Here is a 114340-nt window from a genome sequence, read left to right on the forward strand (position 1 = left end):
GGGTAACCTGTTTAGAGAGGAGTCTGCAAGTTTTGGTCGGTTCGGAGAGATAAACGATCTGAGGCGCATTGATTTTAGCTTTCCTGTATGACATTTGGAGCGTTTTTATACCTATTTTAAAACCGCCGTATTTTAACTTTGGGGGCTGTTAGATTAAGGGGAATTGAGAATACAGGCACTCTGACACTCCTTACACCTTCTCTTCCTCTTCTTTCAGCCCAGCCGCTTTTAAGCAACATCACTCGGCGGTGGGCGCCATCTTGAGTGAGGAAGGTGAGGTCAGCGCTCTAGTCGCGCCACCCTCCCTCCTTCCTATATAATGTGTCATCCACCCAGACGGCGCAGCGGGCTGGCGCAGCGGGCGCGCCGGTTGCGCGCCGAAGCCGCGCCTAAGCCAAGCCCGTCTGCGCCCGTCCGCGCCAGGATCGCGCCGGGCGCGGGCCATGCTGCCCTAAACCTCCCAGTTCTCAGGTATGACTCCAACGCGCTGCTTTCTATGCGCCCGACAATAGCTAGCCTCAATTGTAATGCTCACCCCCCCACAGACCGCCTCTGGGGCCCTTTTTCCTGCCGCTCATGCGGATGGTCATCCTTGAGACCCGCCATCCCTATTCCTCCCCTTCCTCCCCCTCCCCTTCATAAGTTGGTCTCCTTTAACTGCGGTCTCATTAATGCCAGATCTCTAGCTTGTCACGGACAAGACATCCATGACATAATTCTGTCACACAATCTTGACGCCTTATTCATTACTGAATCCTGGCTACACGATCCTTCTAACCCCGACCTGGCAACCGCCCTCCCTCCTGATTTTACCATCCTCAGGCGGGATAGGCCCAGCGGTCGGGGAGGTGGGTTGGCTATCATCGTTAAGAAACTCTTCAGGTGCCACACATTCGATTTGGCCTCTCTCAAGGACTGTGAGAGCATTGGCTTTGTGATCCACATTAACCCCTCCTCCTCCCTATCTGGAGGACTCGTCTATCGTCCCCCTGGGAACGCCACACCATTCTTGGACTCCCTCGACGAGACTTTGGGATCACTCATGACCCACTATCCCACTTTCACCCTTCTCGGGGATTTCAATCTTCATCTGGAATCCTGCACAGACCCCTACACCTTCAACTTCCTACACTCACTTGAGATCTTTGGCCTTTCCCAATCGGTCTCCCATCCTACTCACCGGGCCGGGCACACACTGGACGGCATTTGCACAAACCTGGCTTCCTTAGATGTCTCTCCCCCATTACCGCAAATATGGACAGACCACTGTTTTATTCCCTTCTCCATTAAGACTAAACCCCCTTTGTTACCGCACATCAAATACCCTCCCACCCCCTTTCCCATCAATTGGAAGAAAGTAGCCGAGCGCATCAAGCTGAACCCCCAGCTCTCTGTCCCCCCCCCTCCTATCGTGGGAGAGGCATCACAAGACTCCATAAACTTTCATTTGTGGATTGACGGAGTGGTCTCCGCCAACTCCAACCCCACCAACCAAAAATCAGGTCAAGGCAAAAGGAAGCCCAATGCTCCCTGGTACACTCAGGCCCTCACCGATTGTCACCTAAAGTGTAGGGTCCTGGAAAGAGAGTGGAGGAAAACTTACGATCCCACATCCAGATCCATATACATCCTTCAGAGGAAACAATACCTCTCTAACATAAAAAAAGCAAAAAAGGTATACTTCACTTCAGCTATAGACGCAGCCAAACAGAAACAGCAAACTATCTTTAATATAGTAAAGTCCTTTACCCACCCAAAGGCACTGGCACTCGAAATCCCCCCATCACAAACCCTCTGCGACCAAATAGCAGACTTCTTCATTGAAAAAATCAATAACATTCATAAGGATTTCCCCCCGCCACCAACTCTCACACAAGATACCCACACAACTATCCCCTCTTTGAATAACTTTACAGCAGTCTCCCTGGCACAAACACAAAAGGCCATTTTGACCTGTAGATCAGGAGCCCCTACGGATTCCTGTCCCCCGATTATTCTACACCATCTTATCGAGGTCGTCAACCCGTCAATCAATGCCATTGTTAATGAATCCCTTAACTCCGGCATTGTCCCCGCTGAATGGAAGAAGGCCATAGTTAAGCCCCTCATGAAGAAACAAAATAAATCCCCAACTGATTTATCCAACATGCGCCCAATCTCCCTTCTCCCAGCATTAGGCAAAATCACCGAGCAGTTAGTTCACGAGGAACTAAAAATCTTCGTGGAAAATAAACGCATCTTGCACCCACAGCAATCCGGCTTTCGCCCGGGCCACTCCACAGAAACTGCACTGATCGAATTATCGGACACCATTAAGTTCTTGCAGGATGAGGGCAGACAGGCTGTTCTCATCCTGCTCGACTTAACCGCGGCCTTCGACACCATCTCACATGCCATTCTCATCAACAGAATGCGTGAGATTGGTGTCGCGGGTTTCGCCCTGGCCTGGATAACATCATTCCTATCCAATCGATCGCAAACTGTCTCCTTAGGCCCCTTTCTTTCTGGCGAAAGACCCACCATCTCAGGTGTGCCCCAGGGATCCATACTGAGCCCTCTCTTTTTTAATATATATATGGCTCCCCTTCTCACGTTGATTGAATCCCACGGGATCCTCGTGACTTCTTATGCTGACGACACCCAGCTTGTCGTCACCTTTGACAAAAGACACCCTGACGCTGCCCTTAGATTTCAAAACTGCCTTTCCCAAGTTTTTTCCTGGCTTAACCTGAATCATCTTAAATGTAACAGTGCCAAAACCGAAATAATACCCCTAGGCAAAGGCATCCTCTTTTCCCCTAAAGACTGGTGGCCTCATAACTCCGAAGCACCCCCGAGCGCGGTCTCCTCAGCCCGCAATCTTGGAGTCCAATTTGACTCGTCCCTCAGCTTTGACGAGCATGTGCGCATTACTGCGGGGTGCTGTTTTAGCCTGATCAGGCAGCTAAAGAAATTTTTTGACTTTCTGCCCATCTCAGCCAGGAAATCAGTCGCGGTGGCTCTTATTCTCTCCCGGCTGGATTATTGTAATGGCCTCCTAGCAGGCATAAAGAGATCTTCCCTTAAGAAATTGCAAAGTGTTCAACACGCAGCAGCCAGGCTTGTTTTGAAACTCCCCCGCAGGTCCTCGGCCTCTGCAGCCCTTAACACTCTCCATTGGCTGCCCCTCCATAAGAGAATTCTATTTAAGCTTCTTGTCACGGTCTTCAAAGCCACCAGGAATACTGGCCCATCTTACCTGACTAAGCGCTTTTCGCGTTACATTCCAACTCGTTGCCTGAGGTCGTCAGGAGCTAATTTAGTTACTGTACCCCGAATAAAACTAAAAACTAAAGGTGGAAGGACCTTTTCATTTCTGGCTTCCAAGGCATGGAATTGTCTCCCCCCCCAACCTTAGGCATGCCCCCTCAGAAAGCCTTTTTAGGAAACTTCTGAAGACCTGGATTTTCTCTCAGTCTGACTCATCGGTCCTCGCAGCTATCGGATCCTCGCTCTCCATTGCTGGTTCTCTGTGTGCTCAGCGCCAAGATGCTCCTTCCGGAGCGATAGTCGCGCTATACAAATTTTAATAAATATCAAAATATCAAATAAAGATACATTTAATTACCTAAGGCCTGGGAGCTGGACTCTGCGCTTAGTTTGGCTCTGCTCTAAGGTATTGGCTTCAGAATTGATCTACCAGTGACTAGCTGAAAGGGGGGCGGTTAGATGGTGGTCTCTGCTTGGCCTGACACTTAAATGACACTGGACATGATGTACACCAAGGGTCTCATTTAGATTTTGGTGGACAGGTTACTCCATCACAAGCATGACGAGTGTCCCGCCCGCCACATTAGTAGTGCATTTAATCCAGTGACAATTGTAGTAAGATGGACTGGGATATCTGTCACATTTGTGATACAATAACCAGTCTGCTAAAATCCAAATCAATCTTCAAGTCTGCAACCAATGTTGTAGCAGAGAGAACCAGTGTTGGACTTTTTGCAGGGTCATACCTGAACTTTTTGCCTTCCTCCTGTATTTTGTCTGACCTGTTTTTGTTGGTTTTATGACTCTGGGCACTTTACCACTGCTGATCAGTGCTAAAACGCATATGCTCTCCCTATTATAAATTGATGTATGGATTAGTTACTCCATGATTGGCTTACTTGGTTTACTTGTCAGACCCTGGTACAGTGCACTGCGTGGGCCCAGGCTTGTAAGTCAATTGCTGCTGGTGGGCTTGCAGCACTGGTTGTGCCACCCACAGAAGCAGCCTGTTAAGTGTGTCTTGGGCCTGCCATTGCAGAACCTGTGTGCAGTCTGGTACTGCCAGGTTGACTGGCAAGTGCACCCACTTGCCAGCCCTTACACCTTCTCTTTTCTGCATATTAGTCACCCTTATGGTAGGTCTTAAGCCAGGGTGGATTGTAGGTAAAAGGTAGGACATGCCCTGATATGTGTGGCATGTCCTATTAGTGAATTACAGCCGTTTTCGTTTTTCACTATTGCGAGGCTACCTGTTCCCCATAGGCCAGAATGGGCAGTTTGATTATAACATTTTGTAATCCTAACTGACTCAGGGAACTAGGTAGAAATTTGAGTTTAGTATGCCTGAACTCAGAATGATAAAATACACCTTTTAGTGAAGTTGGTTTTAACATTCTGTATTTGAAAATACCTATTTTAGAAAGTAGGTATTTTCTTGCCTAACTATCCAAGCCTGCCTCTGCTAGGTTGTGTATTCCTTGTCTGGAGCTTGAGTGACAGGGGCTGGAGGATTCCAGGAGACAGGGTGAGTCAGCACAGGGCTGAATAGACCCATCTGCATGTAGAGTGAGGGAAGGGAGAACCTGGGGCCTGAATAGGGCTGTGCCTGTCTTCCACAATGCTGGCTCCACCTCCTGTGGTGCGTCTGATGTACGTGGCCCACAATGTCAAAGGAAAGAAGTCTTGTCAACAAAGTGCTTCAGGGCTGACCAGAACTGGTTTGGACTAGGTACAGATACTCTCTGCCTTCAGAGAACAAAGAGAATAGGTGTATAAAAGAGGGGTCTCAGAGTACAGAAATGTAGATCACTTTTGGGAAACAAGAAGAACCTTTGCTGAGGAGAGGAACCAGAGAGAAACTGAAGTAGAAGACTATCCCTACGCTGAGTGCTGTTTGGGGGATTGGTATGCAGTGGTTGCCTGACTGCCAAATAAAGTAGAAAGGAACTTTGTGCTACTTTCTTCAACTTGTAAAGGATCTCCAAGGGCTTGGAAATTGAGCTTGCCTCCTGCTAAAGTCTCTGGGATAACAGACTTCACCATCCAGCTCCCCTGAGTTCCCTTGTTGGGAATTTGAAGTGCCTGCTGTTGTGCTGGGCCTTCTGAGAGACTGCGTGTTGCAGGGAGCTGGAAGCGCAACTCGTGGAAAAGAAGCGTGATGCCGCCACAGACGCTGTCTCCGCATCACTGAAGCAGGGTGCCGCTGCTGTCGCATCACATCACCGAAGCGCCTCGCATCACAGGAGAAGCGTGTCCCCGCGCTGTCGTCACATCCCTGAAGAAGGGTGCCGCGTCTGCCATTGCCTTATTGCATCACCGAAGTGCCTCGCATCAACGGAGAAGAGTGTCGCCGTTGCAACAGACTCCGTCTCATCACCAGAGAAGCGTGTCGCAGGGCCTGTCGCAGCTCAGATGATTCACTGAGTTGCCGCACGGCTGTCGGGCATGCACACATCGCCTCACTGTTGTTGCATCAAGAAGAAGACGCATTTTGTTTCATTGCATCGGATCCTCATCGCATCATGGCTCATGGCATTGCGGGTCGCATCGCCACAAAAGCTCAGTGAGAATCCGACGCATCACCTCCCCACGCAGATAAGAACCAACGCATCACCGTCCCCTACGCAGCAGTAGGGAACCGACACATCACTGTTCTTGTGTGTAAGGAAACCGACGCATCACCTTCCCTGCCACTCTTTTGTGTATAGCATTACGCATCCAAAGGTACATTGAACATTACGTAAAGTGTTGCATTTACCATCTAAAGAGAACTAAGCTATTTCTACCATTCTAAAATACGGTATTGTGGATTTTTGTCATTTTTGGTCTTGTGTTAAGTCTATATAAATATACTTATTTTTGATATACATCCTGTGTGGTGTCCATCTGTAGCGTTGTCATTGTACTACTGTATGTGTTCACAAATGCTTTACACACTACCTCTGAGATAAGTCTGCCTGCTCGTGCCAAACTACCAAGGAGGTGAGCAGGGGTTATTTTGGGAGTGTCTAGACGCAAGGGTCCCTATTTGATCAAAGGTACCTACCTGCGCCAACTAGAGACCCCCAAATCTAACAACCAGCATTACAGGATGGGGGCCTAGAAGCAGCTGTAGTCCCAGAGGCACTGGAAAGGGAATCTGAGTTTGAGAGAGTGGACTGATAACAAATGAACCTTGGATCTGTTGTGGCTACGCCCTTAGGATTCAAAGTACGAGAGCGCCCTTGGCATAAATCATATGATGCTGCAGCGTGAATGCAATACATGAGAGCTATTAAATGCTACAAGAAACTGATTGAAAGAGCCCATGTCGAATTATTTGCAGACAAATCAAAAACAGCTGTAAGCCTTCTAAGGAAATCTTCTCTATTGTGAACAACCTGATTAAACCCACCTCCAGTCCTGGATTAGCGGAAGCTTCTAACAGCCACTGCAACAAGCTTGGTCAATGATCTTTATCTTTACTTTAACAGGAGTGAGAAAACAGTCAAACCTGTCTCTCTTGAAACAGAGACCTACTACTCCCAATTGGCTACCTTGGACCAATTGGCTCTACTTGACGCAGATTCTATTTCCACCCTAATGCGTGAAGTGAAATCTGGATCTCCGGATGACCCATTTAAACCTGATAATATTTTTTAATTTCAGTCGAGCGTCACACCCATATTTCTAGAATTAGCCAAACTCTTGCTGAGCACTGAATAAGTAACAATATCATGGAAACATGCCAAGGTTATCGCTTTTCTAAAAAAGTCTTCGCTAGATGCCACTCAGCCAGAAAACTATCGACCCATTTTTGTTCTGTTGTTTCTGTCCAAGGTTGTGGAGAAACATGTAAACAATCTTTTAACCAAAATTTTTTAACATAATCAAATATTAGATTGTTCGCAAAATGGATTTAGATCACACAGCTCCGAAATTGCTCTTTTAACAGTTATTGAATCCCTTTGCAGTACGGCAGATGCTGGTAAATCCCAGGCTCTGTACCTCCTGGATTTAAGTGCGACCTTCGACACTGTCTCACATGTAATGATATTAACTTCTCTCACTGACCTGGGGGTACAGGGCAAAGGTCTGGCCTGGTTTACCCCCTTATTAAAGGAGTGGACCCTTTCAATTTATGCCCCACACCCCTCCCTTTGCCTCATCCCAAAGAGGACGGGCTCCTGGCATCCCTCTGGGTTCGGAGCTCAGTCCTGCCCTTTTTAATATTTCCGTCAGACCTCTAGCGGAGGTAGTGAAATCTTTTGGAATATCTCACTAGTGTTGTATGTTCAGCTAATTATTTCCCTATCAGCAGTCGACAGGCTTTGGTGCCAAATCAAAAAACTTTGTGTTAGAAATGGGATTTCTGGCTATCTCAGACTTGCTCCAAAGCGAGGCAGAAACCACCACTCTAGTCAGGATAAAGGAGTTACACTTGTAAAATAACCCCTGCTCACCCCCTTGGTAGCTTGGCATGAGCAGTGATGCTTATCTTAGAGGCAGTGTGTAAAGCTTTTGCACATAACCAACAGTAAAACAGTGTACCCACTACAGAAGGACACCACACCAGTTTAGAAAAATATCAAATTTTTATATACTTAAGACTAGACGAAATACGATAAGAATCCACAATACTATTCTTCAAAATTGTCACTTATCCAAATCTGCCTTAAAAAAAGTCCATCCGGGGCTATCACGATGTCGTGAACAATAAATCCAAAAACAGTTCTGGCTGACAGCGGGGTCGCAGGCCAACTACGGTGTCGGTAAGACCCGCAAACAGTACCTTTCAGAGATGCAAGGTGATGGGGGCCTTGAAGTCACTCGTGTTGCAGGTCGAACACCTTTCTGATGGGATCCGGAGCGCTGGCGCCATCCCAACCGCTGCTCACCAATGTGAGAAGTTGGCCTGATATGCAGTGCTCACTATTCTAGTGATCACTATGTATCAGTCCAAACAACCCTTATTGATGATTGGTTGTAAGTCAACCTTAGACCAGCTATCCTAGTAGCATGGACAAGAGCAGTCTTTAGGCTAAACTCTAGAGGGTGTGTTAAGCCAGCTGTTATACCATCACATATACCCCTTGAACACCAAGTGAAAGGACACCACACAAGTTGTTATGAAAATAAAAGGATGTTTATTATAACACAACAGCCCTGGACTCTTTATGAGGACAGGGTGCTAAGCACAATACAAAGCTCTTAAAGAAATACTGAAAGTTGCACAATTTACACCAATGCCCGAGGGGCACGAAAAACCATATACTCTACAAGTGGAATGCGAAATTACTAGCATGTAAGTACTACTCTCATAGACTTTAGAAACGCTGGACCTACAATGCTGAACCCTTAGATTAGAAGCAGGCGGCCTAGGGACGTCGTGTGCAGAGAGGAAACTCTCACGCGTAATGCGGGACAAAGTCTATGGTTGCTAGAAATTACAAAGTTAGTGTTCTCGGGCGAACTCGACTAGGTAGGTCAAAAACGAAAGTGGATCTAGACACTTAGAGAGTTGGACTACGCTGGAGCACCGTGGTACTCGGTTTACTAGCCCAGGGGCTGCGGCTGCATAGGGTTCAAGTGTCGTCGGGAATCCTCGTTGACGAACCAGGAGCCTGAAGTGGAAGTTGCTGGCAGGCGACCAGTGAAGATGTTCCGGGCCGATCCAAGGACTGGATCAGCTGAAGAGAGTACCTGTAAGCAGAGGGGACCAAGTTCTGAATCACTAGCCAGTGATTAGATGGGCACCAGGATGGCACCGGATGGAGTCACCTCGACCAGGTGAGTGGGCGACGCTGGGCTCTGCAGTCTCTCGGACCAGGAGGCGTTGTCGGCGACCAGGATGGAGGTGCCAGCTGTCCCACGAAGGTATCTGCTGTCGGCGATGCTGGACCCAGGATTGGGGCAACAACTCTTGGCAAATGCAAGCCCACGCGGTGGACTCAAAATGGCATCTGGAGTGGACCAGGAGGGTCCGGGGTGCTCCTCTGTTGGAGGGAAGCAAGGGCCAGCCTGAGCAACCAGACCAGCGATGGAGATGTCGTTGTTCGTCGTCAAGAGGGCTACAAGCCAGCAGGCAAGTGGCCGGACAACGCGGTGAGCAGAAAAGAGCAGAAGGGCCCCACGCAGATCTCGTGAATGCTGGGGGGCTGGACTTCGGTGCTGGAGCTGCTCAGGGTTAGGGCTTCTCAAACCCCAAAGCACTCACTCGAGGATCCCTCGGCGGTCGTGCTGGATAAGCGTAGTGCAGTTCTGAAGATGGCCGGTCCCTCGAGGTCTCGTCACACCCACGAATCTCAGCTGGGCTGATGATGCAGGTAGAGGCCAGAGGTACCAGGGAAGCCGGGTCTCGTCGTGCTGGTCGGTCTGATTCCGGAGGAAGGACGTGCAGCAAACCGCAGGTTACTTAGTTGGTGCCCGCAGATGCAGGGTGACTACTCCTTAGTCACAAGGGAGAAATCTTAGGAAGAAGTCTTGAGTTCCTTTCGTAGAAAGTAGTTTCAGGATTCAAAGATGATCTAATTTGGAAGGGTCCCCGCTCCCACCTTTATACTAAAGAAAGGGGCTGGTACGGGACTAGGTCCTGCCCATGGGTGGGACCAGGAAGGGGGGTGGTTACACCCCTCTCCCATGCCGGACTTTCCCCAGCTCAGGGGCTGGTGTGCCCCTGGAACTGGTTCTAGCCGGCCTATGCATAGTGAGCACCGGGGTGCCACTTGCAGTCACCTTCCTATTCAGCCCTGCCTATCCAGGATACACAAAACCCTGTTTGGGATGGTGCTAGCACCGCCCCTGACAGGAAACCCTTTGTCCAAGCTCTCCTCGCTGGAAGGACTCCCAGCAGCAGGAGGTCAGACTTGTGTCTGTGGTGGCAGCATCCATTTTGTGATCCTGAGGCTCGAGTTAACTTTAACCGGGGTTCACAGTTACATACATGTCGTGTCCCTCTAGAAGGGTGGAATGCTAACCCCGTCGCCAGAATTGGCGAGGGGTTAGTATTCCAATTCGTATGACACCTTACTCCACATGTTTTGATAAAGCGATACCAGAGTTGGCATATAACCGCGAGGATTATAATGCACTTAAGAGTATATGGTATGCGTTATCATGGAACAGCTATTAGGACTTGGTTCCGCAAGCTGCAAACGGGCTCAGCTCATGCCAGAGCACCATCTCACATGATTCCAAGCCCTCTGCCTTCAGGATTGTCAAGGCCTGCCATAGGAGTGACTGATAGGAGTCTCTGTGTCCATTTTAGGGTTAGATATAGGCATACTATATCTAAAGCAAAGGGTGATTACACCACCTTGCCCCAGCTGTCGTGCAGCCAGTTGTGTCAGATTTAGATGGCCAGCCAGGGGTGGCATAATACATGCTGCAGCCCCTGGTAGGCCCTGGGTACACCTATGCCCTGAGTTACAGGGTCTGATAAGGTGGCCCAGTACCAATTGGTAAATGCACCTAAGGTACACGTGTCAATTTAGTGAGAGAACAGCTAGGCTGTGGGTCTGATTAGCAGGCCCACAGCCAGGGAAGTCGTAAACCAGTGAAGCAAAAAGCAAACATCTGGGGTCATCATGGGATTGCAGACCCTACTCTCCTACAGGCTCTACCTCAAGCCCTTGGAGAGTCTCACCAATTTGGTTGCAGAAAGTCCAGTCCAGGCCTTTCACTGCCCAAAACAGAAGCAGCCACTTCAGGTCAGCCCAGCAAAGCCCGCAGCAAAGCGATCGGTCCTTTCAGCAGTTTCTCTGGCTCTCCTTCTGTGCAGTCTTCTTGATCTTGTTGAGTTCTGAACCCAGCATTTGTACTCAAAAATCTTTTGATCTTCCAGGCAGAGGGTGTTTGTGTCCGGCCAGAACCAGTTGGGCCTTCTCTGGCGTGAATTCCTGGCAGGAGATGGAGACGGCTTTGTCAGAGGCAGACCAGGCCCTTTGAGGTGCAAGACTATCAGGAGCCACCCTGCTCCCTAGCCATCTGTCGTCCAAAAACCAGGCAGGCAATCCACATTCCAGCAGAGGCAAGCCGGATGACCGAGTAAAATAATACCCACTTTCTAAAAGTGGCCTTGATGAACTCAGAATGAAAAGGGCACCCTCGCTAAAGGCTGCATCTTTAGACGCTGAGTCCAGGCCTACCAAACTTCCTTCACCTATACCTTTCTCGCGCTACGTACGTGGGTGACACAATCCGAGCTGCAGCCCACGAGTATCGGTGGACTCACAAGCCCCGGTACACGCAGTGCTCGTTACTGGGGACTGACAAGCAAGTCACACATTCAATCATAACACAATTTACCACAGGAGCTCCAGCATTTTCCCACTGATCAGCAGTGCGAAAAGCGTGCAGAAATGTTATACCACCAAAAACGGAGTCAAAACTGGGAGGGCAGAAAGCAAAACCTCGGGGGAACACGCCAAAAGATGCCAAGTCTAACACACGTCCCCTCCAGCTGAATGTAGGGGGAACTACCCACACTCCTGGGAGTTTTCCTCACTAAGGCGGAAGAATCGGAACAGGCCATCTGCGTTGGCGTGTTCTGTCCCAGGACGGTGTTCCACCGTGAAGTTCATTCCCTGTAGGGAGATGGACTCCCTCAGCAGTTTTGGATTCTCCCCCCTCATCTGCATTAATCATCTGAGGGGCTGTGGTCGGGCTGAACTTGGAAGTGAGTACCAAACAGGTAGGCCCTCAGCTTCTTCAGTGCCGAGACCACTGTGAAAGCATCCCTTTCTATGGCACTGCACCTTTGCTCCCTTGGGAGTAGTCTTCTTTTACGGAAGACTTCTGGCTGGTCTAGGCCCTCTTCGTTCAGTTGTGAGAGCACTGCTCCCACTCCATGCTCTGATGTGTCGGTCTGCACAACAATTTCTTTGGAGAAGTCGGGGGCCTTGAGCACGGGGGCCGTGCACATGGCAGCCTTCAGGGTATCAAATGCTTTCTGGCAGGACTCAGTCCAGATCACCTTTTTCGGCTGCTTCATGGAAGTCAGCTCAGTTATATCCCTATACCATATCCCTTAACAATACTCCGGTTGTATCTGGTGAGTACTAAGAAGGCCCTCACCTCGGTCTGGGTCTTGGGGGGCTCCCAAGCCAGAATGGTGTTGATCTTGGTCTGTAGGGGTGCCACCTGGCGCTCCCTACCTGGTGTCCCAAGTACACCACTGACCCTTTCCCGATTTGGCACTTACTGGCCTTAATCGTGAGGCCTGAAATAAGAGACAGTGCACACCGATACCCAGCCCAGTAAAGGTCTGAAACAGACCCAAATAAAGGAGCGTGTACCCGCATGTTTGCGTCCTCTGTTTGTTCCACATAAGTGTCTACCTGTGCACTTCCTCCGTTTGTATGCCCCGGGCGAGCTGCTCTAATTGCGCTTGTGATCCTTGTACTGCCAACCATGGCATTTGACTATCAGATCATTACCTGATGTCTGCTGTGTGCATCGAGTCATTCCCCTGCTTTAGCTGTCAATGAACCCTGCTGAGCGAGTACACAGACATAAGGGAGTATGGAAGATGATGAACAGGGAGTATGGTAAAGCTAAATGTAAGAAATGTGCAGGGGTGTAAATGCTGCACTCACCCTCAAGCAACGGATATCTTGTCCCACTCTGCCAATGCTCCATCCACCGACAGAGAAGCATGCTGGCACCAAATGCAAAACATTGTCAGAAACCATGATAAGGTAGAAAAAGACAAAAAGCAGACATGTATTGGCAGCAGAGATATCGCAGGTATATTGCTGTCTGTGATGGAATCTCTATAATAAATGCTGTAATCGTCCAACATATGCTTGATTAATCCCTAGGAATGTGGCAAAGATAACTTACAAACAGAAAAGTAAAGACAGGAGTTGGAACTTCAGCTGCTCCAGTTTGAACTGGAAAGTACTGTCAAGAAGAGTGTGAATGGAGCTACATTTGTTATATACTTCCTGAAGCGTTACCATTATTATATACTTCCTAGAGTGTTAATGTAGCGGGGAGAACATGCAGACAGAAGGGGTGGCCCCAAATGTGGACTGGTGGGTCACTGACATGACTGCCCCTCCCTCTTTTCATTCACATCAGAATGATTGGAGTTCGGACTCCCAGTCCCTATGGAAAGAAAACATCGACGAAGAACAGGAGGGTTCCTTTAATTGGGCGTATGTCGAGGATGAAGTCACGCCCCAGAATGACGTTTACTCCGCGGGATTGGTCAAAATGGAGGAAGCAAGAAGACCGGCGTGTGATGACACCGGGAGAGCGCATTTGGACTGGAGTCGAGTTCCAGGAGAGTCGGGAGAAGAATCATATCGGGAAAAGGAGACGGGAGAAGGACGAGACGAGGGTCGACAAGAGGAGGTTCCAGAGCCAGGAGGCCACCGTCACTGTGATTCGCCCAGCCACACTCACAGCGGAGTGTGGCTTAACCAGGAATGGCAGAGCGTATCGGGCTGGCTGGGGAGGAGGGGAGGCGCCCTTCAGTAGTAAAAAGAGCGCGTTGCAGAGTACTGCCTGTACTTCAGGCATTGTAAATACTCTGTGTGCTCCCCTCCCTTTTCTATCCCTGAATCCTTACACATCCTCTCCTCACAGTACCCTCACCCCGTGTAAATACTTGTAACATACACAGTTCACGGTGCCCCAACACACCTGGTTTACCCATGGGAACAGCATAAGAAGGACAATACCTAACTGGTCCTCATTTCTTCCCCACGCATGTCCTACGGTGGTGCAACCGAGGAGGAGTGGATAGCAGAGGACCCAAAGAACGAAAATAGAAGACCCCAAACGAGTGCAGGAGGAGTCAACCCAACGATATTGGCCAGAGAAAGACTCTCGCAACGAAAAAAGAAAACTTTCATAAAAATAAAACCCTACTTACCAAGGTCTGGTCTCCGTGCCCTTCCTTCACCCCCTTCACCCCCGCAACAGTTACCTTTATTATATACTTCCTGAAGCGTTGCCTTTATTATATACTTCATGAAGGGTTTTCTTTGTCATTTAGTTTTTGAAAGGGTTACTGTTGTTCTACACTTCTTGAAACTGAAGTGACAGCAGCACATCCTGATCCATCGCTTTTTCCACAATCCCTTCTTGTTTAAATGAAATCTTAGCCATGTGCTTCTTCCTAAAGCTGTACCTCTAGCATGAGGGCGCTCAGTGAGTGCTCTTTCTGTACTAAGTTACCCTGTGAACACCGGAAAATCACCTACTTTTCTGAATTAGGTAAGAGTGACATGTTCAATGGAAGATTTAGGTAAATATCTGTGTATGGTGAATAAGCCCTTGGTAACTTTTAAAAATGGTAAAGAATAGATGTCTTTTACAACTTGTTAAATATTGTGTGTTCTCAGTCTCTTACATTTCCATTTAGTGATTTTAAATCTCTTTACATCCCATAGGAAACCAGCTTTGAATGCACAAATGATCGTGAATAACAACAGTAATCTAAAAAAAAGCGGTTAGAAAAAATTAGCTCCAATATTCGGGAAAAGATCTTCACAGTCAGAGACTGAGGAACCTGAACATAAACTGATAGATCCTGGAAGAAGCAGTCAAGAGCATATCAGTGGATGCAAGAGTCTGAGCTGTGCACCTCCATGCAACAGGACTAAGAAATGACCTCTAGAAAATTAAGGCAACAACACTACAAACTACCTCCTGAGTAAACAGGCCTCCACCACCAGCTTTGATCATGTGTTCGGTATGAGGGGGATACAGTATTGCTCTGCTTCCTGTAATGATGGCAGACCACCATTCAGTGCGCTAGGTGTATTGTAAACTCTTTCAGGCCAAACCACAGGAACAAGAGAAAAGCACAATGGAGTGGAGCCAGACAACTGAAGGGTAAAGGAAAGAGAGAGTCTCTGATCTACAACAGACTGTTCCAATTGCATCGACCTGAAGGAAGACTAATCTTAACTTGTAAACATGCAAAACCATTCCGCAATCTAAAAACATAACCACCTACAAAGAAGCTTTACTTGCCGCATTATAATATATGTAGTTGGTGAGTTTTGTATTTCATTGTGAAATCTGAAATCAAGCATCCAAAGTACCACACTCATACATGAAATGTGAGAATAACACAAGTGCTTTATCAACCATGTTAGCTCCTCAGGAAACGCAGTCATGGGATGCAGACAAATGTAAACCCGACCCAGAGAAACGAACCAAGAAAGAAGAATCATACACAAGCAGCAAGAGCTTTAGTATGTCATCGCTACTAAAGAACCATCAGCAAACACACACAGGAGAAGCAACGTGCAATTGCAATGAATGTGTGAAGAACTTTAGTCAGTTATCACAACTCCAAAGACATCAGCGAACACACACAGGAGAAAAATCTCACCATTGCAATAAATGTGTGAAGAGCTTCAGTCAGTTATCACAACTCCAAAGACATCAGCGAACACACATAGGAGAAAAATCGCACCATTGCAATGAATGTGTGAAGAGCTTCAGTCAGTTATCACAACTCCAAAGACATCAGCGAACACACACAGGGGAAAAACCGTACCACTGCAATGAATGTGGAAGTAGTTTTAGTGATTCCTCAAATCTCAGGATTCATCAGCGAACACACACAGGGGAAAAGCCATTCCAGTGCAGTGAATGTGTGAAGAGCTTCAGTCGGTTATCACATCTCCAAACACATCAGCGAATACATACTGGGGAAAAACCATACCATTGCTCTGAATGTGTGAAGAGCTTCAGTCGGTTATCACAATTCCAAAGACATCAGCGAGCACACACTAGGGAAAAAGCATACCATTGCAATGAATGTGGAAGTAGTTTTAGTGATTCCTCAAATCTCAGGATTCATCAGCGAACACACACAGGGGAAAAGCCATTCCAGTGCAGTGAATGTGTGAAGAGCTTCAGCAGGTTATCACATCTCCAATCACATCAGCTAACACATACTGGGGAAAAACCATTCCAGTGCAGTGAATGTGTGAAGAGCTTCAGATGGTTATTAGACCTACAAAAACATAATCGAACACACACTGGGGAAAAACCATACAAGTGCAGTGAATGTGTGAAGAAATTCAGTCAGATATCAACCCTCCGGAGCCACCAGCGAACACACACAGGGGAAAAACCATACAAGTGCAGTGAATGTGGAAGTAGTTTTAGTGATTCCTCAACTCTCAGGAATCATCAGCGAAGACACACAGGGGAAAAACCATTCCAGTGCAGTGAATGTGTGAAGAGCTTCAGTCAGTTATCACAACTCCAAACACATCAGCGAACACACACTGGGGAAAAGCCATTCAAGTGCAGTGAATGTGCAAAGTGCTTTAATTGGTTATCACAGCTACAATGTCATCAGCGAACACACACAGTTTAAAAGCCATTTAAGTGCAGTGAAAGTGTGAAGAGATTTAGTTGATTAGAAAATCTACAAAGACATCAGCAAACACAATTGGGAAAACACATATAATTGCATTGAATGCACTGGAGAAGTGTGGCTCAATGGTTAGAGCGGCTGACCCTGATGCAGAGGTCTAACCCGGGACCAGGGTTCAATTCCCCGCCTCTGCGGGTCTTGGGCTCAAAATTCCACGGACCTGATCATTCTCGCCTCTGTGCCTATTCCAATCATGGAGTCCCACTCTGCAACTCTGGGCAATAGCTTGCTTAATCTCCACAACGGCCCCCACAATGCTAAGGATGCCTTGCCTCCACCTTGGGGGTGCCCAGGAGTGGACACCTCACAGGGAAAGCCAGTATGGGTTCCACAGCGGTATTCGTACAAGCGCCTTGAGACCCTTGCGGGTGAGTAGTGCGCTATACAAGTATCAATTTACAATTTACGATGTGAAAGTAGTTTTGGTGACCCTTCAACATTAGGAAATCATCAGTGAACACACTTAGGGGAAACGCCATTCAAGTGCACTGAATGCGCGAAGAGCTTTAGTCGATTATCAATTCTACGAAGACATCAGCAAACACATGCTGGGGAGAAACCATACCATTGCAGTGTATTTGGAAGTAGTTGTGGGAAGGATTTTTGGCAAACTACAGGGATTAGTGATAAAACCCATAAACACAACACACTTGAATAAGTTTAAAAAGCACAGACTGGAGAATATTTCTAGCTGATTTTGGTGTTTGGTCCTTTTGTGCAACAACCGGTTCAATGACAGCTGCTAGAGAACAACGTTCAAAGGCAGAAAAAGTAAAAGTAGGAAATTGTGACCTGTAACTGTGAGATCATGCATACAGTGCACAACATTTAGATCCGAAGCCCTGACGCGGGGCAAATGATGCTCATTTCAGTCATCACATGCATCTGTCAATTGCACCCACCATAGTGGCTCTTCTCCAGAGGTGTCCAACATCAAGCTGGAGCCTTGGGAAATTTGCTGGCTCACCACTGACTGTAAATAATTCACGGCCAGATTAATTGTATATGAATATATTTGAGACCTTTCTTATTTACAGAGAATTAACCAACCAACTCCTAACTGGTGAAAGGACAAAATCCGTGCATGATGGCAACATTATTGATCAGAGAGAAAGCAGTTGAAAAGTGTAGTTCTTAATAGGTTTCTGAAAGCTTGAAGATTAGGTAAAGATTGAACCTTTAGCAGTAAATAATTCAGCTCTTGGAATCCAGAAATATCGACTCGCTGCTTTACATTTCTTGATCCTTGGCACTGAAACAGAAATCTGGATTCATAAGTAAAGGAACACAAAAGATACAGACCCTTTTTAACATCTATATACAAACTCTGGCAGCAGTGGCCAGGAGCAGAGGATTAGCTGTGGTATCTTACGCAAATGACACACAGCTGGTGGTGGCATTATCTGACAACTCTGGGCAGCTATTGCAGATTGGGTGATGGCCAATTGTCTTCAGCTCAATGGCAACAAATCGGAGATCTTGGTCGTGGGCAAAGATATCCATCTGTGGAGTGACCTCTTGTAACTGTCCTCTTTGGGCCCTCCGCCGGCTCCTAAAATGGCAGTAAAAAATCTCTGGGTCTGGATAGACTTTCTTTTCAAACCCAGACTAAGGTAGTAGCTGGAGTTTGTTTCGGGCTCCTACGTGGGCTTAATCCTTTGCTGGGTTTCTTCGACCCTACCATCCGTCCGGTAATCATTCACGCCACAGTACTCTCTAGACTGAACTATGCAAGCTCCCTATATATCGGGATCAATAGGGCAGGGATACAGCATTTACAAAAGGCACAAAATGTAGCAGCCCGGGCCCTCCTTGGTCTGCCGAGAATCTGCTTCATCGCTAGTTCCATCCACAAACTACATTGGCTTCCGGTGGAGAAATGCATCCGAGACTCTCTGTATTGCCCACGGAATCATGATTCACCAATCTCCTGCTATTCTGGCTAGCCTCATGGCGTCCTATAGACCTACCCGTCAGCTGCGCTCCAAGGACCAGCATCTGGCGGTTGTTCCTCGGTTAAGCTTTGGAACTCCCTCCGTGCACATATTAGAAACATTCAAAAACATTCTCTTTTCCGTAAAACATCAAAACTCACCTCTTCCCTGCATAATTGCCTCCTGGGTGTTCTTGGCTTGCTTATGGCAGTGACATTTTAGCGCTGTTATGCCCGTTGTTGGGGCAATGAGCGCTTTATAAAACCTGTTAACATAACATAACAAGCAAAAAGATACCCTCGTTTTATAAACTGCCAGTGAATGAATGGACATAAAAAGTGTGTGCTGCCTCGTGAGCAAACAGTGAAACTTTGTAATGCAGTTGGGACATCCTCAGACCACAAATAAGATAGATCGTAGCATTCTGAATTATCTGTAAGGTGCTTTTGTGTTGCTGGAGCTGCCAAATACACAGTGTTCTCATAGCCCAGCCTTGATTAGAGGAAGGTGTTCACCGATATAATATGCACATCAGAAGAAAGGATACATCTTCAGTAGCCAAAGATAGTAGAAACTAATGCTTTCCACTGAGTTCATTTTAACAAAGTGCTGAGTCCGGGAAGTTCTTCCTGCTGCCGACCATCATCACCACCACCACCACCCAGCCATTGAGGAACAGCAACGAGACTGCTCTTCAGCCCACCCATCCTATACATAACACACTACAGGGGTTTGCTCCAGGGTAAAACTCACTTTACTTTCACGTTAACAGCAACAAGTTCTAAACTGGACAATTTATATTTAGGAACAAGTGGTTTGTACGGCCATTAGTGGCATAATAAATTTGAAACCAAATACTTTATACATCTGTGTTAATGATACATAACCAAACATCACCCATGTATGGACATCCAAGAGCCTTTTTGAAACCACACTACAGAGGTGTGTACCAGGATTTACTTTAACATTAACATGAACTAAATTATGATACAGCAAGAACACTCATGATGCTATGAAATGTACACAATGAGGACTAGATTCTACTTATTACTAAGAAATCGATGTTTTTTGATATGTAATAAAACAACACATTTATTTGAATTCATGGTATTTGACTGTTGATTGTATAGGAGATCTTAAATGTGATTTATTTCCTAAACTATAAAGATAATTTGTGATGTCAGCAAAGAGCCCAGTTTATTTGGCTGTAGAGTGGTCAACTGATCTCGATAGCATGAAGGCTTTCAGCAGGAGTCTGCCGCAGGTGGCATTAGAGGGGCCTAGTCTCAATAGCATGACTGCTTTCAGCAGGAGTCTGATGCAGGTGGCATTAGAGGGGACTATTCTCGCCAGTGTGCCTTCTCTCAGAGTGAGAGGTGCTGAAAATATGTCTGTATCCTGTCACTACTCTTGTTAATAATCCATAAAAATACCACAGGATGTTGAGTACTTGAAAGCAGTCTGCCATACAAGGGATTTAAACATGAATTTGTCAAATACAATTTTTTTTTAAGGTTCTAATATGGTACTGCTTTATCTAATGTCTGATGGGTTTTCTTCGAAAGCCCTTTCTCCTTCAGAAGAAGTTTTCCAGCAACAGACCCAATGGGATTTCTGATTAAAGGTTGACAATCCGTCCACCTCTAAACAGGGCTGGTGGGTGGACCATTGGTTTGGCTGATATAATGCTTAGTTGTGTTTTTGATAGAGTGCCCTGTCCACCACACCCCGAATCCAGCCCGTCTATTTTGAGTTACATTTGAAGATTGTCCCCCTCATTTATAGTTTGACAGGTAGCCCGCGGTCTGCCAGAGAAGCAGGCGTAACAACTTCCATTACCCCGTTGGACCACCGTCCACCATATTTAGTGATCTCCACCAACCTGGCTATCCCTTTGTCTTCAGAGGAGCATCTCATACTGACCATACAGTATACATATTTAAATCACAGTGGCTGACAGTCTGGTTGTTGAACTAACGCATTAGCAAGAATACATGCCCAAGCATCACTTGGAATGACAGGTACTTATCATATTTGGTAACATGATCAATGCAAGTCAATCACAGCCCCTAAAAGGCATCGTATTTATAATCACTTGATTATAAAATTACAACCAGGCACCATGGCAAGAATGCATGGCAAAATACTTCCAATTTACTTATCATTTCGCATATTGCATGTGACTTCACAACCCCAAAAGAAACAATATTACGTAAATGCACCACTTGTGCAATTGCATCTTTACTCCTCTAGGGGATGTCTCCACAAAGGCAATCCATGTTCAGCCTTTCACACCTCTGTGTAGTCATAAGCATCTGCTCCCAGCTGCAGAACAAAAGTTCCACCATTAGGTAGGCTTGATGAAACATGAATAACCCTTGAGGTTGAGGTTGAGGTTAAAGAGACTTATAAAGCGCTCGGACACCGATCAGTTTCATGGCGCTAAGGACGTAGACTCGGAGATGTGGAACGGAGATGGTTAGGGCGAGAAGGCTCGTGAGAAAAGGAAGGTATTCAAGGCTTTGCAGAAGTCGGGGTAGGTGGAAGAGGACCTAATGAGCAGAGGAAGGGAGTTCCAAAAGAGTGGGGCCAATATAGAAAACTTCAGGCCACCCGATCTTTTCTTTTTAAAACGGGGGACAGAAGGCAGAAGCTGAGTGGATGAGCGTAAGTCCCGAGCGGGGATGTAGGCTTTGATTTGAGATTTTATAAAAGCGGGTGCAGTGCCCGCTAAAGCCTGAAAGGTCCAACAACCCATTTTGAAGAGAGCACGGTCCTGGATGGGGAGCCAATGTAGGGTTTAAAGAAGAGGGGAAACGTGATGGGATTTGGGAAGTTTGTAAAGAAGTCAGGCTGCATGATTTTGGATGAGTGGGAGACGACGGAGATCGTAACCAGGAATGCTGGAATACAGGGCATTGCCATAGTCAAGTCGAGACATGACAATGGCCAAGAGAATAAGTTTAAGGGCTGAAAAGGAAAAAAACCGGGAAATTTTGCGGATAGTACGGAGAGTTAGAAACAGGAGGGGTTCTTTCCCTCAATTCCCAGAGACTGAGGGTGGGGACGTTCTACTTTTGTGCTGGGGGAGTCTGCGCTACTTCTGCAGCTCCCCCTGCACCTTTGCCAACAAATAGTGGTGACCCCATCTTCCTGGTGCCACCATGCACTGAAAACTAGCAGGTTTTCACTTCCGGCCTTGCCAGGCTATGTAAGGCTATTTGAGACGCTCCACCCCATCGCATGCATGTCTGAGCAGCGGCTCTCCTGCTGCTCCGGGGAAAGCCACACAGACTTCGATGGTGGCCTCATGCCCCGTTTCCTCTTTCTCGGGGGCCCATTTCCACACGGGCACCCTGCATCCAGGTAACTTTGAGAGCAGCTCTGGTGCCCACCCCCAGCTGCTCTTGCTGGCTTCCCAACTGGCCTGCACGCTTGCTGCCGCAGGAGCCGGCCTGTCATTGATTGATTGATTGATTTTAGATCTTATATAGCGCATACTGTCACCATACGGGTATCCTGGCACTTCAGACTGATGAACTATGAGCAGAGTGGAAACAGGTCGCAGTAGAGAGAGAAGAGAGGACCGGAAACTTAGGCCTTGGGGTAAAGCCATGTTTTTAGGTTCCTGCGAAACGCTAACAGAGAGTTAACTTGTCTGAGGTTCTGAGGGAGTTCATTCCATAAATGGGCGCCAGCCACGCTGAAAGCCCTTCCTCCTAACCTAGACTGTTTAAACAGGGGAATCATCAGCAGGCCAGCACTGGAGGAGCGGAGCTGCCTTGTAGGACGATACCATGTAAAACTTTCCTGTAGGGGGACAGGACCTAGCTCATGCACTGCTCTGAAAACCATACTCAGAGTTTTAAAGTAGACCCTTTCCCTAATGGGCAGCCAGCGTAGCTCTCTCAGAGCCAAGGTAGTAGAAGAGCTCCGGGGCCTACCAAGGGCCAATTTGGCTGCTGCAGACTGGATTCTTTGCAGTCCCTGGAAAATGTACACAGGTATAGGGAATTGCAATAGTCCAGCCTGCTTCCCACTATACTGCTTACTACTAAAGGACGTGCCTCTTTAGGTAGTAAAGGGATTATTTTCCGTAGCATGCGAATTAGGGCGAAGCATACGCTGGCTTCTTATTTGCCTGTGATTCCATCTGGAGGTCGTCATCAAACATTACCCCCAGATTGCGAACCTTCCTGACCGGGGTTAGAGGTTACTCCTCTTGTGTAAGTCTGAAGTCGGAGGGAAATTGTTTGGACATCCTACCTGCAGAGCAGTACACTACCTCAGTCTTTCCGCTATTAAATTGCAATGAGTTCCTTCTGAGCCAGTCAGTCGTCTGCCGCATGCATTGCCCTGCGGCACCCCATGGGTGACTGAAGATGTGCCAGAGGAGAATGGTACTAAGGTTACCACCTGCTGTCGACCTTCTAGATAGGATTGAAGCCATTGCTGTGCCCGGCCTTTCACTCCTATCTTCTTCAATCTTTCCACTAGTATGGGATAGTTCACCGTATCGAATGCAGCCGACATATCGAGAAGCACTAGAACAGTGGCATTCCCGTTGTCGGCTCGCATACGCGAATTGTCCAGCATAGTGGCTATAGCCGTCTCGGTCCCTTGCCCAGGGCGAAAGCCGAACTGGTCTTTATCTAGTGAATGATTCTCCTCCAGGAAGCACGACAGGGACCTACTGACTGCTTTCTCTAGAATCTTCACCGGATAAGGAAGGAGAGAGATGGGCCTAAAATTTGCCAGTATTGACGGGTCCAAGGAACACCTTTTAATCGGTGGAGTCACCACTGCCAATTTCCAGCATTCCGGGACCATTCCTTCTTCCTGAGACTGATTGCATATCTGCCTCAGCCATGGAAAGGTATTTCGCCCAAAGGATTGACACATTTTATGAGGGAAAGGATCAAGGGGAGAGCCTTAGGATACATTATCTCCCAAGCTGGCAAAAGCCGCTTCTGTTAAAGCCTGAAAGTTATCCAGTAATACAGGCTGTTGTAAATCTGCCTCAATCCATTGTTCAGGAATAAGTTATTCACCATTATCATTAACGTGCAGGGTATTCACGATTTTTGCAATCTTATCCTGAAAATGTATATCAATTTCAACACATAATTTTTGGGATACTGCCACTTTATTTTCCATGCATATAGGGGGGAAAGGTCCTTGATAATTTTTGAAAAGTGCTTTAGTCCCATTAGGCGCATGTATAATAGAACTGGCATAGAAATCTGCCTTAGTCCTAAGGATTCCCTCTTTATATTGCAGTTGTATCCGTCTTAGATCTTTCTTTTATTCCTCACCATAACATTCTCTCCATTTCCTTTCCGCCTTCTTGCGGAGCATGCAGAGCTGTTTCAGCTCCTCATTATACCATGAAGCCGAGATTTTGCTTCTTATTTCCTTTATGGGGATTACCTGGTCCAGGATGCCAGCTATGTGGTTAGTAAACACTCTATAGTTTTCTTCTGCGGTCAACGTGGGTGCAAAGTGAGTGGCGTCCAGGTCAAATATAGGAGTTCCAGTCTTATCTTTTTTAGCCCATTCCCTGCCTCTCCTGTAAGACCTTTGCTGACCAGCACTGTTCCCAGAGTGTAGCATCCGAATGCTAAAATGGATAAGACAGTGGTCAGACCAGGTCTGAGGTACTATATTTATTATCCTGGTAGTGGACTGGTTGGAAAAAAGCAAATCAAGGATATGTCCCTCTTGATGTGTTGAACCTTGACAAGCTGGGAAAGATTCAGGTTTGTGCATGTATCCCTCAGATCACGCAATTGGCTACTGACATTCCCATCTTCCCAGAGATTGAAGTCTCCTAAAATGATCACTTTGGAATGTGCCAATGCCAGGTTGGTGATAGTGTCAAAGAGATTTTAATAGTGTGTGGTCCCACCTCGAGGTCTGTAGCACAACAATCCTGTAGGGAGGTTCCCACTGGAGGAGTGTAGAGAGAACCCCAGCATTCCTATCCCCACTACTTCATCTACCTGTAGGAGTCTAAAATCCAGCTCCTCTTTGAAAATCAGCCCCACACCTCCTCCTCTACCCGTGGTTCTAGGGTGGTGATGAATTTTATAGCCATTAGGGCAGGCACATCCTAGCTCTACAGCTGACTCTGCATTAATCCAGGTCTCCGTTAAGAACAAGGCGTCCAGTCCCATATCCTCTATCAGGCCTGATACCTCCGTAGAATGTTTAACAAGAGACCGGCTATTAATCAGTCCCCCGATAAAGGTCTTTCCAACCTTTCTCACATGAGCCAGGGCAGATGTCGCTTTACATTCTACCTTACTTAGCCTCAGCAGTTGTTCTCTGTCATAGATTAGACGCCCTCGATCATCGCCCAAACGGGCAGCATTACCGGCGCCGTGCGCCTCCGGAGTGCGGACGGGCGCAGACGGGCTTCGGTGTGCGTGCTACGCGCTTGCATCCCTCACTTAAATATGGTGGCCTGTAGGAGCTGCCAAACAACTAGAGCGCCTCTCAAGATGGCGCCTGAGAATGGCAGCAAGCCCCACCCTCTCTCAACCAAGCTGGCGCAGTAGCCACACGGGAGTTGCAGCCACGCCAAAGCAGCGGGCGGTGAAGTGAGTTTCCTTTTTTTAATTTTTTTTTATAGTGTGGGTATGCAAAATGAGTTATGCTGTGACAATCAGTCAGAAAGCCCTTAAAACAGAAAAATTAAACCAACAACGATCGCGGCAATTAAAAAGGGAAAAGTCCCTGTGCTATACTCTGTGCGTCCTGCAGTGCAGTTCTATAGTCCATTCTGGTCTGCCCGCTTCTGTGGGCAGACACGGACTCCACAGCCGGTCAGGCGGGGCCTCGGAGGAGTACGACAGAACTCCCCCCTTATTCCAAGGGAACTGAAACTACCTCACTATCATTAATTTTGGGGATAGTGGTTTGACTCTTTTATATGTATTGTCCCTCACTAATTAGTTCTCTGATGCAGTGGTTCTTAACCTGTGATCCAAGGACCTCTGGAGGTCTCCGAGGCTTACTCAGGGGTCTGCAAAAGTTTTTACAAAATTAAATAATATTAAAATTAATAAATACAAATTAATAAAGTATGTTTGAATGAAGAAGCAAAACTGAAAATTGTGAACCTTTTTCATTATTTCATTGGGAATTAAACAAAATATTTCAACATTTGCGAACTTGTTTCATGTATTCCTGTATCTATATTTTTGAGGATTGTTTTGAGGTCCGAGTCAAATAAATAGCTTAGGCCGAGGATCAATAATGACTGGATTGCAGTAATCATTCAGTGGGGGGCTTCAGAATTGAAAAGATGAAGAACCGCTGGTCTAATGTATTGTGTCTTTAACATTTCACTCAGAAAACAGGCTATTTAGGGAAATGAAAGAAACAGACTGGCAGAGCCAGTGATCTGCATGTACTTCAATCAACCCAGCCAGTATAACCCTACTGTCTTGTTCCAAACCGTGTTACATCTATTGTTGGAGCCTTAAAAAATGTTCTAAAGTATTTTTTGGTGAGTCTATTTTGTTTTTTTTACGTGCTTCACAATGTAAGGTCCAATTTACAGAGAAAACTTAATAGATAGCGTTCTGAAAGCACATATATTTCATTAGAACAATCTTCAATCACAAAAATACAAATACATATATTACCTATACATTGTTTACATACTCAGACAATATTATTTTCCCAAATAGATAACTAGACGCACAACTGTTGTGAACTCCCAACACATTATCCTGTCTTTGTTTGGCCGATATGCAGCATGTCATTATCTTTCGGAGAACTCATGAATGTTTCAATTTATCCAAACAATAACTTTGCAACCACTGAAGGCAACACAAATCTGCTACCAGCTCCATGATATCTGTCTTTCAAGGTCTGACAGTAAATGTAAAAAATATACATGTAGTCTTGTTTGACATATTTTCATCATGCTGGTTCATAGCAGTTAAGTTCCCCCAAGGTAGAGTAAAAGTCAGTGGTTAACACTAAATGCACCTCATGATTTGACCCCTGAATTAGGGAGGTCTTCGCCCCCAGTTTATTGCAAGAGCTCTTGCCAGACGGCTGCAGCATCTGTTCCTATGCTGAGAGCCAATCAGAGAGGAGCATAGCTAAGTCCAGCTGAATGTGTTTTTCTTCCAAGGAAACACTCTTTCTCGACTTATGTCTGATAGTCACAGCTTCTCCAATGTGAACAGGTATGCAGTGTACCGAGTCTCAAGAAACTTTAGAGGCAAGTTAGCTACTCCAAACTCTCATAGTGTAGCACATAGAAGTAGTCTTCCAGTTGCTAAGCTCCTAGGAACATCCCACTCTTGTTACAAATGTTCATATTATTCTATTCTTGCTGCTAGTAACATACATGAGTGCTGTTCTAATTATATTCTGTGTGGTTATTACTCTTGTACTAAGCAACAGGCTTAGACAGTTGAAATAAACACTCTTAAACATATATAGTGTCTTTTCTTAGTACAGTACTTGTGAGTGCTATGCTAAAGAACAAAATTGGGTTTGAATTACGGCTGCATCCCTGACCCTTCGCAGAACTGTTAGTAACCCAGAAAGCACGGACACCACACCGGCACGTATGCCCAGTGGGGTAGTGTGGGGGGTACAATAACTTGGAATTCAGTTTAAGCGATGGAGCACTGAACTTAGTTCAGGCCCCCGTGGGTGGGAAAGCCAAAGCCTATTGAGCTTGGCCAGAGCCCTGGTTTATGCAACACAACAATATTGTTTACATGTTTATTGGGTTATCATAATGTGGGCTAGTGCTATACAGTGAGGGGATGCTCTATTTACACAAATATACAGGTCGACCTGGGAGCCGGGAGACAGGGTACTCACATGCCCCGCCGCAACTCTTCTCCGAGTTGCGGCCGCTCTCCAGCCACCTCCTGGGGACTCCACCAGTCCTCGCTCCAGATCTCCTCGTCCTCGCCTCCAGTCTTCTCTTCTCCTGGGCCTCCGCTATCTCCGTCCACCGCCTCCGGTTCTCTGTATGCTGTCTCCTGCCACGAGTCCGCCGTCAGGAACGCTCCTCCATCACCGCTGTCGCCTTTTCCGGGTTCCGGGCCGGGATCGTAGGCCGGACTTCCGGGGTCAGCGTCAGGTCCTTCCGGTCTTCCGTCTATCGCGATTGGTTCCTGCACGGGAAGAGAAAGGGGAGGAGACCGTGTTGCCAGGGACGCTGTTGGATCGCTATCGGAGCCCAGAGAGTTCGTACTGAGCCATCGCCCAAGTGAGGTAGGGGACGGTTCCGTTCCACATCCCTTTCCCCTAGCAATCTTTGTACTAGGGTTTGTTGGGGGAGGGTAACGGGACAGGTAGTCGGCATTTCCCTGCTCCACCCCTTTTCGATGTAGGGTTTTAAACCGGTAGGGTTGAAGGGTAAGGAACCATTGCAGAACACGGTCATTGTGTCCTTTGTTTCTCGCCATCCACTCAAGTGGCGCATGGTCTGTATATAAGGTGAATTCGCGTCCGTCCAGATAATATCGTAGGCTAAGGTAGAGAATTGGTCTTTCGTCACCGTTTCTGTCTTTCTGGGATAGTACTGCCCCTATACCCTGATCCGAAGCATCAGTTTGAAGGATAAATGGCATAGTGTAGTCGGGGCTAACAAGGACGGGTTCGGAGACAAGGGACTGCTTAAGTCGGGTGAAGGCTTGAAGCAACACCGGTGTTAGATGGCGTAAGGCCTCTTCGGCCTTCGTGGCCTTTTTGAGGAGGTCGGTTAAGGGAGCAGCGGTGTGGGAGAAGTTGGGAATGAACCTCCTGTAGTAGCCCAGGAGGCCCAGAAAAGCCCGTAATTCTTTGCGTGTCTGTGGAAAGGGGATGGACTGTATGGCAGTTATTTTCTTGTTCTGTGGTCTGATGACTCCCTCGCCTAGTAAAAACCCCAGATATTTCACTGTTTGGGCGGCCAGGGTGGTCTTGGAGGGGTTTATGGTGAACCCATGGCCCCCCAGAGAGGAAATGACTTTCTGTAAATGGTGTAGGTGTTGATCCCAATCGTCGCTATAGATGATAATGTCATCTAGGTAGGTCCCTGCGTACTGGGAATGGGGTTGTAGGACCTGATTCATGGCCCTCTGAAAGGTGGCGGGAGCACCATGAAGCCCAAAGGGCATTACCTTAAATTGAAACAGACCATCGGGTGTTGAAAAGGCGTTTTCTTTTTATCCTCCGGGCGGAGGGGGATTTGCCAATAACCCTTGCATAGGTCAAGGGTACTAATGTACTTGGCCTTGCCTATGCGTTCCACCATTTCATCCACCCGGGGTAACGGGTATGTGTCAAAACAGGAGATCTTGTTGACCTCCCGGAAGTCTATACAAAATCGTACGGAGCCATCCGGCTTCGGTACCAAAACAATAGGGGAATTCCAATTGCTAATGGACGGCTCTATGATGCCCATTTGCAGCATCGTGTCAGTCTCCTTCTTAATAACCGTCCGGCGAGCCTCTGGAACTCGATAGGGACGTTGTCTCACGGTTTTTCCAGGATCGGTTAGGATAGCGTGTTCTATGACCGTGGTATGGCCTGGTAGGGAGGAAAATGCCTGTTGTAGGGAGGTCAAGGCAGTTCGAAGGTCTTCTTTTTGTGGTTCCCGTAAGTCGGGATCAAAACAGACCTCATAAAGGAGGGGTGCTTGGGTTGTGACATTGGACAGAACAGGCCGGGGTCCTTCCCATTTTTTTAAGAGATTTACATGGTAAATCTGGGTGACCCCTCGTTTAGGATCTAGTTCTATTTCGTAGGTCACTGGGGTTGCCTGTCGTAGGACAACAAAAGGGCCCTGCCACTGACCCAGTAGTTTGTGGTCTGAAGACGGTAGGAGGAGGAGTATGAGATTACCAGGGACGAAGGAACGGGGCTTAGTTCCTTTGTCATATTGACGTTTCTGGGAGGTTTGAGCCGTCAAAAGGTTTTGTCGCACGATCTCCCTTACTTGTCTCTAGTGTGTCTTTAAATTAGCAACATATTCCAGGAGGGGTTTGGTGCGGTCGGGCTCGGCCTCCCAGGCTTCTCGTGCCATGTCCAACAGGGTTCGGGGAGCCCGCCCATATAACAGTTCGTAGGGGGAGAAACCAGTGCTGCTTTGGACCTTGCAGCGGATTGCAAACAAGGCTAGGGGTAGCATCTCTTCCCATCTTTTACTTTCTAAGGCTAACAGTTTCTTTAGGGTGGTTTTTAGGGTGGCATTGTAGCGCTCGACTAGTCCATCGGTCTGGGGGTGGTAAGCAGAGGTCCTTATCTGTTTGACGCCAAGCTGGGAACATACTTGTTTCATAAGGGAGGAGACAAAGGGGGTCCCTTGATCAGTTAGGATCTCTCGAGGGAAACCTACACGTGAGAATATAGAGATAAGGGCTTTGGCAATGTTCTGGGTGGTAGGCTGGCGCATGGGGACTGCCTCAGGAAAACGAGTGGCATAATCGACCAAGACAAGGGCGTATCGACACCCACTTCTAGAAGGAAGTAGGGGGCCTATGAGGTCCATGCCGACTCGACTGAAGGGAACATCTATGAGGGGCATGGGTTGGAGGGGTACTCGAGGAGGGCGATATCAGCTGTTTTTCTGGCAGACGGGGCACTCCTGGCAGTATCGTTTTATCTGCTGATACACCCCCGGCCAATAGAACCGGTCGAGGATGGATTGTCCTGTTTTTACACCGCCGAAGTGTCCCCCTAGCAAGTGGCTGTAGGCCAGGAACAGCACCTTTTCCTGGAATGGGCCGGGGATTAACAACTGTGAGGCCTGCTGAGGTCCGCCCTTTCTGTACAATAGTCCATGCCGTTTAAAGAAGTATGGAACTACTTGAAGAGGGTCTTCGTTATCCAGAGCCCGGCTCCAAGCGTTCTGTAACGTGAGGTCTTCCTGTTGAGCCGCCCGGAATTCCCTATCGGTTTCCCAGGGATGATCATTCAGTTGTATTGAATAGACGGTAGCGTGGTTTCGTTTCTCCTTCTTTTTCTGGCTCTTGGTCTTGTAGGGCTTAACGGGCATCTCCGTGCTTGTACTGGTCTGGGGAAATGGTGCTTCTGCCCACCATTTCTCCAGTGAGTCTGTCGTTTTCTGGAGGAGGTGAGGGAGTCCACTGTAATCACTGCCCAGGATTACTTGTTCCGGCAAATTGGGAACCAAACCTACAGTCAGTAGGCTTCCTTGATCTGCATGATGTTGTACCCGTACCCTGGCAGAGGGGTAACTCTTGGTGTCGCCGTGTACGCATTGGATGGCAACCGTACCGGTCACCGGTCCTATGCGGGTAAGAATCTCCTGAGGGCGTAATATGCTTTGCAGGCACCCCGAATCGGCAAGAGCCCTTACTGGTTGTCCGTCAATCCTCACCGGACAGTGAAAGCGAGGAGGATCCAACTCCGACGTATCACAAACAAGGTTGCGAACCAGTCCTACCTCCATGGGTTCCTCTTTCTGCGGGCATACTCGGGCAATATGACCATAACCCCCACAATGATAGCACTGAGGTCCAGGGGGCGGTTGTCGGGGTAGGACCGGATAGGGAAAAAGGGGGACAGGGTCTGGTTTTCTGGGTAGGGACGGCCTTTGGGGTCGGATGTGATTGGGATGATGGCCTCGGGGTAGGTGTTCTTCTTTTATCTTCTGAGTCTCCTGGGCACGGCTGAAGGCACTGGCAATTTCCACCGCCGTATCCAGCGTCAGGCGGGCGTGTTGGCGTACCCACTTCTGGGTGGAGGGGTGTAAGGAAGCCAGAAATTGTTCTAAATATATTTTCGCTAGAATATCTTCTTTGGAGGAGGTGGCGGGCTTCAGCCAGCGATTAGCCAAATCCTGAATACGGAATGAGAGAGCCCTGGGATTCTCCTGTGGGCCTTCCTTTGCTTGTCGGAGACAAATCCTGTATGTTTCCTCGTCGATCCCCAGACGCTCTAGAATACAGGTCTTTATATCATTATACGGGGTCTGTCCTTGGATGTTGGCTTGCTGGTAGGCCGCCTGTAACTCACCGGTAAGCAGGGGACCCAGATAGTGGCCCCAATGGTCGAGTGGCCAAGCAGCGGCTTGGGCCAGGCGCTCAAAGTTTGTAAAGAAGAAGTCCGGGTCTTCCCCCGGGACATACTTCTGCAGTACCACCGACGGAAGGGAGGTGACTGGTCTCTGTTGTCCCAACACATCGGTTAACTTTCCCAAGGCCTGGTCTTGCGCTGTGCCTTGGCCTTTCAGGACGTCATGTAACTGCCCCCGATCCTCCTCTGCAGTCTTAAGGAATTGTTCCATGAGCTTCCCCATCTGCTCCTGGGATTCAGCCAGCTTTTTTACTGCCGCCTCCATGCTTCCGGTATATCCCACTTCTGACACCACCTGTGGGCTGGGGTTTGGGCGGACCGGAATAACAGGCGTGGAGGCCGGATGTAGTGAGCTATGTCTTAGTTTTCTTTATTGTTACACACACAGTCGGGGTTTGAGGAAGGTATAGATAACAGAGGATTGAAGAAGGAAGGGTTCTTGGATGCAGTCGTCAGGGAGGAAATGTCCGGGAGGAGTTCTGGCTGTGCGTCTTCTTCTTCTTTGCTGTTGGTCCTGTGGCCCTCGGAGTTAAAGGGAGAGAGAACAGGGCAATTAGTCCTCCACTTTGGACTCTGAATAATGTCATCAACACCCGGTTCGTGGTAGGGAAAAAGCGAGAGTGAGGAGGGTTCGGAAGTGAGGGTTCCGGTGTGGGGTTCTCTACGTACTGTGTCTCGGGTAGTGTTCTATATACAGTGCTCCTAGGAGTGCTATACAGTGAGGGGATGCTCTATTTACACAAATATACAGGTCGACCTGGGAGCCGGGAGACAGGGTACTCACATGCCCCGCCGCAACTCTTCTCCGAGTTGCGGCCGCTCTCCAGCCACCTCCTGGGGACTCCACCAGTCCTCGCTCCAGATCTCCTCGTCCTCGCCTCCAGTCTTCTCTTCTCCTGGGCCTCCGCTATCTCCGTCCACCGCCTCCGGTTCTCTGTATGCTGTCTCCTGCCACGAGTCCGCCGTCAGGAACGCTCCTCCATCACCGCTGTCGCCTTTTCAGGATTCCGGGCCGGGATCGTAGGCGGGACTTCCGGGGTCAGCGTCAGGTCCTTCCGGTCTTCCGTCTATCGCGATTGGTTCCTGCACGGGAAGAGAAAGGGGAGGAGACCGTGTTGCCAGGGACGCTGTTGGATCGCTATCGGAGCCCAGAGAGTTCGTACTGAGCCATCGCCCAAGGGAGGTAGGGGACGGTTCCGTTCCACACATAATCAATATTTTCTATCCCAAAAAATATAGATAGACAAACAGTTATCATAAGTTTTACCTTACTTCACATAAGACCGTATCTTCGAGACCATAATACATACACAAACAAAACATTTGTTAATTAAAACGTCAATTATCACTCAAAAAAGAGAAAATGAAAACTATTCAAGATATCAAAACAATTGTAAATAAGAATAACATTGCAAATATATAGTATAACTTCACAATAAATTTCCACATGATTATATTGATCACTTAAATGATATTCTTTTAAACCTGTGCACATTTAATTAAATTATTTTCTTAGTACAATATGGCTCTAAAGGTTATGTCACAGGATTTGTCTCTGTTAAATATATAGCCATTCGTATTTAATATTTCTCCATAAAGTAATTGACTTAAACAATAATATATTTTGCCCAATCCCTAAATATCCACTACCTCTTTAGAGTAGCGATACAAGTTCTATTAAACGGAACAGTTTCATTTTGTTAATTTATCTCATTAAAAAAAGAGGTCTTTGAATCTTAAAATTGAATTCCTACTCCTAACTTCTAGAGAAAAAATGTAAACTCTGCTAAAAGAGAAATCCCATACCTGTTTCTTGTAGGTTAATTTAATTGACAATACTTGTGCTGAATCAATGTAAGAGTCTCAAACTTATATTGTGTATAATTAATTTTTGCATTATGTCTCAGCCTAAGATTATTGTAGATAAGTATACCTTTATTTAATGTACGCATTTATTGTCAGGATAACGTCCTCAGTCTTCCGACGAACACAGAATTATTATCAAGTCTTTATTTCTGAACAACAAGGACATCATTATGACTGTATGTCACGTTAGTGGAGTAGTAATGCTGTCTTTAATAAGACTGAGACTTGCAGTGTCGGAAAAGACACTTGGTAGGATATTATGTATACCAAGTCTGTATCCTACATTGTGGGAAGAGAGAGAACCCGCATGGTAGGAAGTAGGCCTGGAGGCAGCTGTAGTACTTATGGTGCTGAAAAAGGCATCTGAGTTTGAGAGAGTGGACTGATACCAAATGAACCCTTGGCCCAGTGGTGGGAACGCACCCGAAGCAAAGTGGTTCTTATAGGCATGTATTTCCTGTGCTTGACACCTTAGCCTGGCTATCGCCCATAGGGCCAAAGTAGTAACAACTCAGTCAGTACGTGTCAATGCGAGGAGACAGGAAAGCACAGGATCGGAGCTATGACTGACCACCTGAAAAGCTCTTTTCGGCCTGGTCTGGAGAGCACCCCACTGTGGCAAGCATTAATTATCAATAATGAGTCATGCGCACTGTCAACAGACTGCCTGCTAAAGGGACTATTAGTCCCAGGAGAACTGTTTGTCTGCTGTTGGAGGAAGATGGGCCACATCTTCTACACACTATATAGTGCCGGACTAACAAATGCAGCGCTGGACGCCACACCTCTGTAGCTGCTTGGTAAAGGGATACAAATCCCAGGAGACCTGTTGTCTGCTGGGGGAGGAGAAGGGACTATATCTTCAACGCGCTATATAGCACTGGACTATCTCCCACAGCGCGGGACGCCAAACCACTGTAGCTGCCTCGTAAAGTGACTACAAATCCCAGGAGACCTGTTGTCTGCTGGGGCAGGAGGAGGGACTGCATCTTCAACCTGATTCGTAGCCCGTACTGTCTCCTGCAGCATGGGACGCCAAGTGCACTTCTTCATTCCGCCCGTAAGTGTTAGTTTAGCTGAGAGGCTGCTCTGCATTTCCTTGTATGCTGGCAGCTGCACAAAGTAACTTCACAGCTGGGAGTGTAGAAAAAGGTAGGGCTAGGACCTTTCTCAAGATTTGCCCGGCGCTAACCGCCCTTGTACCATTCAAATTTACCAAGCAATGAGGCAGGCGCCGGAGACCAGAAGGCAGGAAACAGAAGTTAATTCCGACGGAGCAGAACACATCAGATCAGACAACAAGGTATCGTCTCGAGGTGCTCTAACAGCCTCTCGGAGGCCTGGCCTCTTATACACTGGTTTATGGCATGTGACCTTCCTTTACTACAATCAGAACTTTGTAAAGCAAGGAAAAGACATCCCCGTAATCCTAGTGTCAATCCCACCCCCATATACCTTCACAATAGAGGTCCTCAACCTGCTGATAAGAGGAGGGGGCCATCACGCAGCTGAGTGTTCCGTCGAGTCTTAGGATGTGTGCGCCTGATCATATCACAGGGGGTGGGGAGGCCTGGATCAATAGAGGGTCCTTTGAAGGAGAGCGACCTCATACAATAAAGGGCAGTAAATGATATCTCCCGGCTTAGGCAATGGCCTCGGACCTGTGTGGACAGTCGGACACGGGGTGAGGGGCCATCAATGGAGTGGTATTCATGCTGCGTGGACAATCCAGCGCAGGAGGGAGGTTTATCAACAGAGGGGCATTCATGGGAGGAGAGGAGGTGTTGGTCAGGCGCTGGCGTGACTCCCAAGGACAGGGTCATGCAGAAGGGTCATGCTCATAAGGAGGAGGGAGGGGGAGCCAGGGTGCGCGGAGGATGCTTGCTGGGTCAGAGGGGCGCGCTGGCGATCGATCGTGGACAGGGAGACCATGATATCTAAAATGGCTGCCGTGCACGTAGTACATAGGTGACAAGCTGGCGCAGATGATGTTCAGATCGCAAATTAAAATTCCACAGTCCTCCCTTTTAACATGTCTCGCCAACTTGTCAGTTTGGATTTATCCCCATAAGGCCACGTATTTCTACTTCATAGAGGGGGCTCATGTGCTCATTTCGGAAGTCCAAAGTCTTTGGGCACATACAGTTAGAAACAAGGCCGCACAAAGGTGGCAGACATTGGATACCTAAGCAACACCCACATAATATTACAACAGGTATCAGCACGAAGGAAAACAGCTTCCAACCCCAATTCTTCAAAGTGTCCCAAAACCAGCTCCCAAGCGACCATCCTTCTTGTTCTTGGTGAACCTCTGAGGAAAGTCTGTGGAGGTGTTCAATGGCTTTGTAGACTGAAGGCGAGTTGTCAGGCACGTATGTGCAGCAGCTGGATCCGATGATGCGGCATGCTCCTCCTCGGTCGGCTAGGACCACGTCTAAGACAAGGCGGTTTTGGAGGGTCACAAGGCGGACCGCCTGAAGCTCCGCCGTGTTGTTTGCGAGGATGCCAGCCGTGATGTTGATCGTTGTTTCTACTGCCTGGGTCAGGTGTCGGATAGCGCGGCTGTTTGCCATTGGGCCCCACAGGGGAACAAGTCCTTTTGCAGCATCTAGGAACTGTGCTCCGGTGGAGTCGGTTTGTCCAATGTCATCTGCACGCCTCTGCCGGTGATGGTTGGCAGGGGCTACATATGTGGGTGGAAGAACGAAGGCAATGTAACAGGCGCCCTTCCAACCTCTCGGGAGCCAGGTGTAAGCTTTGGTGCCACACACAAAGTACATATTCGGAGAAGCAACAAAGGAAGGGGGGTCAACTGAGTCCAATGTTCTGGTGATTCGGCAGGCACTGTGACCCACCAGCTGCGTTCCATGGCCTTCGAGACACACAAGACCTGTGACATTGATAACAGACAGGGCCACAGTCAGAGTAGCGGTAGTTTGTTTTTGCAGATGAGAGAAGGTGGTCCTGGCTGGGTTGTGGAGCACCTGTACTTCAACTCGTTCTTTGGCAGGAATGTCTTTAAGGAAGGTGGCGCCCGTAAGCGCTGGACACAGAGCAACAGAGGTCCTTTCGGTTTTGTTCAGCCAGAACCCAGAGTAGAAGTGCGACACTGTCCGGCTGGAGGTGGCGTTGTCCTTGTGGCTCTCTTGCATGAGGATCAGCCAGGCGAGGCAGGAGCCGTGAACTGAGAAAGGAGAAGGAATGAAGGGGATGGAGTGTCCTGTAGCATGCGGGAGCAACCCGCAGATCCAGCAGTTCGTAGCATTTGCAGCAAGGTTGTGTTGGTGCAACAGTTGCACGAAGGAATTGTTCCAGAATTCCCTGCGCCTTTCTCGGAGCTGAGGCGACAGAGAGATTAGGTGATGCTCTTTCAGGGGGGTCGGCTGTGCAGTAGGTAGCAATGCCTCATGAGCCGGTGTGCTTTCCTCCAGAATCCAGAAGGAGGTCATGAGGAGGAGGCAGAAGAGGAAGACAATGAAGAGTGCGATTGTCTTTGATTTGTGCAAGTTGTCAGTCTTTGGATTTCTATACTGGGTATTTCCTGTTGCTTCCATCATCTTCTTATCTGGCGCTTCCATCATCTTCTTGTCTGGCGCTTCCATCACCTTCAAGGGGGCTCGGTAGCGGGCAGAACCACAGACTTCGTTTAGCTTCTATCCCGGCAACCCTTGATTGTGTTTAGGTCACCGCTCTGAGATTTAACTTAGTCCGTGGCCTACTTAGCCGAAACTCCCTCCTTTCGACGCAGGAAATACCCTTCTCTGGATGGCACAGTGGGATCAGAGAATTTTGCATGTTCGAGTGCCTCAGTATCGGGATAACAGTCCAATATCGGTCGGTCTTTGCTCAGGAGCTCTTCTTGGGTGCTGACGTTTTCTGTCGTGGCCAGGTTTGCAGAGACCTTCCGACAATGATGCGCGTGCAGCCAGTGCTTCTTCCCCTCCACTCGGAGTGCCGTTCGGGTGGTGATCAGCACTTGCCAGGGGCCCGTCCACCGAGGTTCCAGACTCTTGGTTCGCTGGAAATTTCGTATCAGCACGAAATCTCCCGGTTGGATGTCATGGCCGGGGCCCCTGGAGACATCGGGGATGGCTTGCTGCACCTTCGGACAGCTGATATTGGTTCTGCCGGGGACGGTCAAATGTGTTCAGCCTCCCTGATCTGTCATTGTTGGTGCCGTTGGCGTGCCCTCGTCCTTGTACCCCATTTCTTGGACCACTTGCCACATCCCTGGAGTCCCTATTTCTATTCATCTCTAGCATAACCGGACACTGGTATTTCCAATGGCCAAACCCTTTGCAGAAGGCACATTGGTCGTTGCTAATGTCTCTACGTCCAGGGTGGGGTGTGGGAGCGTGATCTTTAGGAGGTGGATCTCTGGGGGTGGCTGATTGGTAGTTCCCTCTTTGAGGTTCCCGTCCCATCGTTATACCTTGTATCTGGGCTATCATTACCCTTTCCTTTAAATCTTTCTTCTTTTTCTCGGACGCCCTATCAATCTCATTCTTTTGGTGCTCGTAATACTGAGCCATCTGAAGGATAGCTGCAGGTTTGGAGGCCCCCCAACTACTCTCACTTGTCTGCAGCTTTTGGGAGACCTTTTGTGTTAGACCCTTTACGTAATTTTGTACAAACAGGTGCTGTCCGGTTGCGGTGGTCATGTCTTGGCCACTGTAGTCGGAGAACACTGTCTCAAATCGGGAGAAGTATTCTGACACATCTTCCTGCGGTTTCTGTCGACAGGCCGTAACTATCGACCAGTCTACCTTTCTTTCCGGGACCAGTGTTTTTAATTTTTGAACTATTTTGTCTGGGAGTTCTAGTATGTCTTTCACTGGTTTCCTTCCAGGTTCTCGTTGTCTATCTAATTTACCGAGTTGGTCCCAGGTATGCCCAAACAGATCCGTGTGATCAGCCTTCCGGATTTGCTTCCACACATCAGCTGGCAGGCATAACCCAAAGAACAAGTCAATGTCCGCTAAAGTCATTATTGTCGAACCCAAGGCTGTGCCTAATTCGGTATAAAATGCCGTCGGGTTCTTTCTTAAATCGGGCAGGGTTTGTTTGAAGGTTAGGATATCCTGTCGGTCCCATGGTTGGTAAACCCAATTGTACACAACCCTCCCTTTTGCATTTTCATTATTAATATCATCGCTCGTTCCCTGGCCCCGTGGCGGGATCCAGTAAGGAGCCGCTTCTCTGATAGGCATCATAGTATTGGTTACTTCTGCCGAGGTTGTTTCAGGGACCGTAACCTTGGCTTCTGGTTTCTGTTCCGCGAGGTGGCGGAAGACCTCAAGCATTTGCATGAAGAGCTCCGTCGCCTCACGTTCAGTCCCATCTCCGACATCAATTTTCCTATACAGTGTTGTTAGTTTAGCGGGACCCTTGCTCTGATACCTATCTTCATACGCGTTCAGGGTGTGGTAGCTGAATCGCAAGATGAAATGCCGTCTGTGGCTGTCGGCATGTGAATTATATATGCTCATTGTGTATTCTTCGCTCTCCCTTCGTTCTACCAATGTCTTTGCTATTTTGTCGATCCCATCCCGCTCATCTTTGCTCAACCTATTTAGTCTGGTTGATGATTGTTTGCTAGACTCGGGGTCGTCTGATGAGGTTGTTAATGTGGCTGGTGCAAAGGCCGTGAGGGCTGGTGCACTAGCACTGAGATCGCTTTCGCTCACACTCGGAGCGTGAAAGCTTTGTCGGCAGGGGGCATATGGAGGGGGCATGTAGATGATTGGGGGACCTAGTAGTAACTCATCGTTCGCCCGTTGTTTGGAGGGCAATTCAGGGTAGAGCGCAGAGGGGGTCCTAACAGGACATTGGCCTGTCGACCCTGATTCTTGGTTTTGCATAGTATCTTTTCTTTCCTTTATTTCTTCTTCTAGTTGCTTCGCGGCTAGGTGGGCTGCCTTTCGTAATTCTTTCCCTATTTTTGCTTCTTCTCTTTTCTTTCGTTGTTCCGTTTCTTTGCGCCACATGCCGATACTGTCGAGCATAGTGGGCGTGGTCTTATTCTTCTGGAGCGCTATTTCTAATGTTTTTATTTTATTTTCGTCAAAGGAACCTATCAGTGGCCACTGACTTTCAGGGTCCTTTTTCGTATATTTATGCCATAGTTTAGTGTAAGCTATAGCGACTAGTCCATACTTAGTGAACATGTCCTTATTAGGGGTGCCCTCCAGTGGAGCTGGATGGTTCATCTCTAATAAGCGGTCCGGGCTAAACAGGCTACCAACCAGTGGGGAGAAGACAGGCATGACGGATTACAACGGGGACAAAAGTCTGCACTACCTATCTTATCACGGCGGACAAAGACTAGACAGAATATTTCTATTCTACGTTGTTTGGAGGCCGTGAATACCTCAAAAGAACCAATACCGAATAATCGGCCAATCAAACAATCCAGTGGGGAGAATAAGTGGGCACGAAAAGTTATCGTTACCCACTCTTTCTCTACCTGCAAAGAGAGACCTTGTTCTTCCCTGTTTGCAGACAAAGAATCTCCAGACAATAATCCACGAACGACAGTTCGGGAAACAGTGGGGGAGGAAGATAGGCACGACGGATTACAACGGGGACAAAAGTCTGCGTTACCTATCCTTCACTGCTTGCAAAGAGAGAGCCTGTTTGTTTTTCCCCGTTTGCAGACAGTGAATCTCCAGAGGGTTTCAACAAAGCGTAATACTAGTATTATCCAAACAAAAACAATTTTCCTCAATTCGTCGTGTTTACACGACCTTACCCGGACCGCATGGACGGTTTCCTGTCTTCTGGATCCAGCGCCCGATCGTCCTCTCTCCTTCGTGATGTTCGCGGCACTCCTGATGGTTCCCAGTCAGGACCGTAGATCACTCGAGAGAGGTCTGTTCAGAACTAGTGAAGGTCGGATGATCGGCTGTCAGACGAGGGTCTATCGGACACGAGCTCTTCCCGATCGTTGCAGTCGTTCACTCTGTCATCGGGACCTCTCCCACTGGATCCACGTGTCGCTGATGGGCCCCACGCTTTGGGACGCCAATTGTAGAAAAAGGTAGGGCTAGGACCTTTCTCAAGATTTGCCCGGCGCTAACCGCCCTTGTACCATTCAAATTTACCAAGCAATGAGGCAGGCGCCGGAGACCAGAAGGCAGGAAACAGAAGTTTATTCCGACGGAGCAGAACACATCAGATCAGACAACAAGGTATCGTCTCGAGGTGCTCTAACAGCCTCTCGGAGGCCTGGCCTCTTATACACTGGTTTATGGCATGTGACCTTCCTTTACTACAATCAGAACTTTGTAAAGCAAGGAAAAGACATCCCCGTAATCCTAGTGTCAATCCCACCCCCATATACCTTCACAATAGAGGTCCTCAACCTGCTGATAAGAGGAGGGGGCCATCACGCAGCTGAGTGTTCCGTCGAGTCTTAGGATGTGTGCGCCTGATCATATCACAGGGGGTGGGGAGGCCTGGATCAATAGAGGGTCCTTTGAAGGAGAGCGACCTCATACAATAAAGGGCAGTAAATGATATCTCCCGGCTTAGGCAATGGCCTCGGACCTGTGTGGACAGTCGGACACGGGGTGAGGGGCCATCAATGGAGTGGTATTCATGCTGCGTGGACAATCCAGCGCAGGAGGGAGGTTTATCAACAGAGGGGCATTCATGGGAGGAGAGGAGGTGTTGGTCAGGCGCTGGCGTGACTCCCAAGGACAGGGTCATGCAGAAGGGTCATGCTCATAAGGAGGAGGGAGGGGGAGCCAGGGTGCGCGGAGGATGCTTGCTGGGTCAGAGGGGCGCGCTGGCGATCGATCGTGGACAGGGAGACCATGATATCTAAAATGGCTGCCGTGCACGTAGTACATAGGTGACAAGCTGGCGCAGATGATGTTCAGATCGCAAATTAAAATTCCACAGGAGCCCTAAAGCAATTGTGAAAGTTAGACAGCTCAGAGCTCTACAGTCATGGACTGTCTTCACAACTTTAGAATTTGAATTTTTTAGGAATTTATAAAGCGCACGCTCACTATGCAGTTTCTTGGCGCTGGGGGGAATACTGAGCAAGGGAGGACACAGTGGACTAGGGACTGAAGGCTTGCTGGAACAGAAAAGTTTTAAGGGCCTTACGAAACTCCATATAGGAGGGGGAGAGTCTGACAGGGGGCGGGAGAGTGTTCCAAAAGGTGGGCGCAAGGACCGAGAATTTCTGGCCTCCCGATCTTTGTTTCTTGAAGCGGGGAGTGACTAATAGGGATTTAGTAGATGAGCGTAGATCTCTAGGAGGGCAGTAGTTGGTGATGGCAGAGTTGATAAAGGCAGGAGCCGTGCCCGCCCGAGCTTGAAAAGTAAGGCATCCAAGTTTGAGAAGGGCCCGTTGTTTGATAGGAAGCCAATGAAGAGCAATAAGGAGGGGAGAGGAGTGGTGAGATTTAGATAGCCCATATACCAGGCGAGCTGCCTGGTTCTGCACCAGCTGAAGGCGTTGGAGTGCATAGGCGGGGACACCTTTGTAAATAATGTTTCCATAGTCGATCTTAGATAGGACCATGGCCATTAGGATCAGTTTGAGTGCAGGGGGAGAAATAAAACGGGATATTTTCCTAATAATACGCAGGGTAAAGAAACAAGAAGAAACAACAGAACTAATGTGGGAGTGAAGTGTCAAATGATGATTGAGTGTGATGCCGAGGGTCTTAACTGAGTGAGAAGGAGTGGGAGGTAGACCAAGAGAAGGGGGCCAAAACGAGGGAGACCAAGGGTTACCACTGCCACCAGTCAGAAAGAGCTCTGTTTTATCCGGGTTGAGTTTAAGGTGGTTCGCATTCATCCAATCCCGGATAAACAGCATGACGGACTGGAAGCTAGTGATACCTAATGAAGGGGAGGAGATATTAAAAATAAGTTGGAGGTCATCAGCGTAGTTGTAAACTGTGACCTCCATTTGTTGCAGTGCAAAAATAAGGTTAAATAAGAGGGGGGAAAGTGAGGAGCCCTGAGGGACGCCGCATTGGACCCTGCGAGGTGGGGCAGAAAATTCGGCCAGGTGGACAGCCTGGGTACTGTCAGACAGGAAGGAGCCTATCCAGGCCAATATCTGTCCCCCTGTGCCCGCCGCCCTGACACGGGACAGAAGAATGGAGTGGTTCACCATGTCACAAGCGGCAGACAAATCCAGGAGGACTAGGGCCTGAGGGGTGTTGGTATCAAGCCCCTCCCTGAGTTGGTCCATGACCGAAATAACCACCTTCTCAGTAGAGTGGCGGGGGCGAAAGCCCGCCTGGCAGGGTGCAAGGTAGTTACTGTCCTCTTTGAAGGAGCTGAGCGCCTGGGTGACATAGGACTCAGCTACTTTTCCCAGATAAGGGAGAAGGGATATAGAGATATAGGGCGATAGTTTGCCGGGGAGGCAACAACAAGAGTTTCATAAAGCTGGCTAAGGCCAGCTCACCGCAGGGGCCTCTCGTGAGTGCCCTTACTTATATTTCAGGTTCTTTGCAGCAGTAAGGTCAGTTAAAATAATGAAAGGAAAAGGTTGTGAAAGAACAGATTGCAATACTTTGTGAGCTTTTGAAAATATATTGAGTTCATCAAACAAACGTAAGTTATCGTATAACAGCAAAGAAACCATATATCAGTTTATGAAAAACACTTTTATCATGCAACACTGTTGTCTCAAAAGTGTGCAAACATCAACCTATTTCACGAAAAACTAAACCAAATAGTACAGTTAAAAAAAAAGATCTCTGATGCGGCAAGCACTGGCTGCGTCATTGCTCTGTATTTTTTTACAGCAGGTTGGTAGTATGGGTGTTGGGGTAAGATGTAGCATTATAAGTCTGGTTAGCTGTGTAAGTAGATATATTTAAAAGTAAGAATCTGTTGCAATTCAAGCCTGTAAAAATATATATTATATGAATATTTATTTAAATGGTTGACAGAAATATATGCGTCTAGGATGTGCATCTGTTAATGACATACAGTCTCAGGGTGAATTGAAATTAATAATTAAACAAAGAATGTTGAGCAAAGTATTTAAAGTATGCGGTCTTGATGTGCATATGCTAAGGGCTAGTTACAAGGCAAGATTAAAATATATACGTGAATATTATGAAAAGATAAATGGTGCACGAGATAGGTACAGGCCTGGGGGGGGGGGGGGGGGGGGGAGGGGAACGGTAGCAGCCAGCAGTACCAAGTTGAGTGATATGATCATGAATCTGGGCTGGGTAGACACTTGGAGGCACGTCCATGGTACACGGCGCAAGTATACTTTTCTTTCCGCGGTCCATAAATCCTTCTCCAGACTGGATTATTTATTTGTCCCTACGGCAACTTAGGGTCGGATTGAGACCGCGGCTATACTGCCGCGGGGACTGTCGGACCATTCCCCAACGACCGTTACTGTTCGTCTGGATGGCATCTGCAACTGGTAGACTATCAAATGCAGTTGAGGAAGGCCATCGCCCATTATATGGCTGAGAACGTGGGGACGGTAGCCGACAAGACGACGATATGGGAGGCCATGAAGCCCATGTTGAGGGGCATCGACATTGCTTGGTGCGCGGCGGCTAAGAGGAGGTGAAGGGAGGACTTGGATCGGGCCGAGGTAGAGATTCGGGACCTGGAGTGGCGCAGCGGCCTAGAAAGTGAGGGCCAGACAGTGGGGCAGTTGTTGTATGCTCAGTAGTCTTACACCTCGTTGTTATTGGATGAGGCACGACAGATGGTGGATGGTGACCTGCAGTCGAATATACCAATGGGGCGATAAATCAGGGACAATGCTTCATAGACTTTGTCAGGGCCTGACTCAGGCCCAGACCCCTCCAAGGGTTGTAGATGACTCAGGATCCCAGATTAAAGAACCTGGTGCGCTGGCGGAGAGCTTTACGACGTACTATGCCGATCTGTATGCCCCTAATGAATGCATCTCCACGGAGCTGATTGACAAATTTATAGCTGATCTGCCGCCGCGAGCGGTTTCGGAAGAGACTCGTGACCGCCTGGATCTCCCGCTGACGAAGGATGAGTTGGGGGTTGCTTTAAAGGAGCTGAATTCTGGCAAGGACCCGGGTCCCAATGGCTTTCCTAGCGAATTCTTTAAGAAATTTCACTTACAACTTGGGGCCTACTATAGAGCACTAGTGGAAGAGGCTAGGGAGCGTGGCTGCTTACCTCCAGAATGGCGACATGCTGAGGTGGTGGTATTCCACAAACCTGGTCGACCCCCGGAGCAACATGCTTCGTACTGTCCAATTTCTCTTCTCAACGTGGAGGCCAAGGTCTTGGCCAAGGCGTTGGCCAATCGGTTGCTGCCATATATCTCTGATCTCATACACCCCGATCAAGCGGGCTTCATGCCTAAACGGGCAACGCGGCACAATATTAGGCGGGCTCATGTTGCGGTGACGGCGATTCGCTCCACCGGGGTGCAGACGGCACTTTTCATGGCCGACATGGACAGGGCGTTTGATTCGCTTAGTTGGATATATTTTTTTTCCGCTCCTGCCCCAACTGAATCTGGGGCCCGTTTTCGTGTCCTATGTGCGGTTGCTGTACACGGATTTGACGGCTTCCGTTCGTGTGGCGGGGGTATCGTCCCTGAGTTTCACCATAGGGAGGGGAACCAGGCAGGGCTGCCCCCTTTCGCCCTACCTATTCGCCTTGGCCATGGAGCCGCTGGCTGCGTGGGTCCGCATAGATGCACAGATGCAGGGGGTTGAGTGGGAGCGTGGTTTGTCAGACAGAGTTGCGCTTTATGCGGACTATGTCCTGTTCTTCTTGCCGGCGCTATATAGATCGGGGCCCTGATGCATATTTTACAAATTTTCGGCGAGACGTCGGGCCTCTATATTAACCCGCGCAAATCTACCCTCTGGGTGCTGGGGGATGGCCCGGCAGTCGGAGACTGGGCGTTGGCCCTTCAGACCGCGGTGGGAGGCATTAAGTACCTTGGGGTGTTCCTGTCCGAGGTCCCCGCTGTATCCTGGGAACGTAATGTGGCGCCAGTTTGGGAGCGCACCCGGGTGGATATTAAAGTATGGTCCCGCATGCCACTGACAATCTACGTTAGATCGGGCATATTTAAAATGGTGGCCCTGCCTAGACTACTTTATCAGTTGCAAAATCATCCCTACTCCATCTCACCCTCCTGGTTTCGTCAAGTAGATTCGGTTCTGGGACAATTCCTCTGGGTGGGTGGTTCGGTCCGGGTGGCACTGCGCACGTGCTTCCGATCGACATACAGTGGGGGTTTGGCGACTTCCGATGTTCGCTCCTATTACCAAGCTTCACATATCCTCGTATTGAATGAATAGTGGTACGGGGACTGGGAGACCCGGCCTATGTGCTGGAGAGGTTCCTTATGGAGCCTCACACGCTCCACACATTGCTATATGCGACGCAAAAGCTTAGGACGCTGCCGTTAGTGACACAGGTAGTATTTGATGTTTGGAGGCAGGCCTTGTGGCGAATGGGGTGGTGACAGACCCTGACATAAGAAACTCCTCTTTGGCGAAATGGCCGTTTTCCTGACCTGGCGGCCCTTCCGGGTTTTGTAGGGTGGGACGATGTCGTAATTTCTAGACTGAGAGATGTCATGGTCGGGACGTCGCTCAAGTCGTTCCAGGACTTGAGTGCAGAGTTTCAGATGCCCCGTACTCAGTTCTTCTGTTATTTGCAGTTCAGACATGCCATCGCCCCATATTTGAAGGGCTTGACATCTCTCCCAGAATTTAGCCCACTGGAGGCTCGGGTCTTTATAGGAGATATTGAAACCAAAAAAATATCACGCATATATCAATCCCTGATTATACATTGCTCTTCCAATTTGCAGAAGCTGAAGCGGACCTGGGAGGATGATATTGGTGCGTTGGAAGAGGAGGGCTGGAATGAGGCTCTAGCTGGCCCCAGAGGTGCGGCCATCTCTGTCCGCCTTAGGCTGATCCAATTCAAATACCTGCACAGGTTATATTTTACTCGGCGGAGGCTGTAGCAGGCGGGCCTCATTGTGTCCCCAAACTGTACAGGGTGTTGACATGAGGAGGGCACTTTCTTTCACACGGTATGGAGTTGTGGTAATCTACATAAGTTCTGGAATGGGGTTTGGAATGGCTTAGATGAGGTTCTTGGGGGGGTGCTCCCCGCACTCCTTGCTGGGGATGTTGCATGTGTTGGATGGAGTGGAGGGAAACCTATACAAGAGGCATTTATTGTTAGTGGGACTCACAGTTGCCAAACGAGACATAGCACAGGCATGGAAGGACCCGAGGGCTCCGACATCGGTAGCGTGGAAGAGGGGGCTGGAGTTTTGTATGGGGATGGAGAAGCCCATATTTCTGGCCCAGGGCTGCCCTCGGAAACATTATAAAATCTGGAAGCGCTGGGCTGACTTCAGGGGCATTTGGTTCGAGCCTCTGCCAGAACAGGACCCGATACTGGATGTTTGAGTGCGCTGTGCCGACGGATGTGTGTACTCAAATTGCTGACACTGCTTGGAACCGTGAAGGGGGGAGGATTCCGGGAGGGATGGGGATTTGGGGGGGTTGGGGGTGGGCTGGAGGGAGGGGAGTTAACTGCATTCATTTAATGGTTTTTGATGTAAAAGACATGATGGATCGCAAAGCATTATGTATGTTTATATGATTGGCAGCTGTCTCTGGGGTACAGAGCTCTCTGATTTCTATGTGCTCTATAAATAAAATCTGTTTTTTAAAAAAAAAGAAAACTATTAAATGAAGTATTAAAAAGAGAAAAAAGTCTCTGGTGACGAAATACATTCACACAGAGTATCCCTGTGAGACTAAAAGTGTTTGTAAGCAGACATCAAGGGAGCAGGGAAAAGTAGATCCCACAACCCAAACAGTGGATGGACACACAAGTACCATGAAATGCTTCAAGGAAGGTCGAAATTAACGGAAGACGACATGGCTGAATGCGCTGACCAATGAACAGACACATAACTATAGACAAACCTGATTCTGGTGGGATACTCATGATTTGTTAAGCAAAAAATGCCTTTATTTAATGTGTGACAAATACCTTACTAAAAGCCCACCAGTAAGCCCACCTGTATGTTGGTCACTGGATGTAAGGCTGTGACTGAATGATGATATCAGGTGATTCAAATGCAGAACATAGGAGGAAACGTAGAGGAAACAATTCACTGAGGAGAAATGGGACAAGCTACGGGGCTACTCACAACTGGTCTCAAGAATTGCCACGTTCAAATGCTCATTTTTTGTCTATCTGCATCAGAAGTGTCTTTGGCTGCGGCTGTGACGTCGGGTGACTCTGGTCAGTGGTGACGGAGATAGTGTCACTCAAAGTCGTTGAAATATCACTCACAATTACACTGAAAATATGAAATATGTCACACATAGCAACCTGAAACCTTGGTAGCTATGTATGGATAGTCTTTTAAAAGCAAATAACAGATGTGGCACAAGTTTACATGAAGAGGAATGAATGCTGGCTCTCTCTCGGGTACTTACTTCTACAACTGAACACTGGTGCTGCTGCAACTGGCGTACCCCCTGCATGGCCAGCCTGCAACAACTCGTCAAGGACTCCCGGGCCTGTGGTGCATCCAACACCACCCCTGCATGATTCATGGTCATGTGCCACTGTACACACACCGATGGTGACAGCACTCACTTTAACACAACCTGAAGGGGGGAGATGTGAAATCCCTACTCCGACCTCCCTAATTTATGACGGCAACACACACAAAGGAGTGGGGAAGTGGATAATAAAAGGTGGCACGTGCTCAGGTAGAGAAAAAACTGCCCTCAGTCACAAAATTGTGACATGCTTCATCAGTGGGTTTGCTTACTAACACTCCTGCGTGCACCAACGCCTGGTGTGGAGCAAAGGGGAGGGGGAAACAATACAAACAATGAAAATTTGGGATCACCAAAGAAAAGTGCAGCTAGTGAAAGTTAAAACTAGCTCGGATGTGTACCCACTCGAAACTGTATTCCTGGTTCGTCTGGCTAAATTTTAAAACATAAAGGATGGTGGTGATCGGAGAAGATTAAGATTCCTTCACCCCTCCTTACTGCCCAGGCTTCTACATGTTTCTGCCGTTTAAATCGTGCCCACACTGTCAGGTCACTCCGGCATTCATCAGGACCCTCCGGATCCCAAAACATAGTACCCTGTGATCCTGGCTTAGGTATCCATGGAATGCATTCCTTCCAACAAGGGGTTCCCTATTTCACACAGACTTCATAATCTGTGGGAAAAGCACACGGAGGGGGGAGAATTATTACTAGATTTCATTTGATCCTCCACAAAGTATCAGGGAGTGGAAAATCCATACCCATGGGTGCTTCTTCCCTCAAAGCTCACAGTACCCTACTGGAATAATAGTTCAAGCATTGCGTCCAAATCGGTCTAAACATTCATCGTGGAACAGTGTCCACTCTACATAAAAATGCTTTTACCATCCCCAAAATCTTTTTCAATCAAATGCACCCACAATACTGAGCAAGAAAATCTCACTCACTGAGTTTCACCAAGCGGATTGCTAGAATTAGTGAGGGGTTGGGAGGGACCCTCTATGGTCAAGCTCTATAAGGAGATAAAACATATACATATTGGTATTATAAATAGGCATGATTATTTGATATGTTTAAATGGGGAAAATCAATAAATTTGGAAGCAACTCGTAGTGCCATTTGACCCAGTTCTAAGGGTCATGACTCAGGAAAAAATGCCTAAATTAGAGTGGAAATGCTCCATTTCACAATATAAATGTGTATACCACCACACATAGTCAAAATTAAAGTAAGCGATCACTTTTATACTTTGTCGGTGTAACTGCACACCCAGTATAAATGTGGAAAATAAATTAATTCCGAAGTAACTCATAGTGTCCTTTCACACAGTCCTAAGGGTCATGACCACTGAAAGAATGCCTGGATTACATTGGAAATGCTCCAGTTCATGATATACATGTGTATACCACCCCACATAGTCATAATTAAAGTAAGCGATCACGTATTTACTTTGTTGGTTTAACTGCTCACCCAGTACCGTAATCTGTGTCCACATCTTGTAGATGTTCCATCCCACAGAACTCTACCCCATACTCCTTACTAAGGTGGGTACTCTTCCTGGACATTCTTCAACTCTTGCTGTGTAGGTGGCGAGTTTCTGTCCTCCTCCTACGCTAAGACGGGAGAATTTTCTGTCACGTGGGTAACGTGGGCGTCAAATGATCTCAACGTTTATGGCGTCATACGTCCGATCTTCAGATCTATACCGTGATTTTTTTTACAGGTTATTGGAAAGATAACTTTATTGAATGCTTGTCTATTCCTCAAGGTTGAATGGCGATATATAAACATATATGTACCCCAGCTCATTGCCGATATATTATGATCAGCTGGAAGTGTGAATGAAATATACAGATTCCCTTCTGGAGGAATGTTGTTTCTGGCTGGGGGTGACCCATCTTAGTGTTATAAATTATAAGAACAGTACCTGATGTGTCATTAAGTCTATAAGTCGAACTAACAAGGCGATAATTCGTACACATGTTCAAACCAATACAATATATAGATAATGTTAAATGTAGGGAACCTTGTTACAACTAAGGTTCGCATTAACGCGTATCTCTGCTACGTTTTTCTTCATCAAGTTTTTTCTATTGCCGCCTAGCATTTTCAGTTGTTTGTATTTCTTATATTTTATTTAGTTTTTTTCAAAGATAGATGCTTATGGAGCAAGGGGGCCACTAATCAAAACTGGAATGTATATAGTGGTCAACTTTATACATTCAGGGTGTTCCAAGGGATATCATCATTCAATCCCAACACATGGCTTTTTATTCTGTTCACCCACTTCTGTTCCCTCATCAGGAGTAATCTCTTTTTATTTCCTGTAGATGGTCTGATTCTGGGTTAGTCCAGCACCGTCCAGGATAAGTCATTTACTGTGTGGTGTTCCTCTAGGTAGTGTGTAGTAAACTTGTTGTTGGATTTCTGGCATCTAATGGTACTTCTGTGTGGTTACAACTAAGGTTCGCATTAACTTGTGTCTCTCCTACGTTTTCGTTCATCATGTTTTATCTATAGACACACAGCATGTTCAGTTGTTTGTATTTCTCATTTTTTTATTTAGTTTTATTCACAGATAGATGCTCATGGGGCACGGGGGCATCATGGAACACAAGGTTGTTAGTAAGCAAGCCCAATGATGAAGCATGTCACAATTTTGTGAGTGAGGGCAATTTTTTTTCAAGGAGTGCGTGCCAACTTTTATTATCCACATTCCTACTCCTTTGTGTGTGTTGGGGGGACAGTATTCACTCTGGCAGGGGGGCAGGCTGCTCGGACTGGCATCAGCTGTATTGCTGGTGCTGGTGGGCTCAGCCTGTGTGTGACATGGTAACTCACGGAATCCATACTGCTGGGCTGGTGAGCATACGGCATTGCTGGCCAGCTTCACCAAAATGTCAAGTCAGGCCTGGCCAACTCTGGGTCCGGGAATCGATCCTCATCCACAATGCTGTGGTGCGAGCAGCGAAGAGGACCTGTGCTACCATTAATTTGCCCAACACACTGACAAGTGTCAGTGAACACTTCCTGAAATGCCACGCACGCGCAACGTTGCGGGTAGCACGGGCCGGCAGCACTTCAGGGTTAACCCGTGACTCATCCCCCCACCCCCCAGCCCGTGGTGTGTCCAGTCCCAATCCATTGTAACAAAGTAGAGAGCTGCGAGGAGCAGATCACAAGCACGCACCTGAAACATAACGGTAACAGCGCGCAACATGCATTGCCCCTCAGTCATGGTGCATTATAGCAGCTGAGGAGGCGCTATAATGTGTGACTTCGGATTTCAGTGCGGTGATGCGGACCACCACACTGATATGAGTTAGTCTAATGCCTCATGCATGGTACGTGGTACGTGGCAGGGCTGGCCATAGTGATGCAACTAAACTGAGGTTGTGGGCACGTGGCGCGCCGGCTCACGTGGCAGTCGGAATCTCAGCTGTAATGAGTGATTTTTATTTTGCTACTGTGACTTGTCAGTGAGTGTGTTTTGAAATACAGCAGCCTGCCAGGCTGTGACCCAGACTACTGTTAGCTGACAATAATTATGAACGGTGAGGCAGCGGAAATCTGTATCGGGCCTCTCACATCCTACAAGACTGGACCCGGGATAGAGCCCCCTGGCTAGTGATGTTCCTCCTTTGCCTCGATTGATTGCCAGGAAAAAGCCTTGGGCCCAGTGGGTATACTACGGCTGATGAACGTTGGAATGACTAATTGCTTTTCTGCGGTTGTAACATTGTTTTGAGCTCCCCATCTTTTTGTGCCTGTAGAACACCGTCCCTTCCTCCAGCAGGTATCCGAGGCTGTGGCAACATCTCCCTAGTTCAATTTCCTACCGGCCTGGGCCCCTAGAACTATTGCTGTCGCCTGGCAACACCAGTACTTTGAATCTGGTGACATCCTCCACTTCAGAGAGCTCCTCTCACGTCCAGCGTGCCTCCTGATTCGAGACAGAAATCACAGCAGTCCGCATGAATCCTTATGAATTACACCATTTGTGCTGAATGTGTAATACAGAAATAGACAAACAGATTTAGCTCCATCAGTCGATATCACAGTGACAGCTTTACATCATGGCACGCATGGCGAAAATGAATGGTGAAACCATAGGTGACACAACTTTGCTTATGAATGGTTTTAGGAGTGTTTTAGATCATTTAAATTGTTGCAGCGGTTAACAGTAGTGTTGTGCCTCTGACTTTACAAGGGCACTAGGTTAGTTCCCTTCCATTTCTGGTACTTTGCAGCACTTAACTTTTTAGTTTCTTGTTGATCTTGGCAGCTATGATAAGGAATAACCCAAAAACACAGGCAGATTAGAAAAAGTCTGTTCTTTTAATTTTCGCTTTGACATATGACTTATGCCATGCTGTATTTGGTCTGGTGCATAAATTGAATGGTATTTTTCTCTATTTACTTTGCTATGTATCATGTTGTGCATTTGAAAAACACAATAAATAAAGCGTTTTAAATAATAAAATGAAAAAATGAATAAGATGCCCAGTTTATTTGCACCACTAACACATATTCTCATATATTTAATGAAATATAAACTTGCTTCCAGTTGACAACTTTCTGTAAATACTCTTTAGTCCTCTGCATCAGTGTTTTGAAAATGCTCATGTGAAGTGAAGCTGTAAATTGTTTTTTAAAGCAGCAACCAAGGACTGTGTGTTTCTTAAAAACATTTATTTCTGTGACATCTAAAAATCTAGACATTTCTTGCCACAAAATGCTTATTTGTGTTTATTCACTCCTAGGGACTGGATGTGAAGGTTCTTTAAGTGGCCAGCAGAGGGCGCGCATCGCCTCCTGAGACGAATCCACTGAGCACATTGCATGAAAGGGAAAAGGGTTTACTGTTCCAGGTCAGCGGTGGCAGAGACAGCACCAGAAACGGATGTTGACATCATTTCCGGTCTCTCCCTCTGTGTCCAGCCTGTTGCAGTGGAGGAAGGATGTCCTGGCCCTCTGTGCAGTTATCTTCATCTTCAGACCCTCGTAGACCCCCCTCCTACCCCAGACCCCAAGTCTGTACTTGCCCCACCCCAGCCATAGGAGGAGGAGAGACCCTGAAAATGTCTTCACTGGTTTCTGCTCAGGTAGGAGATTGTCAGCACCTTGTGCTGTGTTTGGAGAAATAGACTGAATGATCCTGAAATAACTCTCTGCCAGGAGCCGGGCCCTTCTATCCAGGGACCTCTGGGGGCCTTTCCGTCCGGCCCTGGGGGCGTTTGTGGTCATCATTTGTTTTAAAGAGAGGATCTGTGCACTGCATCTTAATGCACTGTGAGAAATATGTGCACACTGCACTGCATTTCCCTGCACTATGAGAAATCTATGCATGCTGCACTGCATCTTACTGTACTGTGAGGAATCTGTGCACTGCATCTTGCTGCACTAAGAGGAATCTGTGCACGCTGCACTGCATCTTAATGCACTGTGACAGATCTGTGCACATTGCACTTTAATGCACTATGAGGAATTTGTGCCACTGCACTGCATCTTACTGCACTGTGAAAAATCTGTTCACATTGCACTGCATCTTAGCTCTCTATGAGAAATCTGTGCACACTCTTTGCTCGGCTCTCGCTATCAGTTTGTTGACTTGCCCAACTGTACCCCTGTGCCAGAAGCTTGTCCCCCAGGCAGCTGAACGTTAAGGTTTCTGTGCTGCCCCATGCCCCTTTGCCCCTGTTTTCATATCTCAGTCTAGGTAAAACCTCAGTCATTGCAATAGCTTCCAGCGGCATAGGTTGGCTTACAGCATTATCTGCTGCAGAGGTTATGTGTCTGCTGCAGGGATTGTGTGTGTGTGCGCACTGACCTTGGGTCTGTCAGGTCGGAGACCTTTCAAGCAGTGGAACATACATGTCTGTGTTTTTGATGAACATCTGCAGGTTGGATGTGTGTGCATTTGAACAGGGTAGAGTTGTCTTTGCAGGCTGTGTGTGTGTGTCTATGAGGTGCGTCTACAGTGAGTCTTTTTGCAGGGCGTCTGTCTTAGCAGATGTTGGCGGGACTGTCAGTCACTCTTCTTGGCCTCCCCTCTCTGTACAGGAATCTTTAGGATCACTGTATCTAAGAGGGTCTTCTCTGTGCAGAATAGTCAGGTGCTACTCGGCACACGGCAGATGTCTGAGCAAAGTCACATGTGAAGCTCTAGTTCTTCCCCATAGTTTGGAAGAATTAGGCAGCTTTGAGTGAGACTTCAGCACGACTTCCAAATATGTGAGTGACCCAAGCACCTAGGGCTACTTGTATGACAATGCTACAAGGGGATGCTGCACTCTCTCATCAAGGGTGTGTTGATGAGGATTTTGCTATGATGTGAAGCCTAATGAAGGATTCCAAGAGACTCTTGAAGTCATTCTGCTCTAGTTGTCACTTCAGCAGGAAGGGGAGAACAAGATGAGCGAGCAGAAAAAGCAAGAAGAGGCCAGAGAAGAGAAATAAGAGGGATACAGAGAGAAAATACACGAAGGGTAAAGTAATTAATAGATATCGGACAAAATATGAAAGAAAGAACATTGTATGGGAGGGAATGAGATTTCTAAAAGATGGCCACGAAAAGAAATGTAATGAACATTATTTGTAGATTGCCAAAAGTTGAATTATATTTTAGGAGCTATAAATTTGATTTAAGTTTGACGTGAATGAGTCTTCAAGTGTTATAGGTGTAATGTGCTGTTTAGTGGTACCATAACTTGAACCAACTTTATAGCTTTGGATCTAGGATTTAATCCTAATCCTAATCATTCTTTTGACCTTTTTTTGCATACTTGGTGTAGAAGCGTGGTGCCTTTGCTGATGGGGTGGGGATGCAGTGCAGAAAGATCTTTTCCGGGTATGACCAATTTTGGCATGTAGAGAGTGACCAGTGAGCAGACCCCTCTCCAGTCTGGCTCAGCTGGGTGTAGGCGTGGTCGCCGCATTACCATTAGTAACCCATCAAGGTGGAGGTGCCCCACTGCATATCATTATTATCGGTTATACTCTTGCATTTTGCTCTTTCACCCCGACAGGTATTGCCCCTTCCCCTAAAACACAAGGAATACACTGGTCGCTTCGTGACTATACTGGGTTTCTTCTTACCTTCTATCCATGTGTAACTCCTGCCTCTGATTTCCAAGAGTCTTGGAATGAGGTCAGGAAAGTGTCATTCAACCTGACTCCACAGGACCTGTTGTCACTTTTGTTCCCCAAATTTATGGCTCTGCAGATAAACTCAACATTGGGATTCCACATGTTGTTCATAAATACACTTCCAGTTACACTAAGGGCTAGCCTTGGTCCACAGGTTGGTACTTATGCAGATCTGTTATTGCATCGGGCTGAGGGCTTGTGAACTCCAAGAAACCCTGGGTTTAGGCCCTGTGTTCTAAGACCATGTCTGCCCCTTTTTCCTGAGTTTGTCTACATTGGATTGGATCTCATCCTGCTGTGTCAGGATGTAAAGGAGTTCAGGTTTGATATCGTACTTGGCTAGGTTCACTGTGACTTCCTGTGGTGCTATAGTGTTGGGCTGGAGTTTGGCTTTTATTCAGCATGAGGCTGTGTTGGGAGGTACCTCCTGGGACAGGTATAGTCTGAACCCACTGCATGGGGTGTGAATGGGCAAACATAGCAGGAGTTGGGGAGATGCTTTGCTTCCCACTGAGATCATGTGTTGATACCAGGTGTGTTGTAGTAGTGCGCTATGTAATCGTTGTATGTGGTGAAGTTCTATATTAAACAGTTTAGATCCCGGGACACACGTCTTATCACTTTACCAGGTTTCCTTTGCTGAAACTTGACCTGTTCCTGTACTGTGACACATAGCTGAAGAAACATATAAGCACATAGGGCAAAAAACAATACACAAGTGAATGTGAGAAGTTGGCCTGGCATACGCTGTCCACTATTCGAGTGAGCACCTTGCACCAGTCCAAACGACCCTTATTGATGGTAGGTTTAAAACAACCTTTATAGAAAGCTATCCTAGTGTTAGCTGTGGAGAGCAACCTTCAGGCTAAGTCCTGAAGGAATGTAAAGCAGCTTGTTTTACCAGTCTATAATCTTGTGAATGACCAAATGAAAGGAGAACCACACCATGTATATATATAAAATATATGTATTTATTCTAAACACAACCCTCTAGTCTCTTTATGAGGCTAGAGGCAAAAGTACATTCAGTAAACTTAATTAGCACACAGTAAATTGGCACAATATACGTTGTGCTCTAGGGGCATACCAAACCATATATTAAGAAAGTGGTATAAGAACCACGACTGACATGGAGACCAGGCCTAGAGCCTGTAGAACTCCTGGGGCCACCAGGAATCACCCAAGGTAGTGACACAGGGGACCCACGGGGGACGTGTGCAGTGTCTGAACACAGCAGCGAATCACCATTAACTTCTATGGGGAAAGTCACCGTTGGAATTTTAGAGATAATGGACACTTAGAAGAGGACTTGGAGCAAACCTCTTAGAACTAGGAGGATCTAGAGTCAACACCCACAGGAGCACCGGAGTACTCGAGTTAGCTCACCCAGGGAAGCCGGGTGCTTGGGTGTCTTTTCGTGTTGGGTTTCGCCGTCGATTTCAATGGCGATCTGCTGCAAAGTGCTGCTGGCGTCCAAGTGGAAAGTGTCCAGGTGACTCCAAGGCTGGATCAGAGATGTGAAGAACTTGAAAGCAGAGGGGACAGAGTCTGGGTCACTTGCCAGTGACCAGGAAGGCGATGAGCGTACGTCCACCGATGTCGGGTACTTGGAAGTGAAGAAGGTAAAGCTGCCTCTTCAGCCACGAGGACCAGGAGGCGTCAACAACAACCAGGTGCTGTCCCACGAAGAATGTCGAGTGCTGCGGTGTCGGTTTCCGGATTGGACCCAACAAGCCTTGGCAACAGCAACCCACGCTAAAAGCAGAGATTGGCTTTGGTGCAGACCAGCATGGTCTGAGGGAGTCACCACTTGGTGGGGAGTCAGGGCATGTCTGGAGCAACCTGGGAAGCCCAAAGGAAAGTAGAGTTACCTTCATGGGGACCCACCAGTCAACGGACCAGGGATCGCGCATCGGCCTCGAGCAGAAATGCTAGAAGCGGGCTCACGGAACACTTTTGGAGTGTAGGCCCACAATCTTCGGTGCAGATGGTACTCTGGGCTAGGACTACAGGTAGCCCAATGCACAACTTCAGGAAAGCTCGGGAAGTCGATGTACTAGCAAATGTGCACAGTGTCTAGGAGTTCCGGTCCCACGTCACTTGTGAGGGCTGAAGGTCTCAGCTTTACTGGGATCTCGTGTCGGCCTCAGAGAAGTCTGGAAGTCTATGTCCTGAGTCACAAATCCTTTGAATTCCGGCAGGAGCTTCGAAAATGCAGATCGGCAAGATGCTTCTTTGGTGCCTGTTTGAACAGGGGAGTCACTCCTTGACCCCAAGGGAGATTCTTCCGTCTTCTAGTCGTGTAGAATGTCGAAATTCCAGGATATATGTATCAGAGTTTCATCCAGGTGTAATCTAAAGTCCTGTTGCCAGGGGTCCCTTACTTATACTAAAGAAAGGGGTTGGACATACTCTGGGGACCCACCTATGGGAGGGTCTAGGAAAAGGGGTAGTTACACCCCTTTCCCTTTGTCCAGTTTCGCACCAGAGCAGGGGCTGGGTGCCCCTGCAACTGGTTTGAACAGGGGTGTGCACATGGACACCAAGTGTGCCCCCAGCACTGTCTGAAAAGCATTCTCTGAATGCACCCACCCAACCCCAATACACTACAGCCTGCCTGGGAAGTGGTTATACCTCCCTGTGACAGAAAACATATTGCCAAGGCCTCCCCTGCCGGAGTCCGGAGTTTCGTCAAGCAGCAGGAGGTCAGACCTGTGTCTGTGGCTGCAGCATCCGTTTTGTGATGCTAGGGTTCTTTTAAACTAGGACTGGCCGGGATGGGGGGGGGGGTAGGATTCCAAAATGTTTGACACCAAACATGACATGTTTCCAAGCAGCCATTCAAAAGTTAGCATTTACCGCGAGATTATAATGCATTTAAGAGTATATGGTCTGGCTGCATCACAGAACAGCCTCAGAGAACAGGCTTACCCAGGCTGCAGTAGCAGACCTATGGTGCCATTTTGGAAGGCTTCCCAGGGGTGGCATAATACATGCTTCAGCCCCTGGTAGGCCTCTGGGGCACCTATGCCCTTGGTACCTAAGGTACCATATACTAGGTACTCACAAGGGTATCCCAGTAACCAATCTGGAGTGTACCTAAAGTACATGCAATAATTTTAGAGATGAAGCAGCTAGGCTGGGGTCCTGAATAGCAGGGCCCCAGCCAGACTAAAGTCGAGAAACAGTGAAACACCAGCAAAAAATGGGGGTAATCATAGTAAGCAGATCCTACTCTCCTACAGTGAATATTTTTAGTCGGGATATGAAAGAGTCGATGTAATGTCCGGGGGTAGCCCTTGGGGCGCTCTTATCTGAAAAGTGTTCGCAAAGTCCAGTGGAAGCCCCACAGGCGCTTCTGTCCCCAAAGTGTAAATAGTTTATATTAGAAAAAGTTTGTAATGATGACTCCTTTGATGGTTGTTGTAGTGATGAGTACAAGCGAATATCTGACAAGGGGTACCATGACTCTTTCCCTTTGACCTTGACAGATTTGGGGGTTGAAAAGACTACTTTGAAGAGCTGTTCAAACTTGCGTTCTTTCCCCTGGCGATGAAAGTTGTGGATCAGTACTCGGTCCCCGGGCTGCGGTATGGTGTAGAGTAGACCCACAGAGGTGCACACCGCCTTCCTTTGGGTAACCACTTTAGAGAGGAGTCTGCAAGTTTTGGTCAGTTCAGAGAGATATAGATACATTTCATTACCTTAGGCCTCGGAGCTGGACTCTGCGCTTAGTTTGGTTCTGCTCTGAGGTATTGGCTTCGGAATTGATCTACCAGTGACTAGCTGAAAGGGGGACGGTTAGATGGTGGTCTCTGCTTGGTCTGACACTTAAATGACACTGGACATGATGTACACCAAGGGTCTCATTTAGATTTTGGTGGACAGGTTACTCTCTCACAAGCATGACGATTATCCCGCCCGCCACATTAGAAGTGCATTTAATCCAGTGACAGTTGTAGTAAGATGGACTGGGATATCTGTCACATTTGTGATGCAATAACCAGGCTGCTAAAATTCAAATCAATCTTCAAGTCTGCAACCAATTTTGTAGCAGAGAGAACCAGTGTTGGACTTGGCCCTTTTTGCAGGGTCATACCTGAACTTTTTGCCTTCCTCCTGTATTCTGTCTGACCTGTTTTTGTTGGTTATATATGACTCTGGGCACTTTACCACTGCTGATCAGTGCTAAAGTGCATATGCTCTGCCTATTATAAATTAATGTATGGATTAGTTACTCCATGATTGGCCTACTTGGTTTACTTGCCAAACCCTAGTACAGTGCACTGTGTGTGCCCAGGGCTGCTGGTGGGCTTGCAGCAATGGTTGTGCCACCCACAGAAGCAGTCTGGTACTGCCATGTTGACTGGCAAATGCACCCACTTGCCAGCCCCTAAACCTTTTCTTTTCTGCATATTAGTCACCCTTTTGGTAGGCCTTAGGGCAGGGTCAATTGTAGGTAAAAAGTAGGCCATACCCTGATGTGTGTGGCATGTCCTAATAGTGAATTACAGCCGTTTTCGTATTTCACTATTGCAAGGCTACCTGTTCCCCATAGGCCAGAATGGGCAGTTTGATTATAACATTTTGTAATCCTACCTGACTCAGGGAACTAGGTAGAAATTTGAGTTTCGGATTACTGAACTCAGAATGATAAAATACATCTTTTAGTGAAGTTGGTTTTAATATTCTGTGTTTGAAAATACCTCTTTTAGAAAGTAGGTATTTTCTTGCCTAACTATCCAAGCCTGCCTCTGCTAGGTTGTGTATTCCTTGTCTGGAGTTTGAGTGACAGGGACTGGAGGATTCCAGAAGACAGGGTGAGTCAGCACAGGGCTGAAGAGACCCATCTGCATGTAGAGTGAGAAATGGGGATGACCTTGAGACCTGAATAGGGCTGTGCCTGCCTTCCACAATGCTGGCTCCACCTCCTGTGGTGCGTCTGATGTCCCTGGCCCACACTGTCAACAAAGTGCTTCAGGACTGACCAGAACTGGTTTGGACTAGGTACAGACACTCTCTGCCTTCAGAGAACAAAGAAAATAGGTGTATAAAAGAGGGGACTCAGAGCCCAGAAATGTAGATCACTTTTGGGAAACAGGAAGAACCTTTGCTGAGGAGAGGAACCAGAGAGAAACTGAAGGAGGAGACTATCCCTAAGCTGAGTGCTGTTTGGTGGATTGGTATGCAGTGGTTGCCTGACTACCAAATAAAGTAGAAAGGAACTTTGTGTTACTTTCTTCAACTTGTAAAGGATCTCCAAGGGCTTGGAAATTGAGCTTTTCTCCTCCTGAAGTCTCTGGGAAAACAGACTTCACGAACCAGCTCCCCTGAGTTCCCTTGCTGGGAATTTGAAGTGCCTGCTGTTGTGCTGGGCCTTCGGAGAGACTACGTGTCGCTGGGAGCTGGAAGCACGACTCGTGGAGAAGAAGCATGATGCCGCCACAGCCGCTGTCTTCGCATCACTGAAGAAGGGTGCCGCCACTGTCGCATCGCCGAAGCGCCTCGCATCACCAGAGAAGGGTGTCGCCGTTGCAGCATACGCCGTCGCATCACGGGAGAAGCGTGTCGCCGCTGCTGTCGTCGCATCACTGAAGAAGGGTGCCGCGGCTGCCGCTGTCTCATTGCATCACTGAAGTGCCTCACATCAACGGAGAAGAGTGTCGCCGTTGCAACAGATTCCGTCGCATCACCAGAGAAGCATGTCACAGGGCCTGTCGCGGCTCAGAAGATTCACTGAGTTGCCGCACGGCCGTCAGGCGTGCACGCATCGCCTCATGGATGTTGCATCAAGAAGAAGACGCATTTTGTTTCATTGCATCGGATCCTCATCGCATCACGGCATTGCGGGTCGCATCTCCACAGAAGCGCAGTAAGAAACCGACGCATCACCTCTACACGCAGATAAGAACCAACGCATCACCGTCCCCTACGCAGCAGTAGGGAACTGACGCATCACCTTCCCTGCAACTCTTTTGTTGTATAGCATTACGCATCCAAAGGTACATTGAAGGTAACGTAAAGTGTTGCATTTACCATCTAAAGAGAACTAAGCTATTTCTACCATTCTAAAGTACAGTATTGTGGATTTTTGTCGTTTTTGGTCTTGTGTTAAATCTATATAAAGGTACTTATTTTTGATGTACAACCTGTGTGCTGTCCATCTGTAGTGTTGTCACTGTACTACTGTATGTGTTCACAAATGCTTTACACACTGCCGCTGAGATAAGCCTGCCTGCTCGTGCCATTCTACCAAGGAGGTGAGCAGGGGTTATTTTGGGAGTGTAGCCCCTTACCCTGACTAGACGCAAGGGTCCCTATTTGATCAAAGGTACCTACCTCTGCCAACTAGACACCCCAAAATCTAACTACCAGCATTAAAGGATGGGGGCCTAGAAGCAGCTGCAGTCCCAGAGGCACTGGAAGGGAATCTGAGTTTGAGAGAGTGAACCTTGGATCTGTTGTGGTTACGCCCTTAGGATTCAAAGTACGAGAGCGCCCTTGGCATAAATCCTATGATGCTGCAGTATGAATGCAATACATGAGAGCTATTAAATGCTACAAGAAACTGATTGAAAGAGCGCATGTCGAATTATTTGCAGATAAATCAAAAACAACTGTAAGCCTTCTAAGGAAATCTTCTCTATTGTGAACAACCTGATTAAACCCACCTCCAGTCCTGGATTAGCGGAAGCTTCTAATAACCATTGCAACAAGCTTGGTCAATGATCTTTATCTTTACTTTAACAGGGGTGGGAAAACAGTCAAACCTGTCTCTCTTGAGACAGGGACCTACCACTTTCAATGGGCTACCTTGGAGCAATTGGCTCTACTTGACACAGATTCTATTTACACCTTAATGCGTCAAGTGAAATCTGGATCTCCGGATAACCCATTTAAACCTGATTATATTTTTCAATTTCAGTAGAGCGTCACACCCATATTTCTAGAATTAGCCACTGAAGAAGTATCAATATCATGGAAATATGTCAAGGTTATCCCTTTTCTAAAAAACGTCTGTGCTAGATGCCACTCATCCAGAAAACTATCGAGCCATTTCTGTTCTGTTGTTTCTGTCCAAGGTTGTGGAGAAACATGTAAACAATCTCTTAACCAACATTTTTTACCTTAATGAAATATTAGATTGTTCGCAAAATGGATTTAGATCATACAGCTGAAATCGCTCTTTTCACAGTTATTGAATCCCTTTGCTGTACAGCAGATGCTGGCAAACCCCAGGCTCTGTACCTTCTGGATTTAAGTGCGGCCTTCGACACTGTCTCACATGCAATAATATTAACTTCTCTCACTGACCTGGGGGTACAGGGCAAAGGTCTGGCCTGGTTTACCTCCTTTTTAAAGGAGCGGTCCTTTCAATGTATGCCCCACACCACTCCCTTTGCCTCATCCCAAAGAGGACTGGCTCCTGGCATCCCTCTGGGTTCGGACCTCAGTCCTGCCCTTTTTAATATTTCTGTCAGACCCCTAGCAGAGGTAGTGAAATCTTTTGGAATATCTCACTAGTGTTGTATGCTAATTATTTCCCTGTCCAGGACACATCATTTATAATCATACTATCGTAATGGTGCCCCAGGGGTGGGAAGGGTGAGAGGGAAAGTGATGTGAGAAAAGGAATGTGCAGAATTGGTCAATTGTGCAAAATAAACAATTAATGCCATGCCAGCAGCACATATATTAATATATTCAATGCTGGGAGCGCAAGCTAGTTGACGGTTGTATCCGTCGACGTTTCGACCCCCAATTAGAAGGTTAGGTACACATGAGACCTTAAAACGGGGTCTTCATCAGGACGCAGGGAGTGAAGTGGGGCAAGTGGTTCTATAAAAGAGGAAATTGAATCAATAGATAATATATTACAAAAGTTAAAAAGCGCACTAGAAGGCGCAAAACTCAGCAATATTAATTAATTAATTGCCATGGGCGTAGGAGAATGAAAGGTGAGATTTAAGGATAACCACACCCACCCGACTGATACAGTGAATTATCAGTGGTTCAGTATGTGAAGAAACATCACTCACTTCACACAGAGCTAAATGCATTCTCCCAAGTGTAGATATGGCTAAGGATCGATTAGTGTAAGTATTGTGTAATTATTTCCCTGTCAGCAGTCGACTGGCTTTTGTGCCAAATCTAAAAACTTTGTGTTAGAAATGGGATTTCTGGCTAGCTCAGACTTGCTCCAAAGCGAGGCAGAAACCACCACTCTAGTCAGGATAAGGGAGTTACACTTCTAAAATAACCCCTGCTCACCCCCTTGGTAGCTTGGCACGAGCAGTGATGCTTATCTTAGAGGCAGTGTGTAAAGCATTTGCACATAACCAACAGTAAAACAGTGTACCCACTACAGAAGGACACCACACACAGTTTAGAAAAATATCCAATTTTTATATACTTAAGACTAGACCAAATCCGATAAAAATCCACATTACTATACTTCAAAATTGTCACTTATCCAAATCTTCCTTTAAAAAAGTTCCTTGGTGTCGATAGCTCCATCCGGGCCTATCACGATGTCGTGAACAACAAATCCAAAAACAATTCTGGCTGACAGTGGGGTCGCAGGCCAACTACGGGGTGGGTAAGACCAGCAAACAGTACCTTTCAGAGATGCAGGGTGATGGGGTCCTTGAAGTCACTCTTGTTGCAGGTCGAACTCCTTTCTGATGGAATCCGGAGCGCTGGCGCCAACAGGTGTCAGGTGCTGCGGTGTGAAGCGCAGCGGTATGGCGTGCGGTGTCCCCAGGTCTCGGTGCACACAGCGGCACGGTGGCGGCATCCGATGGTGTTGTCGGTGAGACCACGTTTGCGCGGGATGGAGGTGGTGCTCGTCACTGTGCTAGTAGGTCACGGTGCAAGCAGCAGCGTTGTCGTTGCTGAAGTGCTGTCGTAGGCTGATGAACTGGAGTCAATGGCGCCGACGTCGGTAGGCCAAGGCTGTGGTGTGGGATGAGGGCGGTGCGTTGTGTAACTTACGAGCAGTGCCCCCGAACCGTGGTGCAGGCAGTGGCATCAGTTTTAGTGGGAAGTGGCGACATCAGGAAGGCCACGGCGTTGTCTTGTAGTGAGGTGGTGCAGAGTGCGGGCCCACAGGTCGCGGTGCGAGCAGCAGCTCGGTGATGGCGTCAGCAGGTGTCGTCGGTGAGACCAGGGGCGTGGTGGCAGTGCCCTCTGAGGTGCCAAAGCTTCGCATGAAGCAAGGCAGTGCAGAGTGCGGTGCCCACAGGTCACAGTGCGAGCAGCGGTTCGGTGATGGCGTCATCAGGCCTTGTCAGTGAGACCAGGGTCGCGGTGCGCCGTTGCAGCGGTGCCCTCTGCGGTGCCTTCAGGACACGGGTTCGGCAGCATCATCGTAGACGTCATCTAGTGGCGTTCTTCGGGTGGCAGCATAAAACATACAGTCCCCAGTGCTGCGGGTCGAAGAACCTGAAGTCTTTGCTGTTCCTGAGACTTCGTGAACAGGGGGTCAAGCTTCATGTCTGGATAGGTGAGGTGATACCCCTTACCCAAAGCTATTAAAGTGCCCCTCGCTTCTTCAGGGAAGAGAGGCCACAATCCTGCTCCCCAATTCTCCTCAGGGACTTCATTCATGTGGATTGCTGCCTCGTACCCCTGAAACCACCTTTGTATGTCATCCCCCTGCTTGAATTCCTTGCCCACATTCTTAGGGATGTGCATGATTCTGTCTGCCTGTCTTGACGAGTTGCCGCCACCATCTGAGCCGGGTCTACTCCTTAATTCCAGCGCCATAAGACCTCACTCATGGTCTAGCAATATTTTCTCTTCTTCCATGGCTAGTATTTTGTTTTCCCTCTCACTTTCCATCCTGAGTTTTTCCAACTCAAACTTCCTTGCTTCCCACCTGTCCTCCAGTTCCTCTGGGGACAGGCCACTGCTGCCTGGCCGGAAGGGTTCCCCCCACCCAAAATCTCATCCCACCTAGAACCAGACTCCCCCACCTCTCCACTAAGGTCACCAGATTGCCCACTTGCATCTCTGGCTGCTACCCAGGCCCTCAGCGCCTTTTGTAGCTCGTCCTTCCTAGTGAGACCTCTGACTTGGACTTTGAGGTTTTTGCACAAAGACTTCAATTCTCTCTTTGAGTAGAGCTCCAACCTATCCTCCTCAAAGGCAATGTCCATGGATGCAACGGATGATGCTATTGATTCCGGCTTGATGAAGCAGAAAGTTCACCTGGCAAGATAACAAAAATTGGGCAATAAGAAAACAGGTTAGTATGTGGCACGTAATGGTCTGCGATATGGCAGTAGTGCACACCAATCACTGTAAGTCAAGTGCAAATGCAAGTCCGATCCTCACCGCTGACAACTAGTGATAGAAATGGGATTAATGGCTAGATCAGACTTGGGCCAAAGCGAGGCAGAAACCACCAATCTAGTCAGGATAAGGGAGTTACCCTTCTAATATAACCCCTGCTCACCCCCTTGGTAGCTTGGCACGAGCAGCCAGGCTTATCTTAGAGGCAGTGTGTAAAGCATTTGCACATAACCAACGGTAAAGCAGTGTAAGCACTACAGAAGGACACCACACCAGTTTAGAAAAATATTCAATTTTTATATACTTAAGACAAGACCAAATACGATACAAATCCACAATACTATACTTCGAAATCGCCACTTATCCAAATATGCTTTAAAAATAGTTCCTTGTTGTCGATAGCTCCATCCGGTGCTATCACGACGTCATGAACAACAAATCCAAAAACAGTTCTGGCTGACCGCTGGGTCGCAGGCCAACTACAGGGTCGGGAAGACCCTCAAACAGTGCCTTTCAGTGATGCAGGGCGATGGGGCCCTTGAAGTCACTCGCGTTGCAGGTTGAGCTCCTTTCAGATGGGATCCGGAGCGCTGGCGCCAACAGGCGTTGGGTGCTGTGGTGTGAAGCGAAGCAGGGCAGCGTGTGGTGCCCTCAGGTCGCAGAGCGAGCAGCGGGTAGGTGGCTGCCTCAGATGGTGTCGTCTGTGAGACCAGGGTCGCGGTGCAAGATGGAGGCGGAGGAAGAGGTGTGGCGCCGCGGCTAGGGCACTGACTCCGGAATCTGGGGATCATGGTTCGATCCCCTGCACCGGCGACAGATTAGCCTAGCACCATGTGACTCTGGGCAATAGCTTACTTAATCTTCCTGACAGCCCCCAGCGCCTTGAGACCCTAACGGGTGATTGTGCGCTTTACAAATGTGGATTATATATTATATGTGGCTTATATAGGCGGTGCTCGTCACGGTGCTAGCAGGTCATGGTGCAAGCAGCGGCATTGTTGTTACTGAAGCACTGTCGTCGGCTGACGAACTGGAGTCGATGGCGCCGGCGTCGGTAGGCCAAGGCTGCGGTGTGGGATGAGGGTGGTGCATCGTGTAACTTACGAGTGGTGCCCCCAAACCACAGTGCAGGCAGTGGCGTTGATTTCGGCTGGAAGTGGCAGCGTCAGGAAGGGCACGATGTCCTCGTGTAGCGAGGTGGTGCAGAGTGCGGGCCCAAAGGTCGAGGTGCGAGCAGCGGTTCGGTGATGGCATCAGCAGGCATCGTCGGTGAAACCAGGTTTGTGGTGCGGCGTGGCGGCAGTGCCCTCTGAGGTGCCAAAGCTTTGGCGTGAAGCAAGGCGGTGCAGAGTGCGGTGCCCAGAGGTCACGGTGCAAGCAGCGGCTCAGTGATGGCGTCAGCAGGCATCATCGGTGAGACCAGGGTCGTGGTGCGGCATTGCAACGGTGCCTTTTGCGGTGCTTTCAGGACACGGGTTCAGTAGGATCTTGGTGGCGTTCTTTGGGTGGCAGCACAAAACACACAGTCCCCATTGCTGCGGGTCGAAGAACATGAAGTCTTTGCTGTTCCTGGGACTTCGTGAACAGGGGGCAAGCTCTACTCAAGCCCTTGGAGAGTCTCAACAATTTGGTTGCAGAAATCCAGTCCAGGCGTTTCACTGCCCAAGACAAAAGCAGCCACTGCAGGTCAGCCCAGCAAAGCACGCAGCAAAGCGGTCTGTCCTTTCACAGTTTCTTCGGCTCTCCTTCTGTGCAGTCTTCTTGATCCAAATGAGTTCTAAAGTTCAGGGGTCTGGGACCCCGAATTTGTCCACAAAAATCCTTTGACCTGCAAGGCAGCGGGTGTTGGTGTCCAGCCAGAACCAATTGGGCCTTCTCTTGCGTGAATTCCTGGCAGGAGTGGAGACGGCTTTGTCAGAGGCAGACCAGGCCCTTTGAGGTGTAAGGAAATCTCCTCCCTCTTCCCCCGTCGTAACTCAGGGCTATTTTGCCTTTTCCTGACCTACCTAAACTATCGGGAGACCCATGCTCCCTAGCCATCTGTCGTCCAAAAACCAGACAGGCAATCCACATTCCAGCAGAGGCACATGGGATGACCCACTTTCTAAAAGTGGCCTTTATGAACTCAGAATGAAAAGGACACCCTCGCTAAAGGCTGTGTCTTTAGAGGCTGAGTTCAGGCCTACCAAACTTCCTTCACTTATACCTTTCTCGGGCTACGTACGCAAGTGACACAATCCGTGCTGCAGGCCTACGAGTAGCGGTGGGCTCACAAGCCCCGGCACCCGCAGTGCTTGTTACTGGGGACTGACAAGTAAGTCACACATCCAATCATAACACAATTTACCACAGGACCAACTGCGCTTTACCACTGATCAGCAGTGCGAAAAGTGCGCAGAAACGTTATACCAGCAAAAACAAAGTCAAAACCAAGAGGGCAGAAAGCAAAAACTCGGTGGAAACACACCAAAAGATGCCAAGTCTAACACAGTGCTGCCCAGATGGATGCATGACAACTGTTTAAAACTTAACTCCAAAAAAACTGAGATCCAAGGAGTACCCAGCCTAGCTGCCTAGATGCAATTTTATATGCCCTCCAGAACACTACACTGCGCTTCGCTAATCTAAACCTGGCCCACATCCCTCATCATAGCAGAGCCAGAATGAGAGGTTGCTCCTTTCATGCCTTAGCTCTGACCAGATGGAATTCTATGCCCCCTAACCTTAGAAAGATTCAATATCACTTACTGATTCGGAAACAGTGGAAGACCCGGCTCTTCTCCATCTGGGCTGATGATTTCGCCTTTCTGCCGCTGTTTTTCTTAGGATCCTTTTATGTCCCTTGCTGATATTGTCTGACACCTGGACCCTCACCTTCCCCTCAAGGCAGGAGGTCTCCCGGTGTTGTGCATTCTAAGGCTCTGCTCCCCCCTTGTAAAGGGTCAAAGTGGTTTTACCCATGCAGTAAGTGCCATTATCTGCAGAGGAAATAAGAGACAGTGCACACAAATTCCCAGCCCAGTAAAGGCCTGAAACAGACCCAATTAAAGGAGCGTGTACCTACATGTTCGCCTCCTCTGTTTGTACCACATATGCATCTACCTGTGCACCTCCTCCGTTTGTATGCCCTGGGCGAGCTTCTCTAATTACGCTTGTGATCCTCGTACTGCCAACCATGGCATTTGACTATCAGACCATTACCTGATGTCTGCTGTGTGCATCGAGTCACACCCCTGCTTTAGCTGCCAATGAAACCTGCTGAGTGAGTACACAGACATAAGGGAGTATGGAAGGTGATGAACAGGGAGTATGTTAAAGCTGAATGTAAGAAATGTGCAGGGGTGTAAATGCTGCACTCACCCTCAAGCAACGGACATCTTGTCCCACTCTGCCAATGCTCCATCCACCGACAGAGAAGCATGCTGGCACCAAACGCAAAACATTGTCAGAAACCATGGTAAGGTAGAAAAAGACAAAAAGCAGACATGCATTGGCAGCAGAGATATCACAGGTATATTACTGGTTGTGATGGAATCTCTATAATAAATGCTGCAATCTTCCAACAAATGCTTGAACCATCTCTAGGAATGTGGCAAAGATAACTTAACAAACAGAAAAGTAAAGATAGGAGTTGGAACTTCATCTGCTCCAGTGTGAACTGGAAAGTATTGTCAAGAAGAGTGTGAATGGAGCTTCATTTGTTATATACTTCCTGGAGCGTAACCTTGACTATATACTTCCTAGAGCGTTACCTTTATTATATACTTCCTGAAGCGATACCTTTATTATATACTTCATGAAGAGTTTTCTTTGTCATGTAGTCTTGAAAGCGTTACTGCTGTTATACACTTACTGAAACTGAAGTGACAGCAGCACATCCTGAGCCCTCTTTTTCCACAATCACTTCTTGTTTAAATGAAATCTTAGCCATGTGCGTCTTCGTAAAGCTGTACCTCTAGCAAGAGGGCGCTCCGTGAGTGCTCTTTCTGTACTAAGTTACTCTGAAAATCACCTCCTTTTCTGAATTAGGTAAGAGTGACATGTTCAATGGAAGATTTAGTTAAATATCTGTGTATGGTGAAATAGCCCTTGGTAACTTTAAAAAATGGTAAAGAAGAGATGTATTTTACAACTAGTTAAATATTGTGTATTCACATTCTCTTACATTTTCATTTAGTGATTTTAAATCTCTTTACATCCAATAGGAAACCAGCCTTGAATGCACAAATGATCGTGAATAATGACAGTAATCGTGCAAATCTAAAAAAAAACGGTTAGAAAAAATGAGCTCCAATATTCAGGAAAAGATCTGCACAGTCAGAGACTGAGGAACCTGAACATAAAATGATAGATCCTGGAAGAAGCAGTGAAGAGCAATTCAGTGGATCTAAGAGCCTGAGCTGTGCACCTCCATGCAACAGGACTAAGAAATGACCTCTAGAAAATTAAGGCAACAACACTGACAAACCACCTCCTGAATAAACAGGCCTCCACCATCAGCTTTGATCATGTGTTCGGTATGAGGTGGATCCAGCTTTGCTCTGCTTCCTATAATGATGGCAGACCACCATTCAGCGTGCTAGGTGTATTGTAAACTCTTTCAGGCCATCCACAGGAGCAAGAGAAAAGCACAATGGAGTGGAGTCAGACAACTGAAGGGTAAAGGGAAGAGAGGGTCTCTGATCTACAACAGACTGTCCCAATTTGCATCGACCTGAAGAAAGACTAATCATTACCCGTAAACATGCAAACCCATTATGTAATCTAAAGACATAACCACCTACAAAGAAATGTACTTGCCACAATTATAATATATGTAGTTGGTGAGTTTTGTATTTCATTGTGAAATCTGATATTAACCATCCAAAATACCACATGCATACAGGGATTGTGAGAATAACACACGTGCTTTATAAACTATGTTAGCTCTTCAGGAAAAGCAGTCCTGGGATGCAGACAAATATAAACAAGACCCAGAGTCACTGACAAAGAAAGGAAAATCATACACCTGCAGCAAAAGCTTTAGTTTGTCATCACTACTAAAGAGCCATCAGCAAATACACACAGGAGAAGCAACGTGCAATTGCAATGAATGTATGAAGAACTTTAGTCAGTTAGCACTCCTAAAAGATAATCAGCGAACACACAGAGGAAAAACCATACCATTGCACTGAATGTGTGAAGTGCTTCAGTCGGTTATCACAACTCCAAACACATCAGCGAACACACACAGGGGAAAAACCATACCATTGCACTGAATGTGTGAAGAGCTTCAGTCGTTCATCACAACTCAAAAGACATCAGCGAGCACACACTGGGGAAAAACCATACCATTGCAATGAATGTGGAAGTAGTTTTAGTGATTCCTCAAATCTCAGGATTCATCACCGAACACACACAGGGGAAAAGCCATTCCAGTGCAGTGAATGTGTGAAGAGCTTCAGTCGGTTATCACATCTCCAATCACATCACCGAACACACACTGGGGAAAAACCATACCATTGCAATGATTGTGGAAGTAGTTTTAGTGATTCCTCAAATCTCAGGATTCATCACCTAACACACACAGTGGGAAAACCATTCCAGTGCAGTGAATGTGTGAAGAGCTTCAGTCGCTTATTAGACCTACAAAAACATAATCGAACACACACTGCGGAAAAACTATACCATTGCAATGAATGTGTGAAGAAATTCAGTCAGTTATCAACCCTCCGGAGCCACCAGCGTACACACACAGGGGAAAAACCATACTATTGCACTGAATGTGTGAAGAAATTCAGTCATTTATCAACCCTCCGGAGCCACCAGCGAACACACACTGGGGAAAAACCATACAAGTGCAGTGAATGTGGAAGTAGTTTTACTGATTCCTCACATCTCAGGAGACATCAGCGAACACACACAGGGGAAAAACCGTTCCAGTGCAGTGAATGTGTGAAGAGCTTCAGTCAGTTATCACATCTCCAAGCACATCAGCGAACACACACTGGGGAAAAGCCATTCAAGTGAGGTGAATGTGCAAAGTGCTTTAGTCGATTATCAATTCTACGAAGACATCAGCAAACACATACAGGGGAAAAACCATACCATTGCAGTGGATTTGGAAGTAGTTGTGGGAAGGATGTTCAACAAACTACAGGGATTAGTGATAAAACCTATAAACACAACACACTTGAACAAGTTTAACAAGCACAGACTGGAGAATATTTCTAGCTGGTTTTGGTGTTTGGTCCTTTTGTGCAACAACCGGTTCAATGACAGCTGCTAGAGAACAACGTTCAAAGGCAGAAGAAGTAAAAGTAAATTGTGACCTGTAACTGTGAGAAATAGTACTTGCAGTACACAACATTTAGATCCGAAGCCCTGACGCGGGGCAAAAGATGCTCATTTCGATCATCACATGCATCTGTTAATACACCCACCATAGTGGCACTTCCCCAGAGGTGTCCAATATCGAGCCTTGGGAAATTTGCTGGCTCACCACTGACTGTAAATGATTCACGGCCCGATTAATTATATATGAATATATTTTAGACCTTTCTTATTTACCCAACCAACACCTAACTGGTGAAAGGACAAAATGCGTGCATGATGGCAACATTATTGATCAGAGAGAAAGCATTTGAAAAGTTTAGTTCTTAATAGGTTTCTGAAAGCTTCACGGTTAGGTAAAGATTGAATCTTGAGCAGTAAATAATTCAGCTCTTGGAATCCAGAAATATCGACTCGCTGCTTTACATTTCTTGATCCTTTGCACTGGAAAAGAAATCTGGATTCATAAGTAAAGGAACACAAAAGATACTGAGTTTTGATACAAATGATATTCAGGTTTTCATTTACAAGCTTTAAGCCAAACTCTTTTTAACATCTATATCCAATCTCTGGCAACAGTGGCCAGGAGCAAAGGATTAGCTGTGGTATCTTACGCGGATGACTCACAGCTGGTAGTGGCATTATCTGACGACTCTGGGAAGCTACTGCAGATTGGATAACGGCCAATTGTCATCAGCTCAATGGCAACAAATTGGAGCTCTTGGTGGTGGGCAAAGATATCCATCTGTGAAGTGACCTCTGGTAGCCGTCCTCTTTGGGCCCTCCGCCGGCTCTTAAAACGGCAGTAAAAAATCTAGGAGTCTGGATAGACCTTCTTTTCAAACCCAGACTAAGGTAGTAGCCGGAGTTTGTTCCTTTGCTGGGTTTCTTCGACCCTACCATCCATCAGGTAATCATTCAGGCCACAGTACTCTCTAGACTGAACTATGCGATCTCCCTATATATCGGGACCAATAGGGCAGAGATACTGTGTTTACAAAAGGCACAAAATGTAGCAGCCCAGGCCCTCCTTTGTCAGCCGAGAATCTGCTCCATCGCAAATTCCATCCGCAAACTACATTTGCTGCCGGTGGAGAAATGCATCCGAGACTCTCTGTATTGCCCACAGAATCATGATTCTCCAATCTCCTGCTATCTGGCTACCCTCATGGCATCCTATAGACCTACCCGTCAGCTGCGCTCCAAGGACCAGCATCTGGCGGTAGTTCCTCGGTTAAGCTTTGGAACTCCCTCCGTGCACATATTAGAAACATTAAAAAACATTCTCTTTTCCGTAAAACATCAAAACTCACCTCTTCCCTGCATAATTGCCTCCTGGGTGTTCTTGGCTTGCTTATGGCAGTGACATTTTAGCGCTGTTATGCCCGTTGTTGCGGCAACTGAGCGCTTTATAAAACCCCTTAACATAACATAACAAGCAAAAAGAAACCCTCGTTTTAGAAACTGCCAGTGAATGAATGGATATAAAAAGTATGTGCTGCCTCGTGAGCGAACAGTGAAACTTTGTAATGCAGTTGGGACGTCTTCAGACCACAAATAAGATAGATCGTAGCATTCTGAATCATCTGTAAGGTGCTTTTGTGTTGCTGGAGCTGCCAAATACAGTGCTCTGATAGCCCAGCCTTGTGTAGAGGAAGGAGTTCACCGATATAATATGCACATCAGAAGAAAGGATACATCTTCAGTAGCCAAAGATAGTAGAAACTAATGCTTTACACTGAGTTCATTTTAACAAAGTGCTGAGTCTGGGAAGTTCTTCCTGCTGCCGACCATCATCATCACCACCACCACCCAACCAGTGAGGAACAACAAGAAGAATGCTCTTCAGCACACCCATCCTATACATAACACGCTACAGGGGTTTGCTCCAGGGTCAAACTCACTTTACTTTCACGTCAACAGCAACAAGTTCTAAACTGAACAATTTATATTCAGGAACAAGGGGTTTGTACGGCCATTAGTGGCATAATACATTTGAAACCCAGTAATTTATAGATCTGATTTACTGATACATAACCAAACATCCAAACACCACCCATGTATGGACATCCAAGAGCCTTTTTGAAACCACACTACAGAGGTGTGTACCAGGATTTACTTTAACATTTACATGAACTAAATTTTGATACAGCAAGAACAATCATGATGCTATGAAATGTACACAATCATGACTAGATTTTACTTATTACTAAGAAATGTATGTTTTTTGATATGTAATAAAACAACACATTTATTTTAATACATGGTATTTGACTGTTGATTGTATAAGAAATCTTAAATGTGATTTAGTTCCTAAACTATAAAGATAATTTGTGATGTCAGCAAAGAGCCTAGTTTATTTGGCCCTAGAGTGGTCAACTGATCTCGATAGCGTGACTGCTTTCAGCAGGAGTCTGCCGCACGTGGCATTAGAGGGGCCTAGTCTCAATAGCATGACTGCTTTCAGCAGGAGTCTGCCGCAGGTGGCATTAGAGGGGCCTAGTCTCAATAGCATGACTGCTTTCAGCAGGAGTCTGCCGCAGGTGGTATTAGCGGGGACTATTCTCGCCAGTGTGCCTTCTCTCAGAGTGAGAGGTGCTGAAAATATGTCTGTATCCTGGCCCTACTCTTGTTAATAATCCATAAAAATACCACAGAATGTTTAGTATTTGAAAGCAGTCTGCCATACAAGGGCTTTAAACATGAATTTGTCAAATACATTTAAAAAAAATTTTTAAGGTTCTGTATCTAATGTCTGATGGGTTTTCTTCGAAAGCCCTTTCTCCTTCGGAAGAAGTTTTCCATCAACAGACCCAATGGGATTTCTGATTAAAGGTTGACAATCCGTCCACCTCTAAACAGGGCTGGTGGGTGGACCATTGGTTTGGCTGATATAATGCTTAGTTGTGTTTTTGATAGAGTGCCCTGTCCACCACACCCTGAATCCAGCCCGTCTATTTTGAGTTACATTTGAAGACTGTCCCCCTCATTTATAGTTTGACAGGTAGCCCAGAGGAGCAGGAGTAACAACTTCCACTACCCCGTTGGACCACCATCCACCATATTTAGTGATCTCCACCAACCTGGCTATCCCTGGGTCTTCAGAGGAGCGTCTCATACTGACCATACAGTATACATATTTAAATCACAGTGGCTGTCACTCTGGTTGTTGAACTAACGCATTAGCAAGAATACATGCCTAAGCATCACTTGGAATGACAGGTACATATCATAATTGGTAACATGATCAATGCAAGTCAATCACAGCCCCTAAAAGGCATCGTATTTATAATCACTTGATTATAATATTACAACCAGGCACCATGGCAAGAATGCATGGCAAAATACTTCCAATTTACTTATCATTTCGCATATTGCATGTGACTTCCCATCCCTAAGGGAAACAACATTATGTAAGTGCACCACTTGTGCAATTGCACCTTTACACCTCTAGGGGATGTCTCCACAAAGACAATCCATGTTTAGCCTTTAACTCCTCTGTGTAGTCATAAGCATCTGCTCCCAGCTGCAGAACAAAAGTTCCAGCATTAGGAGGCTTTATTAAACATGAATAACCCTTGAGGGGTTCTTTCCTTCAATCCCCAGAGACTGAGGGTGGAGACGTTCTACTTTTGTGCTGGGGGAGGCTGCGTTGCTTCTGCAGCTCCCCCTGCACTTTTGCCAACAAATAGTGATGACCCCATCTTCCTGGTGCCATCATGCACTGAAAACTAGCAGGTTTTCACTTCAGGCCTTGCCAGGCCCTGCAAGGCTATATGGGATGCTTTCCACCCCATCACATGCATATCTGAGCAGCAGCTCTCCTGCGGCTCCGGGGAGAGCCACACAGACTCCGATGGTGGCCTCATGCCCCGTTTCCACTTTCTCGGGGGCCCACTCCAACACGGGCACCCTGCATCCAGGTAAGTTGGAGAGCAGCTCTGGTGCCCACCACCAGCTGCTCTTGCTGACTTCCCAACTGGCCTGCCCGCTTGCGTGCTGCCGCGGGAGCCGGCCTGTCATTCTGATCTGCCCGCTCCTGTGGGCAGACACAGACTCCGTCCCAACTCCTGAATGTATTGATGAGGTTACATACGGGGAACTATGCACAGGTAAGATGTGGGAGGAATGGGGCGCTGTCATCTAGGTTCCCAGTTGGCAGGGGGGTGAGGCAGGGGAGCGTTTTGGCACCAACCCTGTTTTGCCTCTACGTAAATGGCGTAATCTCACATCTGGATGATGTCCCTAATAATGATGCGCCAAGGTTGGCAGGCAGGAGGGTGCCGTGGATTATGTTAGCTGATGACACCCTCCTGCTTTCCAAGTCCCCTATGGGGATCCAACTAATATTGGACGGCTTTGGGGATTTCTGTCAATGCCGTGGATTGGAGATAAATGTTGACAAAACAAAATTTATGATATTTAATCCTCCGGCATCCTCCCGTCCTAATCCTATTCTGGGTTCTGCGAGATTGCAAAGGGTTACGACTTTCCAGTACTTAGGGGTTACACGGCATGAAAATTTGTCCTGGGGACCCCAACAAGTAAAATCGCAAATGAAACTGTCCCTGCTAGCGGAGGGCATTCTTAGAGTCTCCAACACTTCGACCTTTAAACCAGTGAACCCCGCACTGGAGATTTATAAGACTCAAGCGAGGGCTGCGGTTCTCTATGGTGGGGAGTTATGGGGGCACTCATGCAGGTCTAAATCCCTAAAACGGAAACTAAATTCATCAGACAGTTATTTACACTTCCGCAAAGCACCCCGCTTCTCCCCCTAAGGCTAGATCTAGGGCTGAATCCCATAGAAGATGAGCTGTCACTCAAACCTCTTAGGTTCTGTTGCAGGCTCTGGACAACGCCAGATCTGCTGAATTATAGGCTAGAGCTTAAGCAAATACTAAGTTATAATAGTGCAGCAAAAATCCCCTGGTTGATGTTCCTTAAACATGAATTTGAGAGATTGGGATTACCTGCCCTGTGGCATGATCCGGAAAGGGGCTGTCGCGAGGTTTCGGATAAGTCCCTTACTAGGATTTTTATGGACAAAAAACGTAATTCTGTTTTGTACGACTCCCATGCTGGCACTTTGACCAATTCCTTTTATTATTTAAGGTTTCGTACTTTTTTGAGGATTTTATGGATGTTGTTTATCCGATTTTAGCCAGGAAACTTTTAAACAATGGAGATATGGTACTTTACCCTTAAGAGCTTTTGCAAGCAAATGGTCAGCCTCTATAAATAAGTCTTGCCCAGGATGTAGCTGTGACGTAGAGGATGAACTCCACGTCCTCTTCTTTTGTCCAGCGTACAGTAAATCCAAGAAGCATTGGCTAGTACCTTTATGTAAAAATCTGGGTTTTCTACATTGTATATATGCTTTTAGAATTCTTAAAACTAATACTTCTGGACACATTGTATTTGCACTTTCTAAGTACTTGTTAGCCATGTGGTTTAAGCGACGGCACTTAACCGCAAATGAATGTTAATGACTAAATATTTATAAGATTATTGTACTGTGAATACGTGTATTATACGTTGTATGAAATGTATAACTTATTGTGCCAACTTAAATGAACTATGCATAATCTCCTTTTAATCAATGTTTTTATCTTGTTCTCATTTATGGCAAAACTAGCCGAAATAAAGAATTTATGAATGAATAAGAATTGCTACTCCTCAAAAAACAAACCGTGTGGCTGACCCTGGTTAGGCACCTCAATTTTACAGTCACCAAATTAGTCCTTGTTATGTGCAAAGCACGTCCGGAGCTTGCCACACATATGCTCCACTGATCAACAGATAACAGAAGTTTTCCAAAAAGGACGGTGCACCAAGACGCAAAATTCAGAAAACTCCCAAAATCTTCGATCACTGAATTCTTTATTATTTCAATCTTTAGAAAAGCCTCAGCCAACGCGTTTCGTTCCACTTAAACTTCGTCAGGGCTCGATAATCACTTGAAGTTTAGTACATGAGATCCCAGGTCAGATTAGACCATACATATTCATATTCTCTCAAGTCTTGTTACTGGTAAACAAGGAAGGTTGCATCTATTTCATCAGCACGTATCATAGGTACCACAAGTTCTCGCACATAGACCTTTGGCAATCTTGTGAGAACTGATGAGGTGTTATAATTCAAGAAAAAGACTCTGATGAGCTGTAGTGTTCAATTTGGCCCGTGGTCCTCCAAGAGCAATAGTAAGCCCTCAAGGAAATAGTAAATAAGGTCCGTCTTCAATAAGAGTAGAAGTATTTATAATCCCCAAAGATGTGTACACCCGGGCGGCCCCCCAGTCATGTGAACATTCAATCTCAATCTGAAGATGCGAGCGATCGTATCGGGAACTCAGAAAAAGACTGACCTGGGATCTCATGTACTAAACTTCAAGTGATTATCGAGCCCTGACGAAGTTCCAGTGGAACGAAGCGCGTTGGCTGAGGCTTTTTTAAAGATTGAAATAATAAAGAATTCAGTGATCGAAGATTTTGGGAGTTTTCTGAATTCCTACTCCTAACTTCTAGAGAAAAAATGTAAACTCCGCTAAAAGAAAAATCCTATACCTGTTTCTTATAGGTTATTTTAATTGACAATACTCCTACTCTTATTGGAGACGGACTTGTGCTGAATTAATGTAAGAGTCTCAAACTTATATTGTGTATAATTAATTATTGCATTATGTCTCAGCCTACGATTAGTGTAGATAAGTATACCTTTATTTAATGTACGCATTTATTGTCAGGATAACGTCCGCAGTCTTCCGACGAACACAGAAATATTATCAAGTCTTTATTTCTGAACAACAAGGACTGCATTACCACTATAAGTCACGTTAGTTGAATAGTAATGCTGTCTTTAATAAGACTGAGACTTTCAGTGTCTGAAAAGACACTTGGTAGGTTATTATGTATACCAAGTCTGTATCCTACATTGTGGGAAAAGAGAGAGAACCCGCATGACAGGAAGGATGCCTGGAGGCAGCTGTAGTACATAAGTTGCTGAAAAAGGCATCTGAGTTTGAGAGAGTGGACTGAACGCAAAGGAACCCCTTGGACCAGTGGTGGGAACGACCCCCGAAGCAAAGTGTTTCTTAAAGGCATGTAGTTCCTGTGCTTGACACCTTAGCCTGGCTATCGCCCCTAGGCACAGGCAGTCTCTAGGGACTGTGCTTTCTGTGGCTCTGCTCTCCTACGGTAAAGAGACAAAGTAGTAACCCAGTCAGTATGTGTCCATGCAAGAGTACGGAATCAGAGGAGACAGGAAAGCACACAATCGGAGCTGTGACTGACTACCCGTAAAGCACCATTCGGCCTGGTCTGGAGAGCACCCCACTGTGGCAAGCATTAATTATCAACAAAGAGCCATGCACACTGTGAACAGACTGCATGCTAAAGGGACTGTTAGTCCCAGGAGAACTGTTTGTCTGCTGTTGGAGGAAGATGGGTCACATCTTCTACATGCTATATAGGGCCGGACTAAAAAATGCAGCGCTGGACGCCACACCACTGCAGCTGCTTGGTAAAGGGTACAAATCCCAGGAGACCTGTTGTCTGCTGGGGGAGGAGAAGGGACCATATCTTCAACGCGCTACATAGCGCTGGACTATGTCCCACAGCGCAGGATGCCAAACCACTGTAGCTGCCTGGTAAAGTGACTACAAATCCCAGGAGACCTGTTGTCTGCTCGAGGAGGGACTGCATCTTCAACCTGATTTGTAGCCCGTACTGTCTCCTGCAGCACGGGATGCCAAATCCACTTCGTTATTCGGCCTGTAAGAGTTAGTTTAACTGAGAGGCTGCTCTGCATTTCCTTGTATGCAGGCAGCTGCACAAAGTAACTTCACAGCTGGGAGATCCTAAAGCAATTGTGAACGTTACACAGCTCAGAGCTCTGCAGTCATGGACTGTCTGCACAACTAGTTGATTTCTGTCCAGTTTCATAAAACTGTCTCAGGCCCGCTCACCGCAGGGGCCTCTCACGAGTGCCCTTACTTATATTTCAGGCTCTTTGCAGCAGTAAGGTCAGTTAAAATAATGAAAGGAAAAGTTTGTGAAAGAACAGATTGCAATACTTTGTGAGCTTTTGAAAATATATTTAGTTTGTCAAACAACCTTAAGTTATCATATAGCAGCAAAGAAACCATATATCAGTTTATGAAAAACACTTTTATTACGCAACACTGTTGTCTCGAAAGTGCGAAAACATCAACCGATTTCATGAAAAACTAAACCAAATAGTACAGTTAGGAAAAAAAGAGCTCTGACGTGGCAAGCACTGGCTGCGTCATAGCTCTTTATTTTCTTACGGCAGGTTGGTAGTATGGTTGTTGGGGTAAGATGAAGCATTAAAAGTCTGGTTAGCTGGGTAAGTAGATATATTTAAAAGTAAAAATCTGTTGCAATTCAAGTCCGTAAAAATATATAATATGAACATTTATTTTAAATTGTTGACAGAAATGTATGCGTCCAGGATGTGCATCTGTCAATGACATACAGTCACAGGTAGAGTTTAATATGTACGTCTGATTGAAATTAAGACTTAAACAAAGAATGTTGAGAAAAGTATTTAAAATATGCTGTCTGGATGTGCATCTGCTAAGGGCTAGTTACAAGGCAAGATTAAAATATATGCATGAATATCATTAAAAGAAAACTATAAAATGAATTATTAAAAAGAGAAATAAAGCATCTGGTAACTAAATACATTCACACAGAGTATCCCTGTGAGGTAAAAGTGTTTGTAAGCAGACATCAAGGGAGCAGGGAAAAGTAGATCCCACAACCCAAACAGTGGAAGGACACACAAGTACCATGGAATGCTTCAAGGAAGGTCGAAATTAACGGAAGACGCTAAGGCAGAATGCGCTGTCCAATGAACAGAAACATACATATCGACAGTTCTGATTCTGGTGGAATACTAATGATTTTTTAAGCAAAAATGCCTTTATTTAATGTGTGACAAAAACCCTACTAAAATCCCACCAGTAAGCCCACTTGTAGGATGGTCATTGGATGTAAGGCTGTGACCGAATTATACCAGGTGATTCAAATGCAGATCATAGGAGGAAACGTAGTGGAAACAATTCACTGAGGAGAAATGGGACAAGCTACGGGGCTACTCACAACTGGTCTCAAGAAATACCACGTTCAAATGCACATTTTTTGTCTATCTGCATCAGAAGTGTCTTTGGCTGCGGCGGTGACGTCGGGTGACTCTGGTCAGTGGTGACGGAGATAGTGTCACTCATAGTCATTGAAATGTCACTCATAATTACACAGAAAATATGAAATTTGTCACATATAGCAACCTGAAACCTTGGTAGCTATGTATGGATAGTCTTTTAAAAGCAAATAACAGATATGGCACAAGTTTACACGAAGAGGAATGAATGCTGGCTCGCTCTCAGGTACTTACTTCTACAACGGAACACTGACGCTGCTGCAACAGACGGACTCGCTGCATGGCCAGCCTGCAACAACTCGCCGTGGACTCCCGGGCCTGTGGTGCAACCAGCACCACCCCTGCATGATTCATGTTCATGAGCCACTGTACACACTCTGATGGTGACAGCACTCACTTTAACACAACCTGAAGGGGGGAGAGGTGACATCCCTATTCCGACCTCCCCAATTTATGACTGCAACACGCACAAAGGAGTGAGGAAGTGGATAATAAAAGGTGGCACGTGCTCAGGTAGAGAAAAAGCTGCTCACTCACAAAATTGTGACATGCTTCATCATTGGGTTGGTTACTAACACCCCTGTGCACACCAAAGCCTGGTGTGGAGCAAAGGGGATGGTAAAACAATGAAAATTTGGGCTCACCGAAGAAAAGTGCAGCTAGCGAAAGTTAAAACTAGCTTGGTTGTGTGCCCACTCGAAACTTTATTCCTGGGTCATCTGGCTGGTTTTTAAAATGTGAAGGATGGTGGTTACAGGAGAAGATTAAGATTCCTTCACCCCTCCTTACTGCCAAGGCGTCTACATGTTTCTGCCATTTAAATCGTGCCCACACTGTCAGGTCACTCCGGCATTCATCAGGACCCTCCGGATCCCAAAACGTAGTACCCTCTGATCCTGGTTTAGGTATCCATGGAATGCATTCCTTCCAACATGGGGTTCCCTATTTCAAGCACACTTCGTAATCTTTAGTAAAAACACACGGAGGGGAGAGAATTATTACTAGATTACCATTTGATCCTCCACAAAGTATAAGGGAGTGGAAAATCCAAACCCCTGGGTGCTTCTTCCCTTAAAGCTCACAGTACCCTACTGGAATAATATTTCAAGTATCGCGTCCAAATCGGTCTAAACATTCATCGTGGAACAGTGTTCGCACCACATAACACTCAGGAAAATGCTTTTACCATCACCAAAATCTTTTTCAATCAAATGCACCCACTAACGCTGAGCAAGAATATGTCACTTACTGGGTTTCACCAAGCGGCCAAATTAGAGTGGAAATGCTCCAGTTCACAATATAAATGTGTATACCACCATACTTAGTCAAAATTAAAGTAAGCAATCACTTTTATACTTTGTCGGTGTAACTGCACACACAGTATAAATGTGGAAAATAAATTAATTCGGAAGCAACTCATAGTGTCATTTCACACAGTCGTAAGGGTCATGATGCTGAAAAAATGCCTAGATTACATTGGAAATGCTCCAGTTCATGATATACATGTGTATACTACCACACATAGTCATAATTAATATCACGTATTTACTTTGTCTGTGTATCTGCACACCCAGTACCGTAATCTATGTCCACATCTTGTAGATGTTCCATCCCACAGAATCCTACCCCTAGCTCCTTACTTCGTCAAGGTGGGTACACTTCCTGGACATTCTCCAACTCTTTCCATGTAGGTGGCGAGTTGCTGTCCTCTTCCTACCCTAGGACGGGAGAAGTGCTGGTCACGTGGGGGACGTAGGCGTCAAATGATCTCAACGTTTATGGCGTTATGCGTCCGATCTTCAGATCTATACTGTGATTTTTTTTTACAGGTTGTTGGAAAGATAACTATATTGAATGCTTGTCTATTACTCAAGATTGCATGGCGATATATAAACATATATGTACCCCAGCTCATTGCCGATAAATTATGATCAGCTGGAAGCGTGAATGTAATATACAGATTCCCTTCGGGAGGAATGTTGTTTCTGGCTGGGGGTGACCCATTGTAGTGTTATAAATTATAAGAACAGTACCTGATGTGTAATTAAGTCTATTAGTCGAACTAACAAGGGGGTAATTGCTATACATGTTTAACCCGATATAATACATAGATAATGTTAAATGTAGGGTACCTTGTTACACCTAAGGTTCGCATTAACGCGTATCTCTCCTACGTTTTCCTTCATCAAGTCTTTTCTATTGCCGCCTAACATGTTCAGTTGTTTGTATTTCTTATACTTTATTTAGTTTTATTCACAGATAGATGCTCATGGGGCAAGGGGCCATTTATCAAAACTGGAGTCTATATAGTTGTCAACTTTATATATTCAGGGTGTTCCAAGTGATATCATCATTCAATCCCACCACATGGCTTTTTATTCTGTACACCCACTTCTGTTCCCTCATCAGGAGTAATCTCTTTTTATCCTCTGTAGATGGTCTGATTCTGGGTTAGTCCAGCACCGTCCAGGATAGGTCATTTACTGTGTGGTGTTCCTCTAGGTAGTGTGTAGTAAACTTTGTATTGGAATTCTGGCATCTAATGGTACTTCTGTGTGGTTACAACTAAGGTTCACATTAACTTGTGTCTCTCCTACGTTTTAGTTCATCAACTTTTTTCTATAGCCACACAGCATGTTCATTTGTTTGTATTTCTCATATTTTATTTAGTTTTATTCACAGATAGATGCTCATGGGGCAAGGTGGCATCATGGAACACAAGGTTGTTAATAAGCAAGCCCAATGATGAAGCATGTCACAATTTTGTGAGTGAGGGCAGTTTTTTCTCACTGATCGCGTGCCAACTTTTATTATCCACTTTCCTATTCCTTTGTGTTTGTTGTGGTGACAGTATTCACTCTGGCAGGGGGACAGGCTGGTGACTCGGACTAGCATCAGCTCTATTGCCGGCGCTGGTGGTCTCAGCTTGTGTGTGACATGGTAACTCATGGAATCCATACCGCTGGACTGGGGAGCATATGGCAGTGCTGACCAGCTTCACCAAAATGGCAAGTCAAGCGGGCCAACTCTGGGCCCGGGTATTGATCCTCATCCACAATGCCATGGTGCGAGCGACAAAGAGGACCTGAGCTACCAATAATTTGCCCAACACACTGACAGGTGTCAGTGAACACTTCCTGAAATGCCACGCACTCGCAATGCTGCGGGTAGCTCGGGCCGGCAGCACTGCAGGACTGACCCCGTGACTCAACCCCCACTTATTAAAATGTCTCAAGGCTTCACATTTATATTTTAAGTATCTAAGTAGCCAAGCCATTGGGTAGGGACTCCTCAGTGATGCCTGTGGTGTGTCCAGTCCCAATACATTGTAACAAAGTAGAGAGCTGCGAGGAGCAGATCATGAGCACGCCTGTGGTACTGAAATTCTGGACCCGTGTCATAAACCTCATCGTATCGAAACGATTTTGGTATCAGCAGACCGGAAATGATAAGTATACTATGCACAAGCATTTTCGTCACGATCGAGTGACGAAGTCACCTTGATTTCAGCATTTCCGTTCCGAACCCTCGGATTCCATTTTGTGAACGGCATCCATTTTGCGATTGCCCTCACATAGCCAAATAGCTAGAAGCCAGAACCCAGTCCAAAGGACATGTACACCTTAGCTGACTCCTCTGTGACCTGGGCAAGCTGACTCCACTGCCCGAAGCCAAACCTGTTCGGCCAGGTCCTTTTCCCAGTGGCCGAGCTAGATTCGTATCAGGACACAACACATCATAAACCTTTCATCGCACGCAAACCACGCCTAATCTTACACACACCTGTCCCTGTTTCTTGCTTTATGACTTACTTTACGAGGAGGAGGTTCCCTGTTTTATTGGGGCTCCGCCGATATCTGATGGAAATACTGGACGTCGCTGGGTAATTGATCATGGGTTGGAATTATCAGAATGTGGGCTTGTCATCATGATTCTGTTCTTTCTTTGTAGTAAAGTATGTGAATAACCGATTGTAAAATAGGGAATTTGAGCCTAAAGCATAATATTTCGTATAAATAAGAAGACTGGCTTTGTATCTTTGAGCAGTCTCCTGAGAAACTACATGCTGTTGTACTTCTAGGATACCTGTTACTGGTTGCAGCCAATAAATACAATCTTTGACTTCACCTAGAAGACTTGTGTTTCTGTGGTCCGAAACAGGAAGAACTCGGAGTTTTCAGGTGTATCCCCTGGCACCGCCGGGTCCATAAAAACCCGGTACTCCAGTTTGGCGCCCACGTGGGGCGGTATCAGCGGTACCGGTCCAAGCCAGAGGTTCGTGAGGAGCTTCGTGTGAAAATTCCGGAGGACGGCCAGCCACTTCAGCGACCCCTGTATATCGACGTGGTCCGAAGGTCTTTGCTGCGAGGTTCCCCGCGTCCCGACGGCTACGAAGGACTGCTGCCCTGACTATCGCCCTGTTTTGGACCCTTGATGATTTGTAAAGCAAAACGATAGACGAGTCTTCTGGTGACGTAATCGATACCTCATTTAAGTATAAGTGGAGCGTCTCCCAGTCCTTAGTTTGATTCTTAGTTCTTGGTATCCTTCGGGATTATTTTGTATTGGAACTTGCAAGTGCCAAAACCGAAGGACTCGTGTATTCACGAGACTATCGTATTCGATTATCCTTCGAAGTTTGAAGCTAGACTAGAGAGCAAAGATGCCTGGTTTTAGCAGACTTGGAAATTTGTTCTGTCTTGGTTGTGATAAGGATTCCCGATTGGAGGACTCGTGTCCGGTTCCTCCGATTGGAACTCCAACATATGAACTCTATGTAAAACACGGCGTAGGTCCTATCGCATATAATGAAGTATGGACCCGTTATACCAGAAAAGACGGTGTTTTAAAATGGCCTCAATATGGTAGCTTTGAGACAGAGATATTAGATAATTTAGAGGTTAAACTTTTTAAGAAGAAAGCCCGGCCGGCAATGTTTGACTCTTTTCGCATATGGCGCAAGGAAGCCAAACAGAAAGAAATAAAATTAGCAAAGAGAAATAAACGAGGTATGTCAATGGTACAAGCTGCCGTTGCGTTTAGGGATAATGAGGAAGAACAGGAGAGCGAACAAATGCTTAGAATAAAGAAGTTAGCGGTAGATAAGTGCTACCCAGTTTTGCCGCATAAGGGACAGGAAGCAAAGAAAGACCCTGAAAGGGACCCTTTAATGTCCCACTTATTGAGTTCACCACCCCCCTATGCACAAAATGCTTCTGCACCTCCGCAACGCTTTGTTATACCACGTCCCGCCGCACAGACCCCAGTTCTTTCACGACAACCAGCCTCTTCTCCGCTGGTTTCTACTCCTCTGGTGGAGCCTCCTCAAGGCCTGCCAATTTCCACAACTTTGCCTGCTATCCCGACTATTTCCCCTGACACTTCCTCCGCTATTTCCTCTGCTCCACCCTTTCCTCAATCTCGTTCTCCTACTGTTCTCCCATCAGCTTCTCCGTCCTTTCGACAGAGAATGGCTGACACTGTCGCTAACATTCTCTCACCTTTCTTCGGGTCGCCTAATACGACCCCTAATATGGAACGAAGACAGTTGCAGAGTCAACTGCCCGACCGTCGAGAGAGAGAATTACTGGATCGGTTAGCCCATAACAGGTTCTCGACACTGTAAAGTATGATGTACAGTCTGTCGTGGAAGTCTTCCGACAGTGGGAAGCACCGAAGCAGAGATATGTTTTTGAGCAAATGTGGATTTATCTCTGGGAAGATTTGGAGGGAAACGATCAGAATGCAGTCCGCCTGAATTGTGTCATGTGCGGTTCAATTTTGAAGAAGGCATGATCGTAGGTCCAGATGTTGAAAGAGCGATTGAGATATTGTTGTTGTATCGGAGTAAAGGGGCAACTTCTCGATCACTATCTGAGCATGACGCACCCGGTAGGAAAAAGGCGCTACAGTACCCCATGAGGGAGGTTCCACCGGTTTGGAGGGAAGGGGACGCAAATGCTAATCCAGCCATACCACCACATTTTCAGCGTGTATGGGTACATGTTCCGTGGAAGAGATCTGAAGTTTTGGCCCTGAAACAGACATTGCCTGATCCCCGTAAAAATCCTGCAGGGTATTATAAGGAATTGTCACAGACAGCAAGCTCGTGCATTATGAATTTGGCCGATATAGACATGTTGTTTGGGAATGTGGTTCCACAGCCTCTATGGGGAAAGATTCGCCACACCGACCACGATCAGGATTTAGGTGACACATGGGCTAATATTGCCGCCGTAGATAACAGACAAATTGGTGGTGCCAAACCCGATCCTTTAATTGCAGAACTCCCTGGTAGAATAATTTCTTACATGAAGACGTTAATGCCTGAACTGCGCGTAAATTGGGACAAGTTGTCTGCGTGTAAGCAGAAGAAAGATGAAATGGTATCCGATTTCTTCACACGATTTGAAGAAACGTTTGTAGATCATAGCGGTCAGAATATGGCTACTGAAGGTGGCCAGAGGTTGTTCGTCGATAAGTTTGTGCATAATTTACTTCCGGAGTTGTGCGCTAAGTTGAAGGATTCCGAAAGTGCCTGGGCTGTCTCAACGTCAGCACAGATCTTAGCTACAGCCCAGTACTACGAAAATAGGCGCAAAGATGAATTAGAGAGGGCGGATAAAAAGACTAAAGAGTTAAAAACTAAAGTTCTGTTGCAGCAAGCCTATCCACCCCGCACTAATAGTCAGCGCGATTATCAGCAGCCTCAGCAATATTCGAGGAACTCGCAGAGAAACGAGTTTTCTCAACAGCGTTTACCGTATGGTCCCAATCAGTGTGCGTATTGTAAAGAGGAAGGTCATTTTAAGAATAGTTGCCCGGTTTTGTTACAACGTACGAATGGTGCTACTGGCGTACGAGGCCGTGGTGTTCAACAACCGCCTAGAGGTAGGGGACGCAGTGCGTTCCCACAAAACGCACGTCCGTTTCCACCGCAAAATTCAATGAACAGTTTTGACCAACAGAATAACGCGTCCGGAAGGACGACACAGTACTATGCTGATGACTATTATACAGAGGATGAAAATATGGTAGGCAATGATTGCTAGGACAGCCACGGACAAAGAGAGGGAGTTGTTTCAGTTCCAGTAGATCAGAATGGACCTTATGTCGAGGTGATTACATCAGGTGTGTCAGAGCCTTTTCTGTTGGATACTGGTGCTACAAAGAGTTCTATTATGCACTCGAAACTCCCTGGCGCACCTTTGTCTGGCGAAATGAATGTTTCAGTAGGTTTTTCTGGCGCCCCGGTTAGGAACAGGTTGTGGTGAAAATTTGTTGGGATTGGATCTGTTAAAAAGACTATATGCGACTTTGTACTGTTCTCCTTCAGGAGTACAACTGACATTAGGTAAAAGAGTGGTCTCCCCGATGTATTTATCAAGGGATAAAATTCCGACAGAATTGTCTTCTCTTCCGGATACTCTTTGGGCTACTGGTCCTAATGATGTGGGTCTTTTGGAAATATCACCATATGTTGTGACATTAAAAGCCAGTGTCAGATTGCCACGCATTCCCCAATACAAGATTTCTAGCGAAGGTGAAAAGGCGTTGTTAGCGATCATTTATGATTTGATTGAAAAAGATGTAATTGAAGAGACAAGGGGCAACATTTGTAATAGTCCGGTTCTGCCTGTCTTGAAGCGCACTGATCCTTCTCAGCCACTTGTCTATAGGTTCGTGATTGACCTTAGGGAAGTAAATAAGATCGTTGTGCCACAGTTTCCAGTTGTGCCCGACATAACTACCCTATTGACAATGATCCCAGCTTCAGCCACTTGGTTCTTGGTGATTGACTTGAAGAATGCTTTCTTCAGCATACCAATTGCCAAGGAGAGCAGAGATATTTTTGGCTTCAGTTTAGGAGGCCGAAGTTTCCGCTTCAAGCGCGCTCCGCAGGGCTACTGTGAAAGTCCATCAATATATAGTCAGGCTTTGAAAAGACAGCTCGACACAATTGTTTTACCTGATGGCGCTACACTTGTTCAGTTCGTCGACGATTTGCTTGTAGCTGCAGATACCGAGGAGATTTGTAAGGAGACTACATTGTCATTGTTGCGTAATGTGTCCGATTTCCATCACAAAGTGTCTCTCTCTAAGTTACAATATTGTCGACAAGAAGTGACCTACTTAGGTCACCTCTTATCGAAGGAGGGAAGGAAACTGACCCCAGAAAGAATTCAGGCAATTGCGAAATTGAGTGTGCCAAGGACACAAAGAGAAGTGCGTGCCTTTTTGGGCATTACATCATATTGTAGGCAATGGATACCGAATTTCTCATTGTTGGCCAAACCTTTGGTGGCATTGACTCGTAAGGATACACCAGATCCCATTCTATGGTCTGAAGAGTGTCAGAAAAGTTTTTCTGAATTGCGTGATGCATTGTGTTCGGCTCCTGTGTTGGGTACTCCCGACTACAGTAAGCCCTTTACACTTTATGTCCACGAGAAGGAAGGTTGTGCATTATCAGTATTGACACAGTCCTTTGGGGACAAGCAACGTCCATGCGCGTACTTCTCGTCGACCTTAGATCCGGTAGCTAGGGCATTGCCAAGTTGTTTAAGAGCCACAGCAGCAGCGGCTGTTTCTATACGACAATCCGCTGGGTTGGTGATGAATAACATGCTAGTCGTGATGGTTCCGCATGCGGTAGACACTTTGTTGAATAGAACTAGGACACAGCACTTAACTAGTGCTCGACTGTCAGGTTATGAGTTAACCTTGCTAGCAAGTCATGTCCACATTAAAAGATGCACTACTCTGAACCCAGCCACGTTGTTGCCAACCCCAGTTGAGACAGAGGATGCTGAAGAGCAACACAACTGTTTCTTTAGGACAGAGGAAGAAACGAAAGGGAGAGTGGACCTTAGGGACACTCCTCTCACAGAATGTGATGGTACTTTGTGGGTTGATGGTTCGTGTTTCAAGTTGCCGAATGGTGATACGACTGCGGCATATGCTGTTACGACTTTGCATACCATTGTCGAGACCGCACGTATCCCACATAACTCTGCGCAAGCAGCAGAGTTGATTGCACTCACGAGAGCATATGTGTTGGCGAAAGGAAAACGAGTGAATGTGTACTCCGACAGTCAGTATGACTTTGGTGTTGCTCATAGTTTTGGGCGATTGTGGCGTGAACGTGGTTTTCTGACTTCACACGTTGCTAAGATTCAGCATGGTCAATTGGTGAATGAGCTTCTCGAATCACTGACCTTGCCGTTACAAGTGGCAATCGTGAAGTGCAGTGCACACAAAAAGATTGCAGATGACGTTGGTCGTGGAAATGGGTTCGCGGATGAAGTCGCGAAAGAAACTGCGAGGGATGTGATGAGTCAAATGTATGTTGCAGGTCCGGTGGGATGGGTTCCGGATAGAGGAATGTGCGAAGATACGATTGAAAGTTTGAAATCAATCCAAAATGAAGCCACAGAGAAAGAACTGAAGGTGTGGAGAGAAAGAACGGGTAAAATGGATGCAAATGGTTGTTGGGTTGAATTGTCGGAACATCAGCGTTGGTTGCTACCCGATGCGTATGTGCCTGCAGTGGTTACAATGGCGCATGGAATGGCACACATCAGTGCGAAAGGGATTTGCAAGTTGTTGGCTCCAGTATGGCAGAACACTAGAATCCCTAAATATGCAGAGAATATAGTCAAGAACTGTATGGTATGTCTGAAATACAATCCTGGTAGGGGAACCCCAACTCCAGCTGGTCATTTTGCTCCTCCTACGTACCCGTTCGAGGTTTTGCAGCTAGATTTCATCCACATGGAAAGGTGCAACAACCTGAAATACGTACTCGTTGTTTGTGCTTTTTCAAGATGGATAGAAGCATACCCTGTGAAAGACAATAGTGCCTTATCGACAGCTAAAGCCCTTGTCAAAGAATTCTTCCCTAGATTTGGAATGCCAAGAACGGTGTGGAGTGATAATGGGACTGAATTTGTCGGTCAAGTGATGAAAAGATTATGTGAAGGGCTAGGCATTCATCAAAAGTTCCACACTGCAAATCATCCCCAATCAGCTGGATTAGTAGAATGCTATAACGGCACCCTGAAGCTAAAACTGGCAAAAATCCAAGCGAGCACTGCTCTTAAATGGCCTGACGCTCTACCCTTGGCACTCCTATCAACACGAATGACTGCACATTCGCAAATGGGACTTAGTCCCTACGAGATCGTGTTCGGTCATCCGGCCAACATATGGGGAGTGCCAAGGCTCACGAAATTCAGTGAGGTAGAAAATCCTGTGCTGCTTGACTATTTGTATGAATTTACAACTAAATTGCGTGTTTTACACCAACAGGTTCACAGTTCCCTACCACCAGCTTCTGACGATCCAGTCCACGCTATTGAACCTGGCACCTGGGTCCTGGTGCGCAACTTCCAGCGAACCAAGAACAAGCAGCCTCGCTGGACGGGACCCCACCAGGTGCTGCTGGCAACCCGCACCGCAGTCCGAGTGCACGGCAAGAAGAGCTGGGTGCACGGCGTCCATTGTAAGCGGGTCCCGTTACCTTTGCCACATGACCGATGGGTCCAAGAGGGGATTGCTGATTCTGAGACCGAAAGCATGCCTCGTTACCTGCTCTTCAGTGATGCACAGATAAAAGGAACAAACTCTGCACGCAAGAGTGACGACATTCTGCAAGGATCTGTGCCACCCTCTATGCGATTGAACACCACCGTGCCTGAACTTCTATTCCAGGACCAGACAACGCCTGGAGGAACACATTACAATTTGAGGCCAAGAACTATGACTATGGACAAATAAAATCATTCCTTTTCTATTTTTGAAAGTGCAGCTCTCTCCCCTCTGAGAAACTTGCTTATTTTTTGTTTTTCGAACCGCCATCCGGGTTCTGCTGCTAGGGTCGCGGCTGCCCAAGTCTTTGGGGTGCAGCCGAAGACGTTAGGTCAACGGTTCTGGTTGGTCTAAGGGAGTTGCCCTGGACTGACAGAAGCATCCTTTAGCATAGAACACCCTACCGCCGCGGGCTGCAATTCTAGAGGATGGAATTTTTCAAGGCGGAGAGACCTGCCAAATCGATGAACTTTGAAACGAGAATGTGCACAGTGATGGCAAGAACACGATTTGTGATAATATGCATTTTTATGTTGTGTAGCATAATGACGTTTTTAATAGGCTATGCTTTATTTACTTTCCGAGTATCATTTGCACACACTACGCAGCCCACTCCTCCTTCTCTTGTTTCACCTTATTCCTTTCACCCTCTGCCTGAGCACGAATCTGCCAGAAGATTGGAGTTTGTAAATAATTCATTCGTTCAGCTCCTACACCATCACCAGTTGATAATGAACACGACAAATTGTTGGGTGTGTGGTCTTATGCCACAAACAACAGATAAAGGTATCCCATATTTTGTCTTGCCATTCAGCTACTACGGTTCTTTATGGGCATTTCAGACAATGTTCCTATTTGCCATCAAACCATATCCCCCACGTTCCACGAGAAGTAATTCAAGCAATAAGGCATTAGTGGGAGGAATCACAAACATGAGCAGAAATGTTGATACATATAGGATTCCCAGAGATGAGTTGAAGGCTTACAGTAGATGGAACACGTCGGGGTGCGGAGCTGCCTTGAGTGAGAACATGATAGCGAAGGGATCCTCCCCGATCTGGATCGTACCCCATCAGGGTCACCTATGTCTGCAGGGAAATGGCAAGAATCCCAGAGCTCAGTTAGGGAAGAGTCTCTGTACTGAAACGTATGTCTTCTCATCACAGACCTCTCCTCCGTTCTTAGCAACTAAGGGTACCTATTTCATTTGCAATGATAGAGCCTACACATGGTTCCCCCCTGACTTCTCGGGCACGTGTTTTGTCTCGTTCTTGTTGCCACCCACCTACACGGCCGCGGCAGATTACCATAGGACAGGGATAGTTAGAGGTGTTGTGAGTAAAGACGACACTACGGGTCAAGAGTTTGGCGACTTCTTAAAAGGTTTTCTGCCGTTTTGGGGGCCTATGGTGAACAGCAGGAACATTCGCCAATTGACGAGGATAGTTGAATCTGAAATAGTTGAAACTACCAGTGCCCTTAGTAACTTAACTGCATAGCTCCAGTCAGACCGCCTTATGACCCTTCAGAACAGGGTCGCGTTGGACGTCATACTTGCAGACCGAGGTGGGGTATGTAAAGTGATCCAATCAAGTTGCTGCATTTTCATCCCAGATAACGCTCCGACAGTATACCAGGCCATCTCCAAACTGCACAAAATCTCTGAAACAATTCATGTGGATAAGGGAGACTGGTCACTGATGGGGTGGTTCTGGGAACTGATATTGGCCTGAGGATGGAAACTCCTGATAGTCATTGGGGTGGCCTTAGCCATTCTTTTCCTGCTCTGCCTATGTGTACAGTGTGCTCCTGCAATATGTGGCCACTGTGCCACATCATGTGTAAGGAAATCTGTATCAAGAAACGAGCTCAGTAATAGGATGATGCTACAGCAACATCTCAATGACTTTGTGGACATAGACCTAGACTCAGATTCGCATGAGTGTTGGTTGTTTTGCCTATGTAAGGGCAAAAGGAGGGTATGTGGTACTGAAATTCTGGACCCGTGTCATAAACCTCATCGTATCGAAATGATTTTGGTATCAGCAGACCGGAAATGACAAGTATACTATGCACAAGCATTTTCGTCACGATCGAGTGACGAAATCACCTTGAATTCAGCATTTCCGTTCTGAACCCTCGGGTTCCATTTTGTGAACGGCATCCATTTTGCGATTGCCCTCACATAGCCAAATAACTAGAAGCCAGAACCCAGTCCAAAGGACACATACACCGTAGCTGACTCCTCTGTGACCTGGGCAAGCTGACTCCACTGCCCGAAGCCAAACCTGTTCGGCCAGGTCCTTTTCCCAGTGGCCGAGCTAGATTCGTATCAGGACACAACACATCATAAACCTTTCATCGCACGCAAACCACGCCTAATCTTACACACACCTGTCCCTGTTTCTTGCTTTATGACTTACTTTACGAGGAGGAGGTTCCCTGTTTTATTGGGGGTCCGCCGTTATCTGATGGAAATACTGGACCTCGCCGGGTAATTGATCATGGGTTGGAATTATCAGAATGTGGGCTTGTCATCATGATTCTGTTCTTTCTTTGTAGTAAAGTATGTGAATAACCGATTGTAAAATAGGGAATTTGAGCCTAAAGCATAATATTTCGTATAAATAAGAAGACTGGCTTTGTATCTTTGAGCAGTCTCCTGAGAACCTACATGCTGTTGTACTTCTAGGATACCTGTTACTGGTTGAATCTTTGACTTCACCTAGAAGACTCGTGTTTCTGTGGTCCGAAACAGGAAGAACTCAGAGTTTTCAGGTGTGTCCCCTGGCACCGCCGGGTCCATAAAAACCCGGTACTCCGCGCCCCTGAAACCTAGCAGGAACAGCGCACAACATGCATTGCCACTCGGTCATGGTGCATTATAGCAGCTGATAAGGTACTATAATGCGTCACTTCGCATTTCATTGCGGTGACGCGGACCACCACACTCAAATGCGTTAGTCTAACGCCTGATGCATGGTACGTGGCAGGGCTGATAATACTGATGCACTAAACTGAGGTTATGGGTGTGGGGTGCCGGCTCACATGCAAGTCTGAACTTCAGCTATAATGAATGATATTTATTTTGCTTCTGTGAGTTGTCAGTGAGTGTGTTTTTTGAAATTCAGCAGCCGGCCAGGCTGTGACCTGACTACTGTTAGCTGACTATAATTATGAAGGGTGAGGCAGCGGAAATCTGTGTCTGGCCTCTCACATCCTACAAGACTGGACCGGGGACAGAGAGAGCCGCCTGGCCAGTGATGTTTCTCCTTTGCCTCGCTTGATTGCCAGCAAGAAGCCTAGGGCTCAGTGGGTGTACTAAGGCTGGTGAAAGCTGGAATGAATAATTGCTTTTCTGCGGGTGTAACATTGATATGAGCTCCCTGTCTTTTGTGCCCATAGAACACCGGCCCATCCCCCATCTAAGGCTGTGGCAACATGTCCCTAGTTCAATTGCCTACCTGCCCGGGCCCCTTGGAATTGTTGCTGTGGCCTGGCAACACTAGTACTTTGAAGCTGGTGACATCCACCAGTTCAGAGAGCTCCTCTCACGTCCAGCGTGCCTCCTGATTGGAGACGAAAATCACAGCAGTCCGCATGAATCCTTATGAATTACACCATTTGTACTGCATGTGTAATGTAGATATAGACAAACAGATTTAGCTCCATCAGTCGATATCACAGAAACAGCTTTACATCATGGCTTGCATAGCTAAAATTAATGGTGAAACCATAGGTGACACAGCTATTGCTTATAGATGGGTTTAGGATTGTTTCAGATATTTTAACTAGTTGCAGCAGTTAACAGTAGTGTTTTTCCTCTGACTGTACATGGGCACTAGGTTAGTGCCCTCCCATTTCTGGTGCTTTGCAGCACTCAACTTTTTAGTTCTTTGTTGCTCAGATGAGTGTCATTTCTGATATTTATATGCTTTCCTCTTCTTCTTCGCTTAATTAGGCTGGCCAGAAAGTGCCACTCATAGTCATTGAAATGTCACTCACAGCAATCTGAAACCTTGACAGCTATGATAAGGAATAACCCAACAACACAGGAAGATTAGAAAAAAAAAATTATATTAATTTTCGCTTAGACATATGACTTATGCCAGGCTGTATTTGGTCTGGTGTATGAAATTGCATGGTATTTACTTTGCTATGTACCATGATATGCATCTGAAAAACCTGATAAATAAAGCGTTAAAAAAAATTAAATAAAAAATTAATAAGCTGTCCAATTTAATTGCACCACTAACACATATTCTCATATATTTAATGAAATATAAACTGTCATTTCCAGTTGACAACTTTCTGTAAATACTCTTTAGTCCTCTGTATCAGTGTTTTGAAGATGCTCATGTGAAGTGAAGCTGTAAATACTTTCTGAGACATCTAAAAACCCAGGCATTTCCTGCCACAAAATGCTTTTTTGTGTATATTCACTCGAGACTGCTGAAATGAATCCACTGCACACATTGTATGAAAGGGAGAAGGGTTTCCTGTTCCAGGTCAGCAGTGGCAGAGACAGTACAAGCAGCAGATGTTGACATCATTTCCTGCCTCTCCTTCTGTGTCCAGCCTGCTGCAGAGGAGGAAGAACGCTCTGGCTGTCTATGCAGTTATCTTCATCTTCAGACCCTCACATCCCCCCCACCACCTCTCCCAGACCCCAAATCTGCACCTGCCCCACCCCAGCCATAGGAGGAGGAGAGAGCATGGAAATGTCTGCACAGGTTTCTGCTCCGGTAGGAGATTGTCAGCACCTTGTGCTGTGTTTGTAGAAATAGACTGAATAATCCTGGAGGAAATCTCCTTCAGGAGCCGGGCTCTTTTATCCAGGGACCTCTGGGGGGGGGTCTTTTCATCCGGTCCTGTGGGTGTTTGTTACATAGCTGTCAAGGTTTCAGATTGCCATGTGTGACATTTTCATAATTTAAGTGTAATTATGAGTGACATTTCAACAACTATGAGTGACCCTTTCTTGTGAGCAAAATCAAGCAACGAAGAGGATAGAAGTATATACATATCATAAATTACACCCATTTGAACAAAGTGACTGCGCCAGGAAAGGTACATTTTCACAGCATAAGAAGTCAGTGCACCGGTAGGAGATCATGACTTACACCATTACCTCCAAGTTTTCAGATTGGTTGTGTATGACATTTCCATTGTTTCAATGCACTTCTGAGTGGCATTAAACTGCAAATAAGTGAAACTGACAGTGATATTGAAAAGCTAAAATACAAGAATCTTCAAACTATTAAGAAGGGAGAAGGTTTAAAAATGACTTGAAACTAATGCAAAACTCCTGAAAACCGCTTTCTGAGTTGATTATATAAAACAGTTGAGGCACCATTGATCATCTAGAGTAAGTAACTCTGCTGTATCAGTCAGTATAGACGGAGCTGAAGGAGACGTGTTTTGCATATGTTGCACTCTCCGACAATTTAAGCTTGCTGCCATAATTATTTTTTATCCGAACAAAAATCATGAGTTGAACCCAGCACACCCACACACGCCCGACAGGCCCACAAATAGACTAAAATAATCACCCCATATATATACTGACCTGCTGTCTCGAGACTGGTGACGGAACAGCAACGGAAGGGAAAGCTTTAACCTGTAACATCCGTGTCTCAGGGGTAAAATCACCATGGTCTCAGCTGCCTGCTGTACCCAGTGGGCGCGAATAATACTAAGTGACACAAGGGCAGTAGTTTCGGCTTAATTGAAGCTCTGGGCCGGTCCACTGACACTGACTCACTCACTGACTGGACACTACCGCTACCCCCTCTTCCCCCCTCACTCAGGCTTCATCTCTACTGTGCAGTTCTGCGGTCAAAAGGGATAAGCAGCAGCCTAATATCATAAACATATGCTAAGTCAGATCACCGCTGATGGCTTCTACTCTAACGCCCGCGCTTTCACTTTGCTATTTATGCATGAAAAGGTTTGTTAACAGTTTAGGCCTAGGAGATCAGATTACTTTACTGAAATGAGCCCGAGCCGACAGCAATTGGCTATACTAAAGTGGCACCGGCTTGGACTTTCACTTATTTATAGAGTAACGACCCGACCGCTGGTCACTTACTGCACTGCTGCCCAGCCACGATGTGCACTCTGCCTGTCTTCATGATCCAGGCAGCTGCCGGCCACACTGGAGTCAACACTCCTCGGCCCCCGGCCCCAGCGCGGCCGCTCGCAGTCCTGGCCAGAGATGACTGTCACCGGCTCAGCTACCAGGTCAAGGTGCGCAGCCTAAAGTGTTTTGCGCACCGCAGCCGTCCGCCCAACACAATCGATCATTTATTCTCCCTCTTGTGCAATGGCAGGCGGCCATGAGAGAGACTCAAGTCTCGTGCTGACTGCAGTGCACTCCACTGACTCGGATTGCCCCGCCACTTCTGCCTACTTTCTCCGGACATGACATCTGGATTTTAATCCCGGCCCCCATGGTGCCACAGTGATTGGCAGCACAGTATCGACTAAGAGGGCAGCCCCCCCTAATTAGAGCAGTGTGAGTCTGAGTAAGCCACGCGGCGCATTGGCGCCACAACCACTATTGCCTGCATTCATTGTTTCCAGGCAACACAGCAGGCAGCTGCCTGCGCAGAGTGTAGAGCTACATTGTAGCGCTCTCAGCCACTCCACAGAGCTGAGCGCGCCGCATATCATTTAACTACTTAGGAACTCAGCTCAACAAGCAGCACGTCTCTCTCTCTGAGCAGCAGAGAGCCCAGGCATTTTGCCACCTGCCAGGCGCGCTGGTGGCACGCCTGGCAGGTGGCAAAATGTGTGACAATGCATTTCAGTGCGGTGATGCGGATCACCGCACTGAAATGCGTGAGAGTCACACCTGATGCGAGACGCTTGGCAGGACTGCCCGAAGAGACCGAGGCAACCAGACTGGAGGAGGCATCGCCATCATCTACAGGGACACCATCCGCATCACGACCAACACCGACGACACCCTGACAACCGCCGAACACCTGCACTTCCAGATCCACACGGACCCCAGAACCACCCTCAGAGGCACCCTCATCTACCGACCCCCGGGACCACGCACACAATTCAGCGAAGACATCGCCGACTTCATCAGCCCGCACGCCCTCCCATCCGCTGACTACATCCTCCTGGGGGACATCAACTTCCACCTGGAGAACAACAACGACCACAACACCACCACCCTGCTTGACAACCTCGCCAACCTCGGACTCAAGCAGCTGGTGACCACCCCCACCCACCTCGCCGGACACACACTCGACGCTGTCTTCTCATCCAGCAAGGACATCGTCTTCAGCCACGCCACCGGACTCCACTGGACGGACCACAGCTGCGTCCACTTCACTTTCACAAGATCCACGATCCACCACCACCAGCAACAGGTTGCGCGAAGAAACTGGAACAAGATCACAGCAGACCAGCTCGCCGCTTCCCTGAGCCAGCACCCTCCCGCCAGCTCAGCGAACCCCAGCCAGGCCGCCGACAACCTCACAACGTGGATCAGCAACTGCGTAGACGACCTCGCCCCACTGAGGACCCCGCCTAGCACACCCGGCAGCAAGAAGGCCCCATGGTTCACCGACGAACTCAAGAGCTCCAAGAAGAACTGCAGAGCCCTCGAGAAAGCCTGGAGAAGGGAGCCAACACCGGACAACATGACCACCCTCAAGCTCGCCACCCGGAAGCACCATCAACTGATCCGCGCCACCAAGAAAACAGCATTCAAGGACCGGCTGGACAACAACGCACACAACTGCAAGGAACTTTTCAACATCGTGAAAGAGCTCTCCAACCCCAACGCCGGAAACAACGACATCACCCCGTCGCAAGACCTCTGCAACTCCCTCGCCTCCTACTTCCACAACAAGATCGCTGACATACACAACAGCTTCAGCCCACAAACAATGCTCCCAACGACTGCACCAACGCCCCCCACCACCACCCTCAGCGCCTGGACCCAGATCAACACAGAAGACACCATCTGCACGATGAACTCTATCCACTCCGGATCCCCGACCGACCCGTGCCCCCACCACGTCTTCAACAAGGCCGACGCTGTCATCGCACCCCACCTGCGGGACATCATCAACACCGCCACCTTCCCTGAGAGCTGGAAGCACGCCGAACTCAGCGCTCTACTAAAGAAACCAACAGCGGACCCCACCGAACTCAAGAATTACCGCCCCATCTCGCCCCTCCCGTTCCCAGCCAAAGTCATCGAGAAGACCGTCAACCAGCAGCTGGCCGCCTTCCTCGAGACGAATGGATCCCTCGACCCCTCACAGTCTGGCTTCCGAGCCAACCACAGCACCGAGACCGCCCTCATCGCTGCCACCGATGACATCCGAGCCCTGCTGGACAACGGTGAAACAGCGGCCCTCATCCTCCTAGACCTCTCCGCGGCGTTCAACACTGTCTGCCACCGCACCCTAGTGCAGCGCCTCAGCAACATCGGAATCCAGGAGAAGGCACTGGAGTGGATCATCTCCTTCCTCGCTGGAAGAACACAGAGAGTCCGCCTACCACCATTCAGATCTGCAGCCACGGAAGTCATCTGCGGCGTTCCTCAGGGCTCCTCGCTCAGCCCCACCCTCTTCAACGTCTACATGAGCCCCCTTGCGGCCATCGCACGCCAACACAACCTCAACATCATCTCCTACGCCGACGACACCCAGCTGATCCTCTCCCTGACCAACGACCCCGCCGCCGCCAGAACCAACCTCCACGAAGGGATGAAAGACGTAGCCGAGTGGATGACGACCAGCCGCCTGAAACTGAACTCAGACAAGACAGAAGTCCTCATCCTGGGCTCCTCGCCCTCCGCCTGGGACGACTCCTGGCGGCCCCCTGCCCTGGGCACCGCACCCAAAACGACAGACCACGCACGCAACCTGGGCTTCATCCTGGACTCCTCCCTCTCCATGACCAGACAAGTCAACGCCGTCTCCGCGTCCTGTTTTAACATCCTGCGCATGCTAAGGAAGATCTTCCGGTGGATCCCCACCGAGACCAGGAAGACGGTCACCCAGGCCCTCGTCACCAGCCGACTGGACTACGGCAACGCCCTCTACGCCGGAACCACCGCCAAGCCCCAGAAGAGACTCCAGCGGATCCAGAACGCCTCAGCCAGACTCATCCTCGACATCCCCCGGAGCAGCCACATCTCCGGACATCTGAGAGACCTGCACTGGCTCCCCGTCAACAAGAGAATCACCTTCCTTCTCCTCACCCACGCACACAAAGCCCTACACGACCAAGGCCCGAGCTACCTCAACAACCGCCTCAACTTCTACGCTCCCAAACGCCACCTCCGATCGACCAACCACGCCCTCGCCGCCGTCCCCCGCATCCGAAGAGCGACAACAGGAGGTCCTTCTCCTACCTGGCCGCCAAGACCTGGAACACCCTCCCGACCGACCTTCGCCTGACCCAAGACCACCTCTCCTTCAGGAAGAAACTCAAGACCTGGCTGTTCGAGCAGTAGTGGCACCCCCCCCCCCCCCCAAGCGCCTTGAGACCCTCCGGGTAAGTAGTGCGCTCTTTAAATGCCTTGATTGATTGATTGATTGCCCCCCTCCTCTCCCCCCCATTCCCCCTCCCTCGCCCTCCCTTTGCCCCCCACCACCCCCCTTCTGCCCCCTCCCCCTCAGTCTCACCCTCTCTCCTCCCTCTTACTTCCCCTCCTCCTCCTCCTCCTTACTTCCCCTCCCCCTCCTCCTCCTCCCCCTTCTCCTCCTCCCCTCCCCCTTCTCCTCCTCCTCCTCTTCCTCCCCCTCCCCTCCCCTCCTCCTCCCCTCCTCCTCCTCCTCCCCCTCCCCTCCTCCTCCTCCCCTCCTTCCCTCCTCCTCCCCTCCTTCTCCTCCTCCCCCTCCTCCCCTCTTTCTCCTCTTCCTCCCCCTCCCCTCCCCTCCTCCTCCCCCTCCCCTCCCCTCCTCCTCCCCCTCCCCTCCCCTCCTCCTCCCCCCCCCTCCTCCTCCCCCCCCTCCTTCTCCTCCCCTCCTCCCCTCGTCCCCCTCCTCCCCCTCCTCCCCTCCTCCTCCTCCTCCTCCTCCTCCTCCCCCTCCCCCTCCCCCTCCCCCTCCCCCTCCCCCTCCTCCTCCCCCTCCTCCCCCTCCCCCTCCCCCTCCTCCTTCTTCCCCCACTCCTCCTTCTCCTCCCCCTCCCCCTCCTCCTCCTCCTCCCCCTCCTTCTCCTCCCTCCCCCCCTCCTCCTCCCCCCCTCCTCCTCCCCCCCCTCCTTCTCCTCCTCCCTCCTTCTCCTCCTCCTCCCCCCCCTCCTCCTCCTCCTCCCTCCCCCCCACTCCTCCCCCCCCTCCTCCCCCCCTCTCCTCCCCCTCCTCCCCCCCCTCCTCCCCCCCTCTCCTCCCCCCCTCCACCCCCCTCCTCCTCCCCCTCCCCCCCTACTCCTCCCTCCCCCCCTCCTCCACCCCCCTCCTCCCCCCTTCCACCCGCCTCCTCCCCCCTCCTCCCCCCTCCCCCCCTCCTCCCCTCCTCCCCCCCCACTCCTCCCTCCCCCCCTCCTCCCTCCCCCCCTCCTCCCCCCCAGCCTCCTCCCCCCCACTCCTCCCTCCCCCCCCACTCCTCCCTCCTCCTCCTCCCCCTCCTCCTCTACTCCTACCCCCTCCTCTGCCCCCCCCCCCCCCCTCGCCCTCCTCCTCTGCGCCCCCCCCCCCAGTCTCACCCTCTCTTCTCTTTCACTGTTGGAACCTAATGAACAGTTTCACTTCCGGGTCACCCGGGGCAGAGTCGGCAGAAGCAGCAGAGCCGATGTAGCTCTCCTCAGGCCTGAGAGGTGAACAGTGTCCGGGTCACCGGGAGCAGCGTCAGCACCAACAGCGGAGGCGGAATGAAGCCTCCTCTCAGGATAACATGAGCCCCGCCCCCTCCCTCTCAGTAATGTCTGCTTCAGGGTCAGAGGCGGCAGAGTCAGCTTCAGTACCGGATGTTGCCGAGCTCTCCTCAGGCTTGTGAGTGTGATAGTGTCCGGGTCACAGGGGGCAGAGTCAGCCCCAGCAGCGAGCCCCAGCCTCCTGCAGAGGAGAGGAGCCCTGAGGGTCTGTCTGTCCAAGGAGGAGGAGGAGCCCTGAGAGTCTGTCTGTCTGTCCATTGGAAGGAGGAGGAGCCCTGAAGGTCTGTCTGTCTGTCCAGTGGAAGGAGGAGCCCTGAGGGTCTGTCCGTCTGTCCAGGGAGGAGGAGGAGCCCTGAGGGTCTGTCTGTCTGTCCATTGGAAGGAGGAGGAGCCCTGAGGGTCTGTCTGTCTGTCCATTCGAAGGAGGAGGAGCCCTGAAGGTCTGTCTGTCTGTCCAGTGGAAGGAGGAGCCCTGAGGGTCTGTCCGTCTGTCCAGGGTAAGGAGGAGCCCCGAGGGTCTGTCTGTCTGTCCATTGGAAGGAGGAGCCCTGAGGGTCTGTCTGTCTGTCCGTTGGAAGGAGGAGCCCTGAGGGTCTGTCTGACTTTCTGACCATTGGCAGGAGGAGCCCTGAGGGTCTGTCTGTCTGTCCAGGGGAAGGAGGAGCCCTGAAGGTCTGTCTGTCTGTCCAGGGAGGAGGAGCCCTGAGGGTCTGCCTGTCTGTCTGTCCAGGGAGGAGGAACCCTGATGGTCTGTCTGTCTGTCCATTGGAAGGATCCCCGAGGGTCGGTCGGTCTGTCTGTCTGTCTATCCAGGGGAAGGAGGAGCCCTGAGGGTCTGTCTGTCTGTCCACTGGAAGGAGGAGCCCTGAGGGTTTGTCTGTCTGTCTGTCCAGTGGAAGGAGGAGCCCCGAGGGTCTGTCTGTCTGTCCAGTGGAAGGAGGAGCCCTGAGGGTCTGTCTGTCTGTCCAGTCGAAGGAGGAGCCCTGAGGGTCTGTCTGTCTGTCCAGTGAAGGAGGAGCCCTGAGGGTCTGTCTGTCTGTCCAGTGGAAGGAGGAGTCCTGAGGGTCTGTCTATCTGTCCAGTGGAAGGAGGAGCCCTGGCTGCAGTTACCTTCAGTTTCAATCGTAGACATATCAGGGGTAAGTGAGCCTCTCATCAACCATCGTGCAACCTAAGATGTGTGAATACAGCCTGGGGGTGTACTGACCTCACACCATCATCAGGGGGGAGGGGGCAGGTGTACTGACCTCATATCATCATCAGGGGGGAGGGGGGCAGGTGTACATGCCTCACACCATCATCAGGGAGTGCAGGGGGCAGGTGTACAGGCCTCACACCGTCATCGGGGGACAGGTGTACTGACCTCACACCATCATCAGGGAGTGCAGGGGGCAGGTGTGCTGACCTCACACCATCATCAGGGGAAGGGGGCAGGTGTACTGACCTCACACCATCATCAGGGGGGAGGGGGGCAGGTGTACTGACCTCACACCATCATCAGAGGGGAGGGGGGCAGGTGTACTGACCTCACACCATCATCAGGGGTGCAGGGGACAGGTGTACTGACCTCACACCATCATCAGGGTGTGCAGCCTGAGGTGTACTGGCCTCACACCGTCATCAGGGGGTGCAGGGGGCAGGTGTACTTACCTCATACCATCATCAGGGGGTGCAGCCTTGGGGTGTACAGGCCTCACACCATCATCAGGGGGAGGGGGGCAGCTGTACTGGCCTCACACCAGCATCAGGTACTGCAGGGGGCAGGTGTACTGGCCTCACACCATCATCAGGGGGTGCAGGGGTCGGGTGTACTGACCTCACACCATCATCAGGGGGTGCAGGGGGCAGGTGTACTGGGTTTCATCCCGACCAGGCTTCGGTAAGACCGAAATTGCTGCTTCCAAAAGGTATTCTGGGGTCGCGCCAGGTTGGGCAAAGGAGTTAAAAAGATCCCGTAACAGGGGTGACACCTAGTGACAGAATGTTTTGTAAAATATCGCCGGGTTCCGATCGGGGCCGGGGGATTTCCCAATGTTCAGGCGTGAAATCGCTGACACCACCACCTCAAGGCCGATGGGTCTATCCAAGAAATCCAAGTATCCCTGACCTACTTGCCGGTCGAGGGCATCGCCGGAGTAGAGGGCCTCATAAAAAGCCCCAAAGGCCTCCGCTATCGCCAATTCATCTGATACTAAGTCACCTTGGGCAGTCCGTATGGTCTGTACCCCCTGTCTCTGCCACTGCTCACGCAGCTTGTTTGCTAGCAGTCTTCCACATCTGTCCCCCCTGTGTAATAGGCTTGTCGGAGACGGAGGGCCGCATACTCCGCTTTGTCTTGGTCCAAAGCGGATAACATCTTCCGCTCAGCGCACAGTCGGCGCCAAGCCCGAGCAGCCCCGTGCGTTGGTGCATTTGCTCCAACTCGGCTACCCCCTGCGCTATTTTGGCCCGGTTCTGTGCTCGCTCTTTGTTGTTGGCCGCAGCGATAGATATAAATTTGCCTCGTAAGACAGCTTTAACACTGACACTACACTGCGTTGCCCGTGTAGTGTCAGTGTTGTCATTGTGGGTCAAAAAGTGTGTGATGGCGGATTTGATCCGATCCACTGTCGATGGGGTATGAAGGAGGGATTCTCTGAGGCGCCAGTGTCGTTGTGGGGTCGGTGCGGCTGGGAAGAGGAATGTGGCCACCACCGGGGAATGGTCAGAGAGGGAGGCTGGCAAGATGTCTACTTCCTGTGCTCGCGACACTAGCGGGGAGGCGCAGAGAAAGTAATCTAGCCAGGAGTAGGGTTTATGGGCCCCTGAGTGGTAGGTGTATGCGGTACTGCGTAGGTGTAGTTGTCGCCACAGGTCAATAAGGCCCAAATCCCGGAGGTGTGCGTGTCCGGACTTAGAAAAGGATCCCACTTGACCTGACCTTTGGCAGGAGCGATCTGCCGCGTTATGGAATACTAAGTTAAGGTCGCCCCCCCAACAGTAAATGTCGTTCAGTGTTGGCTGTGGCTGCTGTTAATGCTTTCTGGAGAAAGGCTTCCTGCCCTTCGTTGGGTGCGTATACAGAACCCACCACTATTGTCTGACCTGCTATTAAGAAGTGGTATACCAATAGTCGCCCCTTTATCTCCTCCTCTCGCTGGAGGACCTTGGCATTAAAAGATTTGAATACCAATATTGCTACCCCTGCCACCTTCTTGGAGGAGGACGAGAAAAGATGCGTGGGGAAGGCACGAGATTTAAGTCTGTGCTGATCTTTGGGTAGTAAGTGAGTCTCCTGGAGGAGGCAGAGATCAGCTGTAGAGTGCTCCAGAAGGACCGCTTGCCGTTTTATGGGGTTGTTGAGCCCTCGCACATTAAGGGAGAGAATTTTAAGTCTGGAGTGAGTCATCGTCTTTCAAGGTTAACTCCAGAGCTCTGTGTAGCCTGTGGAAAATAAAACAGAAAAGAAAGGTGTACAGAGGGGCGGCCCCACCCCCAACAACCCCTCCCAACGACCCCCCCAGACCCCAACCCCAACTCCCCCCCTCCCATCCCTTCCCGCTCCCCCCAGCTCCGTGTTGTACCCCAACTAGTGAACATAGTCCCAGTCCTGCCCTCATGAAGTGCAGGGCTGTGGTGAGTTACCTGTATTGACGTTCCGCCACGTCGCTCCCCATGGTTTCCCCCCTGCCCCCCGGACTCGCATAGTGATTGATGCTAATGGGTACTCCCCCTGGAGTTCAATCAATCTGAAGAAGTGGTGTCCTTGGCCACCTTGTGGATGGCGTTGTCCATCTCTTTCTTGATGGTGTGTGCGTCGGGCTTTGAGCTCGCTACCGGCAAGCGCCATCTAACAATTTGCTGCAAGCCATCCCTGGACTGTCGTCGGGGTGGTTTCGGTGATGTACCCTCCTCCGCCTGGGTGATGCCCAGCAGTGCGCATGTCTCTTGGAGGGAGCGAAGCTGGTGCAGGGCACCGTTCCATTTAAAAATCCGGCGGAAAGGATGCCCCCAGGCGTATGGGATCTCTTTTCCTCTTAAAAAGTCTGTCGCAACCTTGAAGGTCTTACGCTTTTGAAGTGTGATCGCTGAAAGGTCTTGGAATAAGGCCACTGAGTGTCCCCGAAACCGCAGTGGTAGCTGCCGCCGTGCTTCCTTGAGGATGCACTCTTTGAGAGGATAGTCCAGGAAAGAAGAGTAGAACATCCGGAGGTGGGGCAGATGCACGGCTCGCCAGCCCCACTCTCTGAGCTCTGTCACTTCTGATCGCAAAGTCCGCCGGTTCCCCCAAAACATCCCGGAATAGGGCTTGCAAATAGCCTGTGATGTCCGTTCCTTCTTCTTTAGGCGGGACCCACCGGACCCGGATGTTATTCCGCCGGGACCTGTTTTCCAAATCCTCGGCGTGGGATTGTAGGTCTACTTGTTGTTCCTACAGGCGTATTATGTCCTGCTGCAGCTGTTCCACCTCCTCGTCTCCTGCGCGATCCGCGTCTTCGATGGTGGACACTCGTTCGCCGAGTTTGTCCACCTCTCTCCTGATCTCCCGTACCTCCCCGGCGACTTCCTGTTTCAGGGTGTGGAAGACCTCACAGAGGGAGTTGAAGAGAGACTCTAGGAAGGATTTGGTAATGGGCACCTCTCCTTCATTGGAATCATGCTGGAGCTTGGGTGCCGCTGGGGGAGACTGACCTTTGTCTCCTTTTGTCTGGCCTTTGCTTAACATTTCCGGGAGGTCCCTTTTCTTCCTGTGGCCCGCCATTGTGCGTCCCCGGTTGTGGTTTATGGCACCTCAACCCCCCTTTCTCCACGCGGGCACTCCACCTGGCGTCTTTCGCCGTGGTTGCTCACTACTACACGTGTAGGGGGGCCTGACGCGGACCTCTTCTCCTGGCAACTCCTGGCACCCCTCACGCCAAATTCGCTGTGGATACAGCCCCTGCACCGGGCTCTCAGGTGCAGTACCTCTTGTCCAGTGTCGGCCTGGAGTGCATGTGCGGGGTTGCCACCCCCTCGAAGACCTCCCCCATCTCACTTCTCCTCGATCCGTGATTGGGGCCACAAGGACCCCCGGGGTGCTCTTGTGTTGGCCGGCTGGTCGTGCACCATGAGTCTACCGGGCCACCGGTACCTCCGCCAGCCCCTGGGTTCCTGTCACCTCCTGCTCGGTTCGCCGTCCTATTCTGGCCGCTAAGGGGTCAGGCGGCTGCGTGGGGGACTACCAGTCCCCCCCTGGGTGCCATCGTGGCCTTGCTCCATCACCAGGCGGAGCCCACTTGTGGGGCCAGATAGCTCGTGTGGGCCCGGGCAGTCCCGGTCTTAGGCCGCGACCTCGGCCTCGATTTCAGCGGTCTCTCTCGGCCCCCGGTTGTGCCGGCGGCTGCAGGGGGGACACTCCGCCTCTCCCTGTTGCCTCTGTGACCCCTTTCCGGTGTCTCGTGGGGCCAGGCCGTGAAGCATGCCAGCGCGGGCAGGCCTGGGCGCCCACAGATGCAGGCCGCGTCTCCGGCCTCGATTTCACCTCTCCCCGCCGGCCATTAAGGGTGTAGGCGGCCGCGAGTAAGCTGCCTGCATGGGGATCTTCTGTTACTCTGCCCACCTCAGGCGATGCCTATGGGCTACTCCATCTATGGCTCCTCCCGCTGCTCCTCACCTCGCTTGCCGCTCTGGGTCTGGGGGCTATAGGGCCCCTGGTGTGCCTGGCGCAGGTCCGGCGCCCTCCCTCCACTTGGCTCTAGGCCCCTCGATTCGGCCACTGGTCTCTGGCCTCTCCGCCCTCTCCATCCGGGCTCTCCCTTTCTCTGGGCCACTGGGGGGGAGCGGACAGCCGCGAGGGGGTCGCCCCGCTGCTCCGTTGTTGCTATCTCGGTCCCCTTACGATGCTCTGAAGGCCGACCGCCGGGGCAGTGTAGCGCCGGCAGGCCCGGGCACACCCAGCACTAGGCCGTGTCCCTGGCCTCGATTTTGGTGCCTCTGACTTCCGGGCGCGCCTCCACCGTCGGGCTGCCGCCTGCCACCCGCCTCCGGCTGCGGCCCCTCAAAGACAGCAGCTGGCCGCCGGGACCGGTAGCAGGCAATGCAGGAGTCAGCGTCGCTCCCCCGGCTTGCTCCAGACGCCGCTGCCACCGGGACTTCTCTCTGTGCACCGCCAGCTCACGCGGCCTCCGCCACCGCTCCGGCACTCTTTGCTGTGATGGACCTCGTCGCGCTCCTGTCACTGTCGCTCAAGGAGCGGCCGCCTCGGTAGTCAGGGGGCTCACCACCGTCTCCTGCCCCTGCTAAAGCTTCGTGAGAGGGAGAAGTGTTATTATTACCGTCCGGGCAGGGCAGTTACGGAGGAGCACCCGGGATGTGCGACCTCTCACTCCGCCATCTTGGCCACGCCCCCCAGCCATGGCTCTTTAAAGAACATTGCAATATGATATTTAAGCACCCATATTAACAGTGTTTAGATCCAAGCTACATGTGCCAGTATCCATGCTGAAATTCAGGACTTGAGGTGTACTGTGCAAAGGGGGCACTTTCTGACCTTGTTATAATACATCAAAGATTTAGTGTGGCCTCAGTGTGTGGTCTTAACTCCTTTATATCCAGAATGGGAAACAACCTTTACAACACAACCATTAGAGCGCACTACACTTACAACACAGGCATTGCATCGCAAGGTTCTTTACAACGCATGCCACTACAACGCAGGCATTACAACACATGATACTACGTCGCAATTCACTACTACGCAGGCATTACAACGCATACCATTACAATGCATACCATTGGAGTTACAATAGTAATTTTTACCCCTACACTACCCATGACTTACCTTACTGTTGCACCCCCTGGAGTTAGAATAGTAATTTGTATCCCCATACTATCCAATACGTACCTTAAATGCAATGAGATGGTATGCGTTGTAATGGTTTGCGTTGTAAAGGTAGTATGCGATGTAATGGAATGCGTTGTAAAGGTAGTTTTTTTAAATGTGATGTAGTGTCATGCGATGTAATGGAATGCTTTGTAGTGGATGTTGCGATGTAAACACTGCATTGTAAGTGCATGTGTTGTAACGGCATACATTCGTCCAGAATGGGTCCGTTTGGAGTTGTTACTCATTTTCGCGAATACCTGCTCAGACCTTGTTTTGTGATGTTTGTACTCAGTGGGAGATTGTCTCTGCAATGGATTAGGAGGTACACTAGGAGGAAACAAAAGCATATTTTTACAGAACAATATTAGTTTCTTCTCTCAGAATGCATGTCTTTATTAAGCACCTTTGTCCACACTTCTGTACATTGAACCCTTTGATATCCGGACTTTGTTCACTAAAGTAAGATGGTTGTTTTATTCATAACTAGCATATGAAGCCGCCTTGTAGTTCGTTGATATAATAATGATTTGTGGGGCCCGGGCAACACATATTTGGGGCTCCCTATTTGGAATACATTTTAATGTATTACTGCTTTTAGGGTCATTGAAGTCCGTGTGATGCCCCAAAAATATTTAATCGTGTTAAGCCTTCAGAACCCGGGGCCGGCAAAAGCATCTAAAGTCCACCAGCCAAGTACTATCAAAGAAGCTTGAATAAACATTGATAAAGATATTTCTTTTTGCGATTGAGTCTATATTTTTTCTTGCAAAAAGGTTTTATGTGGCTGTCCAGTCAGCGTCTTACTCCTATTGCAGGAAATCCTGTTATGGGTTATGTATTCTAAGTTTAGTGGACTAGTGCATAAAATTACAATAAAAAGACATACATATAACACTTGAAAGTGTAGCTTTAGTTGCTTAATATTTGTAATTACAAATAAATCCCCTTTCACCATGGGTATTCCTGCTGCAGCAGCAAAATTCAAAGCACCGATCCCAGGATTTTCGCCATCGCATTTGTGAAAATCGAATAACTTTCTCTTTATTTCTCTTCCCCCGCCTTGTCCATCTCAACTTCTATATATGTGTAAACCTACAGCTAAACCCGAGCCGCTTTCAGTGGCGGGCCTTGGCGGTGTCACGAACCCCAAATCTCAACAACAATCGTTTCGCCGGTTTCCTACAAACGATGCCAGGGCCACAAGTATTCCTTTTCAGCGTGTTTTTATTTTAAGCCAAGTCACTCGGCGCATTTCGGAGGAAACCACCTGGTTCAGGAGTACGAGTGCAATGCAAATCACAGTGTTTATACAATATCATGTGACACACCTCTACGTAATAGACAGTGACAACAGATTCAAGGTGTTTGACCGTCCTCGGAGCTAGAAAAACAGACTTGTTTAGTCAATGTTGGGAGATACATCATGAGACATTGTATTAAAATCATCATGCAGTATGTAAATTAAACATTAGGTCATTGCTGTTAACCTAAACATTTTCCTTGAGTTTTTTACGTGCTTTTGCGAAAAGCATTAATTCTGCATCGTCATGTGCGGCACCTTGCCATATCCAACCAAATAAGTGCTGACGACAGTTCACTGTGATTATAAGATAAACCACGTCATCTGTAATTCTACGCGCTTGGTGTAAAACACATTCAATCATTAGTGCTGATGACCAAGCACGTAGAATTACAGATGACGTGGTTTATCTTATAATCACACAGAACTCAACTCTGAGGTGAGGCTGGGTAGACCACGCATACACAGGAGAATGTGAGGGTTGAGGCTGGGAGACCAATCATGCACAAGAGAATGTGAGGGTGCAGACCAAGCATGCACAAGAGAATGTGAGGGTTGAGGCTGGGCAGACCACGCATGCACAAGAGTATGTGAGGGTTGAGGCTGGGCAGACCAAGCATGCACAGGAGAATGTGAGGGTTGAGGCTGAGTACACCAAGCATGCACAAGAGAATGTGAGGGTTGAGGCTGGGCAGGCCAAGCATGCAGAGGAGAATGTAAGGGTTAAATCCAGGCACACCACGCGTGCACAAGAGAATGTGAGGGTTGAGGCTGGGCAGACCAAGCATGCACACTACGGAGTAGATTTATTATTTTTTAGTGCAGCATAGTTCAGCAGTTAGGTGCAGCGCTGTGATGTGCGAGGGGGAGAGAGCCGCGCTGAGCCAGATTTATGAAATACAGCACGCTGCTGCTCACTACCCCAGCACTAGAACACAGTCTACCTAGTGCCACACATAACCTTTACACCATAAGCCAGAGGTGTGTGTGCTGTAAAGCATAGGATTTGTACTGGAAACACACAATTCCAGTATAAAACCTATACATAGAGTAATCCTTAAACACAGCTACTGTGAAACAGAGAAGGTGGGTGCGTTGAAGAAGTTGTTGAGAACAGCAACTGTGGATGACAGAAGGCTGAGACAATTTCCATCAGACCCCACACAGGTGGAGTGTTACATCACGTGGAAATTGCTGATCATACCATGCTGACTCCGACCGTAAAGTGTCGGTACGGACAAGATGTCAGGAGTTCTCCTAATAACGTACATCCTAAAGTGGTATGAAAAAAGTGCAGTGCTTATGTGGTGAAGGTGAATAAAAATGACTACTCAGACTCCAGATAGCGTTTACACAGGAGGCTAAGTGACAAGGGTTAAAAACACGCCAGGTGATAAAGTTGACCTATGGCGCTGTGCAGTACGGTCGACATGTTTCAGCCTAATGGACATTTAGCCCGGCTTTCTTCAGGACCTTAGATAAAAGTAGCTACTGCAGTCACATATGATATATTGCTTTACAAGTAACAGGAATGTACTACTAGAGAGTTACATCTATATCTTAAACTAAGATACTTAAGTGTCCACTGAGGGGGAAGGTATACGTCTTCTTCCCAGCTTTGTGTGGGTGATGGCCTCACCTCGCCCGGCGACCGCTCGGGAGTGCAAGGCCCCGCTCTGTCCGTCGGTGCCCTGAATCCGGTAACGAGCGGAAGTGGAGGTGTACTGTGCAAAGGGGGCTAGTGGGTGCTAGGTGCTAGGTGCTGCTAACTCGCTCATCTCCATTTGTATTCCAGTCCCATCCCAATGAACACGATCTTTGTCCTCATACTCAGTTAACTGTAAATCCCTATGCTAGTGTAGTTTGTCCCTACTATCTTGGTGCTAACTTTCTTTTCCTACAATGACATTCACCGGCGGGATGCAACACAAAAAGAAACCGCAAAAAATAAAAACTTTTTAGAACTGCCACAAAGGTATCCAGTCAAAGTTCAACAAATCAGTGGCTATCTACTATGGCACCTCCTCCAGCAATCCATTTCTTTTCTATCTTCTTCAAGTTGTTGATGGCATTGGTCAGTGAGCCATGTTCTTCGTTGTTAGTAATGTACAGCTCACTCCTTATCCAAAGTCCTTCTGCCTTGGTGTGGAGCATCACAATGATGCTGTAGGAAAAAGAGCTGGACTCTGTTCAACCGGCAAACCTCCTTTGGTGGGGCTTTGAATGCTGTCCACCCTTAGAACTCAGCACACTGCCATTGTCGTGGAGCCAGATAACAGAGCCAGAGATGGGCATCGATGTGGGAGATATTTGCTGCTGGAGCCATCATGGAGACTTTGTGCAATGTTCTCTTGAGCTCAGGCTGCTCCTTCGTGAGGGCTGTTGGAGATAGAGCCATTCACTGCAGGCCCAGAAAAAGTCCATTCGACCGAGGTGCCATATTCATTGTGCTGTTTGCAATGTGGGTGCCGTCCCACAGGTAACATGCCATTCTAGAAAACAGAGAAGAGGTGTCTTTCAGTTTGAAATCAGTTCATACTTTTGGACATTTTTTATTTTAAACCCTAAGTGGACAACCTGTCTGTCTTATTTTATAATCCTAGTCTACCCTATGCTGCCCTTTATACACCCTAAGTGGACAACCTGTCTATCTTATTTTATAATCCTAGTCTACCCTATGTTGCCCTTTATACACCCTAAGTGGACAACCTGTCTATCTTATTTTATAATCCTAGTCTACCCTATGTTGCCCTTTATACACCCTAAGTGGACAACCTGTCTATCTTATTTTATAATCCTAGTCTACCCTATGTTGCCCTTTATACACCCTAAGTGGAAACCTGTCTATCTTATTTTATAATCCTAGTCTCCCCTATGCTGCCCTTTATACACCCTAAGTGGACAGCCTGTCTATCTTATTTTATAATCCTAGTCTACCCTATGCTGCCCTTTATACACCCTAAGTGGACAACCTGTCTATTTTATTTTATAATCCTAGTCTACCCTATGTTGCCCTTTATACACCCTAAGTGGACAACCTGTCTATCTTATTTTATAATCCTAGTCTACCCTATGCTGCCCTTTATACACCCTAAGTGGACAACCTGTCTATCTTATTTTATAATCCTAGTCTACCCTATGTTGCCCTTTATACACCCTAAGTGGACAACCTGTCTATCTTATTTTATAATCCTAGTCTACCCTATGTTGCCCTTTATACACCCTAAGTGGACAGCCTGTCTATCTTATTTTATAATCCTAGTCTACCCTATGCTGCCCTTTATACACCCTAAGTGGACAACCTGTCTATTTTATTTTATAATCCTAGTCTACCCTATGTTGCCCTTTATACACCCTAAGTGGACAACCTGTCTATCTTATTTTATAATCCTAGTCTACCCTATGCTGCCCTTTATACACCCTAAGTGGACAACCTGTCTATCTTATTTTATAATCCTAGTCTACCCTATGCTGCCCTTTATACACCCTAAGTGGACAACCTGTCTATCTTATTTTATAATCCTAGTCTACCCTATGTTGCCCTTTATACACCCTAAGTGGACAGCCTGTCTATCTTATTTTATAATCCTAGTCTACCCTATGCTGCCCTTTATACACCCTAAGTGGACAGCCTGTCTATCTTATTTTATAATCCTAGTCTACCCTATGCTGCCCTTTATACACCCTAAGTGGACAACCTGTCTATCTTATTTTATAATCCTAGTCTACCCTATGCTGCCCTTTATACACCCTAAGTGGACAACCTGT

General features: G+C 47.9%; 1 pseudogene across 1 annotated transcript; it reads left to right on the forward strand.

Moving 5' to 3' along the window:
• The first annotated feature begins 14641 nt into the window (after positions 1-14641).
• Positions 14642-74056, forward strand: LOC147736846 (uncharacterized; annotated as a pseudogene). The gene is made up of 3 exons (XR_015307585.1): positions 14642-16646; positions 17095-17213; positions 70644-74056. The product of XR_015307585.1 is annotated as an uncharacterized LOC147736846 (transcript).
• Positions 74057-114340: the final 40284 nt, after the last annotated feature.

The sequence above is a fragment of the Lissotriton vulgaris genome, chromosome 1_2 (assembly GCF_964263255.1).
Source record: "Lissotriton vulgaris chromosome 1_2, aLisVul1.2, whole genome shotgun sequence".
NCBI lineage: Eukaryota > Metazoa > Chordata > Amphibia > Caudata > Salamandridae > Lissotriton > Lissotriton vulgaris.